The sequence below is a fragment of the Haliotis rufescens genome, unplaced genomic scaffold (genome assembly GCF_023055435.1).
Source record: "Haliotis rufescens isolate VD_foot unplaced genomic scaffold, xgHalRufe1.0.p SCAF_49, whole genome shotgun sequence".
Lineage (NCBI taxonomy): Eukaryota > Metazoa > Mollusca > Gastropoda > Lepetellida > Haliotidae > Haliotis > Haliotis rufescens.
In genome coordinates, this window is record NW_025964212.1 from 1,870,684 (window position 1) to 1,988,948 (window position 118,265).

General features: G+C 40.6%; 6 protein-coding genes across 7 annotated transcripts; 1 reads left to right on the plus strand and 5 right to left on the minus strand.

Annotated features, from left to right (window-relative positions):
• The first annotated feature begins 55,390 nt into the window (after positions 1 to 55,390).
• On the plus strand, positions 55,391 to 59,001 carry LOC125372830. The gene is made up of 3 exons (XM_048383486.1): positions 55,391 to 55,410; positions 56,141 to 56,249; positions 57,205 to 59,001. The coding sequence occupies exons 1-3, from the start codon at positions 55,391 to 55,393 to the stop codon at positions 58,999 to 59,001; spliced, it is 1,926 nt and encodes a 641-aa protein (XP_048239443.1).
• A 136-nt stretch (positions 59,002 to 59,137) lies between these two features.
• On the minus strand, positions 59,138 to 73,206 carry LOC124139030. Its single transcript, XM_046506005.2, has 7 exons — positions 73,050 to 73,206; positions 67,139 to 67,501; positions 65,082 to 65,465; positions 64,735 to 64,776; positions 64,470 to 64,523; positions 63,409 to 63,499; positions 59,138 to 61,654 (listed from the first exon to the last, which is right to left on the minus strand). The coding sequence occupies exons 1-7, from the start codon at positions 73,099 to 73,101 to the stop codon at positions 61,108 to 61,110; spliced, it is 1,533 nt and encodes a 510-aa protein (XP_046361961.2). The 5' UTR covers positions 73,102 to 73,206; the 3' UTR covers positions 59,138 to 61,107.
• A 1,596-nt stretch (positions 73,207 to 74,802) lies between these two features.
• LOC124139031 (mucin-5AC-like) lies at positions 74,803 to 90,196 on the minus strand. Of its 2 annotated transcripts, none has more exons than XM_046506007.2 (7): positions 89,945 to 90,196; positions 88,467 to 88,838; positions 87,279 to 87,638; positions 85,156 to 85,338; positions 79,755 to 79,955; positions 78,593 to 78,701; positions 74,803 to 77,357 (listed from the first exon to the last, which is right to left on the minus strand). In XM_046506007.2, the coding sequence occupies exons 1-7, from the start codon at positions 90,177 to 90,179 to the stop codon at positions 76,961 to 76,963; spliced, it is 1,857 nt and encodes a 618-aa protein (XP_046361963.1). In that variant the 5' UTR covers positions 90,180 to 90,196; the 3' UTR covers positions 74,803 to 76,960. The 2 variants fall into 2 exon arrangements, with proteins under 2 accessions (XP_046361963.1, XP_046361962.1); XM_046506006.2 differs by having other exon boundaries at positions 74,803 to 77,363; positions 89,945 to 90,195.
• Positions 90,197 to 97,474: 7,278 nt separating this feature from the next.
• LOC124139034 lies at positions 97,475 to 100,811 on the minus strand. The gene is made up of 3 exons (XM_046506011.1): positions 100,658 to 100,811; positions 98,475 to 98,616; positions 97,475 to 97,606 (listed from the first exon to the last, which is right to left on the minus strand). The coding sequence occupies exons 1-3, from the start codon at positions 100,692 to 100,694 to the stop codon at positions 97,558 to 97,560; spliced, it is 228 nt and encodes a 75-aa protein (XP_046361967.1). The 5' UTR covers positions 100,695 to 100,811; the 3' UTR covers positions 97,475 to 97,557.
• A 4,172-nt stretch (positions 100,812 to 104,983) lies between these two features.
• LOC124139033 lies at positions 104,984 to 107,601 on the minus strand. The gene is made up of 3 exons (XM_046506009.1): positions 107,447 to 107,601; positions 105,975 to 106,116; positions 104,984 to 105,115 (listed from the first exon to the last, which is right to left on the minus strand). The coding sequence occupies exons 1-3, from the start codon at positions 107,481 to 107,483 to the stop codon at positions 105,067 to 105,069; spliced, it is 228 nt and encodes a 75-aa protein (XP_046361965.1). The 5' UTR covers positions 107,484 to 107,601; the 3' UTR covers positions 104,984 to 105,066.
• Positions 107,602 to 111,066: 3,465 nt separating this feature from the next.
• LOC125372845 lies at positions 111,067 to 113,623 on the minus strand. Its single transcript, XM_048383514.1, has 3 exons — positions 113,476 to 113,623; positions 112,054 to 112,195; positions 111,067 to 111,194 (listed from the first exon to the last, which is right to left on the minus strand). Exons 1-3 carry the CDS (start codon positions 113,510 to 113,512, stop codon positions 111,146 to 111,148), a joined length of 228 nt encoding a protein of 75 aa, XP_048239471.1. The 5' UTR covers positions 113,513 to 113,623; the 3' UTR covers positions 111,067 to 111,145.
• Between the last annotated feature and the right edge of the window lie 4,642 nt (positions 113,624 to 118,265).

Below are 118,265 nucleotides of genomic sequence, written 5' to 3' on the forward strand. Positions count from 1 at the left end.
ATCGGTCAGTTCGTTATAAGCGTGTTCGTTATAACCTTAGTTTACTGTATACAAATCCCTGTTACGTTGTTTGTTGTATCGAACGTTTTTAATTACTTAGATCTAACTGATACACAATACGCCTTCGTAATAATATGTAAACTCAGTTTAAGGCAACTGTGTTTGCAAGCTTGATTCTACTTTAACGCTACCTTCCCATTCCCGAGGGTTTGGAGGCGCGAATATAAACATACACCCCCTCACAACGTCCTATAAAGTCACAAGCGTCTGGCAGCATCACACAATATAACCATAAAATACTGTATTCAAAGCCATTTTATTTTACCCCAGCCGCGTACCAGGTGTCGGACGCTCGTATGAACGCCTTCTCCTGCTCCACCGACTGCTTCCCCTACCTTGACGGTCCATTCTGCATCTCCAACGGCTCCGTCGTCTGTGACAACTGCGTCAGGGACAAGATGCTTTGCGCGTAAGTTCTTCAACTTGCAAAGTAGATAAGAGCTGTGTGTTTATTTTACCCGTGTCTGTAGCTTTTGTTTCACTTATGTTTGACTTGTAAACTCTGAGTAAATTTTGAGAAGCTGTTGCCACTAGGATGTATTTGTGCGTGTCATTGGGATTTAGACCGGAAATGAAACCAGACATTTACACTAATTCATTACTGTGAACATTATTCTAATGTCTCCTATATAAGCGATACCATCGCCCCAATTGTTTATGGAGTTTCGTCCCTGAGGCATGTCTGAAACATACGTTTCTGGGTTAAAATCCAATATTAGCACTGATGTTTGCTTGTTTTACAAGTTGTTAATGTCCATGACCTTCACCAATTCGGGGTTTCCAACCATATAAAGTTGAATCAATCCTTGGTAACTTACGTCCCTTTCAAAGTAGCGTTAAACCATACTCAACCACTTACTGTATATATAGTTTCAGCTATAATAAGGTTATAGGCCCATTACATGTCATAATGTTGACCTCAGTGTTAGAGTTGAAAGGTGTTCAATTGATGGCGAAAATGAAGATGCTATGTGACAGGGCTAGCTTCATAAGGCGGTTATAGCAACAACAGTCATGTTAAAGTTTCGTAAGCAAATCATTAATTGCCTCAATTTTACTTTTCTGCTTTCAAATATGACTTGTAACAAGCACCTTTTACATGAACTATTCGTCATATATATGAGGTGAACAAAAGTCAATACTTGCACTCGCTCAAAAACATTTTGTTCTTTATTCTTTAGTTTGGGTAATCAATGTACATTTCCACACATTTACATATATAGAATCTATGTAAAGTTATAGAATACATGTACAGAAATAATGTTTCATTATATTTATTTTCAGTGACATCAGTCTTACTTCAATTGACTGCAAAGAGTCATGTGATTAGACGCTGTTGTGTTGACGAATCTCTACACACTTTAGGAGATGGTTTCCAGTTGTAATAAATCATGCCCCGTTATATTTTTGTCATTATTTCATGATGATAACCCTCTGTGGCTTTTGCTTGAACACCGTTATAACACTTTTACATAACACCGTTATAGCGTTTCGCTTGTGTTAAAGTACTCATGGTCCTCTGAGAAAACGGTTCCTGGCTAACCTACCCCGGACATTATTATACACTTGTATTTTGGGACAAGGACTATGATTAAATGGCGGATATATTGTCATTTTATACCAGACAATATGCAGAAAACGTCAATGCTAGGACAGTAATTCCTAGCCTAGGACATGGAGATTTTTCGATATCGTAGACCGAAGACATTGTTACCAGATGTACTGAATGTCTTAGGACATTGGACATCATCAACATTTGTCATGCACTCTTTCTCTCACGCACACACCGACCAATTCACTGCATCGGAATTATGCGCCAAGGAACACCAAAGCGTTTCAATGTCCAACGGTAAATAAAAACGTGTATTCAACTCAAAAACATTTTCATCACACACATATACTGATTCACGAACGTAAACCTCGTGTATAAAAACTGTGCTTATGTAAACATAATCACAGAAGCGATGCTTTATTATAGCCACACAAAACAAAAACAAATTTGTAAGATGAAATTCTCATGATCATTCCTTCACAGATATTTCTGTGCCTCTTTTGTTTGGACGACACGTAAAGCACGACAATACTGGGACGCTATTATGATAACATTCTAAAATAAACCTGAAATTGATGTAACCATCAACTCATTGTTTTAGTCTCTCTTGGTGATCGTTTGACACTGGAAAGTCATCGGTCCCATACGGAAGCCTTTTAGGTCCATTTGTTTTTTTTGTTTTGTTTTTTTCTTGAAATTTCAAGATACTTAACTGAAATTTCAAGATTCTAACTTGAAATTTCAAGGAACATAAGTTGAAATTTGAAGATACCAAGTTGAAATTTCAACATAATAAGTTCAAGTTTCAAAAGAATGATCTTAAAATGTCAAGATACTATGTTGAAATTTAAAGAAGTTATGTTAAAATTTCAGGATACATACTAAGTTGAATTTCCAAGATAATCATCAAGAAAACATCTTGAACGTTCAACTTAGTATCTTGAAATTTCAAAATGGTATCGAAAACAATGGCCCTAAAAGGCTTCCGTAGTCCCATGATCTAGTATTAAGAGACCCACATTCTTTCTGCAAACAACTTATAAGGGACACGGTTGCAGATTCGTCGTCTAAAGCAGCGCACTGCGCAGTGTAGAGTCGCTTACCTTGTAGGGTACCAGAAACCTATCTATGATCATGGCTTCGAATCTGAGCTTCTCTCGGATTGTGTTCCAGGTTTGTAAGCCCCAGCCCCATACCGTTCGCTCGTCAGGCCGAAGACCCGGGTTCGATTCCCGACATGGGTACAATGTGTGAAGCCCATTTCTGGTGTCCCCCGCCGTGATATTGCTGGAATATTGCTAAAAGCGGCGTAAAACCGTACTCACTCACTCACTCACTCAATACCCATTTAAACATAAGCGATGCTTGCATATTGTCACACAATACAAAACCAAGTTTTAAAGATCGAACTCTAAAAATGACTCAAAATCAGCCATCTCCGACCACACCCAAACCCACCCCGATCACAACATCCAGTGGAACAACATCAAGATCCTGGCCAACAACCAATCAGACTACAAAATCAGGAAACTCCTTGAAGCCATCCACATCAAAAGGATCCAGCCAGCAATGAACAGAGACCAAGGCTATTACATCCCGCCTGCTTACCATCACCTAATTGCTCAATCCCTTTGTCCATCCAATTAATACAGTGGCTTCCATCATCTCCATCAGTTAGCTTGTTTACTCTGCTAGTATACTCTGTGTTCATCAGTCATCCACTGGCTTCCAATTAGCTTAATCACCTCTCTGTGCCCATCAACTAGTCACTGTAACAACCTAGATGTCAATAAGTGTATATATAACTATGTTGTGTAGCCCTATCCATCACTTGCAATTGCTTGATAAAGGTGTTAGGATCTACACCGAAACGTCGCACCAATTGTAATAAAGAAGTTGTTCATCCATAGAACTCGTCTTACTTCAAACTGATTTGTAGGTTGAATATGCCATTAGCTTTGGATTTGATTATATTGGTGAATGCCATCGTTGGATGTTGTAATCAGATAAACTGAGACATAAAAAGATTTTTATTTCCAACATCTAGCATAATCCAGGCATAGCCAAAGCCAAACTGGAATAAGATATGTTTTATTTTAGTTGCCTAGGACGTTCTCTTTACGCAATCCAATCAATACAGCATCAGAAACGTTTGCTTCGGTAGTCGGACATTTTTCATAATGACTAGATTAGAATATTTTACACATTTTGTTACATACGCATGTAGGTGAGATATTATAAGGGTCGACCACTTTCTCCAAAACCAGCATCATTACATGCGGCCAGAGGCAGATATATATATTTTTATATACTTTGTCTGAGCTCTCTCAATTTGAGTAGATATGGTTGGTATTACAACATTTTCTGGGAATCAGTGGATATATAATCTTCCCGTGATTGTCTAGCTACTTAGTAACCAGTGTTTCCAATACTCCGTTTTTCTAGTAATCCGGGGATAACCAACCTTCCCATGACTGTCTAGCTTTTGGGGAATTTTTGTATTTCCATGCTCAGTCCAAGTGTCTGAAACTTTAGTCGATTAGGCGAGTCTGATATTCACACGTACTCGTCTCTTTTATAGTCCAAGTTATTTCCCCTTATTTAACCCAGCCGAGGTTATTCATTCATTTTGAGTGTTGAGTTAATTGTTTCAAGTGTTAATTGGTCAAAGCCGACTTAATTGGCTGTCTACGAATCTGGTCGGTATCTTGTCAAAGTGTTGTTTTAGCTACTCTCATTTTATTACTGTAATACAGTTGCTTAGCTGAGCCGCTTGGTTATTTGCTCTGATTTATATAAACTGTGACCTTTGTCAGCGCCGATTGGTTTATTTGATCTTTTTATTGTCAACTATTTGTACAATTAGCTGTTAATAATAAACCTATGAACAGATCTTCACGTTTTCTTTACTATTTTATTCTTGCTTAATGACACCCCTGATCATTGGAACACAGCTCCGTGATAAATGTCTTTCAGAGTTGCTTAAGTCAGTGTGTGATGAAGTCTTTAATTTGATAGGCATTTAGAAGTTGGAAGAGCATGAACACATAGCACTTTTTAAGGATGGCAACTTCTTTTCTACTTTGGGACTACTTCTTGCTCATTCATCAGATGAATACTGATTAAGTGCATACATATATATAAACTATATCATTATATAATTGTCAAAAATGAAAGCAAATGCCATTGGAATTCAAGTTTACTGAGAGAACAATATGTAAAATGCTCGACTTCCTGAATGATACCATGTATGTACAAGTTTGGGGTAAGACATTGAAGCAGGAAGTAGGCGTCCCCATGGGCACCATTTGCGTTCCCTTGTTGATCTGTTTCTTGGTGCATATGAATCCGAATTTCTGCTCGGATTTGCAAAGTCGAAACAAGGTAATTTGGCCAAGAAGTTTAACTAAAGCTTCAGGTATATTGATGATTCCATAACCATCAAATAGCCAATTCCCTACAACCGATTGACCCAGCTGAACTAGAAATAAAGGAGACCAGTGAGACCGCCTCGCCTGTTCCTTTTAGATTTATGCATACAGATTCAGAGTAACATACTCCCACAAGACTGCAGGCCACAAGGGGTTGCCTTACTTTACAACTGTCAACTTCCCCTTCATGTCGAGCATTAGTCCAACCACTCCAGCCTTTGGTGTTTACATTTCAGAGCTTTTGAGGTACAATCGAGCAGGTTCTTTCAAAGAGCGTCATTCGGCTCTTGCGCAGAAGCTGCTTGATCATGGTTAGAAGATGCGAGCCAAAATTAAAGCTTTGAAAACGGTTAATGCTAATCCCTATTTAGACTTGTGCCATACGTTCCCGTGTTTTTTTCGGGTGAACAATTGACTGTTATACAGATTTGGTTTTTTTCAGAGTGAAAAACACTCTCCACAAGACTGTACGACAAGAGGGACGACTTCAACTACCACTCTTGCTCCGAAGTTGTTTGATCAAGGTTACGTCATTCAAGGTCTCAGTAAAGCTTTCAAAATATTTTATGGTAGACATGTGGAGGACATTTCCAAATTTGTGACAAACATGATGTCCGATGCAATTCCCTATTTTGACTTGAACCATATCTTTCCGTATTTTGTCAGGTCAACAATTGACTTGCCTGTGCATGTGTTTGTGACGGATACCATCGGTGGGGCAGGATACGCTCACCTTTTCGCGAACACCTGATGTCATCACTATTTGATAGTGATTCGTAAACACATGCTCATGTTATAGTCGGAATCGAACAATCAACTCTCCTCTCCTATGAATATGGAAAGGGTTTTGTCGCTTCTATTTTTTCGAGAGCTTTACTGAGACATTGAAAGGTACTGATCACTGATCAAAGAGTCGTATGCGTCGTGTGACGCTCTTTGAAGTCATCGCAGAAACAGCATGTTCATATGTCCCTCACAGTTTGTGAAATGTAGACATCAAAGGTTCGAAACACATCACAGAGGTGTTAAAAGTTGGTTGGTTGTTTTACGCCGCACTCAGCAATATTCCAGCTATATGACGGCGGTCTGTAAATAATCGAGTCTGGACCAGACAATCCAGTCATTGACGTCATGAGCATCGTTCCGCGCAATTGGGATCGATGACATTCATCAACCAAGTCAGCGAGCCTGACCACCCGATCCCTTTAGTCGCCTCTTACGACAAGCACAGTCGACCTTTACGGCAAGCATGGGTTGCTGAAGACCTATTCTACTCCGGATCTTCACGGGTAAGGTGCTGAAAGATGTATCACGCAATAGGTAGTTGTTTATTGTCGTACAGAAATGGGAATGAGTGAAGGTTGCCTTTGACTACGGTCAGCAATATTTCAGTTATGTCACGACAGTTTGTATGGATCGAATTTAGACCAGACCTGTTTCCTTTTAGATTTATGCATACAGATTCAGAGTAACAAAATACTCCCACAAGACTGCAGGCCACAAGGGATTGTCTTACTTTACAACTGTCAACTTCCCCTTCATGTCGAGCATTAGTCCAACCACTCCAGCCTTTGGTGTTTACATTTCACAGCTTTTGAGGTACAATCGAGCATGTTCTTTTAAAGAGCTTCATACGGCTCTTGCGCAAAAGCTGCTTGATCATAGTTAGAGGATGCAGGGCCAAATTAAAGCTTTGAAAACGTTTAATGCTAATCCCTATTTAGACTTGTGCCTTATGTTCCCATGTTTTTTTCCGCGCAATTGGGATCGATGACATTCATCAACCAAGTCAGCAATATTTCAGTTATGTCACGACAGTTTGTATGGATCGTATTGGACCAGACACACCGGTCACTGCAAACATGAGCAACGATACGCATTTCAGTCGGCTCTCAGGAGGTGCTGTGGACATATATATGCTGCCCGGGAACTTAAAAATGAGTTTCGTGTACGTTCGTAAAGGTAAAGGTTACAGTGTAAGAAACGATGTGATATGTGTATACCACAACATTGTAAACAGTTAGCTATACTGAAATTTGTAGTTGTATTATATTTTATATACGTAGTTCAGAACATCCTGCACAATCTTGTATTGGCAGTTCATGGATTTTTCTTGTGTCTTAAAATAGTAATCATATTGATATCCCTAATATAATGAGTAACTGAGTGAATATTTTACACCGCGCCTGTCCATCCAAACCTTATTTTAGTCAACGTATATGACAAGCATGAAGCACTGGAGGACAATTTCGCCCCGGATTTAGCAGAGTATGAAGAGAGATTCAGGAACATCACATGCTAGAGATATACTAGCGGGAAAAATAACTGTGCTTCATATCAAGCGGTGTAATATTTCCCCATTCGTCTGATCATTGTTTCATCATAACAAGTTCGTTGGCTAAACTCATACCTGGTCACAGGAGACACAGCGACACGCTCTAAAGAAGGACGGTGCTGCAGCTCACTGGGAAATGTCACTATCAGGGGGTGCCACCATTTGCGTTGATTCAGGCGAGGCAGCTACCACACATTGAAAACCAAACAAAAGATTGGTCCAATTGCGCCAGCGCTACCGGCTGATTCTGGTCTTGTCGTAGGCGTCATTCCATCTCATCCTAGACGTGTTCTATGGGGTAGAGGTCTGGAGAAACAACCGGCCATGGCAGTGCATCAATGTTATGCTACCTCTAAATGTCTGTTATAACACCTGGGCGGTGAGGTAGCCTGGTGGTTAAAGTGTTTGCTCGTCACGACGAAGACCGGGTTCGACTCCCCACATGGGTACAATGTGTGAAGCCCATTTTCCGATGTCCCCCGACGTGATATTGCTGAAATATTGCTAAAAGCGGCGTATAACCATACTCACTCACTCACTGTTACAGCACGTGCAACATGTGGGCTGGCATTACCCTGCTGCAACGTGAAACTTTCTCCTGGGCGCGTGTGGACCCTTGCACGACTTGCAGATTCCATATCCAAATCACCGTAAGGACAATCGATTTTGTTTCATGTAGCAGCTAGACGACATCAAACACCAGAACCAAAGCATTTATTTATTTATAAGTCAGATGTAATGTTACAAGACCAGGCAAAATTACTAAATTAATTATATTGCCGATAAATGCAGAGATTAAAAAGAACATAGAAAAACGAGTTGATCGTAAACACCGATCGAGAGTTCGGGGGAAACCCCGGAAAGTAGTTCCGGCAAAAGTTCACCTGATCAATTTCAAAACAAATTGTACTCATCGTGTGAAGATTTTTTGTCCGTTCACAGGTGTGTGAACTCCAAATATCAGATCACGTGACTACCCATTCAGCCAATCAGCATGAAAGAAACAGTGTAAACTTCAAAGTATGAAATTATATTATTATATCTTCCTTGCTCGGCATCCTTTAAGCGAGTTGTGTGAGTGGCGGGTGCTGCCAGTGGAGCAGGTCATTCTTACGCTCATTCTTACGCTCATTCGTGACCAACTCGTGTTATTCCGGGACAAGCCGAATAGCGACTCGTGCCCCTCTCATGGCCATTTTTGCGACCGGGTTCAGTCTTAGCGCAAACGGGCATACCTAAAACAACTGTCAACTCGTTGGTAATGGTTTACATATATTTACATATATATATATCAGATGCAATTTAAAGCACATCGGGACATGCGGAATTATACAGTATGATTGAACACATGTAACTGTGTCCTGGGTATATTTTGAGATGCAAGACATATGTAAAATCAAAAATTATTTCTGAGGGATTCTTTGACGAAGAACTTGAAATCATGCGCGCATTCTGATTGGTTTGTCGTATTTTCGCACATAACGTTTATCGATAGGGGGACGAGTCTTCTTGCAGGTTACGGAAAGGGGTGAGCGGTGACGAATGTCTTACGCTTTTCGAGAACATCTAGTGTCATCACTGATCTTCAGTGGTCCATTCGTATAATGGTATCCAGTATTTTGACTTTTACGCACAATGGCACATAATCGAAACTGGTTGTTCTCTGGCGTTGACCTCTGCAAACAATATTCCTTTATGTCCCTTCATGTCGTATGGTCCATAACGATAAGGGCGATAGCTTCGTAAGTAAACCAAGGTCATATATCCTTTCCCCTTCAAAATCAGTTGAACTTCTTTTTTCTCGGTCGAGCAATAAAGAGAACACATGATGTGATCAATACTCGGCGCTGTGTCTGTACAGTTGTCGTGAAATATGCTGTGCATTTGTCGAAAGACCAGTGCCGATTTTACCGTCCCTTGTCGCTATGGGTTTCTTTCTGGAACTCACTGACTGAGAAAGTAAATAAAGGTTTTTGCATGATCAGTATGTTTATCATCAACATACAAATCAACAAACTTTCTGCAGTTAACCATGATATTTGAGTGGCTGGAACGTGTATAACGCAGTATCGATCTTACCAAAGAACAAAAGACCAACTTTTTATCATGTATGCTGATCCTGAATGTTTACAACATATAGTGAGTGAGTGAGTGAGTGAGTGAGTTGAGTTTTACGCCGCTTTTAACAGTATTCCAGTTATATCACGCCGTGTCAGCTTAATGTGGGAGGCAAGCCCCAAGTGAAGCAGGTCTTAGACGTATACCACTTCGGTGAAACCCACAAGCACGGGTATGGTGCTGACAATCCTAGAAATTTAATCGAGGCAAACCGGGATTCGAACCCACAATCATAGGTTTCTGGCGTGCCCAAGGGACGGTACTCTGCACAGCGAATCGCGGCGCCTAAGACGACTGGGCCACTCGTGCCCCCTTACAACAAATAGCAAAAGAAAAGAAAGTCACATATCCATTTGTCCATGTGGTTTCTTCATCTTCATCTTCATGTTCCCAGTATCAAGCTTCACTAGGATGCTTAATATCATTTCTGTAGTTTTGACATTTCTATATGAAACAGATACCCTTTAATACGTAGGTATACAGAACATATTTTTAGATATAAAATCAATTATAATCAATTAAGTCAAAGCCAGATCTTTGAACAACTTTATTTTGTCCGGAAAATGTGTAGACATGGTATACGAGTAACAAAACGTAATTACAGTTGGCGTGTTGTTATGGATACCATCAAGGTTTGTGTTTTGTGTCAAGTGCGTGCGTGAGTTTGGTAAAAGAACGTGAGCGTGGTTTAACGGTTTCACTTATTTCACAGAGTATCAGCTTGTGGGAGGCAAGCCCGAAGTGATGAAGGTCTTGAAGAACGTTTACTACTTTGGTGAACCCCTCACACACGGGTCCACATGCATGGTGCTTATGATGACAAGCCTAGAAACATTATCAGTGCGATGTTGCATATTACAATTAAGAAATTTATCAGCAGTTGGAATTTGTAATGATATATGTTATTTCTTATTAACCCGTGACGATCCGGGATAGAATAGGTCTTCAGCAACTCATGCTTGACGTACAAGGCGACTATGCTTGTCGTAAGGGACGACTAACGGGATCGGGTGGTCAGACTCTCTGACTTTGTTGAAGCTTGTCATCGATCCCAACACCAGCATCATGAAGGTCTTCCTTCGTCATTGTCGTGTTCGGTAAGTAATTTATACCACCTACATTTTGACATTCAGATCATCGATGCTGAAAGTACAGTTTGTTTTATCGAATGTTTTAATAACGTGGGTTTATCTGACACGCCCGTAGTAGGGTCATAGTTCTGCATCACGCCATGCCACAAAATACCATTTAATTAATCAAAACCTGTCTAGACGATACAAACTAGGCAGCATTCAATTTACCATAAAACAGAGAATAAATTGGGTAATATAAGACTTATGTTAGTTTAGTTAAATCAATAAATCACGCATATTGCTTTGAGTACTTCACTGGCTTTATTCGAGATGAAATTACAAAATAGTCCCCAGAGGATAAAAGAGGAAGGAATTATTTTTCAAATACATAAATATTTTCAGGATTTTATTTAAGATTTACACAGTAACACCACTACAGAATGAGGTTCCCTTGCTTTCACTATAATTCTCCTGTAACATATAAAACTGTAGAAGCCACTGTACCAGCAAACAAAATTCTGATTTGATCCTGACATTGCCTTGCCTTTGCCACGGGTTTGGATGTTCAATCATTAACGTACCATAAAGTCTGAAGCTTCTCGCAACATCTCACAATATCACGCTAAAATACTGTTTTTAAAGTAATTTGTGTTTGACCTCAGCCGCGAACCAGATTTCGGACGCTCCGACTACTTCCCCTACCTTTGCGGCCCATTTGCATCTCCAACGGCTCCGTCGTCTGTGACAACTGCGTGAGGGACAAGATGCTTTGCAAGTAAGTTATTCAACTTGCATAGTAAATTTGAGCTATGCATGTCTTTTACTGCAAGTAGCTTCTGTATCATGTCATGGTATTGAAGATGGTGCCGCATAAATGCCTAGATAACTGAAAATTCTGAGTTAATTTTGAGAAGCTGTTGCCAATAGGATATATATACTCGTGTAATGACACCAGACATTTACACCAATACATCACTGTGAAGAAAGTTCTTCTGTATGTCTTCTATATATAAGGGGGTACGTTCGGCCCAATTGTGTTTGGAGTTACGTCCCTAAGGCATGTCTGAAACATAATGTTTCTGGGTTCAAATCCCATATCATAATGATTGTTTTTGTTTTACAAGTGGTAAATGCCCAAGACCTCCGTCCTTTCGGGCTTCCTTACCACATTAATTTCGAACGATGTTTTATAACTTAAATACCGTTTACATCATACTCCCCCATTTACTGTGTACTAGTATCTAGCTTGAGCTATATGAAGATTATAATTATTTATTTCTTTGTTGTTTAACGCCGCACTTGTCAATATTTCAGCTATATGACGGCGGTCTGTAAATATTCGAGTCTCGACCTGACAATCAAGTGATTGACATTATGAGCATCGATCCACGCAATTGGGATACGTTGACATTCATCAACCAAGTCAGCGAGCCTGACCACCCGATCCCGTAAGTCGCCTTTTACGACAAGCATAGTCGCCTTTTACGGCAAGCATGGGTTGCTGAAGACCTATTCTACCCCGGATCTTCACGGGTGAAGAATATATACCCATAACATATACAGCTAACACATAATAATGCTGACCACAGTGTTCATGTTGAAAGTGGACGACAACTGAGTGTGAGGAACATCGCGAAAATGAAGAATTGATGCTGTTTGTCGGGGCTATACAAAGCGGTAATAGTCATGTTAAGGTTTTATTATTCCATCATTACTTGCCTGTCATTTATTCGCTTGGGAGACTAGTAGGGTATGTGGAAGCACCGTTTACTGAACATTTCTTTTTTCCAACTATCTGTAACGTGTTTTTTATAATCGTTGTTTGCTAGATTTTTCAACCGAAAAAATACCCTTCTTATGTAAATATACATTGAGAATACTAGAGAATTACCAGCAAAGATTTTCTGCCGAAACAGAATCCATATGTCGTAATTGGCAAAATAGCTGTGGAAATTATGGGAGTGGACCACTGAAAATCAGTGATGACACCAGGTGTTCGCAAAAAAGATAAGTATGTCCTGCCCCTTCGGTAGCAACCGCCATCCATACAATTTGCACAAAAGTTTGAGTGAGTGAGTGAGTTGGGTTTTACGCCGCTTTTAACATTATTCAAGTCATAACACGGCGTGTCGGCTTAATGTGGGAGGAAAGCCCGAAGTGATGCAGGTTTTAGACGTTACCCACTTCGGTGAAACCCACGAGCACGGGTATGGCGCTGACAAATCTAGAAACATTATTGGGGCGAACCGGGATTCGAACCCACAATCATAGGTTTCTGGCATGCCCAAGGGACGCAACTCTGCACAGCGAATCGCGGCGCCCTAGACGACTGGGCCACCCGTGCCCCCGCACAAAAGTTTGAACAGTTTGAGTTCCAGTGACTGCAAAAGCGTTATTTCAGTAGACCTGTTGTGTTGACGAATCACTACACACTTTAGGAGATGGAGATGGTTTGTAATATACAGTTATTCAATCATGTCCCATTGTACTGTTGTCATTATTTCACGATGATAACCCTCTATGACTCTTGCTTTCACGTCGTGGGTCGCTAGTGTTAAAATACTCATGGTCCTCTGAGACAATGGTTCCTAACTAACCTATACTTGTATATAGCAACCAGGACTATTATTCCTTGGCGGATATATCCGTTCGTCATTTCATACCACTTCAATATGCAGAAAACGACAATGTTAGCACTGATGTTCCCAGCCTAGGACATTGATTCCTTCGACATCGTAGCACGAAGACATTGTTACCATGTGTACTGAATGTCTTAGGACATTAGACACTATATCTAGGTATCATTGTCCACAAACATATGCCAAGGCACCATAGCGTTTTAATGTCAAATCGCATTCGTAACCTCGTGTACAAAACAATACCCATTTAAACATAAGCGATGCTTGCATATTGTCACACAATACAAAACCAAGTTTTAAAGATCGAACTCTATCTATGATCGTGGGTTCGAGTCTGAGATTCGCTCGGATGATGTGTTAGGGTTGTTTGGTCCATGCCCATGCTCGTGGTGTTCACCAAAGTGGTAAACATCTAAGACGTGCATCACTTTGAGCTTTCCTCCCACATTAAGCTGAAACGACGTGGTATAATGGAGATACTGCTTAAACGGGCGTCATCTCTCCGGGGATGTCTGGTGCAGGAAGACGGATGCAAATAGTTTTGTCTCTGCGGGAGCAGTCATTTCTGAATGGAAACAATAAATTAAGCTATCTTTTGCATCAATGTTTATTTGCAGTTACATTGACCAGGTATGTTATATCTGTGCGGCAGATGACGCCATTCCATTCCACGTTCACCAGTATTTAAAACAAAATAGAAAACGCGTTTGACAAATAAACACTCTCATGATCAGTCACCTTTTTTAAACAAAATGTAGCAAGTGCATAGAGTCATATATGGTTGGTTGGTTGGTTGGTTTGTTGTTTAACGCCGCACCCAGCAATATTCCAGCCATATGACGGCGGTCTGTAAATAATCGAGTCTGGGCCAGACAATCCAGTGATTAATGTCATGAGCATCGACCCACGCAATTGGGATCGATGACATGCATCAACCAAGTCAGCGAGCCTGACCACCCGATCCCGTTAGTCGCCTTTTACGACAAGCATATATGGGTTGCTGAAGACCTATTCTACCCCGGAATCTTCACGGGTCTAGTCATATATGGATCATGTGGATGTGTGGAAGTTGATTTCTCGATATAGTAAGCCACCATCATGAACGCCACGTTTGTTCACCCGAATTTCACAATTAAATTCATTCTGGTATTGTTAATTTGTGGGTTTATATTTTCTCATTTACCTAAACACTTAAATAGGCATAACCAAATATTCCAATTATTAACGTAAAAATACACGTCACTTTTCAAAAGCTGCGCCCTTCAATTAAGTCGTTTTAAAATCTTATATAATATTATCTCAATTTCAAATCGTTAGCTGAAAAAGCTGAAACTGCTGTAAGGCTGTACAATCATCACTTCACTTCTCGAGAAAAGAACCACATAACTCAAAGGAAATCAACAGACATGGCGCCGAGTATTGATCGCATTATGTATTTCGATTTATGGCTCCACTGAGAGGAATTATTTCGAGGGGAAAATATATCTAGCGTGGAGGATGCTGATGGCTACGAAAACGCCGTACTTTAGGGATGGATGCCTCACATGAATTCCTAAAACTTCATTCTTGTACGGAAATCCTCTCTTGAACTGTCAATTTTATCATCACAAAAAGTTAATGCATTTACCAACTCTTGAAATGGACCCAACCACATCTGATACTTTTCAAATTGAGGTCCATAGCCCGAAACACGAATTGAGTGAACGCAGAATTACATTCTAGTGGTCCCGTGAAGATCCGGGATAGAATAGGTTTTCAGCAACCCATGCTTGCCTTAAAAGCCTACTATGCTTGTCGTAAGAGGCAACAAACGGGATCGGGTGGTCAGGCTTGCATGTCATCGATCCCAATTGCGTGGATCGATGCTCATGATATCAATCACTGGATTGTCTGGTCCAGACTCGATTATTTACAGATCGCCGTCATATAGCTGGAATATTGATGAGTGCGGCGTAAAGCAACAAAACAACCAACGATGTAACCATGCATGCCTGGTCGGCATCATGTAGTCTGATAGCTAGTCCTTTTATATTCCTGGTTGTTATAAATATTATATTCGTTTGGACATAACAGACACATTTCATGGCACATGTCTACCATAAACGGAATGCTTTACTAAGACCTTGAAAGGTTCATATAACACTGATCAAAGAGTCGTATAACGCTCCTTGAAATCTTTTCATAATTGTCTCACAAATTCTGTGAAATGCAGACATCAAAAGTTCGAAACACATTACAGAGATGCTGAAAGATGTATAACGCAATAGACAGTAGTTTATTGTCGAAGGGAGAATGAATGAGTTATGATGTTTAAGACTACATTTGTACGGTCAGGAATATGCAAGTTATGTTGCGCCAGTTTGTATGGATCGTATTTGGACCAGACAAACCGGTGACTGTAAGTATGAGCAACGAACCACGCCCTCGGGGCACGAGGACAAGCAACCATCCAGGTCACAGATCCCGACCATCTGTTAGGTATTGTCAGACGGCTCTCAAACATGAGGCCCTGGGGAAGTACATTTGCATTCGGCATTACCCTGCTGCAACATGACGTGACGTCCCTGCATTTGCACAAAGGGTAGAACATGATCTCGAACGTTGTTGCCCCGGTAGCGTACGTCATTCAAATTGTCATTGACAATGATGAGTTGTATTCTCCCATGAGTTGTGATGTCACCCCATACAATTACAGTTCCACAAAACTGTCGACGTTGAGTAAGGCAAGCATCGCCAAAACGTTCTCATGTACGCGTGTAGACCCTTGCACAACCATCAGAGCTGTCCAGATGAAAACAGGACTCATCTGTGAATACTATACTGTCCCAGTCTTGTCGTAAGAATTACAGATGCTGTCTACACCATACGGGGCATGCATGACGATGACTTGGAAGCAAAATTGTGTGTATCGCTAGACGTCGGGGCCGGATGTCGTGCTACCTTACGGTCCTTATTGTTCGAACTGTTCATCTGGTTGTTTGGTATCGAATCCGTAGATGCACCATCCGAATATGGTTGTTTCGTTGACGTAACGTCACATGTGGATAACCGGCCCGTGACAGGTCATGTTTGTTAACGTCACCAAAGAATTACTATTGTGTTTCGATTACATTAAGATGTGCATTAATGCACTCGCAAACTGTGAATCACAAACTTTAAGTCGAGTTGATGTTTTCAGGAATATGTATTGAAAGATGCATTATTTAATTCCAGAATACATTTACTTTCAGTGAACTTAACATATGTTACAGGGAATATGTCAAATCAGTGAATATGTATTCCCTGAAAATTTCATGGATTATAATTATCATCTAATGTCTGATTCAGGAAAATACATAATCCCTAAACGTCGCAGGTTTCCAACAAGTGTTTTAGAAATAGTATCTGAAATAATTCCATTAATGGTTTTAAGAAGAATTATTCTCCCTAGTATCGATACAACATTGTTGAAGTTTTGTTACAAAGAAATACTTTATAAAAAGCACATGCACATGTTTGTAGCCTGGTTGATGGAACAATAAGTTAAAACTGTAATCAAAACAACATAAGTAGAGGCGTGACTGTCAACGAAATACTAAATAAGAGAAAACTAATTGTTATTAAAAGACATCATGATTCTTTTTTGTCATCACGGCGCTAGAATGAAAAGTACAATGTTTAATATGAGTTGACTGTGATTAGTCTAATATAAAACACACAAACACACACAAACAACATAATTCAGACGAATTATTCATCAAAATGTCAATATGACAAGGAAGTCATCAAAAAGTATGCAAACGTCACACAATATTCCCTAGCACTGTACAAGTCTGAATACTGAATAGGAAGTACCCTCGTAAACAGTGAGATTTTTGTGCGTCAGTGATGTATGCAATTGAAGATCTCGTTTCTGAAAAGAACAGTACACATCGCCAAGCTGTGCAGTTTGAATCCAGCTGTGGAGGAATAGGTTTCAGCAGATGTAACTGTGTCATCACTGATTTTCTAGTGGTCCGTAGACTAACATCTAGTCTCCGAAATGAACATATCGTACAGAAAAAACAGTTGTTCAATTATCTTAAGAAAAATACAATAAAAAGGAGCCGTGAGACTCCTCATTTTCAGATACTGCAGTAATCTGGACCTGCCAAATATTATAGACTTGCATGGGCTGTATTTGATATATATTTGTATCAGGGTCTGTAAGACAGACTGAGTGGTCTGTTAAAAAATGGTAACCACTATTTTGCCTTTCACGCCTATTGGAATCAGATAATCGGGACTGTTTGTTCCCTCACGTTTAATATGTACATAACAGATGTTGGTTTTTTCCCTTTATTTCGAAAACATCATAAAGGTCAGGGAGATCGTAAACGTTGCTTTGACTCTGTGGAACCATAAAGAGAAAACATGATGTAATCAATACCCGGCGCCATGTCTTTATGTTTGTCTTGAGGTATGTTGTTACTTTTGTCGAAAGAGAAGTGCCGACTTTATAGTCCTGTGTGCTATGGGTATCTTTCTAGAACTCATAAGGTGCATGAAGATTCCTGCATGGTCAATATCTTTATCAAGAAACAAATTAACACACTTTTACCATTTGACCATGGCATTTGAGTGGCTGGGATGTTTATAACACAGTATCAGCCTTTGAGAGTGGATGGGTAGGGTATGACTCCACTCCGGAAATATTTCAGTAATTTCACTAGGGGAATGTAAAGAATAGCGTTCAAACATTTGAAGTAGCGAAGCACCAGAAGATAGAAACAGAAGACAGAAGCAATGAACTTCATTTTTTTTCAAATATTCAGTTATTACAAAAGGTTAACATGAAGTACAAGTGTAACAAGTATACCATCTTCCAAGACAAGGGAGTTAACTGACCATAACCGTCCCGTTTCCACCCTTGCCGAACTAAGCTGAAATTTCGCAGCTTGATCGTAGACTCAGTCCAAAAAATTATAACTCAGAAATTCCAGTCTAGCTCGGCAAGGGTGGAAACTGGACTTCTATAGTCAATTAACTCCCTTGCCTCCGGAAGATGAGTGAGTGAGTGAGTTGGGTTTAACGCCGCTTATAACAGTATTCCAGTTATATCACGACGTGTCAGCTTAGTGTTGGAGGAAAGCCCGAAATGATGCAGGTCTCAGACGTTTATCACTTCGGTGAAACCCACGGGTATGGTGCTGACAAACCTAGAAACATAATCGGGGCAAAACCGAGATTCGAACCAAAATCATAGGTTTCTGGCGTGCCCAAGGGACGCAACTCTGCACAGCGAATCACGACGCCTTAGACGACTGAGCCACTCGATGAAACATGCCAACATGATTACATGTTAAATAAGTGGTACAAACGTATTTGATGTTGACTACAGAAAACCTGTTTTCAGTTCGATCACCCGAATCGGTCACTGATTTATTGCCTTCATCCTGACGTGCAATGACACTTATTTCGTAATTGTGCAATAATCATGCTTGATTAACGTGAATGTTTGCATCAAATAGCAGAACGGATTAGCACTGTCTTTTCAAAACTTCACAGTTCAAATATCAAATTTTAGTAAGAAGAATGCTGCATTTCATTTCTGTAGTTTTGACATTTCTACATGAATCGGATACTTTTTAATAAGGAGGTTCACATTACTTGTATTTGTAATAGAAATTAAGAACAATCATTTTTTCTTCGTAATATACTCTTAAAAAAAAGTAACTTGACACTGACTTTCGAAATGTAATATAATGCGATTGTTTCAAAATAGGACACAGAAACCATAATTGAAACACTGTTTGAAGATCAATGTACACAATGTTCAAAACATTAATCGTGTCACCTAGGCAGACACAGGTTCACGATACAGTTAATGTCACAGGGGTACAGAAAATGTCAGTATCGGTTGTGCCCACCACGTGCATCAATCACCGCTTGACACCGACGAACCATAGATGCAATCAAGTTGTCAATAACACGCTGTTGGATGTGCCGCCATTCATGCAGAAGTGCATCCAGAAGCGCCGGAAGTGTTTTGGGCGGTGGATTCCTTCTGCGAACGCGTCGATCCAACTCGTCCCACAGGTGCTCAATCGGGGACAAATCTGGTGACCGGGCTGGCCAAGGTAATGTCTGGATGTTGTTGTGCTGTAAGAAGTCCTGACAAACACGTGCAATAGGCGGTCGAGCGTTGTCCTGCTGGAACTGTCCGCCATGAACGTTGACGTGAGGAAGAACGTAAGGCTTGCGGATCAAGTCTCTGTAACGCACACCTGTCATTGCACCTGCCACATGCACGAGAGGCGTCCTACCACCGTGATGAATTCCGGCCCATACCATGACACTCCCGCCGCCAAATGGGACAACCTGCTGCACACAGTGCGGGGCGTAACGTTCACCCCGACGCCTGTAGACACGTGCGCGCCCATCAGCACGTGTGAGTAGGAAACGGGACTCGTCAATAAACAGAACATTTCTCCACCTTGCACGTGCCCATCTAACCCTCTGTTGGCACCAAAGCAGACGGTCCGCCAGATGACGTGGGGTCAATACATGACGTCGAACAGGTCTTCGTGCAAAAAGTACAGCCTCCCTCAGTCTGTTGCGTACCGTTTGATCTGATATTCTGCGTACCCCGGGGATCTGCGTGGTTGTAGACGTGGCTGTGGTAGTGCGGTCTCGGAGGTGTCGCAGCCGGATGTATCGATCTTGTGCTTGGGTTGTCACCCTTGGTCTTCCTGACCTTGGTCTGTCGCCAACTCTGTTGGTGTTGTCGTATCGGGTCCACAGTGCGGAGATTGTCTGTCTGGATACGCCAAAGTGCCTGGCCACTTCTTGCTGAGTGTCTCCAGTTTGTAATCTCCCAATGGCGTTGGTCCGTTGAGCTGCATTCAAACTTGGCATTCTGTCACCGCCTCTACTGCCGTTATAAGGACTGTATGAACAGCCGTTGATGTGGATTTTTTATACCCATTCAGCAGGGGGGCCTGCATGCCTAAATGCAGGATCCTGTGCGGCACGTTTTTCACAGGCGGTTGCGTTTGGATGAAGCTGTAAAATTGATCCCAAAACGCTACGTTTATGTGCTTTGCATGTGTTTTCGCGAATAATAGATACATCATCTTTCTGTTTGACTTATTTGGTTCTCATTTAATGTAAATATTTTAGATATTTACCAACAAGTGGTTTTACATCTATGTCAAGTTTCTTTTTTTGAAGAGTATATATCTGCGTCATAGCGAGATATATTTAAAGAAACTTTCATTTTGCCAAGTACAGGTGTAGACATATGGTGTTGATACGTATCATATACTTTTGGTTTGCCTATGTTCTTCACTGCGTGCGTGAGTTTGCGTTGGTAAACTTGGTTTAACGGTTTCAGTTATTTCACAGGGTGTCAGCTTGTGGGTGGAAGCACGAAGTGATGAAGGTCTGGCAAGCGTTTTATTTTGGTGAACACCATGCCAAACATGGTGCTGGTCATGACAAACCCGGAAACATAATCCATGCGAATCTATCAAGTGCACAATTGCTTTGCTGCTTATTGCAATTTAATAATTTATCAGCAATTTGTACTTTTAACGGTATATGTTAATGCTCTCCCGTTTTCAAATCATGTGGATTTTGTTCAATAAATTATTTATTTAATCAGTTGTAGTGTTTAGGTGTAATTGGAGTAATTAGTGTGTGTATCTTGTTGGATATTTGGGTATATGCAGACAGGGGAATATCTAGTTTTCGTCCCATTTAGCCAACTCGAGTTAACAACATGTACAAGCACCGGTACCATCATCACCAGCATCATGAAAGTCCTCCTCCTCCTCGTCATCGTCGCGTTCGATAAGTAATTTATACCACCTTCGTTTATCCCTTTAGATCCCTGCTATGCTGTTGAATACTGTTTGTTATATCGATGTTATAATGATGTCGGTTTATCTGACACGCCAGTGGTAAGGTAGTAGTCTTGTACCTTGTCACAATAGCTGCACTTATTTAATAAAACCATCATGGAGGATAAAGATAGACACGATTAGAATAGGCTGACTGACTGAGTGAGTATGGTTTTACGCCGCTTTTAGCAATATTCCAGCAATATCACGGCGGGGGACACCAGTAATGGGCTTCACACATTGTACCCATGTCGGGAATCGAACCCGGGTCTTCGGCGTGACGAGCGAACGCTTTAACTACTTGGCTACCCGACCGCCCCGATTAGAATAGGCATTCGATTATAAATATTACTGATTACTGATATGTACATTGTGTAACAAAAGATTTCAAAGACTATGTTTGTCAAGAGAAACCAACAGTCAGACATACTGATTTGAGTACATCACTGGCTTTATTCGAGATGAAATTACACAACAGTCCAACAGAGGATAAAGAATAAAACAGTTCATTTTCAAATTCGTATTAGTTGTAAAGACTTTCTTTTACTCAGTGGGTAAGAGTTACAAAGAAGCAAGCAGCATTGGTTTAGCTTCATTATGTAGGCACATTAATCAGGTAAATTCAGTTGCAGTTACTGAATAACTATTCAATTTATGTTATTTATTAAATTTTTATAATTAATTGAATAGCATCTCAACAAACTTGAAGATTCAATACACACGTGGATAAAGTTTTTCAGGATTTTATTAAGATTTTATTCACATTTACCACTACAGACAGGATGAGAAACCCCAGCTCTCGCTTATAATTCTTCTTTAAAAAATGTCACTGTACACGCGACTGTTTGCAAACTCGATGCTGCTGTCACGTTGACTTGGCATTCCCAAGGATTTGAATACACGAACATAAACTCTCTCAAGAAGTCCTAAAACGTCTTCGGCATCTCGCAACATCTCATAATATAAAGATAAAATACGGTACTCCAATTTTTGTTACTTTACCCCAGCCGCCAACAAGGTGTCGGACGCTCGTATAAACGCCTTCTCCTGCTCCACCGACTGCTTCAGCTTCCTCTGCATCTCCAACGGCTTCGTCGTCTGTGACAACTGCGTCAGGGACAAGATGCTTTGCGCATCAGTTCTCCAACGTTCCTTTGTGTTGTGCGTGTCTTTTACCCGGTAGCCAGGTGTATTGGCTTCTGTTTCAATTTATGGGGCTGCTGATATTGTCGCGTAGAAGTATAGAAGTTTGACTTAAAATCGGAGTTAATTTTAAGAAGCTGTCGCCAATGGGACATACATATATCTGTGTCATCGGGTTAGAGCGAGTGAGTGAGTTGGGTTTAACGCCGCCTTTAACAGTATTCCAGTTATATCACGGCGTGTCAGCTAAATGTGGGAGGAAAGCCCGAAGTGATGCAGGTATCAGACGTTTACCACTTCGGTGAAACCCGCGAGCACGGGTATGGTGCTGACAAACCTAGACACATTATCGGGGCGAACCAGGATTCGAACCCACGATCATAGGTTTCTGGCGTGTCCAAACATTTACAACAATTAATCTCTGTGAAGAATTTTTTTCTGATGTCTACTACATATTATGTGATGCCCATTTGCCTATGGAGGTACGTCCCTGATTATAAGGCATGTCTGAACATATGTTTCCGGGTTCAAATTTCATATTGTCACTGATCGTTTTCTTGATGTTTGACTTGTAAAACATAAGCTTCTGGAACCTGCGATCAATGATCTATCTGTAGACAGTATATGTCATACCAGGAGCAAGACATGTAAATATTAAGTATTGTCAATTTCTCTGCATAATGTACTTGTAAATGTGTTGTGTTAACATGATTCCAAATGTATATCACTCTCCGAAATTAATGGAGGAAATAAAGATCACTCACTCACTCACTTACTCACTGTACGTATGTATGTATGTATGTATGTATGTATGTATGTATGTATGTAGTATGTATGTATGTATGTATGTATGTATCATAATGTATGTATGTATGTATGTATGTATCACTCACGCACCGACCCTGCTTGATCACCAGCTTGAAAACGTACCACCTATAGCATTTCAATTTCTAACGACAAAACTAAACGTGTATTAACTCAAAAACCTTCGTATGGCTCACAAAAACCGACTGACAACGCAACCTCTGCTGTAACAAGCATACTTTTGTCAATATAATCACATAGGCAAACTGATGCTTGCTTGTCGGTCACATAATCCAAAATGAAGTTTGAAAGCTGAAACATTCAAATTGATGGTTATTTTTTGCGTCGTTGATTACATCCATGTTGGATAAGATATGTAATATCTGTGCGAAATACAAAATGACACCATATCATCAGACACGTCGGCTAGCATTTCGAACAATTGGAAGGATCGTTTGAAAGGACACGCACTTACTTTTCTTTTGAATTTGCTGGTTCTACTTGTCTTTGTATATAGATGGCAGAGTGGAATTTCATTTTTCGATATGGTATATGCCACTGTCATAAACATCTTACTTGTTACCTGAGTTTAACAATCAAATTATCCTTGTTATATTAAAACCTGTGTTTATATTTTCCACCAAAGTTTGACAGTTATATTTATCCCGGTTAAATTTATATTAACTGGTTATCTATCTATCTATCTATCTATCTATCTATCTATCTATCTATTCATCCATCCATCCATGTAGACCGAAAGCAATGAACATTTTCGAATTCCACCAACACACTATCTATCTATCTATCTATCTATCTATCTATCTATCTATCTATTCATCCATGTAGACCGAAAGCAATGAACATTTTCGAATTCCACCAACACACTATCTATCTATCTATCTATCTATCTATCTATCTATCCATTCATCCATCCATTCATCCATGTAGACCGAAAGCAATGAACATTTTCGAATTCCACCAACACACTATCTATCTATCTATCTATCTATCTATCTATCTATCCATTCATCCATCCATTCATCCATGTAGACCGAAAGCAATGAACATTTTCGAATTCCACCAACACACTATCTATCTATCTATCTATCTATCTATCTATCCATTCATCCATCCATTCATCCATGTAGACCGAAAGCAATGAACATTTTCGAATTCCACCAACACACTACATTGCTTGTTTCTGATGAACTGTTCTGTGCCGCACTATACGTTAGTTCAAGTATGATAGTATGTTGGTCCTAGGTATAATGTTTTTTTCTGTTTTTAGATGTGTCGAGTTCGACACAACGCACCTTATCTTTATAAGCTTGTACTGTACGTAATGAGGTGGTACTCACCATTCATTTCTAGGTGAACCTTCTCAATGAAACATATACAGTAAACTACGGATATAACGAACACGCTTATAACGAACTGACGGATATAACGAACTCACTTTTTGGTCCCGACTACTTGCTGTAGTCATAGTGTATATGTACTTATAACGAACTACGGTTATAACGAACTAAAATTAGTAGTCCCTTTGAGTTCGTTATAACCGTAGTTTACTGTAAACACAATTGTTCTCCTGACTGTTGGTTTATGAGCTCTTTTTATTTCCTTTTGGAGTACACAAACAATAAATATACAGAATATAGATCACATGCAATCTTAAATACATTCAACTTTCAAATTATATCCACAGATGATAACAAACAAAAACTATTCCAGTGTCATATTGTTGGATTGTGCAAGTTCGTGGGTTTACACGAATAGGTGGTGACAGAGAGACCAAAATGTCATGAACTGTGTGTATTTACATTGTGAATATGATATATTTCTGTCGATGTAATATGAATCGGTAATTTCTTGTTTAATGTGTGGAAAATTTGGTATGGAGTCGGAACGTTTGGTTTGAATATGTTTGGCTTTGTTACAGTCATAATATTATTTAATACATCATTTCGTTTTTGTTATTATCCTAATAAAATTGTCAATTTTGAAAATTCTAGTTCTATTCCAGTTTTGTCTTTGATCCATTTTGTAAGGTTGTTCCAGATATGTGTTACAATTTTGCACTCAAAGAACATGTGCACTAAGGTTTGTTTTTCTCGTTTACAAAAATTGCAAAGAAATTATTCTTTATATCCCATTTTGTACAGAAACTCGTTTGTTGGTATAATTATATGAATAATACTGTATTGGAACCATTTGACGACACATTATATCTGTGGGGGCTAATATTAATCGTTTGCCAATCTTATTCCGTCATGTTAAGGCCAAGATCTATTTAACATCTTTGGATGTATTTTTGGGGTATCATATTGTTGGATACTTTATTAAATATATCATAAAATACTCTAACGCATGGTATACACATTAATCAGGTTCAATAAAACCATTACAACCAAAGTCCAAGGAAAGAAACAAATGGGACCTGGACCCTAGGCAATTGTCACGAGAGAAATGGCTCATCAAGTATTTCCCACGAATAGCTAGGGGCCTAACAACGACACACATTAATACATACACTGAGCAAAGACGCCTCAAGTCATCTGTTTATATAGCTTTGCTGTAACAGATGAATCAATTAAAGCTCCGTCAATACTTGAAGGCCTACATTGAGTTATTAGATTTTTAAACTAAAATAACAACGCACATGGTCGAAGTTCATGATTAATGAGAGACTTTACTTTGGAAACCGATACGGGGAAGATATCTTTGTTATTTACGGCATACTAGCTTATCCGTCCTTTGAGGAACTGGTAACAAATCTTGACCTGAGAAAAAAATGTGTGTGTAAATTCATTTATGGTTTAGTTGCATTAGCACAGAAGTTAAGGCCACACCTCAAGGCAACAAATACATATTTCGCAGTGGCAATGTCAGTTTGCTCTTACAGACATGAAATAAATATATCCGAAAAATCACAAGTAAGTATACAATACTTTGAAAAGTTTATATTTTTTTTCAGTTCCTGTAATTGAAAAGATTAAATTATCCCGGCTCCATTCTATGATACATTACAAAGATGGTACTTGTTGCTACCCTGTCTGGCATTAAGGGGCTAAAACAAGGACTGGTCGGCTCGGAGTCAGTTTACTGTGTCTGAGTGGGGTATGCATGTTCAACTGCGGCATGGTATCTCAGGGGGCTAGCACTATAAATCGGCATCAGTCCGGACTAGTACAAGCAGCCACACAAACACAAAAACGTACATGCACGTCGCTATAAAAGTGCAATAATTTTGGACGCGACGTTAAATCCAATTTCACCCGTCACCTCATCTATGAGACATTAGAAGGCTAATAGAAACAAAACAAGCGCAGTGTGGCCACCGGGGGCAGGCTCAAGATGGTCAACTGGCGTTAGGAATTCGAAGATATTCAGAGGAACTTTTGGACCAGATCCATGAACAAGGGGAAGAGTATTACTTAGCAATATTAAACATTGTCATACACTGAGCCACCGAATAATTGGTTCGGGCCATCAATTGAGGACAATGACCCCCAATAAGTGGTGATTGACATCATGAGCATGATCTACTCGATTCCGTTAGTCGCCTCTCACGACAAGCTTTGGTTGCTAAAGGCCAATTCTAACCCGGGTCTTCATACATACGTATTTTGTTTTGGTTTTGTGATATATGGCAGAGGTATGTAAATGTATAGAGAGGAGAATCTTTCATGGGCGACTTTTGAGATCAAACAGGGGGCACGGGTGGCCCAGTCGTCTAAAGCGCCACAATTCGCTGTGCAGAGTTGCGTCCCTTGGGCACGCCGGAAATCTCTGACTGTGGGTTCGAATCCCGGTTCGCTCCGATTATGTTTCTAGGTTTGTCAGACCAATACCCGTGCTCGTGGGCTTCACCGAAGCGGTAAACGTCTGAGACCTGCATCACTTCGGGCTTTCCTCCCACATTAAGCTAACACGCCATGATATAACTGGAATACTGTTAAAAGCCGCGTTAAACCCAACTCACTCACTCACTGAGATCAAACATATCAACACTTATCGATAAAATATTTAATATCAAAAGACTGTTTCATATAATGAAACAACAGGTTGTCCTAAAAGTTTTGTTATTGGAGCCAGGGAGAGCCATATATTCAACTTGGTAAATGGCCACCGAAATACCTTCAAATTCCAAATTTTCCTTATCCTTTGACAGACTGCCTCCGTGTTCTTGTGGTAGAGCAGAAGGTTGGATCCCCGGCCGCGTCATACCAAAAAACGTCATCGTTTTATATAGGACCGCCTCCGTGGTCTAGTGGTAGAGCGTCCGCCCGGAAAGACGTTAAAAGATTGTACTTGTTGGTACCATGGCTGGCGCTCGGCATAAAGGGGCTAAAACAAGGACTGGTCGGCTCGGAGTCGGTATACTGTGTCTGAGTGAGGATTCATGTTAAACTGCGGCATGGTATCTTAGTGGACTAGCACTATACAATCGGCCTATAAGCGACAGTCCAGACTAGTACACACACACACACACACACACGCGCGCGCGCGCGCGCGCGCACGCACGTACCCGAGCGCCTTCATGCACGTCGCTATATAAATGCAATCTTGAACGCGAAGTTAAACCCCATTTCACCTCACGACACCATCCACAAAGCCTCCGTCAAAGGATAGAAGCGTCTCTAAAATATCCTGTTGAAGCTCGCGAGTTATGCTTGAGCGACACTTCTGCCTTGTTCACACGAAGGTGAGGTGAGGTGAAATGGGGTTTAACGTCGCGTCCAAGATTATTGCACTTATATAGCGACGTGCATGCACGTGTATGAGTGCGTGTGGCTGCTTGTACTAGTCCGGACTGATGCCGATTTATAGTGCTAGCACACTGCTATACCATGCCGCGGTTTAACATGAATACCCCACTCAGACACAGAATACTGACTCCGAGCTGACCAGTCTTTGTTTAAGCCCTTTAATGCCGAGCGCTAGACAGGGTAACAACAAGTACCATCTTTTAACGTCTTTTGGTATGATGCGGCTGGGGATCGAACCCCGTACCTTCCGCTCTCCGGGCAGACACTCTACCATCAGACCACGGAGGCGGTCGGTTCACACGAAAATGAATTTAAATGTATGCAAAGTATAAATACAAATCTGTATCCACTGCTCACTATCGTATTTCAATAGTGTTATTCAATAGTGAATGTTAATTTATCATATCATTACTGCCCCTTAATAATCGAGGCCAGGCAAACTAGTGGTTGACATCATGAGCGTCGTGGGTGAATGGATGAGTTTGGTTTAACGTCGCTTTGAGCACATCGCATGCTAAAATGAATGAGTGAGTCGGATTTAAAGAGGCTTTGAGCACATCGTATGCTAAAATGAATGAGTGAGTCGGGTTTAACGACGCTTTGAGCACATCGTATGCTAAATGAAAGGGTGAGCTGGGATTAACGCCGCCTTAAGCACGTTTTATACTAAAATCTACGGTGAAAGGAAGATTACATTGTGTTTCGGACATGTACGTTTAAATGTTTTTTCTCGATGCATGGGTATTGTATGGAACTAACCTCTTTCACTTGAGACTCAATTACATTGCAAATATATGTTTGGATCTGAATTATAACGCCGCAATATTCCAACTATATATCGATGTGGCCTGATCGATCAGAGACCCCTGCAGCGTTTGTATATGAGCAGCATCCCACGTGCTTATGGCACCCACTACGTCAACTTGACGCTACACATGTTGTTCTTTGTGCAATAAAATATACCATTATTAATGATATACTGAACCGCAAAAAAACCCGTCACAATGGATAGATATATGAAAAACCTTATTTGTCCAAACACTGTAAACAAACTTTGAGACATATTAAAAAGGTGAAACTTGGCAAAAATTATCATCAATGTTGAAATTAAAGTGTCAAATGTTCTTAAAGTGAAACACAAGACACGTCTCTGAGAAAATGGCATCACAAATCAGTATCTCGTGTGTCCGCCATGTGCATTAATGACTACCGTGCAACGTCGATACATGGAATGGATGAGGCGGTTGATGAAGGCCATAGGCACTTGAGCCCACACTCTGAGGAACACCTGAAGCAGTTCAGCTGCAGTTGTCGGCCTTGGTCGGACGTCATTCAGCCGTCTTTGAATCTCGTCCCACAGGTGCTCAATGGGATTGAAATAGGGACTGAGGGCAGGCCACTGCATGGTTCTGATGCCATTCTGCTGGAGGAAGTCTCTTGTTGCTCTCGCAGTGTGGGCACGGGCGTTATCATGCTGAAACTCGTGGTTGCGGCGACGTGCCAAATGAGGTATGGCGTGTGGTCTCAAGACTTGATCAATGTACCGAGCTGCTGTGACACCATTGCCTCACCCTGGACCGATGTTCTGGAAGACCACAGGGCCGACCCTCTGTGCAAAACCAATTCCACCCCACACCATAATGCTCGGACCACCCCACGAGTCCCTCTCAACAACACAAGCATCCGAATAACGTTCCCCGCGGCGTTGCCAGACCCTCTCTCTCTCTCTGCCATCTGCTGTTGCGATACAGTAACGGCTTTCGTCTGAGAAGAGGACTCTTCTCCACTGCTGGTGGCGCCAATGTTGGTGCTGTGTTGCCCACGGAAGACGGTCCCGGCGATGACTTGGTGTCAGAATGGGTCCTTGGTGCGGCCTGTGACAGTGAGGGTGTCTGTTCGTCAATCGTCGACGCACTGTGTCCGCACTAATGTGTCGCTGGTGTGTCCCCATGGTGTGTCGAGCAGTTTCCGCAGCAGTAACAAAGCGATCTTGAAGATGCTGTCGCACAATCTGACGATCCTGACGTCGGGTGGTGACCCTTGGTCTTCCACTACGTGGTCGGTCATCTGTAGTGTTGGTGGTCTGTTATCGTTGCTGGAGCCTGCATATGGTCCTTACGTGGACTTGAAATGCATTGGCTACTTGCCGGGCGGTTTGTCCAGCTTGCAATCGTCCAAGAGCTTGTTGTCGCTGATTTCTTGTCAATCTTGGCATGTGGTAGCAATTCAATAATGAATGAATGTTATCCGATCAGAGTGGATTTTTATAGGGCAAGAAATGGGGGAACGCATGTGCACTTCAATTTGCACGGAACTCACGTGCACCGGGTTACCATGGCCGTTGCCGTGATGCGTTTGGGAGGTTTTATTGTCTTCTGCTTTGTTTTTTATCATCAAATTTCATTTTTCCGGACAAGGTAATGTTACATTTTAGAAACTTTGGCAAAAATTACCCAGATATTTATATGACAACTTTCCATGCAATGTTACTTAGGGTGACGTTCTTTTGCGGTTCAGTATATTATAAGATGTTTTATTTCAAACCTCTTCTTTTTCCTAAGAAAATCTACCCGTGAAGGTCTGAGATAGCATAGGTCTTCAGCAACCCATGCTTGCCGTAAAAGGCGATTATGCTTGTCGTAAGTAGGCGACTAAATGGATCGGATGGTCATGCTCGCTGACTTGGTTGATGAATGTCATCGCATCCCGATTGCGTGGATCGATGCTTTTGACATCAACGACTGGATTGTCTTGCCCAGACTCGATTATTTACAGACCGCCGTCATATTGGTGGAATATTGCTGAGTTCGGCGTTAAACAACAAACAAACAAACAAACAAACTTACGGAAATCCTGTACCAAATTCACTTGGTGCTGGCCACACCTACAAGGTCACAACAAGAGTAAGCACATCTGTCATGGAGTGAGTGAGGTTAATTTAACGCCACATTTAAACAGTATTACAATTATATGACGGCGTGTCGGCTGAAGGTGGGTAGAAAGGCCGTGCTTGTTGGTTTCACCGAAGTAGTAAACGTCTAAGACCGGCATCACTTCGGGTTGCTCCCCACATCAAGGTGATGCACTATGACACAATTGAAATGCTAACAGTGTTCAAGCGGCGTTAAACCAAACCTAATCAAGCTACATTCAGAAAATGAATACACATTCGTCTCCATAGCTCCAGCATCTCCATGCCGTTATTTTTATTTTTGTTCCTGAAATAAGTTTGGCAAAATATCATTAAACTAACATGAAACATGTTTTGTCATTGTGTAAATGTCATAACCGTGACATGAACGTCAAACAATCAGATGATTGATAGTGCCATTTTAACAACCCCAGTTAATCATAAAAATCATGTTTCGCCAACAAATAAAAAATCGAATAATTGTATGGGGGATTTTTGATAATAATACAGCAATACAATGTTTGAAGTAGACTTTTTCACAGGAACATAAATTCCTGAAATAGCATTTTCAATTACATTAGGAAGTCATATTTTGAATTGAGTTTTACTTTTTCTCACTGAGCCGACTATGTATTCCTTGATTCAAACTATCCTTTCAAAGCAATCAACTTGGTTGAGCAAAAAACGCCTTTGACGCCTCTGGATATCCACAATAACAATTACATTCGATCACAAAATAATTTTGATCTGTGGGCATGTTTAGCAGGCATTATCTGCAACATGGCGCATTACACACGTTTGTAAAACAGTCGAAATGCAGCTGGTGCATGAAACGAATTGTGACATTATTCCATCAAAGAATACTGCATCGTGATGAATTACCGATACATAAAAAGCTTCATATTTCAATATTATGATAAAATTTTGCACTTCTCGTTTTGAGAACGATCAAACGTAATCAGGGAAGGAAGTGGATTTTTAATTATATGGATTCCGTTACCGAACGACATACATCACCACGTTTAATGCGCACCTGTTCCTCATAATTCTATTTTTCAGTCTCAAGAGGTCGTATAATTCCATTACCTTTACATCTTACTTGCAGCCTAATTGGGATGGCATTGGCATTCCGTTTGATATGATTCAAGTCATATTTATCTTGGACAATATAGTGGGTTTTAAGTGGCAACATTAAGAACAGGTGCGTCATTTAGAATCTGAAAGCAATAAATTATTTTTTCTGAGATATCTTATCACAATCCGACGCTCATTTCACAATTCACTGCCGTCGTAAATAATTGTCTGGATCGTAAATAATTTTCTTGATCGAAATTACTGTATTGTGATTGGTTGTCAGTGTATAGATATATGGGGTTCCTCGGGTCGATCCAATGGGCAATTCAAGCAAGCTCTACTCAAACCTGTAAAGATCCACTTTGTCTGCTAACTCAACTTTATGACGGGTCCAACATTTCTGGGGGGTCCTAAATGAACAACGACAATGTCTCACCTTCACAAATGGCACACTTTACAACGTCTAGACATACTATATATTGGAAATGACACCAGACCTTATGATCGTACATATTACCGCGGTAATAATGACTATGAGATATATATATAGTGAGTAAATTATGATAATTATGTTTTATTACTATGTTATGGTGGTAGAAGGCAACCAAACAATGAGATAAACATGTTGTTCAGAAACACAAATATCCTCCATTTATTATTAATTATATTAATGAAACATAAGTAGAGTTATTTTTTTCCTGTTTCCCGAACCATTGGTGACTTGGGAACTATTGTGACCCGAATTTCCCATGCTACAAAATTAAGGCGAGAAGCTCAACTTAAAGTGACGCAAGTCGTTCAGGTTTACCAATGTTGTGCAACCCACGAGTATAATTATGCACATATATGGTGCTTACAAACCAAGGATCATAATCACTGTACGACTAAGGGACGTAACTCTACACAACGAACTATGATGCCTTGACCACTATTGAATTCTTATAGGAAATTAATGATCAAGTATTGAAACGATTACCGATTGTTAATAAAAGATATTATCATATAATGGGTAGGTTTCTCGGCAGGATAAAGCCAACGGATAAAAACGATATCCGTTGGGGTCATATGCGGATAGAGATGCAAATATCAAAGGTCAAGTAGGGACTACTTTTACTGTTTATAAACAAACATGGCGTCGCCCTCGTCATTCGGCGATCGAGTCAGAACTAACCATCGGGAATCTGAAAAACTACAGAGATAATTGCTATCATTATCAAAAGAACGGTCTAATATACTGAAAATCAGTGTCTAACTGTGACGTCGCGAAGGCATTTTATAACTTTTGGCAACTTTGGAGAAACAATTTTGCGAGGGCACGAGGCCTAGCCAAGCGGGATCAGTAGCCATATCTGTGCTTGTAGACCTCTGAGGCTTGAAACCTTCTCCACAAATTAAAATAGTTGGATTTGGCCGAAATATGTTTGAATTGTTACCTTGATTCGTTTTCTCGCTGTGTGTACATCTGACTACACTTCTTAACGTTATGATAGGACAGACCGACTGTCAACAACGTCTGACCGTGGCCGTGACGTCTCGTAGACTAGGTTTAGAGTAGCTTCCCTTTGACAAAGGGCAGTTACTCTAGCGGACAGACCGATGGATTGCCGTGAAAGGCAATTAAAAACAAGTGGTGTTTTGCGTTTATGTTGCTTCGTCATTGTATAAGAAACAGATTTCAGTTGGAACTTTATTGGCTACTGTCATTGTCCGACTGACACATCACTTACCCTGTGACGTAATAAATATCAATGCGCGCATTCCAGGAAAACTCGCAATGTTTCGGTAATGTTTTTGACAGAGGGAAAGCGATTTTGAAGCACTGAATTAAAGAATGACAAGGCTCGCTAAATACAATGTTTATTCCTAATGCAGGATATTTACCATCCCCAAACACACTCGCGTGATAACCTCTATGTATTCACATTACCATATCTTTTGAACACTTCATATTTACATTTTCATTTAAATGCATTTCAGTTCGTACATAGTTTGTTCTTTGGCACATTGCCAAATCGGAACCCGAGACTATAATTAGTTCATATTTTGCAAATTATGTTATCTCATATAAAACAATCACATTCTTAACAATCTGTATCACACATAAAAAACTAGAGATGAATAGATTGTGCAGGAAACAAATATGTTGATTACATAACTGTCAAGGGGCGTATCTAGCATTTTATCTACTTAATTGTTATTTGTGCTTTATACGTGTATATGAAATGTATGTGAAATGTATAATTATGGACAAATTAACTGCCATCCTCCGTTTTATTTCTATCAGCATGTCCTGTGAACAAGTCGTGTAAATTCTGTTCAATTTTCGAATCATCGTGTCATGTTGTCAGTCGAAATAGGGCGGTTCGTGATAATGTAGCTGATTTAAGTAAGGGCCACGTCAGGATGATTACAGCGTTGAGGTGTTAATGAGGACTTTGGACATTTCATAAAATGGCAATAAAGTTGAGTTTTATGCACATTCAAGCAACTCCACCATCAACGCCAACAGCGCCATGAAGGTCCTCGTACTCCTCGTCGTCCTCGCATTTGGTGAGTTGCGTTTTAACAAATTATTGAACAAAAAAGTTAAATATAATATAATATAAATATAAGTCAAAAGTAAATCTATTGATACCTGGAAACAAGAATCGTGAAGATATTACTTATGTGACGTTATTCATAACTGGCAATAAATTCCTTTAATCAGTGTATTACTAATATGGCTTTATCCGAAAATTGCAATTAATATTATACTATTGATTAACATATTACGTTTATGGCTTTATTCATAACTGGCAAAAAATATTATTGATGAAGGTATTAGTTGCATCACCTTATCCATAACTGGCAATAAAGACTATTAGCGAAGATTTTGTTATATGGCTTTATCCCAGACTTGCAAAGATACTGGATGATGATTGCGTGATTCATAACTGGAAATAAATAAAACTGATGGGGAAGATGGACCATGTTTTTGTAATTGATAGGTTGATAATATTGATAAATGATGATTTGTACTGAATGACGGGGGGGGGGGGGGGACTGATGATATGTTCATTGTCCAAAAAAACATCTGTAAGAACCAATTATGCTTCAGGCTGTTGAGAATAGAGAGGTGTTTTTTCCGTAAAACATATTCAGGCTCATAGTTAGAATTACTTGTAGCTGTAGGTACAGCAGCTGGTCTATCCATAAAACAGGTTTAAAAAAGGAATGAAGAATTTACAGTACAGTCTAATTGCTGGGTAGTAAAATGCATTTTTTATTTGTTTAAACGACTGCGCACGTGGAATACATGATTTTACTTAAACACCAGTACACTTAAAATCTACATTGACAAAAATCAGTCCGAATTAAAAAATGAATGACAATATGCCAATAAGAAAATAATCCCGGTTACATTGAAGATACTTTGGAAGACCGCTGTATGATCACTGGAGCTGAATTGTCTCGATCTGTCTGTGCGAGGGAGTTGAACCTGGTCGTGTTAAGTTTTCGAGTTGTTTGTCAGTGTATATTTGGAAGTATATCTAATTCATTTCAAAACTCAATATTTTATATTATTCTTGCTGTTGATTCTTATTAGTTTACTGGTACATAAGGTTTGGTAATGGTGGGAAAGATGTACTGTAAATCTCCAAATTAACACGACTGCTGACCCCTAGCCAAAAATGCGACTCAAAATCAATGCGACTTCCCCCCGACCCACCCCAACCAACCCCCAGTGGAATGATAGATACATGTAACCTTAACTAAATCAAGTAATTAATGAATAATTAATGAAGCGTACCACAAAAATGTACGTTACCCGATAGTCCGAAGCCAGCTAAAATTTGTAAGGACAACCAACTACCCTGGTTTACCTACACTGATTGGGTGTAAAATCCAGAATATATATCTAAATTCAAAATAATTAATTCCAAAAACTGGCCAACAACATGATGGCACGAATCAGCTCCACATTATATCAGAGAACCTTAACCATCGTACAGGCCTCCACGATCTGCTACATATACTGGATTTTGATCGGTCGTAGACGTTTCCTGTACTATACATTATCACCATGGAACAGTTCGCTCTCCTTCTACCTTGCTAAGATTTACATCAGCCGAGCGAAAGGAAACTGGCGCGTTGTAATGTTATTATTGTTGGATTTTACGCCGCTTTCTTCTTCCTATTCTGCTGCTCCTTCTTCTACTTCTTCTACTCCTCCTCCTTCTACTTCTTCTCTCTCCCCTCTCCTCCTTCTCCTCTTCTACTTCTCTCCTCCTCCTTCTTCTTCTCCTCCCTCTTCTTCTTCCCCTCCTCCTTCTCCCCTTCTTCTTCTCCTTCTCATCCTTATTCTTCTTCTTTTTCTCCTTCTTCTTGTTGTAGTTGTTATTTTCATTTAATAGTATTGATGATATTTGTCAGGACACCGATTGTTATCTGACAATCTGTCACATTAATATATTTGTGTGTCAGTGGTCACACATTCGAGCTTAAACCAGAGAGTGGGTTGAGTTTAACGCCGCATCGAACAATACTGTATTTTCAGTCAGCTTAATGTGGGAAGAAAATCCAAAGTGATAGAGGTGGTAAACCCACAAATATTGGCATGGTGCTAACGAACAAAGAATCATAATCAATCCGAATCTTGGATTCCAACAAATGTCCATTAGCTTTTGTGCCCTGTTTGTGTCTTTCTGTGCCCTGTGTAACATTTAGCTGAAACTTATTACAGCATCTGTGTTGTACCCACAGCCGCCTACCAGGTATCTGACGCTCGCATGAACGTCTTCTCCTGCTCCGGCGACTGCTTCAGTTATCTCGACGGCCCATTCTGCATCTCCAACGGCTCCGTCGTCTGTGACAACTGTGTGAGAGATGCCATGCTCTGCGCGTAAGTTCTTCATTCATTCATTCATTCATTCATTCATTCATTCATTCATTCATTCATGTTCGGTATCATGAGTACAATATGTGGCCGAAGCTGACATTCCAATGTTCATATCTTTTCGCGAACAACCTGGTGTCATAAATGACTTTTTGTGATCCATTCATATAATTTCCACAGCTATTTTGCCGTTTACGCAAAATAGAATCTGTTTCGGCGGATAATCGAGACTGGTCATTCCCTGGGGTTGACGTTTTACATTCATAACATAATGCCACCAACAATAGGTTGACTTCAATCACGTTTTCCTGTAGGGCTGACATTTTATAAATGTTTTTATTTTTTTTAAATTTTCTTCCTGTAAATGACGAGGACAGAAAAGGATAAGGTGACTTTCGGAATCGGAAACCTTGTTTTTCGAAAGAGCACGGTAAGGAACGGCTGCAGTCTATGTACAGTTCTTTACTCAGAGGCACTAATTTGTTAATGTGGACATTTGTTAATCCGGAAAAATTTCACTGGAACGTCCAAGTTAATGGGGATTCCCTGATTACAACATGTAGCTCAATTGTCATACTACGGTTTTACTTTCAGTGATCTCAGCCTGACCTCTGAGGAATGCAGCAAGTCATGTGATTAGCATCCGTTGTTCCAGGGAGTCCACATGCCTGAGATTGGTGTATGTTCACACGCAATAAAACTTTTGTAATTTATCTGTGATGTATTGTCCTTGTATTGTACTACTACTACTACTACTACTACTACTACTACTACTACTACTACTACTACTACTACTACTACTAACACCACCACTACTAACACCACCACTACTACTACTACTTGTACCACCTTTTACTACCACTACTGCTGCTACTACTACTACTACCACGTGTATCACTACTAACACCACCACTACTAACACCACCACTACTACTACTACTTGTACCACCTTTTACTACCACTACTACTACTACTACTACTACTACTACTACTACTACAATCACTGGATTGTCTGGTCCAGACTCGATTATTTACAGACCGCCGTCATATAGCTGGAATATTGCTGAGTGCGGCGTAAAACAAAACAAAAACCTACTACCACCACCACAACCACTATAACTACTAATACCACCACTACTACCACTACTACTACTACTGCTACTACTACTGCTACTACTACTACTACTACCACTACTACTACTTCTGACCCATGACCATCCGGGGTAGAATAGGTCTTCAGCAATCCATGCCTGCCGTAAAAGGCGACTATGCTTGTCGAAAGAGACGACTAACGGGGTCGGGTGCCCAGGCTCGCTGACTTGGTTGATACATGTCATCGTGTTCCAGTTGCGTAGATCGATGCTCATGATGTCTATCACTGGATTGTCTGGTCCAGATTCGATTATTTACAGACCGACGTCATATACAGTAAACCACGGTTATAACGAACTCAAAGGGACCACTACTTTTAGTTCGTAATAACCATAGTTCGTTATAGGCATATATACCGAATTTATACAACAAATGGTCGCGACTAAAAAATAAGTTCGTTATATCAGTCAGTTCGTTATAAGCGTGTTCCTTATAAACGTACTTTACTGTAGCTGGAATATTGCTGAGTGCGGCGTCAAACAACAAACAAATAAACTACTACTACTACAACCACTCCCACTTCTATTACTACTACTACCACCGCCACTACTACCACCACTTCTACCACTACAACTACCATTCCTACTAGCACTACCGCCTACTATTACTACCACTACCACTATTGACAGCTTCCGTGGTCTAGTAGTAGAGCGTCCGCGCTGAGTGAGTGAGTTGGGTGTAACGCCGCTTTTAACATTATTCCAGTTATATAGCAGCATGTGAGCTTACTGTGGGAGGAAAGCCCGAAGTGATGCAGGTCTCAGACGTTTACCATTTCGGTGAATCCCACGAGCACGGGTATGGTGCTGACAAACCTAGAAACATAGTCGGGGCGAACCGGGATTCGAACCCACAATCATAGGTTTCGGAGGTTTTATCTCAGTGGGCTGGCATTTATCCGGACAAGGACAAGCAGGCGGGCACACAGGCAGGCACACACACACACACACACACACACACACACACACACACACACACACACACACACACACACACACACACACACACACACACACACACACACATGCACGTCGCTATATGAGTGCAATAATCTTGAACGAGATTATTATTACGTGTCCTCTAGCGTATAAAAGAATACCGAGGCACACTAACATTTGATTAATGTGTTTGGTTGTAAGCGCGATCGATATGGTATTCTTTTTAATTGAGCTTAAAGGTTTTATACCAATTCCATGTGATTACCATCATTACGTTATCAAATCTCAAAACCGCGGCACCGCACCAATGTCTATAAGGTTGTTAAAGGCACCAGCATGTTATTAATCAGAAAAAATCACTTTGACTTAAACAAATAAGGAAGTTTTAATTGTATTTGGTTATTGTGGAGGTCATCGATCTCTAAACTTGAATAGATTGGACTGAGGACTAAAGCATGGCCATCGTGAAAATATCAGATCATGTTGGTGAATGAATGATGTTTAAAGACGCAGTCATCATTATTCCAGCTTTACGGCAGTGACGACATTGGTACATGAGAACCAATTCGATCCCGGAATGCCAACAAGCCTGGCAAACGAGAGGTTGACATCATGAGCAAAGTGGTACGCTGACACAAAGTCCACAAGGTCATACATTTTAGCCACCTGATTGTTCTATACTTGACGCAAGAGCCAAATACAACGGGGATCAAATTGTCAGCCTCCTAGACTTCGAGATTGTGATAAATGAACAATAGGTAAAAAAAACCAACCCAACCCCCATCTATAAATATTTATTAGGTATGATATATAGGGGGTTCAACACACACACACACACACACACACACACACACAACCCCCCAGATGATGTATCTGATATAATGAGGACACACCCTCTATGCTAATGTTTGATAATGTGCGTTGTATGAACATATTCAATTCAAGAAACAATCGTCAATGCAGTGCATTACACAGGGATTTTTGTACGGAGATTCTCGCTGTATGTGTGGATAAAGATTCCTGCTCCGCAAACCTCAATTGTCCCGTCAGTTGATAAAAAAAATATATTTTTAACGATATCGGTGGCCCATGGGCTCATGGTCACGGCGACACAGGACTGACTGACATGCAGCCTAGGTCATTGATAATTGCCAATAATTAGTTAATTACTCCCAAGTCCTAAATCGGTGACTCCCGTTGTTTAAGGATGTGCACAGCACCACCCAGGGAGATCATCAAGTGCAACTCTCTCCTAATTACACACAAAAACACCATCGGTGATATAATGAGTATAAAATTAAGTTCATATAAATGTAGGGGGAACGGCTGGCCCAGTCGTCTAAGGCGCCGCGATTCGCTGTGCAGAGTTGCGTCCCTTGGGCACACCAGAAACCTATGATTGAGGGTTCGAATCACGGTTCGAATGTATTGTTGGACCTTTGCTACATTGCTAAGGGTTGAATCTTGACATTGTAAATTAGGCCATGTGCAGTAGTAAGCATTTTGAAATCTTTTTTCTTATATGTGAAAAAATCAACATTTCATAATGGAGTGAAATTCGGCCTACATAAGTTGGGAACTACATACATAGTTGACATACGATCAAAGTGTCTAGTTAATTTATTACTGGTTCTGAAGTGTAATGACCACAGCATTAGCCTTGAATTACTAGTACTCATATTCAGATATTGATGATCTTCGCGGGGAGACTGTGTGATTAGAAAATACTGATCAGATATGCGATGGCAAATTCGCGTATTGTATGAGGGCTTCCTTCAATTACACTAAACGAAGACCAAAGACATTCAATGGTCGCATGGTTTTGTAGTTTGGGGTGTTTGTTGTTTGATTTCAATAATTCAGCTGTATGGACGCGGCTTGTAAATATACGTGTCTGGACCAGGCAATCCAGTGATTGATATTTTGAGCAGCGATTCACACCGTTCGGGTACTCTGACACGCAATGAAACAAGTCACCGAGCTTGCCCGTGCCCCTTACGACCTGAAAAGTATGTCCCTTGGGTCTTTACCAACCCGCAATCCCCACGGTGTGGTTGTATAATGAGTGAGTGAGTGAGTTGGATCTTTTTACGCCGCTTTAGTATTTTGCCTCTTCGCATACTACGACGATATTTTTTGAGCCACAAGAAAATAAATATTCGGCGTCGGGTCCTTTGCCCCTTCGTACTTATTTTACACATAGGGGCAAAGATATCTGTGCAGTTATTTTCAGCATTTCTCGCGAAGTATCATAACCTTTGCTTGGCACGCCGGAAACCTATAATTGTGGGTTCGAATCCCGGTTCTTCTCGATTATGTTTCTAGGTTTGTCAGCACCATACCCGTGCTCGTGGGTTTCATCAAAGTGGTAAACGTCTGAGACCTGCATCACTTTGGGCTTTCCTCCCACATTAAGCTGACACGCCGTGATATAACTGGAATACTGTTAAAAGCGGCGTTAAGCCCAACTCACTCACTCACCTTGCTTGGCTTTCATTCCATTTTCGTTCCATTGTTTCCATTGTTTGCGAAGTGATACACCGTATTTCAGATTGTCTTATTTATTCTTGTTGTTGTTGTTGTTGTTGTTGTTGTTGTTGTTTAACGTCGCACTCAGCAATATTCCAGCTATATGACGGCGGTGTGTAAATAAGCGAATCTGGACCAGACAATCCAGTGATTTATATCATGAGCATCAATCCACGCACTTGGGATTGATGACATGCATCAACCAAGTCAGCGAGCCTAACCACCCGATCACGTTAGTCGCCTTTTACGGCAAGCATGGGTTGCTGAAGACCTATTCTACCCCGGATCTTCACGGGTCGAGTGAGTGAGTGAGTGAGCGAGGCTTTAGAGTGACGAGCAAGCGAACGCTTTAATCACAAAGGGCTACTCAACCACTGTGTAAAGTAAATAAATATCAGAAAAACGTTGACAACATTATTTGTAGAAAACAGGACTTTTGGCGAAAATATTATCACTTGCAGGAAAACAATACTATTTGTCAGATTTGTCAGATTTGTCAGAACAATGACACCTGCCCACTGTGCAGTACGATAACTTGATGATTTTATTGCTGCAATAAAATCTCCGACAAGCCAGGAAACAATTTAACAACAGGACTTTGAAGGACAAACGGGAATATATGAATGTACTTCAACAGTCTGGACCCCACCGTGTTTCTGTACGTTGTTATTAACGTTGGATCTCGGGTAGGTCCCGCTTGTTAATCTTGTGATTTACACTATTCTACTACTTATCGATGTTTTATGTCATTATAATGCCGTCAATTTAGACACATCTTTGAACGGATATTCAAATGTGGCTATAATCAACACGTAGGCAAACAGTTTAAGTCGAAAGTAACCATTTATGGTGAATTTATGAGTGTTTAATGCTCTTACTGACAGTAATTGATAGTTTAAGTGTATGACTGATTCCGTGTTTGTCACGCGAGATGCGGACATTTTAATCCCATAGCAGTTAATTCCCTTGAAATACGATACACGCGTTTCAAGCAGGTGTATAATTCAAGTATCGTTACTGTACATGGAATTCAAAAGTTTTCTATTGTCGAAAAGCGACTTAAATAAGAAACAAGAATTCCACTGACAGTAATCTAAACTGGGTTGAGATAAAATAATTGATTATTTCTCCATGCCAATTAAACGCTTTATCAGAATAAACGTTCAAATGAAAGTTATTAAAGTCCATTTATTTAGAAATACACAGTATTTTAATTAATATAACAGGAGTAAATATGTTCGCTTATTATTCTTATTGATGATGCATTACTAATAACTTTAGATACATAAAAAGGCTAGCACAACTCATTTCTCTGTACACCTCACGATCTTGCAATTGCTAGTGTCATTTAGCTGACTTGATTGATGCATTTCATCGTATATCAATTGCGTAGATCGATGCTTATGACATCAATCACTGGATTGTCTGGTCCAGACTCGATTATTTATAGACCGCTGTCATATAGCTGGAATATTACTGAGTGCGGTGTTAAACAACAAACAGACAAACAAACAAACAAACAAACAAACAAACAAACAGTTTTTCGGCTTTGTGTTATTAAGCGTTTAAGCTACACGTGTGCAAGTTTGTAATGACATTTGGAGCCGTTCAGTTTCAATGCTTTTAACTGACATCAATATGAACATCATAATGTTTATATAGAATATGTATTCATTTAAAATAAGGTAATTGTCCTTGAAAATACGTTTCCATATATATCCGATACGACTGTAAGGGACTTTTATGTCCCGAATACATATTAGCGACTGTTGTTGTCCAACTAGCTCCAGGGGATTTAACGTTAATTGCACTTTACCCTGTAATTCAATCCTGTGTTGACATGCTAAAGCACGCCTTACGACGCGTATTACGTAAACGTTCCAAACCTCCGTGAGTGAGTGAGTGAGTGAGTTTGGTTAACGCCGCTTTTAACAGTATTCCAGTTATATCGCGGCGTGTCAGCTTAATGTGGGAGGAAAGCCCAAAGTGATGCAGGTCTTAGACGTTTACCACTTCGGTGAAACCCACGAGCACGGGGTGAGATTTTATTTATCATCCAACATCATTCTTCCAATTCCATTCTTCCATTTTTCAGTTTGTAGACAGTAATAAGCAGTGTCTGAAGTGTAAAAAGTACTGCTAACAGCTTCAGTAGTAGAGCCATTAGTGCTGTCATTTGATTGTGACGTCATTGGTTACCATGTTACAGTGTAGATATCACTTGATCTCACCCAAGCGATATCTCCTGTGGGAGCCAGTTTTGGATGATAATTACAGATGTATCAACAGTATGCAGAAATAAGAAAAAAGTTGATGAAAGATTGACGTTACTATAAAGTAGCCGTGAAACAACCCTCCACATTTCAATACTCTCTATCATAATACGTCATTTCCATATTCTATAACACTGATGTCAAGTATTTCAATATTTAAGTTTATGAGGACATAAAACCACAGGGGAGGGGATATGATTGGCAGTGTACGATGCACATGGATGCATAAAAGTACCTGTATCTCCACCTGCCAAGTCCAGTGAAGGTAGCGTGTGTTGAAGGTGCTACAGGAATAATTGCGAGGGGTCTGCGGCAATGATGTTTCAACGGTCCCTTCTTATTCTTTCTTTGGCTTCAGGATGTTTTTGTATGGATTGTGGCGCTCAGAACGGTAAGGGGAGCTTTAGTTTTAGTTATATTTCTAGTTTTATAATTTTGTCATATGAGGCTCATTGGCAAATGCAATAAAAAATTAAATTGTTGTTTTCATATGTAAAAGGAAACTAGCCATAAGGCTTTATTTTAATATTTTGTTTATAGTTACAGTTGTCATGATTAATACAACAATAGGTTGGGGATCTGGTCCCACTTGCACAAAGCGATGTTAGCGCTAAGATGATTGTATCTCCCATACTTTAACATAGGCTTAAGATAATCTTAGCGCTAAGATGGCTTTGTGCAAGTGGCCCCTGGAATCCACACATAAGTTTTGAGTTTTAAACAGTAATCCTGTTGTATCACGGATGTCAACTCTGCACATTAAATTACGGAACCTTAGAAGACCGGGCAATGACAACACGATTTGGGTGTAGTTTCTCACGTAATGTTGTTAAACAACCGGGGGACATCCCTTTAATTAGTACGTTCAATCGCACTGGTCGAGGCCGATCACATATACGCCTATGCATCATTTACGAAATGGCATATGCTTCCAAGAACATACACTTTCGCTCATTTGAGATTTTCCTTTGAAAAGTTATTATAAAAGTTTAATCCCGTTGTCTTTATACGGATGGTAATGTGGGCTAGGTTACTGATATGCTTAGCTGCAATGTCTGATGGAAGATATGTATAAATATTGAAGCACTGACGACATGTTTTAACCAGTAGGGGCGGTGTGGTAGCCTTGTGGTTGAAGCGTTCGCTCGTCACGTCGAAGACCTGGGTTCGATTCCCCACATGGGTACAATGTGTGAAGCCAATTTCTGGTGTCCCCCGCCGTGACATTACTTTAATATTGCTAAAAGCGGCGCAAAACCATACTCACTCATTTTAATCAATAAGTTTACGATCAAATTGTATTTCACAGTCAACACTGGTCAAGGCGTGCGAAGTTGTGTCCCTTGTACTATGATTCGCTTACCAGGGATTTCGCCTTGAGTATGATCCTGTTTCCTCCAAACCATGTACCCCTACTCGTGTATTCCCCCAAAGTCGTAAACGCCATTAGTCTGCATCATTTTGGGCTTTGGCCCACACGCCGTGATGTAGTTAAAATATACATGTGTAGAACCTACCGCACATACTAAATGTTAGATGTACGCGAGAAAAGATCAAACCCATTATGAAGCAACCAATTAATAATGCATATTAATTATATACAATGCACGAATGTTGATTATTATAATGACGTATCAGGTCCACGACCTCAGAATATATATCTTATCGCCCATACTTTAACATACTGGGAGCGTGAGCTGCTTGTACTAGTCCGGACTTATTGTATTAGACCCTTGAGAAACCATGCCGCAGTGTAACATGAACACCCCACTAAGTCCGGTCCTTCTTTTATCCCTTCTGGCGAATTCCAGGCAGGGTAACAATACCTTTTATCTTGTAACGTTTTTTGGTGTTACGCGGCTAGGGCATCGAACCACCGACCTTCCGCTCTCCGATCAAACGCTCTATCGTCTAGACCACGGAGGCGTCCTCTGTGGATGAACCCCTGATCGCAGATTTAAATCTGTGGACTGACATAACCCTCGCCACGAACGGGGTAACCAATTTCTCAAAATGTTATCTTAGTTGTCACTCACTCACTCACTCACTCACTCACTCACTCACTCACTCACTCAGGTGGGGTATCTTGGTGGTGAAAACGTTTACTCGACACGCCGAAGACCCGGGTTCGATTCCCCAAAGGGGTACAATATGTGAAGCCCGTTTCTGGTGTCCCCCGCCGTGATATTACTGGAATATTGCTGAAAGCGGCGTAAAACAATGCTCACTCACTCACATTCAGTTCTTGTTTTATCATATGTATCCAGCATGTAATTTAACAATTCATATTTTTTTCTTTATATCTCCTTGCAGCCCGCTACGCAACCTGTAGGATCAACTCGGAAACCGGGATAGAGGGCACAGTAGAATTCGCACAAGCTGTGAGTACTGGATCTCAATAAGTGATATGTATTATGTGTATTGTGCATACCTACGAGTATAAACTTTCCTTATTGAACATTCCAGAAGGTATACCATGAGACTTAATAATGAAATCACTGAACAATTGACTTTCCTTTGCATGTGGTTGTGACGGGTGCGACCGGTAGGTCAGGATACTGGTATCATTTCTATTAGGTGAGGTGAAATTGGGTTTAACGTCGCTTCCAAGATTATTGCACTTATATAGCGACTTGCATGCACGTGTATGTGTGTGTGTGGCTGCTTGTACTAGTCCGGACTGATGCCGATTTATAGTGCTAGCTCACTGAGATACCATGCCGCAGTTTAACATGAATACCCCACTCAGACACAGTATACTGACTCCGAGCCGACCAGTCCTTGTTTTAGCCCCTTAATGCCGAGCGCCAGACAGGGTAACAACAAGTACAATCTTTTAACGTCTTTTTGTATGACGCGGCCCGGGATCGAACCCCGGACCTTCCGCTCTCCGGGCGGACGCTCTACCACAAGACCACGGAGGCGGTCATCATTTTTATTAACTTGGTTGCAGAATTTACACATTTTTACCGCAAAATTTGTCCTGGGAATACAGAAGGGACTGCCTGATACTACCTTAACCCCACGGGCACGGTATGGTGCCGACAAACCTAGAAACATAATCGGGGCGATCATAGATTTCTTGCGTGTCCAAGGGACGCAACTCTGCACAGCGAATTGCGGCGCCTCAGATGACTTGGCAACCCGTAGATCGAGGCTCATGATGTCAATCACTAGATAATCTGGCCCAGGCTTTATTATTTATAGACCGCTGTCATATAGCTGGAATATTGCAGCGTGAGAGTGCAGCAATAAACAACAACAAAACACAACAAACACAACCACAACCGCTACCACAATTGTCACTGCCAAGACCACTACAACCAATACTACTACTACCACTACTAGTACTACTATCGCTTCGGGATTAATGTACGGCCCTCTCGGTATGTCACCGAATGTCAGGGTTTACAATCGCTGGTAATCCCGAGGAGAAATTGTTTGTTTAACTTATAAACCGACTCATCGCATAGACAACGTTTTTAATTAAATAACTGTAATAAAAACTCTCAAATGCTTAACCTGTATCGGAGATGAAATATCGCCTGCAGTCGTGAACTCGGTTCAATGAAACCGGTGACCTCAGCACGTGGGTTTCGCAACGACTCGCAATGGCACGAAATCCGCACGTGCGTCTCGTAGGCTGTTCGTAGTTTTTGTTCTATCAAGGGTTTACAATGATTGTAAGCCCTCCTGCGAGGTGTTACCACAATTTCAAAAACTCCATATCGAGTTACACAAACAGCCAGTAGGTTTATAAAAGAATATAACCTCTACAAATAACAAACATTGTACAAAGCCTCCATTACTTCCACAAGCATGCTACCACTCTTTAATTATATTGTCACATCCCATATAAATTTGAAAACCGCAAAATATTATGAATGCAGGCAACATGTGTTCCGTAATTTAAGAATGACAGGATGTCCTCTGAGAAAATTATACACAGGATGTCGAAAAAATTATCATTATGTCGACCTGCTTCTGCAGCTGAACATCGCGCTCACATTCCCAGACTGCCGCTGTGCTTTTGAAGCCGAGGTTCACACTGCTCGAAAACGCATTAACCCGTCAGATGGCGTATTTATCTCACTTAGAACGCTAAACACACAATCGAGCATCACAACCTTACTTTCAAGCAACAAAAAAATACTTTTGGCAGCTCACGGTAAGGCTTAAAGTACGGTTAACTCTTAGGGACATATTATCATTTTACGTTTTTTAGTTTTTCTTTAGCTTTGATAAACTTACACCTGATTATAGAGATTTTGTAGACTTTCAGCAACTCACAAGCTACAGCATGCTTAATATTGAAAGCTTCAAAAACAAAATGCTTAACCAGGAAATGTGTTAATCAAATCACGGATATGTAATGAAAACAAAGATATAAGCAAAAAATCCTGAATATTAATCAAATCTCTTGAAATTTTGTTAGGAATGGTCATGACACGATAATACGTCTGGTATCATGGATGAAATCATAATGATTTGAAAAGCCGAAAATGGAAAATACAGAAACATTATAATTAAAAAAACAATTAAACCACGGACAACTATTTCAACCTTGGTGAGAATTTTTCTCTCATGATGAGAAAACTTCACAGAGCGGTAGAAATATTCCAATCAGGGTTTATATAAATTTCTGTAATTGTTTCTCACCTCAACATCCACACCACAAATTCATATATTATTTTTATTTGGAATACAGGTGAGCTACTGTACCTCTGGTCCACGAGATCTTACGTGTAATTCTATTACCCCTCTTTTTCTGTGATTCCCATTTTCTTGTACTTGCACCTTGTTTCGTTTTTTTCTCAATAACAGGTGTACTAATTTTAGATTTTTAATTTAATTTTTAGGTATTTCGACATGAAACGTGAAGTTGTCAAATTGATAATGAAACAAAAATTTAAAAAAACGCGAAAAGGATGTTATGTCCCCCACGGCCGATCGTATTAAATAACACTACATCACAGTTATTCTGGCCACGCCCCGTGTGATTAAACTGCAACTCCCAATGGCGAATGTTGTGAAGTTATGCGAAAACTGTTTGATAGGAGACACCGAGGCGAGTTGTCATTGATTAATCGATTTTCGGTTGGGAATTAACTGGGAAATAATCTCACCTACATATCTTTCTCGGGTAATGGTGTCTTCAAAGTCCGTGACACTCCAGGATATCTTTTTTTAATTAATCGGTTTATAAATAATATTCCCTACAAGAAGCAGGAATAGCTGCCCAGTACCATTACTTTTCGCGAACACCTGAAGCTGCCAACCTCCTTTTGGTTCTCGGAATTCAGGGGCTATTTAGGAGGTATTAAGAATGTGCAACGTGGTACGCGGGTCGCAAATAAAATCGAATTTGGTACGCAGAATAAAAATTGAAGAACTACAGTGGTCAACGTGAAAAAATCCTTTATAGATTTTATTTTTGTCAGTAATTTAAATTCAGATCTCGCTTTTTCTTAATGCTTTTGAGATTTGTGTTAAGTGGTATCCTTGATTCTGAAAAATAAGTTAGTATTCGGGATTCAGGGGAGTCGGAGGGTTAGACCCCTCATCGTACAAAGGATGCTGCCTTAAGCAGGATTGCTGATCATTATGGGAAGGTTCTGTCGCTTTTAGAGTGGGATAAAACAAGATTAGGGTTGTTAAACCTTGAATCTGGCTGATTTTGCGTCATCGTTGTTCGTTGCTCATGACCTAGTATAATACCCCGTGAAAAATATGGAAGGCAGTGAGTCAATGAGTAAGTTAATTTGGTTTAACGCCGCTTAGAACAGTGTTCCAGTTATACCACGGTGTGTCAGCTTAATGTGGGACGAGAGCCCGAAGTGATGCACTTTGATGAAACACACGAGCACAGGTATGTAACGGACGAACCTAGAAACATGAACGGAGCGAACCGGGATTCGAACCCATGACCATATGTTTCCTGCGTGTCCAAGGGACGCAACTCTGCAAAGCAAACTGTAGCGCCATGGACGACTCGACTACCGTGCCCCCAAATCTGGAATACTTGCGGGCTCCACAACAGTTGCATCACTTACCAAGACCGTATCTTACCCGTTCAGTTTTAACATCCTGCCATGTCATCCCATTGTTCTCCAAGCAGGGTAGGGGGGCACGGGTGGCCCAGTCGTCTAAGGTGCCGCGATTCGCTGTGCAGAGTTGCGTCCCTTGGGCACGCCGGAAACCTATGATTGTGGGTTCGAATCCCGGTTCGCCCCGATTATGTTTCTAGGTATGTCAGCACCATACCCGTGCTCGTGGGTTTCACCGAAGTGGTAAACGTCTGAGACCTGCATCTCTTCGGGCTTTCCTCCCACATTAAGCTGACACGCCGTGATATAACTGGAATACTGTTAAAAGCGGCATTAAACTCAACTCACTCACTCCAAGCAGGATTAATCTCATAATCGGGATTGTTACAATATACCAGTGATCATATCTTCTTTTTTACTGTTCACTGATGCGATTCAAACCCTAACATAATACATGACATTGCGCTGATGATTGTCAACTACAGTAAACTACGGTTATAACGAACACGCTGATAACGAACTGACCGATATAACGAACTTATTTCTTAGTCCCGGCCATTTGTTGTATATATGCTGTATATATGCTTATATCGAAGTACGGTTATAACGAACTAAAATAAGTGGTCCCTTTGAGTTCGTTATAACCGTAGTTTACTGTATCTACCTCTTAGGTCAATGGGGCCTAATAAACAGAGAGAACATATTTTGAAGTCATACTTTGGAATTACTTTGAAGTCTTATTAGCAATGTGTGACAAAAAGCTTTTTCTAAATTATCTTAAATTGAAATGTACGATAGCATCTGAATGATTCCGATACATTGCCGTCCATCATTTTAAAGCAATAAATGAAAGGGTGCCACGAGAAAGCTGTATTGCACTTGTACGATGTGGACATGGCGCCGTTTGTATCCATTTACGCCCATGACGAACTCAACGCTGGACAAGTGCCATTCTAATCTTTTTAAAATCAGGGGCGGTCGGGTAGCCTAGTTGTTAAAGCGTTCGCTCGCCACGCCGAAGACCCGGGTTCGATTCCCGAAATGGGTACAATGGGAGAAGTCTATTTCTGGTGTCCTCCGCCGTAATATTGCTGGAATATTGCTTAAAGCGGCGTAAAACCATACTCACTCACTCCTTAAAATCAGCCGTTAATACTTGCTTAACAAAGAATTGAGGACATCCCATTACGGGTCACGTCAGAGCAACCTTCTAATGGGATGTCCTGAGATCTTTGTTTAGCGGTAGCGAAAATTAAGATGTTTTAAATAATATGAACCTGCTTTATCCTTCACATGTGTACCATATTAAACGAGAAGGTGTTCTTTAGCAGTTTATTAGAGGGTTCTTATGATTACGCAAATATTTGTGTCGCTTTTATTTACGACACATATTATAAAAGCCTTTTGGTAGTGTTCAGTGTCTCTTTGTGGTATTTGGTATTGTGCACCTGTACGTACACAAACTATAGTCTGTCAAATGACACCTCACAGGTATTGCAAACAGGGGCGACCGGTAAACATCCCGGTTAGAATAGGTCTTCAGCAACCCATGCTTTTCATAAGAGGCGACTAACGGGATCGGGAGGTCAGGTTCGCTGACTTGGTTGATGCATGTCATCAAGTCCAAATGATTGATTGATGCTCATGATGTGAGTCATGGGATTGTCTGGTCCAGACTCGATTATGTAAAGACCGCCCTCACATAGCTGGAATATTGCTGAGTGCGGCGTTAAACAACAAACAAGCATAGTCGACATTTGCGGCAAGCATGGGCTGCTGAAGACATATTCTACCCCGGACCTTCACGGGTCAAAATAACATAATACCAACAATAATAACAAAGCCAACTCAACTCCTGGTCATCTTTCGCGACCACAGATTACAGTACTACAGCCACGAACAGGTACATATATGTATCCTCTGTGTGTTTCAGCCGTCAGATTGTTTTGGTGCACGGGATCCCCTAGAGGTCCTTGTATCGCTAGGCGGCTACAGAACAGAACCCCCCAACACCGTCTACACAATCCTCGTCAAGGAATACGGCGATGTAGGGAATGGTTGTCAGTCGACAGGACGAGTCTTCAGGGCTAGAGATAATCCAAGGTCAGTCTTATTCTACGACACAGTGCTCTATTACCAGTCCAGCGCGATCGAGCAATTCCATCTAATGATATTTTTTCAGCAAATGTAAAGCTTATATTAACAACAAACATGAAGGAAGGCAATTTAAGATAGCAACACGCTATTGATGCTCCTAATATATTCTATGGCGTAGGATTGACATAAGCATTGCGTTGTGTTCAGCTTACTGTGAGTGAGTATGGCTTAACGCCGCTTTTAGCAATATTCCGGCAATATCACGGCGGGGGACACCGGAAATGGGCTTCACACATTGTACCCATGTCGGGAATCGAACCCAGGTCTGCGACGAGAGAACGCTTTAACCACTAAGCTACCCGACCGCCCCTTCAGCTTACAATGCCCACCATGTGCCAGTGTTGTATTGACGCATGTGTCGAAAGTGTGTTGATGTCTTGATGAATAGATTGTTTGTTTGTTGTTTGTAGTTGTTCTTGTTGTTGGTTGTTTGTTGGTTGTGTCTTTGTTTGCCTGTTGTTTGACGCCCCACTCAGCAATATTTCAGCTATATGAAGGCGATAAATAATCGCGTCTGGACCAGACAGTCCAATGATTGACATCATGAGCATCTATCCACGCAATTGGGATAAAATGACATGCATCAACCAAGTCAGCGGCTTGACCACCTGATCCGTTAGTCGTCCCTTACAAGCATGGTCGCCTTTTACGACAAGCATGGGTTGCTGAAGACCTATTCTACCCCGGATCTTCACGGGTCTATTGAACAGACTGACAGGGACGGTTTGTGAACCTTGAGTCTTCACATTAATCAAGCATCATCTGTGTTGCTGTTGATGTATAAAACTCAAACGAAGTTGGATAAAACCCGATTGTTCATATGACTATAGTTAATCTGTCATGGCTGGTAGCAGCCTTCTAATTGTGAGTGTTCTATAACTTGTTTTGGGGAGTTAATATGTGTACGGGACCGCCTTCGTGCACGTGGTCTAGTGACGCGGGCTCGAGGTCAGTATACTGTGTCTGAGTAGGGTATTCTTGTTAAACTGCGGCATGGTATCTCAGTGTGCTAGCACTATAAATCGGCATCAGTCCGGACTAGTACAAGCAGCATGCACACACACACACACACACACACACACACACACACACACACACACACACACACACACACACACACACACACACACACACACACACACACACACGTACATGCACGTCGCTATATAAGTGCAATAATCTTGGATGCGACGTATATGTGTACATCTGGGGTATCAATTTGAACTATTTGCTGAACATACTCAGTAAAACTAGTAACTTATCACAGCATGAAAGGCTCTGTACGCGGATATTTGGCTCAGCAACATGGCTTACAATGCACTGCCAGTTTAACCAAATTGAATTATCAATAACTGGCATTCTTCATTGTATTTGAGTAAATCAGTGAAATCATCATCATGTTAAAAAATATTGTTGTTGATTACTGATATAGTTACAGTTTTTTCTTACTTTTTAGCCAACTTCTAGAATGCCAATCAAACAGTTAGATATAGTTACTGATTACTTAGGCGATTACAATCAAACGTAGCAGCGTTACCAGTTATACTGTCTATATAAGAATTTCTACACGTCTCTATTTTCAGGAAAGATGGTAAACCTGTGCATGCGCGGCGTAGGAGGCGGAGAATGGCAAAGAATGTGTATGGATTTTGTAGCTCGCTTAAGAATGCCCTTCTTAATGTCGTTTTGTTACGCTGTTTGTAAGGTGATGCTTGGCGCTTTTAACCGATGCTTGCTTATGCTTGCCGCTGTTTACCGGTGCTTGCTGATACTTGCAGCTATATAACGGTACTTACCGATGCTTGCTGGTGCTTGTTTGCACGATGCTTGCTGATGCTTTTTGATTTAAAACGTTGCTTACTACATATGCATACCGTAGCTTGCTAATGCTCGTCGCTGTTTGCCGGAAGCTTGTTGATACTTGCTGCTGTTTACCAGTGCTTCTTGATGCTTGTCGATGCATACCGTAGCTTGCTGATGCTTGCCGCTGTTCACCGGTGCTTGTTGATCCTTGCCGATGCATACCGAAGCTTGCTGGTGCTTGTCGCTGTATACAGGTGCTTGCTGATGCTTGCCGTCGTTTACCGGTGCTTGCTGATGCTTGCCGTCGTTTACCGGTGCTTGTTGATGCTAGCTGTCGTTTACCGGTGCTTGTTGATGCTTACCATAGTTTACCGGGGCTTGTTGATGCTTGCCGCCGTTAATGGTGCTCGTTGATGCTTGCCGCTTTTTACCAGTGTTTCTTTATGCTTTACGCTTTATACCGGTGGCTGCTGATGTTGACGCTCTTTATCGCTGCTTGCCGCTGCTGGCGACCTCTCTCGCAATGCATATGCTTCATGCAAAGGAATAACGAAATATCATGCTTATCATACCGAGTATTTAAAGTCATTCCTTCATGAATTTTCAACAAGACATTTATACTCTGTGGTGTAACAGTTTCGTTCAAAATTTATATTATAAATTATCATTATTATGTTGTTATTGTCATTCAGTAGAACTCGTGACGTTGTCCTGCTGTAAAAGTGACGTCGATGAATTTAACCAACAGTATATGGGTATCTTTCTGAAATTTACAGCAGTTACAAAACAAGTATATATTTTAAATGAGCATCGTCATGATGACGGTATCATATAGCCTTAATTCCTACGGACTATCTTGATATAATAGTGACAGTGTATTGCATGCCCCGTATTTCCCTACCATATACAGTAAAATACGGTTATAACGAACTCAAAGGGACCACTAATTGTAGTTCGTTATAAACGTAGTTCATGTTGAGCATATATACAGCATATATACAGCAAATGGCCTGGACTAAGAAATAAGTTATATCGGTCGGTTCGTTATAAGCGTGTTCGTTATAAAAGTAATTTACTGTACATATTGTCTATACAAATGGGTTAATTCAGTTTCAATCCCTGTAACTACTATTAATGATGAACACTCAATGTCATTGAATCCCGGGATTCGAACCCACAGGCACACAGAGTCAGCCATCTAATCCACTCAGCCACCGAGGCTTCCACAAAATGAAGTCCAGATAATGTACTTTGTGTACCAATCGGACAAGCGTAAATTGGCACGGCTCCCATGGCCAAAAGTTATGAACACACAAGGTCATTTAGAAAGTGGTCAAATGTAGCAAATGTATATTTGGAATAACACTTTCTTCGTAAAGTTTGTACCCCTCTGACAATGTACACTTGTCGGAGGGATACACAAAGTATGTGATCTAGACTACCAGTTGTCGGAATTTCATTTTGATGGTAAGATGGCTGACTATATGAGCTGGCGATTAGGTGCCTCACCCTGACAGTGTGTGTTCGAATCCCGAATGGGACTAAGCTAAAAAAATACTATAATCTGTACTTCACTAAGAAAGTATTATCCTAAATATGACATTAATGATGTCAATTAAGACAAGGACATTATGAAGGTAAATGAATTATCTTTATTCCCAAGTAACTGTATAAAATGGCTGATTTTGTTTTGTATAAATCACCCCTACATATAGTTGTTTAGTGTTTCCTTAAATGAGTTCCATGGCTAAAGTTCTGTAACTTTAAAGTTCTATATTTCCAGTTGAACAATTGGTCATATGTTAAATCGGGTCAGATCCGGTATTTAAGTAGTGATAAACCAAATGCCTCAGGGGTGTCCTAGGTCAGGATAACACCCATGAAGATCCGAGTTGGAATCGTTCCTCAGCAACCCTCTTGTCGTAAGAGGCGACTAGCGGGATTGGGTGGTCAGGCTCGTTGACTTGGTTGATGGATGTCATCGTTACCCAGCTCGAGGCTCATGATGTCAATCACTTGATTGTCTGGTCGAGAATCAATATTTACAGACCGCCGCCATATAGCTTGAGTGCGTTAAACTACAAACAATAGACTAGGTTAATGGCATCAGACGTGATGAACCAGATGCCTCTGAACCTACATACCATGGCCACGTCTACACTCACGTATTAGTTTTTGACGGTGGTTTTTTTCACTTCATGATTGCAAACCGCTGAAATAAGCATCAGCATCATTACTGCCATGAAGATGCGTATCCATGGGATTCCGGAGTAGAACAGATCCCCAGCATCCTGTGAATGGCGTACGACCCGTAAATGGATCCGTGGTCTGTTTCGGCAACCTGGATGCCGTTGTACAAAGCGATCTTAGCGCTGAGGGAATCGTGCTTCCCATACATTAAAATAGACTCACGACAGTCGTAGCGCTACAGCAGCTTGCGTGTCATCGTATTCCAATGGCATATTTAATATATGGTGTCTGACTCGGGTATTCTCAAATAGCTGGAATTGTGGATTATGAGGCGTTAAACAACACGCGAACAAACAAACATGTCTGCGATCAGTTTAATCACCATTATATCATTTTCTTTCTAGTCCTACGGGTTTCCTGGCTACCTACAAGAATCCAACCAACCAGGCAATAAGGGCCATTAGTGCTGCCACGCTTGACGGCCAAAGTTCAATCATTGGACACACACTTGTGGTGGGTACATATTTTACTTTAATAATTTTCTTCATGACTACTGTCCTATGATTTGATTTTTGTTTGAATTTAATTTTGGGTACTAAAAACCGTTTAATATTTTTATAATAATAATGAAATTGAGTTCAATGATAATGGTTCATATGACTGTCGAAAAAACTACAAAATTACACTTTCCTTCTATATATCTATAAAAATCGTAAACATATCGGGGGCACGGGTGGCCCAGTCGTCTAAGGCGCCGCGATTCACTGTGCAGAGTTGCGTCCCTTGGGCACGCCAGAAACCTATGATTGTGGGTCCGAATCCCGGTTCGCCCAGATTGTGTTTCTTGGTTTGTCAGCACCATACCCGTGCTCGTGGGTTTCACCGAAGTGGTAAACGTCTGAGACCTGCATCACTTGGGGCTTTCCTCCCACATTAAGCTGACACGCCACGATAGAACTGGAATACTGTTAAAAGCGGCGTTAAACCCAACTCACTCGCGTAAACATATCGAACACAGTTCATCACAAACAATGTTTGTTTGGTTGTTTGGTTGTTGTTCAGCGCCGCACTCAGCAATATTCCAGCTATATTAAGGCGGTCTGTAAATAATCGAGGCTGGACCAGACAATCCCATTAACATCGATCCACGCAATTGGAATACGATGACATGCATCAACCAAGTCAGGGAGTCTGGCAACCCGATCCCGTTAGTCCCCTCATGACAAGAGTGACCTCTTGGTTTGCTGAAAACCTATTCTTATCAGGATCTTCGCGGGTTCGTTTAACAATGAATACTTAGATCATATGTCATCTTTACTATCTGTTTTATATGTACTGAATACAGTGAATATTTTTGGGGGGTATTTTGTCCTCACTGAAAAAGTAACATCCCAATAGATATTCATGACCCCTAACTTTTTTTGTTCAGCATACTTGATTTTATCTTGCTCTTTGTCTTAACCTACAGGTAACTAGGGGTCCTAGCAACGACGTACTTGGATGCTGCGTGATTGGCATCTCTGATGGGTTACGATTTGCTGGCACGCCCAAATCACAGCCCGTTCGAGAAGCTCCTTTCGGCTTCGGGTCAACTTCTTCACAGCCAGTGAAGAGCAACAGTTTCTTTGAAACGCGCCATCCATTCCAAACTCATGCCGCTCAAAGTTTGCCCTTCAGTTCTCATGATGACCCTAAACCTGCGAGTCCTTCCTTCGGGTTTGACATTTCCTCTCTAGGAAACATCCATTCCCAACCATTTGGAGATCACCAGTTTGGTGGTGGTTTTGGGTCGAGCATTGCTGGACCGACCGGGTTGTCTCCCTCAATTTCCAACCTTAAGAAGCCCCCAACACCGCCAGCCTTCCCTGGGGGAATCCATGACACGGATACCGGTTCCCCCCTGTTCGGACCTATTGGGGAAGATGCAAATAGAGTTAAAAATACCTTTGGTTTTGATCTCCATGACTTCACGTCACTATCCGATTCTGATAAATTTATCCCTCGCGATGGTGAGGAAACAGAAGGCCCTGGGTCTGATGGAGGAGATGCTGATCGTGGTCAGGGATATGATGGTAGAGATGCTGGTCAAGGTAACGGAGCTCGTGGAAATTATGATGAAGGTGGTGAGAGGCAGAGCGATTATGATGATGCAAGGGATGCTCAAAGATATAATCCTGCACGTAACCAAGATCGTTACGCTGAGGAAAGACCACGTGCTGCTCTTCATCAAGGCGACAACCAGGGTATATCACAAGGGAGTCCTGGTTCAGATGCTAGGAGCGATCGCGGACAAGATGAAGAATACACTAATGGTCCTGTTTCACCTCAAGCTGGAAGCTATCAACCTGAGAAACAAACAGCTGCTCCTTTAGACGATCTTATCACTAGAGCTTCGACTGAATCCGCTGGTAGCAGTGTTAATGACCCACAGCCTAGCACTCAACAGGTTCCACAACAACCAAATGAAGCTAGCTATGCTAGAGCCACACCAGCTCATCATGCTGACCAACCATATGAAGAAGCTAATGCCAATGTCGTTCACGAACCGACACATCTTGAAAACACACCAGTGCTTCCTCGATCTCCCAACAATAACCCAGGCCCAGTGTATGCAGCAATTGCTAAGGCTGTCGTTACAAATGCTGTCTCTCCGCCTGTTCCTCAAACTACCGATGTAACAGATGCAACTGAATCTGTTCCTAAGAACGCCCCCGTTGTATCAGATCCGGTTCCGTTGCCAAACCCAACAATCCCAACTCCTAATGCACGTGTCATCACGGCAGACATTAATCCTGTTACCCCGTCTATCATTACAAAAGCCCCTGTACAATCAACCGGTTATCTAAACCCTGTTGGAAGCTCCCAATCTCAGACTGGATCCTACGAAGCTTCTCCATCCACAGTCCACAGGGATCAACCCACCAATGACTACTCATCCGACAGCTTCTCTCACAGAGGACACGCCGATGCCAGTCCCGTCCCAAAAGGATCTGATTCATCCTACACTGGTCCTCAGCCACAAGCAACTGCACCCCCAAATGCATTTGGAAGCAAGTCAGACTTTCACAGTAACCACTTTGACCATCCCTCATCGTTTGGTCATGATAGAAATGCCTACGATGAAGCTCACCCTGACATCTCTCAAGACGTTGATGTCCCGAGTCAGGCATACGCTCCTGTCGAATCATCCCTCGACTCCTCTTCCCATGGAGGTGTCCCTAGGGACATTTACGATGTTCCAGCATCACAGCCCTTCCACGGCTAAGTCACACACCCTTACACCACGCCTAGAAGTTTAGCGGCCGCATCCTTTATTTGAACGGTGATGTATCCAGTGACAAGGTAGCCTTTCAGTCTCACAACATTCATCTATATTGAATAACAAACAAAGAACAAACGGAAATAATGAATGATCTTTATTTCTTTCGATGCCTGGTTACTTTCAAGTGTACGAATATTTGTGAGTAAATGTCATGTTAATTTACCAATGGGAATAAACATATGACGCACATATATAGAATTAGAACATACAATACATGGTTCAAAGGATGAACCCGGCCAGCAGGTTATGGTTTGTAATATGTTGCATAACTATCTTTACTGTGACATTTGTATACATCAATGTTTACAGTTTATTGTGATGTTGCAAAATAAAAAATGTGAAAATAAACTTCGGGTGTTTTGTTAAACTTGTGATACGTCATGTAAATACATGATCCGTTACCAGGATTGGGTGGTTTAATTACGTCCCTTGAAAAGAAAGTATACTCTTCAAATTTGAATTTGACCACAAATAATAAATACAACCGTTATCAATACGCTACTGGGCTGAAAACAGCCTAAAAAACATTAAACACATTAGGCCTAAAACACTGTGACATCAACACCAGACACATCACCATCGATTAACCGTTTCTTGTTTTTGTTTCATTTTTTAGCCACCATCAAACATGGGTGTATACTTCATTTTGCCCAGCAGTAAAAATAACAAAACATGACATGACAGATTAATTGTGGTACTATGAAAGAATCGGGTGTTCTTTAAATTCTTTTGAGTAGAATAATATTGAATATATATCATCCACGGGAATAACGGATGCATCGTGATACAAGAAAACCAGAAACAATCTACTGACTTCAATAAACAAGTAATGTACACGTATCTGTCTGCATACGCAGCACATAAGTGAGGAAACCAGCCCTCGTGCGAAAGAAAACAAAAACGTCCGGATGTCCGCTGGTCTTGTTTAAAAACATTTAACTTATTTTAGGATGACAGATCGAACACCTTATTCATAAGTTAATAGAAAAATAGAACAAAATGGGTTAGTTCGCATTTTATTTGTAGGGGCGGGCGTGTAGCCTAGTGACTAAAGCGTTCGCTCGTCACGCCGAAGACCCGGGTTCAATTCACGACATGGGTACAATGTGAAGCCCATTCCTGGTATCCCCTGTGTTATTGCTGAAATATTGCTCAAAACGGCGTAAAACCATACTCACTCACTCACAATTCACATATTATAACTGTATCAAGTGCATTTTTCCTACTCCGAATGCCTTTCACCAAGTGAATTTTCATGGCGCAACTTGACTATTACCCAGGTCAGTGGTTTAGTGTGCGCTCGGTTTTCATTCTCAGCTTCCTTGGGAGTATACAACCCAAGCTGCCGATGGTGGGTGAACAGAGCCATGCGACGAACAAATTCACTTGCCTTAGGAGACTTCAGTGACTGTATGTGGTTCAGTGTGGGGCAGTGCCGGCACCCTAGAAACTCAACACGGTCACCCATCCAACGACTCTTCGCCACCTATGTTGGTCAACTTCTTCTGATTTTGGACCTGTGCGCTGTGCCCTTGACCACGTGCCACCGTCGATTTTACTATAGAGACACGGCACATTAACATACAGCGAGTATGTTCACTGAGTTTGAACCCAAAACAAATTCCCTAAATTTCATTGAAACCTCTGATTGACCAATCAAAATCGAGTATATTCCCAATTCAAGGTCCAATTGATATTAGCCCCTAATTTTCGACGATTTGACCTTTAGTCTAGAATTTTCGACGCATTGGCGTTACACTGTGGATTGACTTACACGACAGTTCGAATTGCGCAGTAATCAAAGTCATACTAGCAGACACCCTTTCGAAGATTTGGCTGTTGATAAATGTTCAGTTGAAAATTGTCACATACAGTAAACTACGCATATAACGAACACGCTTAAAACGAACTGACGGATATAACGAACTGTTTTTTGGCCCCGTCCATTTGCTGTATATATACTGTAAATGTGCTTATAACGAACTACGGTTATAACGAACTAAATTTAGTGACCCCTTTGAGTTCGTTATAACCGTAGTTTACTGTAAATTAGTCTGATGTTTGTTCATTGTCATCCTCCTTCTCAGCAACAACATTGTAAGGGTTCTCTTCGACAGGTTTAGGAGTCGTGTTCTCGTAGATGTTGTCAACCAATGACTTGTCTTCCGTGTTGCCGTTCAGGTGGTCGTAGGCGACGTCACGCTTGTCCTCATCAGTGTCCCGTGAAGCCGACTCCGTGGTGTCGTACGCCGAGTTGTCCGTGCCGATTTTGACCATACCGACCAAACATTTGTCATAACCATCACCCTTGTCCTGGTCAACTATCACGTGGCGAAGGTGATCATAGACGCCGACAGCAGACACGGATGGTGGCTCGTCGGCGAACTTGATGCGGTCGTATATGGGTTCGTCGGTTGATTTAGGTGGAGGGCGGACCTGGAGGGTCACAGACTTCTCAGAGGTTGTGTCAGGCTGTTGGATTGTCACGTTAAGTGTTTCACTGCAACCGCTCTGGGCGCGGAGCCTCCGCTCGACAGCTTCCTTGGAACAAGAGGCGTTCAAGGGAATTGTCTGAAGGTATTTTGTGACATTCGCCCTGGAATATAAGGGGTTAAATATATAAATCAGGAGTCACTGATATATACTACTAAATCTATGGTTAAGGACCACTCGATTATTTTAAATTACCATACTAGTTAATGTGTCATGGCATGGCAGATTAAGTACACTCAGTTATATGAGTGAGTGAGTGAGTTGGATTTAACGCCACTTTTAACAGTATTCCAGTTATATCGCGGCGTGTCAGTGAGGAAAGTGATGCAGGTCTCAGACGTTTACCACTTCGGTGAAACCCACGAGCACGGGTATGGTGCTGACAAACCTAGAAACATAATCGGGGCGAACCGGGATTCGAACCCACAATCATAGGTTTCTGGCGTGCCCAAGGGACGCAACTCTGCACAGCGAATCGCGGCGCCTTAGACGACTGGGCCACCCGTGCCCCCAAGTAATATGAAAAACTCGAGCGTTCCCTAACTGTTTTAGCAGCATTCCACAAACAACTTTGGCTTGGTGAAAACACAATTCATTTATTTGCTGAGGTTACATCTCATCCGAAGACTTGTCACAAATAATACGTGCATCCTGATTGTTCCAGAAAGGCAATTTCTTTGAAAGGCATTTAAAATTTTGAAGTTGGGGTACAAAGGATAAGAATTTATGGATGAACAACTTCTTTATTACAAGTAAGAGCGACGTTTCGGTGTAGGTTCTAACACCGTTATCCAGCAAGTGCTTGCTTGATAACGGTGTTAGAACCTACCCCGAGTTACGCCATTGCTCAGCTAGTGTTGATGTGACTCGGTTCCTAACAGCAAAGCTTGCATTCGTCACCACTCGCTCCTTTCCGTAACCTGAAAGAAGACTCGTAACCCTATCGATAAATGTTATGTGCGAAAATACGACAAACCAATCAGAATGCGCGTATGATTTCAAGATCTTCGTCAAAGAATCCCTGAGAAATAATTTTTGAATTTACATATGGCTTGCATCTAAAAATATACCCAAGACACAGTTAAATATGTTCAAGCATACTGTATAATTCCGCATGTCCCGATGTGCTTTAAATTGCATCTGAAATATACATAATATACGGGGAAATATATATGAACCCTTACGCAAAGATTTGACAATTGTTTTAGGTATGCCCGTTTACGCTAAGACGGAACCCGGTCACAAAAATGGCCACGAGAGGGGCACGAGTCGCTGTTCGGCTTGTCCCGGAATAACACGAGTTGGTCACGAATGCTTGAGCTTGGTGATGGGTGAAAGGTTGTTATCGGCCTGTGTGCAAAACCCCTGTCCGATATCATCTCGGGTACCGTCAGTCTTTCTGAACTATTTTTTTACTTAATTACACAAAAGTATAAGAAAGTGAGTTGTATTCAGAAAGAGTAAATCAACAATACAAACTTGAACACCAATATGTAATTTGATGACATACTGCCCCATGGTGATTTAAAATGGCCAAATGACTTGTACAAACAGTATTACGTTTAAAGTGTTAACGCTCCATACAGACGTAACAGCGCTACTAGTGAGTGAGTGAGTATGGTTTTACGCCGCTTTTAGCAATATTCCAGCAATATCACGGCGGGCGGGCGGGCGGGGGGGAGACACCGGAAATGGGTTTCACACATTGTACCCATGTCGGGAATCGAACCCGGGTCTTCGGCGTGACGAGCGAACGCTTTAACCACTAGGCTACCCGACCGCCCCAACAGCGCTACCAGCTCGGGTAGGTGTTGACAGACTGGATGGTTGTAGATGGAAATTATGTTGAAAACTTACCGCCTCTTCCAAATTATGACACCAGCCAAAACTGCAGCTAGGACCAACAGCACACCCACGCCCCCTATCACCGCCGTCACAGAGGCATTATCTGAAACGTCACAAAATGGATCAGTGGGTGAATTATGTTTTACGCCGCATGCAGCAATCTGCAAGTTAGTGGTTGATAGCATGAGCAACGATCACGCAGTCGGGACATGTGAGTTCGATCCCACACTTTAACCACCTGATCCACAGATTCTGACAAGGGCGTTGTATCAGGGATCATTTTCCCCCTGATTCATTAGGTCGCCATGAGGTAGAACTACTCACTGAAAATTTAAGTAAAGTCACGCACAGCATGTTGATAAAGCACGTAATAGTTTACGGCTGAATATCAATTTATTTTGACATACTTCGATCAAAAACAACCACACCCGTGAACATCCGGGGTAGAATAGGTCTTCAGCAACCCATGCTTGCCGTAAGAGGCGACTATGCTTGTCGTGAGAGGCGCCCGGGATCGGGTGGTCAGGCTCGCTGACTGGGTTGATGCATGTCATCCTACCCCAATTGCGTAGATCGTTAATGATGGTATCAATCACTGGATGGTCATGATCAGGTCCAGACTCGATTACTAGTATTTATGTACCGCCGCCATATAGCTTGAATATTGCTTAGTGCGGCGTTAAACAGCAAACAAAAAAACAAAAAACCAGTCATGATCTATCAACTGACATCGTTCAGTGACGAAACACCCCAAAAACCGTGTTAGTTATGTATTTTCACTGTTAGTGGATATTTTAATTATCTTTTGGTAATTTGGTATGACTTTCTTCACAACTAGCTAAATTTGATATATATACCATGACAAATATACCAAATGCCCAATCATGTTAATTGTGTTATTAAATTACTGGTTATAGCAAAAATGAATTAGGAAATTATCTCAAAATTCATCAAGTACATATTCAATGGTATGAGTAAAGCCAAGTGTGTGTTTTTTTATGAACCTCCATCCGCGTGTATGTGGTGTACTCAAACATTTACAGTAGGAGTTAAAGATATGTTCATATATTTACCTGTAGTGTTGATAACCTTTCTATCACCAGAGGGCCAATCATCTCCCCACCATGCTTTGAAAAAAAACAAATTTTAACTTTTTTAATTGTAACTGTAATAATAATTATTAATTAACAAAATTGTTTATTTATACTCTATATGTCAATGATAGGAATGACAGTGTCTTACAAATGAATCAATCATTGATATCATTAGAGTAAGAATGTATCAACAGTATTGTTTTATGGTTAACAGTATGGTGTATAATACATGTGCTATACATACCATTTTCTAGAGATCCACAACGAAGTTCAAGTTCCGTGTCCTCTGAAAAAGATTATTATTAATATGTATTAATATGCGCCAAATGTGTGCTGTTTCTAACATACATAAGATAGATATAACACAATTGACCCATTTGTATAACATTGTAAATACAACACTATAACGAATGTCGCTCTTGTACAATAAATCAATTGGCGTTACTTTAATGTATAATAAATGTATAATAAGACATATGCATGTAAGCGACTAGCTACGCTGCTTTGGATCATCGATACTTGATACGGTACGAGTTCAATATTTAAAGGTCACAAAGTTATAAAGATGAAAAGCTGTAAACTTTTACACACCAGCTTCTACATGAATCCACACATATCCAGGAAGATTTTCTGGAACTATGTTCAGAAGTAGGTCAATAGGGGTCAAGGACATTCCTATATTTGTTACCGAGGAGAGGAATGTTCGTCTTCCATACGGACCACAGGTGATATTGGTGACGTGACCTCCACTCTGCCGTATGAGGACACTTGAGCATATCCCTCCAATTTTGTCGAAGCGAACATCGAGAGCGTTGATGGTGACGTTGACGGGGGTGGATGACGTTACTGGTTCCACTCTACATGAGAACTGTTTAACTTTGTCAGAGCTACGTATGTAGAGGTCAGGGTCAAAGGCAAGAAACACAGACTTTCCTCGGGTTGAGCCAACAGTGTCAAAATCAACCATTTCCGTTTCTGTGTGGAAAGAAATTGTGGTCAAGAAATCATCATAATCATTTTGAAAGTGTCAACGATTTTACCTGTACTCTATTATAAAAAAATATGAACACAATGTACTTAATTAATAACAATAACGTTTAAACTCGAAAATTCGCAAAAAATGGGTTACAATTTATATTATGTTATACTACTCAAAATAAGTTAAAGAACACCCGATTTTCTCATATGACAATAGTTTAACTGTCATATGAAAACATCGGGTGTTCTTCAACATCTTTTGAGTAGTATAAATCACAGAAACCCCGTAAGGTGGACGTTAACGCTCCCACTGAACGAAGCATTGTTAATACACCTTGTATAGGTGGGAAAAGTCGTCCGGAAAGCGGAGAGTCTGGAATATCGGGGTGTGGACTAAAAGAGGATTCACTTCAGCATGTGAGTCTTCATTAATAAGAATATTCCGTTGGCACATTTGTTAAATAAAGCTCAAGTCATGATTGTGACCCGATTGACATTTGAAATAAACTGAATAAATTTTTGTTCAAATATATAACCAAAGAGCTTTCAAGAAAGCCGTTTCAAAAAGGATATTCCAAAACAAAACTTATATCCCGTCTTGCTAAATTGACATGATGTCATTGTCACGTTACTGTTAAATACTAATATTTTAAACATCAGTATCAAAACTACATGAAAAAGCGTGAGTGAGTTAGGTTAAGGGCTCTTTTTCTACCATTTCAAATATTTCACGGCGTTGCATGAATAAAATGGGGGGGGGGGGGGGGGGGGGGGACAAAATATGCTGAATGGTTAAACGTACACTTTTGACATTACCCGTCAACATGGTAATTACAGATAGTCTTCGAACGCTAATTTAAAGCGTTGGTTAATTTCCAACCAAGGCCTACATTTTACGTTGACTATTTTCTCCACACCACACCACACTATTCACGAAAGTTACAACTCAAGGATATCACTGTGACGTATCAAGGTCACGTGTTCCTTTAGGTCTCCCAACCTTAGGGTATCGATCGATGGCTTCCTCGAAGCCGCGCCCTAGTAACATACGGCCTTCGTGGTCTAGTGAAACAGAACGTCTTCCCGGTGAGTGGAATATCAGTGGTTCGATGCCCGGCCGCTTCATACCGTAAGACGTTAAAAGTTGGCACTTGTTGTTACCTTGCCTGACGCTCGGTATTAAGGAAATAAAACTCGGACTTGTCGGCTCGTTGTCAGTATACTGTGTCAGAGTGTATTCATGTTAAAACAGTGGCATGGTATATCGGGGGCAGGGATGTGTAGAAACGGCTTCATAATTAGTCGAGACAAGAACAAGGACACACACACACTCCAGCGCACGCATGCACGCACGTACAATAAAATCCCGCCTCTACACCTGTTGACATACCTGATGACCTGATGACCTGCTTGCCGTAAAAGGCGACTATTCTTGTCGTAATAGGCGACTAACGGGATCGGGTGGTCAGGCTCGCTGACTTGGTTGATGCAATCATCGTATCCCAATTGCGTGGATCGATGCTCATGATGTTAATCACTGGATTGTCTGGTCCAGACTCGATTATTTACAGACCGCCGTCATACAGCTGTAATAGTGCTGTGTGCGGCACTTAACAACAAACAAACACAGAAAAAACAGTCATGATCTATCATACCCAAACCAAACATACCTGATATGCAGCTGAACCTGATCGACGAGAAGGATGACAGTGTACGCGTCGATAACGTGCACGCCTCCTGGACTCTGTCTGTGTAATAGGAACAGTTGTATTTGCCAGAACAGCGTTCATACAGGGACCTCATGTATATGTTCTTGAAGGGAAAGGTGCAGTCATACACGTCATCTTCTTTGCAGCAGAACTTGGTGTTGAACTTGCAGGTGTTGACGGCAATGCTTGGACAGAGAGACTCCTTCCTCTTGAAACCGTGGACAGCCGATATGATGGCCAGTCGGTCAGTCGTTCCACAGGTCAGTTCATGACGAGAACAGGGTCCCTGGCCGTAGCAGGCGTTAGACATGCCAAAATGAAAACCTGGTTTACATTAAGACATGGGTTAGTAAATGTTGGTTCACATTATGAGTGAGTGAGTATGGTTTTAAGCCGCTTTTAGCAATATTCCAGTAATATCCTGGCGGGCGACATCAGAAATGGGCTTCACACATCGTGGTGAATCGAGTCCGGGATTTCGGCGTGACGAAAGAACACATGCACTACTAGGCTACCCCAGGCTACGTCATTGATAAAATTATTGCAACCATGCTACAACATCCTGTAAAGCGGTCAAATCTGGCCCAGACAAATTTGACCTAAGGAGGAAGTGGACATGTTTTCGGGGCACCATGATATACAATCTGCCAAGTCACACACTGTAACCTCCCTATCCTCACCATCAGGCACTCGCGACAAGCAATGGGCATTCTGACCGAGTAAGACATGAGTTGGCGACGGCTGTATTATGACAGTAGTCGACGTACACCTTTAAAGGGGAAGTGTACACGCAAAAATCACTTTCTTTCTTTTTCTAAACAAAACGCAATTTTAGAATTAGTTAGTATCTGTGTTTGAAAATATACACTCATTTTTTTCACAGTGAAAGTAGGGAGCTCACAATCGTGTGAAAATGATATGGCGTTATGAGGCCTTCGTTTTTTCAAGCTAAACAGGCCTGAGTTATCTCCCTTAGATTATGACGTAATTGGTGCCATTTCAACTGGGTCCCTGTCTATTCTCAACGCAAAAGATATCAAGTACCAGTTTGCGGTAAAACAACATGGCCTACGACACACTCCGGCGCAGTGGTGACTCAGCATAACACTATGCTGGCTGGCATCTGAGACGCAAGAATCACACGCCTGTACCTACACCACGTGAAGCGGCTCTAACAAAGCATGATGACGTCATAATGTTTATCAATTGGCACCAATGACGTCATATTGAAAGGGGCATAAGCCATGGTGTTTTTGTTATAGAAATAGAACACTTGATAAATGTGAAAAATATAAATAGTTTTAATGCGAAAAATATGTTAATTAATTGTGATATTTTTATATTTTTGTCTATGACATTTCTAGGTTAACATTTTTAATGTGGAAAAAGTACAAGAAAAATAGGTTCATTTCCGTGTGAACTTGCCCTTTGAGGCCTTTGACAATGTCGAATCTGGTCCACACAAGCCAATTGCTGACAGCAGGAGAAAGTGGTCATGTTGTTGGGGTTGTGAGCTCGATATTGTCAGCAGCACGGCTCCAATGAATACTACTACAACTACTACTGCTACTACTACAACTACTACTTCTACTACTACTACTGCTGCTGCTACTACTACCACTGCTACTATTACTACTACTATTACTGCTACCACTTTCACTACCACGTCGTCTTGTACTCATACAAATACTGTTATTACTACTGCTACTTATACAACTACTACTACTACTACTACTACTACTACTACTGCCACTACCGTTACTACTTCTCCTCCTCTTACTACTACTACTACTACTACTACTACTACTACTACAGTACTACTACTACTGCTACTACTACTACTTCTGCTTCCACCACTACAATTTTAACTACTACTACTAGAAACAACTACTACTATTACTAGAGTACTAGTAGTTCCACTACAACTGCTACTCCTACAACTACTATTACTACGAATTACTAACTACTACAACTGCAACTACAACTATCACAGCTACTACTGCTTCTACTACTACCACTTCAACTACTGCTTCTACTATTGCTACCACTACTATATCTACGACTACCACTTCTACTATTACTACTGTTTCTACTACTGCTGCTACTACAACTGTACCTCATACTACTGCTACTACTACTTCTACTTCTTATAATACTTTATTACAGTTATTAACCCTGCTACTACTACTACTACTACTACTACTACTACTACTACTACTACTACTACGTTGTAATACCAACTTTGACATCACATTTTCTTTAATAATAACAACTTAAACCTATTCCTGGTGCCACTGTTGGAACAAAGGACTGCTAACGTGTATTGGATATATATCTAGATGGGCTGAAGGCCTCGAGCTTCTGTAACGCATTCAATGATCATCCACGTTCGAGGTGACTTCCTGCGGTTATATGAGAACGAGTTATTTCCTGGCCGGATGCCCCCGGGTCGCCTCACACCGTGCTGCACAGACCCATGTGACACTGGCGGTGCACAGCGTGTGACTGTGATTATGACGCCTGACCCACATGTGACAGGTCTGACTACACACTGTACGCATTCTGAGGACTGTGTGTTTGTTTGGTGTTTAACGCTGCACTCAGCAACATCCCAGCGATCTGTAATTAATCGAGTCTGGACCAGACAATCAAGTGATTGACATCATGAGCACCGCATGTGATCGATTAAATGCATCAACCAGGGCAGCGAGCCTAAACACCTGATCCCTTCAGTCGCCTCTAAGACAAGCATGGGTTGCTTACCAAATCTGACCCGGATCTTCACATGTCTTCTGTATTTGTATTTCAGTTCTCAGAAGACCCGTGAAGATCCGGGGTAGAATTAGTCTTCAGCAACCCATGCTTGCCGTACAAGGCGAGTATGCTTGTCGTAAGGGGCGACTAACGGGATCGGGTGGTCAGGCTCGCTGACTTGGTTGAAGCATGTCATCGTATCCCAATTGCGTGGATCGATGCTCATGATGTCATATACTGGACTGTCTGATCTTTCAGACCGCCGTCATATAGCTCGTCATATATGCTTAGTGCGTCGTTAAACAACAAACAAACAAAAAATAATGGTGTCAGTCAGTGCCGTGTCTGGTTCAGACATTTATTAATAGCTAGCCGTCATATAGCTGAAATATTGAGTGCGGCTTTAAACAAGAAACAAACTGATAGTTATGTGAGATTGTCAGGCCAAACATGTTAAAACCGGACAATGTTGTGCATTAAAATGTGAAGAAACAACTACCAGATAGCTAACTGTTCAAAATCGTTAAAGCAGTGTGGCACATACAAAAACATACACTTTGTTGGTTATGAGATTCACATGAAATATCCCATGTATGGGCTGGTTCTTTGTTCAGATTAGACCTAGTTTTATATTAGACGACAATAATTAACAATGATGACCATTCCCCAACACTGAATCTTTGTCAATTACCAAGATTGTCAGAAGGGATGCAAGCGTGACAATTCGAAAGCAAAGTCCGCATATTTCTCATGTTTTCCCGAATCTTGTCAATGACATTTGTGCCAAAAGGGACTGAAATTCAGTGATAAAACTGATTTCACTGGATTTATCAAAAAGGACAAGATCAATCTGTTGGCCTGAATAGGTCTGAGACTGTATACGGGCCTATTCCAAATACGTTTATATTTACTATTTTCCATGACGCCTTCTACATATTCTGGGTCGTACAATGGATGGACATTTGTGTCAAAACCACAAGCATGGCGAAGACATAAAAAAAAGGATCGAGACACTCCATCATGTCGCTCAGGCTGTGTTTGTGCCAAAGCTGGGCATCCACTGACAATGTGTTGGACAGTCTCATTAAATTCATTGCATAATCTATTTCATATTGGCATTTTGATGCAAAATCACACATTGACGGTTTCGAGCGGGAAGTGACTGGTCCGGAGCTGCAAACATGAGCAATTTTTGTTTCACTTTTCAGGCCAGCCGACTTCATCCATGCGAAGGCCTCTGCATGATTGCTCTGTTTCTCAACACACAGCAAATAAACTCGATGCAGTGGTTGTTCAGTGCGCCTCTCCTTGAAAAACTGAGTATTGGACCGATTTGATATCGCACTTCACTTGGTTGACGCTCATTTCTGTAACGTCCAGCAGTACAGAACCATCAACAAAATCTTCATTGACATTGAGGTTATGTCCCACATCCTTGGCTCGTTTAAGTAAACTGAGGAATGCCTTGTTTTCACCATGATTCATGAGTCATGACATGCTTCACGAGAGAATTCTCAGACCAATAAATGTGTGCAAAGCTGCACGATACAATTCTATGATAAAGAGCTTCCACGTTAATCGAAGCACGCTCTCCCGTTATAATTGATGAAATAAGCGAGGGTGGTATATTTGATTTTCACTGTAGACATGTTCAGATATGTACTTGACTGTATACTGTAGACATGTTCTGATATGTACTTGATTTACAATGTAGACATGTTTGGATATGTACTTGACTGTACAATGTAGACATGGTCTGATATGTACTTGACTGTACAATGTAGACATGTTCAGATATGTACTTGACTTACAATGTAGACATGTTCAGATATATACTTGACTGTACACTGTAGACATGTTCAGATATGTACTTGACTGTACACTGTAGACATGTTCAGATATATACTTGACTAGCAATGTCGACATGTTCAGATATGTACTTGACTTACAATGTAGACATGTTCAGATATGTACTTGACTTACACTGTAGACATGTTCAGATATGTACTTGACTGTACACTGTAGACATGTTCAGATATGTACTTGACTAACAATGTCGACATGTTCAGATATGTACTTGACTTACAATGTAGACATGTTCAGATATGTACTTGACTTACACTGTAGACATGTTCAGATATGTACTTGACTGTACACTGTAGACATGTTCAGATATGTACTTGACTGTACACTGTAGACATGTTCATATATGCATTTGACTTACAATGTAGACATGTTCAGATATATACTTGACTTACAATGTAGACATGTTCAGATATGTACTTGACTGTACACTGTAGACATGTTCAGATATGTACTTGACTGTACAATGTAGACATGTTCAGATATGTACTTGACTGTACAATATAGACATGTTTAGACATGTACTTGACTGTACACTGTAGACATGTTCAGATATGTACTTGACTTACAATGTAGACATGTTCAGATATGTACTTGACTGTACACTGTAGACATGTTCAGATATGACTTGACTTACAATGTAGACATGTTCAGATATACATTTTGCAAATAGGTTTAAGGTTTCTTAAGATATACATGCTAACCAGCTGCTCACTTTAATATACCAATTAACAACTGGAACGACAGACGCACATATTCGGAATGGAAAAGGATCTAACGAATGCTAGAATGATAGATAAGATAGATAGAAGGATTGGTAGAAGAAAGTATTGAAGGATATGCATGACATATCGACGATTGATAGACGGATACACATAAGGATTGGTAGAGGTCAATATAGAACGATGTATAATGGCATATAGAAGATTGACAGACTTGTAGAAGAAAATACAGAATGGTAGAACGACAGATAAGATAATAGACGGATAGAAATATGATTGGTAGAAGGAAATATGGAAGAGTATTCTAATACAAAGGAGAGCTTGACGAATAGATGTGTGGATTGTAGAAGGATAAATCAACGGGTAGAATTACACATCGAAAGGTACTGACAGATCGAAGGAATGACATACAAGTGTGAGATCCATCGAGGCATACACACATGAGCTAACGTTGTCGTATCGCTACAAATTATTGATATTAATTTCGTGAGACACATTGAGTAAACGTATGAAACTTATTTAACAATGCTTACCTGAACTTTGCCAAAATACTGCAAAAAGTATCACAATAACACAAGTGTCCATTGTTATGAGTTGCGGTGGGTGTTTATGTTTTATGGACAGACCTCTGATCCCAAGCTGAAGACGGAAGCATGACCCTGGGGCTACTGTGGCATGCGTTCAACTTTCCTCCTAATTAGTCCCCGTGAGCACCAAGTGCTTGACTCTGAGTCAGTGCTGTATTTATAGAAATGACTTCGTCTGGGAGGACGAATGCACGTGAGGAATGACGTGACGTGGTTTGTTTTGTTTTTTTACGAATAAATAAACATTAAAGAAAACAACAATATGATATTTGAAAATCCCATTTAAGAAATAATGAGTGAGTGAGTGAGTGAGTGAGTGAGTTGGGTTTAACGCCGCTTTTAACAGTATTCCAGTTATATCACGGCGTTTCAGCTTAATGTGGGAGGAAAGCCCCAAGCGATGCAGGTCTCAGGCGTTTACCAATTCGGTGAAACCCACGAGCACGGATATGGTGCTGACAAACCTAGAAACATAATCTGGATTCGAACCCACAATCATAGGTTTCTGGCGAGCCCAAGGGACGCAACTCTACACATCGAATCGCGGCGCCTTAGACGACTGGGCCACCCGTGCCCACCATTTAAGAAATAATTCCCACTTGACAGTATATGCGGAATATTATTTACAAGGGAAACGAAACTGTGGATATATACTTATGATTCATATACAATTTCGCCACTACGTACTTTTGTTTTTAATATTTAAACGCCAGTTTGCGTTAGCTTTGGCCCGTTCATGTGTTTGTAAGGTTTAAAATCAAACAGAGTTCATTTAAATGCTGCAAGTCTGTGCTATTTTGTCAGTGAAAGCGACAAAATCATTTCCATGATCATAAGAAATCTCCACAAAAGTCAATTGTACAAATGCGCTTGTAAAATCTCTGTACACAATCTGTTTATTCTTAATTCCCATTACTCAGGAACTGCCGTTTCAAGGACATCGATGTTTAAGTTTAAAGAGGTTCTATCGTTTTGACCCAAATGAACGTATACAAAAACGTCTTCAACGTTCTGTATAACAAACACTGCCTGTCTTGACAAGCACTTGTTGGCAGCACTGTTGGCAGACTAAACAATCTCAGGAGCCATATACCTTTATAATAAACAGTATAAATAGTATCTCTTTGTAGTTGTGACCAGTGTTATTATTTATGGTCCCACGTTACGTGTGTCTGGTTGCGTACAGCATGACGACCTGCACACATAAACATAAAACGTCAACGTCACAGAATGAAACGTCAACGTCAGAGAATTACCGTCTCGATTATCCGCCGAAACAGATTCCATTGGGGGTAAAAGGTAACACAGAGGTGAGAACTATATGAATGGATCACCGAAAATCAGAGATGACACCAGTTGCTCGCGAGAAGGGTAAGCATACACTGCCATCACCGCTCACACAATTTTGTTTCGCTGTGCAGAGTTGCGTCCCTTGGGCACGCCAGAAACCTATGATTGTGGGTTCGAATCCCGGTTCGCCCCGATTATGTTTCTTGGTTTGTCAACACCATACCCGTTTCACCGAAGTGGTAAACGTCTGAGACCTGCATCACTTCGGGCTTTCCTCCCACATTAAGCTGACACGCCGTGATATAACTGGAATACTGTTAAAAGCGGCGTTAAATCCAACTCACTCACTCACTCACACAATTGTCATATGCGTTTGCTGCCTGACGAATGATAAAACGATAGAACAATGTGTATGACACAAATTTATTAACAATTGACTATCTACAAGATAAATGTCTATTTAAAATTTTTTGCATTTCTTTGCATTCATATGTACATGTGTGACATCTCAAAATGCCTTTTTGATGATTGACATGTGACTTGAGTCTATAGGGATTTATTATATACACTGCATCATGTTCAAAGCAATATAATTCACTCGCTAATGGTATTGGATGAAACACATTTTTGCGCTATGTACATTATTATGAGGTATAGCATGTGCATCTTTGTGGCTTTGTCATCGGGATATTAACCACAGCCATCAAACCACCACGATGTCGGTTTTAGCTACATTTCAATCTTTGAGCAACCTCAAATATATCAACATTAAGTTATGCAATTCTTTCAAAATAAACTAAAAAGGTAACTTACGTGAACAAGTAAGATAGTATAATTAAAACATTTAATTCTTTAATCACACCATCATAGATGAATGAGTGAATATTTCAGTAATATCGCGGTACAGTAAACTACGGTTATAACGAACATGCTTATAACGAACTGACGGATATAACGAACTATTTTTTGGGTTCTGTCTATTTGCTATATATATATATTCCGTACATTTGCCTATAACGAACTACGGTTATAACGAATTAAAATTAGTGGTCCCATTCAGTTCGTTATAACCGTAGTTTACTGTCTGTCATTTTACTGTTGGGAGTAAGCACAAATTTTGTATATAGCAAGTAGACTTAGATGACACCAACAAGAACTGATTAAGTGACGACAGGCAAGGACATGAATCGCTTTGAATCTGGAACTGGACTCATTCCTAGTGGATTCTGTCATGGTTTAGAACGCAAAGTCTTACAGTGAAGGGGGGGTCGGGTAGCCTAGTGGTTAAAGCGTTCGCTCGTCACGCCGATGACCCGGGTTCGATTCCCGACATGGGTACAATGTGTGAAGCCCATTGCTGGTGTCCCCCGCCGTGATATTGCTGGAATATTGCTAAAAGCTGCGTAAAACCATACTCACTCACTCACTTACAGTGAAAACGCGATTCCCTTAACCCCCAAGCAATCCGTCCCCCTATCTACGGCACTGAGTTCATGGTTTTGTTACGTGTGAATATTGTTTGACGCCGCAGTCAGCTCTACTCCAGCTGTATCACACGGAGTCTTGTAATACAGACTGGGCTTGCCGAACTAGTGACTGGAATCACAGACAATTATCCAGGGGTTGGTATCACGCAGTCAGCTGACAAACACGCCGACCACCTGATCCCCACTGTAGTAAGTTCTTACGTCTCGCATAGGTGAGTGAGTGAGTATGGTTTTACGCCGCTTTTTGCAATATTCCAGCAATATCACGGCGGGGGACACCAGAAATGAGTTTCACACAAAGTACTCATGTTGGGAATCGAACCCGAGCCTTCAGCGAGACGAGCGAACGACTAAACCACTCGGCTACCGACTCATGAGGTAAAGAGGATATAATCTGAGTACATATGTGAATGCTATTGTTGCATGTTTGCCTCTGCAGGCAGAGGGACTCCAGTTAATAATGCATGTTTTGGACGAGTACGGGTATGATGCAGACAAACCATTAAAAGAAACATAATCAGGGATTCGAACTTAGACATTCAGCAAATTTCACTTTCCACTCTTGCTATTCGCCAACATGAAGAGAGCAGAAATATTTTTCACGCATTGTACCCATGCGGGGAACTGAAACCAGTGCCTTCGGCGTGATGAGAGGTCGCTTTCGTCCCTAGGCTACCCATTAACTCCGAAATACTCTTGAAATACCGCTGGCAATCACACTTGGATACCTTGTTGTGAATGGGGACCTGTGATTTTGTATCGAGGTTAGATATTTTTCAGCTTCAGCTAACAAAAGCAGATATAATTCATATGTAAAACGACGTTTTATTTTAAAAGAAATACACCTTGCAACAATGTAATTTTTTTGTGGCAGGCAATTTCTTTTTTCAGTCTGAATCATAAGTATTTTGTTCACAGAATTTTCTCTGACAATTGTTTTTCTAAAATCACTTGAACTTTTAGTTCATGTATATCCCTATTATACATTAAGTCATTCAAATATTACAAATATTGTAACACAATACAAAAAAAGACAAATCCCTAACGCACACAACCATTTATCACAATTTGTGTTTCCTATCAAAATATTTTTAAGCTTTCAACTGTTGTCTTAAACCCTGGGTTGTCGTAAAAATCTCCCGAAGGATTGTCCGAACTGCTATATGGCTTTCCAGCATTTGTGTACCCGTCTGAGTCTCTCGGTTGGCTTACTCGGGGCGGGGACGTATTAGGACCGCCATCAGAGGACGCAAGCAGTGCCCTTTCCTTTCTCCCCATCTGCCTGCCTCCACTCCGGCTGGTTGGCGTCTTTAGCGGGCTGTTATTGCTGGAGTTGTTTCCCTTGTGACCTTGACCTGGAGATGGTCCTCCTCTGGACGTGTCGTCTCTTTCCCTGTCTCCATCCGTCTTGTCCCACGAACGTTCTTCTCCATCGGGGATGTTGCGTTCTTCCTCAACTTTTCTACTTTGGTAACGCCTGTATCTTGAAGGAAAACATGGTCACAGCTTCAGGTCTGGGAGAGCGTAAAGAGAATATTCAAATCAAATCCCCAATCTGCAATTAGCATAAACCAAGATAGACTACGTTTGCATATGTGTATATTCAGGCAAAACAGGCAAAACAAAAGATTAATAATTACATAACAGCTATAATTGTGTTTCGTACTGACTATCATGTTTGTTTGTATTGTTTAACGCCGCACTCGGAAATCTTCTAACCATATGACCTCAGTCAGTAAATAATCGACATCATTTGTGTCAATCTGCGCAACTGGGATACGATGACATGCATCAACCAAGTCAGCGAGTCTGACCACCCGATCCCGTTAGTCGCCTCTTACAACAAGCATAGTCGTCTTTTACGGCAAGTATGGGTTGCTGAAGACCCATTCTACCCCGGATCTTCATGGGTCTCAGCAATATGTATTGCAGACACATGTGGACATTAAAAGTAATCCAAATAAGTTCAACGCATATATTAACCTGTTATAACACATGACAATTCTTATCTATTTTCCATTCCAGCAATCAAAGGTCATGCCTTTGGTGTCATGAATCGTGACATTTGTGGATGCCCTTACCCTCTGTTAGCAAACCGCGGCTCGCCAAAGTGAATACTCTACATCAAATGACAATAATTGTGCCATCATTTGACCGACTAAATAAGCGTTTCAATTTCCATGGGAAGAATAGACTTCATTTGAAAACGCGACCCATTAAGTAGTTATTTTCCGTTTAGAATAACGAATACTGAGTGAAACATTGAGCTCCTAGTGTCAATGAAGAGACATATTCAAAACATATCAGAAATCATATCACAATTTTTCAATTATCATTATGATAATAACTTGTTAGAAGGAACGATTTCCCGAGTCTTCTGTCCGCCGCAATTTGTTGTCTAGAATTTTGCTTCCCGTTAGCGTGACATAGCTATGATACTGGGTTCGAATCCCGTTCGCCCTGGTTTGTTTCGAGGTGTGTAGGCACCATGCCCGTGCTCTTTGATTTGTCTAAGTGATATACGTCTAAGACCTCACTTCCGGCTTCCCCAAACACCCCCGTGCTATCTTGAAATATTATTGTTCAAAGCGGCGTTAAACCAAACTAACTCACCCAGAGACAACTGGAAAGTATGTATCTTGTAATCTCTAAATGGACTGCAATGCACACTCGGGCATTAAGTAATAATGAGACATGGTTGGTGTATCTGACCTTCTCCTGCGGTAGCACAGGACGGCGACGATGACGATGATGATGAGAATCAACAGCAGGAGGCCGGTGGCAACCCCGCCGTAAGTTGCAGCGGAGTTGGATCCCGAGGCTGGAAGACCAAATATTAAAAGAAAGAAAGAAAAATTATATAAACTGACGGGTAAAAAGAAAGTATACATTGAAAACTTTTTCTGACCAACAATTTACACACGCTATCCAAACGTTAATTGACTGAAAACATTGCAAACATGGCCCGAAACACAACTATAATATCCGTATCAATTACATCACCGTTCTAATAACCATTTCCTCCTTGTTGCATTATTAGCGATCACCAAATATGGGTGGAGACATTTTGCCCGGTAGTTTACGTCTTTTAAACACATCCTCTAACAGGAAGTGATGAAATTTTCGTTACAGTGCCACCATGAGTATGAATACTTTTTACCCGTTCCGACACATTTGTGACGTGGGCAATGGTTGTACAAGACAATGAACGACTTCTCTTTTTCCATATCAAAGGTCATATATGCATCAGTCCAGCAGGTTCGTTGTGGTTAAAAGTGGAAAAATGTACGAAGAAATCTCTGCTGTATTGAAATTGTTTTTGCCTCGGCCGGTTTATGAAATATCAAGTAGCATCACACGATAAAAACTGGGTATCTTGGTGTATCTTGAAAGAGACAGCGGAAGGACACAATATGAACCTGCATTTGAGTATGATTTTGATGGCATTCTCTATAGACATGAACACTAAGTACAGAATAACTTTCTTGTATTTATTTTGTTTTTTGTTCGTTCTGTAACTGAGAGTGAATCGGATTCAAACACTTGAATTATGACTCTTGCTATTAATGTGTTTGATTACTCAAGGCTTTGGTAAAGCCTTTTAAAAGGTTCAACAGTGTAGACACGTTAAGACCATTTCCAAATCTGAATTTAGTGAAAGCGAGAGAATAGGGTCAGACAAGGGTCAGACAGGGGTCAGACAATGGTTTTATTGTATCATCAATCTTCTTTGGCATCACACATAATAGTTGATGTCCTGACGCATTAAGTAAAATAATGAAGTGATTTGCATGTTTTTAAAGACAACAAGCAACAAGTAAGATTTTACGCACTCAATCGGGACACAAAATGTCTTATGAGGTGTTTTACATACATTTTACGACTGTGGCACCTTCTTCTGTTTCCGGCACTGAGTTTGATACAGCTGCTGAAGTCACGGCTTGGGAGCTGGGTGACGTGTCGCTGTTCGTTCTACTCGGCTCGGGAGTTGAATCCGGTTCTGGTTTCGTCTCTGGCAACGGCTCTGATGTTTGTGACGTTGACGGAGAAGGTGTGCTTGACGGTATGCTTGCCACTGGTGAAAGCATTTGAATATTTGTCATGATCACAAGCCTCAAAAGGGGTCAACATGGCATATTGCCATCGTGATTTTTTAGAGTTATATACTTCAAAAGTGAGGCTCTGCCGATATTAAGTCTGTCAATTCTATGTTTAAAAAAATGAATCACGAAGCCTTGTCAGAGCATTATAAAAAAAATTGATATTCCTAAGTGTAATATTTACGAGACGTAAATACAGGAGGTAAATAATCGTTTCATTATAATGTCATTCTTGGAGGAATTATATCTAAGCGTGAGAAATGGAAGTATGATGGACAACCGCTTGTGTGTGTACCTTTATAGAAATGCTTAGGATTAACGTTTAGGGGCTGTCGGGTAGCCTAGTGGTTAAAGCGTTAGCTCGTCACGCCGAAGACCCGGGTTCGATTCCCGACATGGGTACAATGTGTGAAGCCCATTTCTGGTGTCCCCCGCCGTGATATTGATGGAATATTGCTAAAAGCGGCGTAAAACCATATTCACTCACAAGGATTAACGTTTACTAAATCTCTATCATGGCCAAAACACGTAAAACACACTTCCTTGCAAGCTAAGAAGATTCTTCATGGTGTGTTAAAAGTTTATCAATACTTAAACCATTACCATTTCATTTATTTTGCAAAATATTTGACACCAATATGAGCCCAATTTTACGTTTTGGTACACATATGCAAACGTAGTCTATCTTGGTTTATGCTAATTGCAGATTGGGGATTTGATTTGAATATTCTGTACATATGTTGGCCTGTATCCGCTTCCTGACTGTACAATCTACAACTTCAAATCATGTTGCTAGTGGTGAATGTGAAAGATACCCACTATATATTTATGCCTGTAAACGCGTTGTAAAATATTGGTGTAAAATTTTATATATGCCTGTCTCAAGGTTTTTGAGAAAATCCATACAAAATGCTGTTCACAATGGTTAAACAATCTGGGTTGGTTGGTTGTTTTACACCGCACTCAGCAATATTCCAGCTGTTTGACGGCATTAATGTATTAATGTCGTCCACTGACGAATACCCGATCAAAGACCTATCAATGTACATCTGTAAAGAAATGAGTCCCCGACTACCTGTATTACCTTTGTATCATGGGCCTATGGCATTCAATATTGAATGTACCAAGTTGTTTGATTGATATCTTTCTTAAAATATTCGTTCTTCAAGGTGTAACTTCAATCAATTGGGTAACTTTAGAAAGCACATATGAATAGAATCTTTGAGTGACCCTCCCCATTTATCATATAGTGCCAGAATGTAAACCCCAGTTTACACCTAAGGAGAAAATAATGGTCAATACTTTAGTGAGCAAGAATGCACTGTATCCATGTATAGAACATGAAAGTAGTTCCTCCTTGATTGGTTGGTTGGTTTGTTGTTTGACGCCGCACTCAGCAATATTCCAGCTATATGACGGCGGTCTGTAAATAATCGAGTCTGGACCAGACAATCCAGTGATTGACATCATGAACATTGATCTACGCAGTTGGGATCGATGACATGCATCAACCAAGTCATCGAGTCTGACCACCTGATCCCGTTAGTCGCCTTTTACGACACAGCGAAGTCGCCTTTTACGGCAAGCATGGGTTGCTGAAGACCTATTCTACCCTGGATCTTCGTGGGTCAAATCAAACTGGGCCTCTAAAGATTGAAACTATCATACAATCAGGATTGGCATGGGGCGTTAACTGATAGCAGAAGTCATATAAATTTAACTTCAATACCAAATACTTTATCTCAGCCCTTACATGTCATAAATTTAGAAACGCGATGGCACACGTTAGTTGCAGTTTCCATCACCTAAGAATTGAATCAGGAAAATGTTCCAAAGAAAAGAGAGAAGATAGAATTTGTGTTATTTGTAAACCGAACTATATAGAAGGCGAATATCATTTTATTTTGATGTGTTAAACATATGATGATCTTAGAGCAAACCTAATAGCACAACATATTATACCTATGCTACTAGACACACGTTTAATGTATTAATGTCGTCCACTGACGAATACCCCATCAAAGACCTATCAATGTACATCTGTAAAGAATATCATTTTATTTTGATGTGTTAAACATAATTATGATGATCTTAGAGCAAAACTAATAGCACAACATATTATACCTATGCTATTAGACACACGTTTAAAGTATTAATGTCGTCCACTGACGAATATACCATCAAAGACCTATCAATGTACACCTGTAAAGAATATCATTTTATTTTGATGTGTTAAACATAATTATGATGATCTTAGAGCAAGACTCATAGCACAACATATTATACCTATGCTACTAGACACACGTTTAATGTATTAATGTCGTCCACTGACGAATACCCCATCAAAGACCTATCAATGTACACCTGTAAAGAATATCATTTTATTTTGATGTGTTAAACATAATTATGATGATCTTAGAGCAAAACTAATAGCACAACATATTATACCTATGCTACTAGACACACGTTTAATGTATTAATGTCGTCCACTGACGAATACCCCATCAAAGACCTATCAATGTACATCTGTAAAGAATATCATTTTATTTTGATGTGTTAAACATAATTATGATGATCTTAGAGCAAAACTAATAGCACAACATATTATACCTATGCTATTAGACACACGTTTAAAGTATTAATGTCGTCCACTGACGAATATACCATCAAAGACCTATCAATGTACACCTGTAAAGAATATCATTTTATTTTGATGTGTTAAACATAATTATGATGATCTTAGAGCAAGACTCATAGCACAACATATTATACCTATGCTACTAGACACACGTTTAATGTATTAATGTCGTCCACTGACGAATACCCAATCAAAGACCTATCAATGTACATCTGTAAAGAATATCATTTTATTTTGATGTGTTAAACATAATTATGATGATCTTAGAGCAAAACTAATAGCACAACATATTATACCTATGCTACTAGACACACGTTTAATGTATTAATGTCGTCCACTGACGAATACCCCATCAAAGACCTATCAATGTACATCTGTACAGAATATCATTTTATTTTGTTTTGTTAAACATAATTATGATGATCTAAGAGCAAAACTAATAGCGCAACATATTATACCTATGCTACTAGACACACGTTTAATGTATTAATGTCGTCCACTGACGAATACCCGATCAAAGACCTATCAATGTACATCTGTACAGAATATCATTTTGTTTGATGTGTTAAACAGAATTATGATGATCTTAGAGCAGAACTAATAGCACAACATATTATACCTATGCTATTAGACACACGTTTAAAGTATTAATGTCGTCCACTGACGAATACCCCATCAAAGACCTATCAATGTACATCTGTACAGAATATCATTTTGTTTGATGTGTTAAACAGAATTATGATGATCTTAGAGCAGAACTAATAGCACAACATATTATACCTATGCTATTAGACACACGTTTAAAGTATTAATGTCGTCCACTGACGAATACCCCATCAAAGACCTATCAATGTACATCTGTACAGAATATCATTTTGTTTGATGTGTTAAATAGAATTATGATGATCTTAGAGCAGAACTAATAGCACAACATATTATACCTATGCTATTAGACACACGTTTAAAGTATTAATGTCGTCCACTGACGAATACCCCATCAAAGACCTATCAATGTACATCTGTACAGAATATCATTTTGTTTGATGTGTTAAACATAATTATGATGATCTTAGAGCAAAACTAATAGCAGATCATATAATACCTATGCTACTAGACACACGTTTAATGTATTAATGTCGTCCACTGACGAATACCCCATCAAATACCTATCAATGTACATTTATAAAGAATATCATTTTATTTTGATGTGTTAAACATAATTATGATGATCTTAGAGTAAAACTAATAGCGCAACATATTATACCTATGCTACTAGACACACGTTTAATGTATTAATGTCGTCCACTGACGAATACCCCATCAAAGACCTATCAATGTACATCTGTACAGAATATCATTTTGTTTGATGTGTTAAACATAATTATGATGATCTTAGAGCAGAACTAATAGCAGATCATATTATACCTATGCTACTAGGCACACGTTTAATGTATTAATGTCGTCCACTGACGAATACCCGATCAAAGACCTATCAATGTACATCTGTAAAGAAATGAGTCCCCGACTACCTGTATTACCTTTGTATCATGGGCCTATGGCATTCAATATTGAATGTACCAAGTTGTTTGATTGATATCTTTCTTAAAATATTCGTTCTTCAAGGTGTAACTTCAATCAATTGGGTAACTTTAGAAAGCACATATGAATAGAATCTTTGAGTGACCCTCCCCATTTATCATATAGTGCCAGAATGTAAACCCCAGTTTACACCTAAGGAGAAAATAATGGTCAATACTTTAGTGAGCAAGAATGCACTGTATCCATGTATAGAACATGAAAGTAGTTCCTCCTTGATTGGTTGGTTGGTTTGTTGTTTGACGCCGCACTCAGCAATATTCCAGCTATATGACGGCGGTCTGTAAATAATCGAGTCTGGACCAGACAATCCAGTGATTGATATCATGAGCATCGATCCACGCAATTGGGATCAATGACATGCATCAACCAAGTCATCGAGCCTGACCACCCGATCCCGTTAGTCGCCTTTTACGACAAGCATAGTCGCCTTTTACGGCAAGCATGGGTTGCTGTTCAAAGACCTATTCTACCCCGGAATCTTCACGGGTCTCCTCCTTGATCACTTCGTTTTCACATGTGTTAATCGCATCGATAACACTGTCCATTGTTTGATGAAAGTGAATATCATTGTTCTTTATTCTACACAATATCAATGGAGACAATGCACCTTTACTTCCTATTCTGCCTTGTGCCACTGTATTCGGGGGTCGTGTTCTCTGAGTGAGTGAGTGAGTGAGTGGCCGCTGTATTCGGGGGTCTGAGTGAGTGAGTGAGTGAGTGACTATGGTTTTACGCCGCTTTTAGCAATATTCCAGCAATATCAAGGCGGGGGACACCACAAATGGGCTTCACAGATTGTACCCATGTCGGGAATCGAACCCGGGTCTTCGGCGTGACGAGCTAACGCTTTAACCTCTAAGCTACCTGACCGCCCCTGTGTTCTCTGAAGGTGTCATGTCCTAAAACGGAAATATTCACTGTAATCAGTTCTACCTTACCTGTTGTTGACGTGGCGCTCGACCCCGAGGTTGGTGTTGTTGATTGGGTAGACTGAGTTGTAGAGGATGCTGATGTTGTTTGTGTCGACGTCAAGGTAGACGATCCAGTTGTCGTAGACGTAGAAAGTGGTACTTTGCGGGTCTCACGTATTTTACCGCAATCAACGGTAATATTCCCTCTACCTAAAAACCATTAAAATGTTTAATACGATTGTGTTGCTTAGGAGATGCATACACTTTGCTTTCCATAGAGTTAGAGCTAACTTATATTGACAAACGAACGCGCAGCGAACTCTTTGGTGTCACCTAAGGTATAGAGTGATTTTGTTTGTTTGTTTGTTTGTTGTTTGACGCCGCACTCAGTAAAATTCCAGCTAAATGACGGCGGTCCGTAAATAATAGATTCTGGACCACAAAATCCAGTGTTTGACATCACGAGCATCGATCAACGCAATTGGGATACGATGACATGCATCAACCAAGTCAGTGAACCTGACCACCCGGTCCTGTTAGTCGCCTCTTACAACAAGCATAGTCGCCTTTTACGGCAATCATGGGTTGCTGAAGACCTATTCTACCCCAAATCCAGTATGTGTATCTCTACCCGGATCGGTCTGGGACGTATTGAGTGAAGAGGTGTGGGTTGATGTCAGTGTTTTTGTTGTATATCCGAATTAATTAAACACCGAGAACAGCCTTTAAACAAAGCATGCCGCTGTATATGCTCAAACATTATTTTCTTTCCACAATTATACTTTACTTGCATATAATACGGGCATTGAATTTGTGGAGCACAGCTACATGTACTTCGAAAGAACACATGAAGTTGGCACCCTATACAAAAGAAACATTAGCAAATCGTGTTAGGTTCTACACCCCACGTCACTATTATGACGTCACATCGAAGATTGTTGTGACGCAAAATATATGAGTCACAGTGGTCTGTAGAAAAGAACAAAATTTCAGGCTCCATCATAATACAGATGGTGTTCACATGGTCAAAAAATATATAAGGTATTAAATTAGCTGAATTAGGTAATTGCGCAAAACCTTAAAAACACCAACATGAAATCTTTCGAGGACGCGCTTATTAAGGATGTCTGCATCGAAATCAATTAATTTTGAAGGATAAGTATTTTCCTTTCAAAATAATAAACTCTAACTGCCCAAAATGAAATGCAGAAGAGTTCCTGTACATTTTACCGCTTTAGGTGCACTTCAACCAAGTCAGCGAGCCTGACCACCCGATCCCGTTAGTTGCCTCTTACGACAAGCATAGTCGCCTTTTACGGCAAGCAAGAAGACCTATTCTACCCCAAATCCAGTATGTGTAATAAATATTCGGGACATTAAGTAATGCACATTAAAAGTAAGTGACCCTGTATATAAAATTTTATACATTTTGTACACAATAATAGAATAGGTCATACCAAAGGATGTGCCGGATTCTACTTGAGTGTTTTCCCCAAGAAGAACAGTGTTTGTTGTGATTAATGACATTCCTTATGCCAGTAAATGCACGACAATATTCATGAAAGTTTCAACTTGTCTCAAAAAAAGTCGATAATACCCATAACGAATAGCAAGAGACAAACCACCTGAGAACATATATGGTAGTACAAATAGTTAGACATTTGGTAACACAATATGGACATGGATTCGGATATTGTGTTGGAGCAAATAAAATCGAAGCTCTATATGCATAATCGAAATATATCACTATCAAATAGTGATGATCCCAGGTGTTCGCGAAATGGTTCACTCATCCTGCCCCATGAGCCACAGCCGTCATAAAGCTTGAATATTGCTGAGTTCGGCGTTAAACAACAAACAAACCCATGAGCCACACCCGTCACAAACACATGCAAAGGCATGTCAAGCGGTCACCGAAAAATATGGTACAAGTCAAAATTGAGAATTTGCATCAAATTTGGAACATTTCTGCCATAACGCTTATGTCATCTCTTACGACCAGCATAATTATATGTCCAGGACGTATTCAAATCCGAAAAACCAATTGGGCGTGTGGTCGGGCTCTTAATTACATTAAGCTCCACTGGTTATATTTCAAAGCAAACATACCGTCGGTAACTCACGACACAACGCAGACTCACGGTGCCTACCTTCCAAAAGGACCCAAGCAGCCTGAGGCGGAGTCCCTCCTACGTCAACTATATTAACAGCAATAGGAACAGCACCATCATACAGCGTTGCTAAGAATCTCAGGTCTGTCCTCTCGCAGGAAAATATAGTCACATCTCCCTCTTTGTCTATTTCCAATCCTGAACAAGGTCCTCCATTCACGGACACCATTGACACGTCCAGCGCCCTGACCTTGACATTTGCGCCTTCCGGTCCAGTGACGTCACATCCGTATACATTTGCTGTTCCTTGTTTCGTCTTGGTGATGGGAATCCGATAGAGTAGATACACTAAGTTGTTGGTGATCTGTGTCTCGACATCATAACCGATGATGAGAGTATCTGGATAAATAGACAAAATATGTTGTGCTGAGATTCGGTCTTCAGAGAATTGCCTCGGGGAATACACGTTCAAATATTAATGGTGTTTATACATTAACAGTAGTTCGAACATTTTGTGGAAATGTATCTTAATACATCTCTGTACGACGAAGCATACAGACGTTGAACAGGTTCATTTGGATGCAGGGAAATGATATCTTGTTTCAGATACTCGATCCACAAAACGACAAGAATTAAAATAGTATTGATTTTAAGGCGATCTAAAGTAAACGGTGTCGATCATTTAATATTCTGTTGGGATAATGGGGCCTGGGTCATTGTTTGTGGAGACAATGTTTCTTGGTACATGTAATTGTTTCCAGGCATACAAAACGTTTTCTCCTAATGTATGGTCGAACAATTACATGTTTTTTGTTTGTTTTTTTCCAGGACATCAAACATGGCCAGAGAACAATTATTCAGAAACTGTGACAAAGTAATTATGCCATTATGAATACATTTTGTGCTCAATAATAGTCGAAGTCACACAGAAGGATATTCTGGATTCTGCAACAATTAGTTCAGGAAGTGCAGTGTTTGTTATCGTTGTTGACGCTTGCCGTTTAAATATCGAATGATGGTCGATGCCAAAACCAATAATAATTATTTTGTATCAGAATTAGTCTTCAGCAACCCATGTTTGTCGTAAGAGGCGACTAACGGGATCGATGGTCAGGCTCGCTGACTTGGTTGTGTCATGTCATCAAAATGCTTTTGATCTTACCTAAAAACCTTAACTAAAAATCTTAACTAAAAATCTTAACTAAAAATCTTAACTAAAAATCTTACCTAACACACAACGATGAGACACCACAGAGAATGTTGACACAGGAAGTTTCAGTTGACCACAGTTCTGGTTCTTTTGTGGCGTCATATGGTCACAGGAGCGAGACCCTAAACACGAACGAAGAAGCCTGTCTGCATCAACCCCGGTGTAAGGCTTGTAACACTGGCGTCCAGTGCGCTTGCAGCAGGCATTGATGTAGCGGTCACTACAAGAGGACAGCTTGCCTCTGGTGCAGGTCGTGGTTCTGGACTGATGAGCGTAGAGGGCATCGGTCACTACCACAGTGTGACCTACTGGACAGGACATAGTGTGTTGACCACATCTATTGACATTGCTGTAACACGCGCTTGTTTCTGTGTCCTTGCCGTGGGATACTGCAACACAAACTTAACATGCTTCAAAAGGCAAACATATTTCTAAAGGGTGTTATATATGTGTGGTTGAAAAAGCGTTCAAGCAGACATTTTTTTATATAGTGTATTATATATCACATCATAATATCATAATGAAATGTGGATCACGATCGCCGTTTGGCTGTGACAGAGTGAGTTTGGTTAAACACCTCTTTGAAAAGCATTTCAGTTAGACCTGCATCACTTCGGGCTTTCCTCCCACATTAAGCTGACACGCCCTGATATAACACTCACACTCATCACGGCGTGTTAGCGTGCTGTCGGGGGTAAGAACAAAGGTTTGCAGATTGCGAGTAGACGACGTGGAAACCAACAAGAACATGATGACTGACCAAATAGAGGAATCGATGTGAATCTGGATTTCGAACTCATGACTCGTTCCCCTCTGACGGCGTTGGAGTTGTAGGTCTATGCACCTTGTAGAACTCATGCCCAGTAGATTCTGTCATGGTTTAAGAAATAACTCCACACAGCGAATAGCCATTCCATTGACCAGTAGGCCGCCTGTTCCCCCATGGGGCATTGTGTAAGAATTGCCGTTTTTATGTCGTTATAATCAGTAACATTATATTATACCATATAAAGGTGGGGACCTACACTGATCCATCTGGGACAAGTCAAAAGCACCAAAGGCTCTCAACCTGAAGGTTCAGAACGTCAAGACCTGAGAATAATCAGTCTCGATTATCAAATTTCACTGGGCCTAAAAGGCAAAATAACGATTAAAATCATACGGATGGATCACTGAAAATCAGTGATGACACCAGGTGTTCGCGAAAAGGGTCCTGCTCGAGCTCTATCGGTGGAACCCGTCACTCGCACAATTTTCATAAAATAACTGTTTGTTTGTTGCCTAACTAATCACATCACAGATGTTATAGTTCTCAGGAACTTGTTTGAAAAGATATAGTTTCATATTTCTGAAACGAAACTTGAATATGGTGAACGAAAGACATTGGCTAAAGTAACATCTCATTGTGCGACCTAGATGCTTAAATGAACTTGAATATTGACGGCAAACATAGAGCGATTCTTTATCGCAGCTGCCTATCTGAGCATATACTCACTCTGGAAAAGAACTGCGAAGCTCAAACACAGGTATCCACACCAAAGCACATCTTTCAAGGTATTACATTCCATTTTTCTGAACAAGAAACACTTGTAAATAATCCGAGATTCTATTTCCAGGTCACAAGCACCCCAGTGAAGTATATCAGGGCGTGTTAAAGTGACTGCAGCATATATATCCTCGCACCCAGCTGATGACCTGGATAGTGACAGTGTTAGTACCTCGGAAGGCATTGCGCGACGGTACAACCATCACTCCGATCCCGTCAACTTTTGACCTATAACTTACAGATTACGAAGGGGAAGCTCAGCCTAAATAGACTTAAATTGTCTGAAATGTATCTGTTCCGTATGTGAACACCCAATGCACCGTCTAATTTAGAACGATTGAGCGGATGCCATCATTCCAATTACAGCTTTTGGTGTTTGACTCTACACTCTACATTTGTATGAACGTCAACTATCCGAAAACGCTTTTCGTGTCGAGACGAGCAGAGTGTCAAATATATTGACCACTGACAAAAGATTTATGTGTGTAAAAGCAAATAAATACAAGAATCAATTGAAAACGGTTGGTTTTACAACAAACATGATTTAAGAACATGAATATCAAACTCGCTGCCAAAAGAAATTTTACAAATTTAAAATGAAATTGCAAAAACTTAAAAACATAAATTCAAACTAAATCAATGCAAAACACATCATCCAAACACAATAATGCTCTATGCAGAAAGTGATATACATCCACGGCACGTTTTTTTCGTGTGTAGAAAATGCGAAATTGTGAACAACACGTGTCGCTTGGTCAGTAGAAACTACACGTGCAATATGGGTATATAAAGGAACGGCATGTCAGAGACTCACTGATGAAAAACTCACCACAGAATTGGCACAACTGATGCCCGAACAACGCGAGCGGGCCCTGGGAATGATACAGATTGGAGCTTGCAATGCCCACATACACACCCAGGGTAACTACGCCCAATGAAGACCCGTACTTAAGTACTTTGCATGTCTGGAATCGATTCCTGACATCAACGTCATCAGCAACGAATGCCTTCGATTCAGGGCTCAAGGAATTGTGGCTCACATACCTTACATATGACGGTTATTGACACGGGAACATCGTCGTCAGAGATTGAGATGGGCCTGGAGAGATGACTGACTGATGAAAGCCGGTTTCTGTCTGCTCAGAGCGTGTTTACCGCCGAAAGGGAGAACGAAAGGCGGTGTGTTGCGTTCAGGAGGTCGTGTCGTATGGTGGAGGGGGTGTTATGGTGTGGGAAAGAATTTGTGGGCAGGAGAGAACACCACTGGTCATCGTTACTGAGAATTTGACAGCTCCGAATTACATGGATGACATTCTTCGTCCGATTGTCCTGCCATTTCTACAACGGCTTCCACGTGGTATCTTTTATCAGCATGACAAGCCAGACCTCGAATCGTACAGAACGTCAACGTGTTGCCGTGGCCTGTTACCCCCCCCCCCCCCCCCCCCCCCCCCCGACATATCCCCCCATAGAACAGAACAGCTCTAGGATGTCATGGATCGTCGTGTCCATTACGTTGAAAGATTGTTTGTGATACCCCACCTCAATTCGGGCAACTGTCATGCCAATATCGGATGCTGTATGACTGTCATTTTAAATGTTGATTTCGTTGAGATTTTCATTACATTTTACTTCATCTGTCTGTCTGTCTGTCTACTGTGGTTTTTAAACTAGTGTGTTTAATAACTATATGGTATAAGTTTGGCCCTCAGTTTATGTATTGTAAGCAGCGCTTACACATATCAAACCAGCGAACAGTGACGGTATCTGAAAAGATAAAAAGTGTATAGAAAAGAGTTTAACAGTTTTTTTTATTTATTTGTTGAGTAATTGCGTTGTGGGAAATTCTATGATACTGAGTTTGCACTTCAAATTTTAGGTAGCATTGTAATCAAAATTCCAAGAGTGATTATGTTGAATTATTGGATCGTGAATTAATTAAGTTACAATCCAACCCTCCTGGTTCCCAAATTAAAACATGCAAATATGATTGGATATACTGCTCTATTGTAAACAATGGTCGGACAGCCAAGGGGTAATAACATTCTCCTGCCACACTGAAGACTCAGGTTCGAATCCCCAAATGACACACTGTGTGAAGCCATTCCTTGTGTTCCATTCACTCAAATTCCAGTAGCTGACAGTCAAGTCTCGTTACTCCGACACTCGTTAATCCGACAATCGGCTTTATCCGACACTAAGGATGGGAACCGATTAAATCCGTGCTATTTAGACCCGTTAATCCGACAGTCTCGCACTCCGACTCCGACACACCTAATTTGCAACGAATTATCGAAATCACTCATTAATCAGTCTCGTTAATCCGACACAGTGATCAGCGTACTCCGTGGTCATCTGCCCGCGAGTACACAGCCAGTGTTTTGATGCAAGACGAGTCGGCTGGTAGCTGCATATTACAACGGCTGCAGAGATAAACTTGCTTAGCAATAAACAATTAATGCTTTAAATAAAGAACTACACAAGGTAGACAATCTGTGGTATCGATACACGTAATTCATGAAAATAAAATCTGACAAATGTGATTGACATTACGTGCTTGTAATATCAAAACGCTATACGTTACAGGAATAAAAACAACACAAACATGAACATGATTTATTCAGGTGCATGATGTTTGTTTATTTATTGGTTTAACGCCGCACTTAACACGGCAATATTTCATCTATATGACGGCGGTCTGTAAATAATAGAGTCTGGACCAGATAATCCAGTGATGTACATCATGAGCATCGATCCACGCAATTGGGATACGGTGACATGCACCAACCAAGTCATCGAGCCCGACCACCCCATGCCGTTAGTCGCCTCTTACGACAAGCATAGTCGCCTTTTACGGCAAGTAAGGGTTGCCGAAGTCCTATTCTACCGGGAATAGTGACATAAAATGACAACTATTGGTATACATCCTACATCCTACATCCTACATCCTACATCTCCGTGGGGTGTTATACCCCGGATCTTCACGGGTCTCAGGAGAAGACCTATTCTACCGGGAATAATGACATAAAATGACTACTATTGGTATACATCCTACATCCTACATCCTACTTCCTACATCCTTCATCCTACATCCTACATCTCCGTGGGGTGTTATACCCCGGATCTTCACGGGACCTATTCTACCGGGAATAATGACATAAAATGACTACTATTGGTATACATCCTACATCCTACATCCTACATCTCCGTGGGGTGTTATACCCCGGATCTTCACGGGTCTCAGGAGAATGAAACGTCCAGCTTGTACTTTTACATTCATGAGCGGTCTGCGGTCTGTCAAACCATGTAATTGCATGTTTCGGAGCAGTCACTTAAGGTCATAGAGACATCTGTGAAAAGAAAAATCATACGTTCATAAAGTGGTAGATGACAATTACGAAATATGTATCTGGATAATTGGAGTTTAATTGAATTTTTGGTTTTTCAAAAGTGATTTTGAAGTAGAAGTGTGTTTAATGCCGTCACTGCTCCTAGTATTAGACCGTTTCCGTGGTCAAGTGGTAGAGCGTCCACCCGGAGAGCGGAAGGTCCGGGGTTCGCTCCCCGACCGCGTCAAACCAAAAGATGGTACTTGTTATTACCCTGTCAGGCGCTCGGCATTAAGGGGAAAAAACAAGGACAGGTCGGCTTTGAGTCAGTATACTGTGTCTGAGTGGGGTATTCATGTTAAACTGCGGCCTGGTATCTCAGTGGACAAGCACTATAAATCGGCATCAGTCCAGACCAGTACATGCAGTCACACGCACGCACGCACGCACACGCACGCATGCACACACACACGCACACGCACGCACACATACACACACACACATGCAGGTCGCATCACAGTGTCAGCACAAAAAAGCGAGGAAGCTCGTCATTCTTGTTTGTTTTATGTGACCTATATACGAAACACGCTGCCACGTATCCTTGATTTATTTTGTTTTTCTACCTTCGCTGAATAAGCGGAATAAAAGATACAGAGTGACGTGCCCTTTATCCACATGGACGTGAGTTTGCGAACAGCTCAATAATACTTCGTATTTGTGTAATTTATATGCGAATTTGAGACTGAAACCTACTCATTTTGAAACCTGGTGACGTAGTCATTGTGAAGTAACGAAGCATGGTATCAATCGAGGTGTACAGGGCCAGGATCGGGTCGTCCTCCCACCCGAGGGCACCCGCCAAATCAAGCTCAACAATGCCACTTACTCACCGTACACATCAGGATCGGATATACCACTCAGATGCTTGTTGTGCTCTTTTCTTCTGACGATCCAGGTGCTGTGCTCATTTGGCATTATCAGTATTCTAGAAAATTAACTAGATTTCACTAATTTAATACCGGCAGAAAAATAATTCAGTAGCGTATGTTCCATTGTCTCGGAATCTTCCAAACACAGACATCCTGTGTTCCTGTCCGGTGGTAAATATGTTTGCCACAAAGATCAAGTTCAACCTGTCTGTTTGGTCTCGGTAGAAGTGCAGTGCCATCGAATTGTTCAGGCGGCGTTGACCCATTGTTGATCTCAGGTAGTTTTTCACCCTCCTCACACTGCTGAATAGCCTTCCATTAAATTTGATTACCACCACTTCGTCCCTGAACAGCGGGGATCCAGTGTAAGAGACGAGTGTCATGATGGTTTCTTGTTTTTGTGTTGGAAATGCTCACCCTCAGAGTTTTCCCGAGGCAAGTGAGTTAACTGACTATAAAAGTCCAGTTTCCACCCTTGCCGAACTAGGCTGGTATTATGGAGTTATATTTTGGCTGGACTAACGAGTCTATGCATAGTCCAATCAAAATCGCGCACCGAAATCGAAATCCGGTTCGTAGAGTGTCATGCAGATTTCGGTCGACTGCAGGATTTGCAAAGCATGTGCACCGCTAACTCGTTGTCAACAGATATTTTCTAAATCTTTTCATGTTTTTAATCAAGGTGCTCACGTGATTTGATGCACTTCGCGATGTAAGACTCGTTTAACACAAAATAGATCTTGATTATCGATCAGATCGTCTTGACTGGGCGCCACCGTTTTGTTTGAAACAAATGCAAGTGATACGAGAGGTTGAATCTGATTGGTCAATAGGAGAGGCATAGAAAGGACATAACTCGTTATAGCCACTGGTGGCGCTACGATCGAGCCCAGGAATTCCAGCCTAGTTCGGCAAGGGTGGAAACTGGACTTTCAAAGTCAGTTAACTCTCTTGCCTCGGGAAGATGAAAGAAGACTGAATCACCTTTCAAGTAATTTAATCATATTAAAATTGTTCAAATAATTCCAAATACAGTAATTTGTGTTGTCGGGGGACTGTGGCATCACTTTGATGTGGCATTTCATTCTGATAAATGTAATGTTTCGAACAATTTAATAATTATATAATTCATTTGGCTCATTAATGATGTTTTCATTGTACCTCGCGAATCACCTTGTGTTAAAGTCTATTTAAGGCATGCATTTTCAAATTATATGCATGTCCAAGCACAGATCAGTTGAAAGGAATTTGTAAACTTGACTTGCATCACATTTGTTTTTGTTGTCATTAGTGTAACATTGTTGTCTATCACATGTGCACCGATTCAACAGATTTTGTTTGTTAGATGCATAAAGATTGTTAATTTGTTTTCTTGGGCACGTGTAGACTAACATTTAGTCTCTGAAATCTTATATTACACAATATCCTTCTTGACTCTACAAATAAAAAAAATTCCCTATGCTGTGGAATAGAGCTAGCTTGAGATGGCTAGACTTGCTTTTTGCTTTTTCTAGATTATTATTTTTTCATAAAATAAATATATTCCACGGTCATGGTGCAGGACTAGCTTCTCTGCAGAGGGAGCTGTTACCATATTAATCCATCAATATTCAAAATATGTCAATGGTTTATCGGTTAGTGGTGTAATGTTACACTTATGACAAATGTTCTAACACCATTCCCCATAACATGATGAATACCATGCAAACATGGTCATTGGACGAAACAATGACTCTTTTGTACGCTTTCTAACGTCGTTATTTGACATCAGAATGTACGGCGAGAGAACGATGCGATCAATCTCCTCCCTTTTCTTGATTGACATTGTCAATCAAGCAATAGTGTCTACCGGCTGCTCTATTTCTCAGATATGATTGGTCAGCTTTCGCGTATTTGGTTACAGACCTGAGTTTGACTGAAGTGCTGAATTCAACCGTTCTTTGCATGCGGATTGTTTAAATGCCTTGTCCATTTTTTTTCGTTCTATGCATGCGCGATTTCGCGGATCGTTTACTAGATTTATTAGCGTCACTATTTGATAGTAATTTATAAGCACATGCTCTTGATGTGGTCGGAATCGTACGGTCGACTAAGCTTTTGGAAAGGGTTTTGTCGCTTTTGTTTACAGCACGTACATGATCGGACGCTGCTGTAACCTTTCAAGCGCATTTTCAACTAACTCACACAATGATAACGGTGGGAATTTGAGTCAAAATAATAAGAAAAGTGCACCGCTGAGGTACTGCTAAAGTATATAAATGGATTATTACTTTTGCAGTCACACAATAAAAAAATTAGGAAACTTATATCAAACTGAAACTGAATAATTTGCTGGCTTTCACAACTCATCTTTTTAGAAGGTTGCCTTGGTATACATTTCCAGAGAATATATATATATATATATATATATATATATATATATATATATATATATATATATATATATATATATATATATATATATATATTGGTTTCTGATATAACTTGGAATATTCTTTTTTATTCATAATTTTAAGGTACTTGCGCCATCTAATGATTTGGGTGGAACATCAGATGGATTATTTGCTGTTAGGATTGAAAATGATCGCCTCCAGACAAGTCTTTGTGAACCGACCATGTAAATTCATTAAATAGATTGGTGAAAAATCAACAGCGGAATAGGTGTTAGTAGCAGGATGTGGATATGTACTTGATCCATCATTGAAAATGCATAAGTTGTTAGCGGAAATGAAATCTTGTATGAATGTCAACACCTCCCCATGGCCATGATATTGGATTTCCAACTGCCAGCTCCAAGAATACTGGGATGTACACTACATGCACAATATTACTCTCAAATAATTAAAAGCAACAAAACCCTTTCCCTAATCAGGAGAACTTAACTTAGTCCACTGTACACTTCAGGCTATATCGTAAGTATGCGTTTGTGGCCCCACCTGTGGCACCCGTCACAACCACAGGCAAAGGTAAGTCATGTTCACCTGAACAAAAACGGGAACAAATGGGACAAGTCACAGTGAAGAATCGCATGAAAGTGAATCGCATCAGACTTCATAAATATTCGTCACTGATGCGTCAAATTTGAAAAGGTCCAGCATGTCCACATAAACCGTTTTAATAACTTTCACTTAGGTTTTGAATATTGGGAACATGATCAAAAGTAACCAATCGCGACTATTGCAGAGAATGCAGAAATTAATTAAAAGAGAACAAAATCCAAGTTGCTGCACAATATTTATTGATGTGAATAGGCCATCAAGTTTACATTCATCAACTATCTATATCGTCATATAATCAGTCAGTCCTATTTATCGCAGGGCTGGCTGCAGTCGTCGGAGGTGAGGCTGCTGTCACTGAAACGGGAAATCGAGAAATAAAGGTTCACCACGATACTCAAGTTTGTATTTCAATATTGAATTAGCTCTGGCATTTTGGTCATTTGAACAATTTAACCCCTCTTTCGTAAATATTCTTTCGTCATTATTACAATATATCATCAGGCGTATACATTGTAAGTTTGGAGTGAGTGAGTTTGATTGACGCCGCTTTTGGAAATATTCCAGCAATACCATTGGGGTGTATATTGCAGTCTACATCTATTTGCAGTGGAACCGTGTTCCCACCATCATTGAATTACGCGGAATCTAGGACGAATAATGTATGGCATGTAATCGGGCAGACATTTGTGTCGAATCATTACTCAAATCCCGGTAGAGACTGCCACAGATGGATTCACGAACTGTGACTATTGGGGATTGGGCGGACAAAATGGTAGAAATGTGGGATTTAGTGTATCTTATCCCGTACTATTTCTGCTCCTTAGTTTTCATGAATTCTGCAGGCACAGGCCGACTTGTTATATCAGTTGATGAACAGACCGCAGGACCCACGGCGGGAGAGACTGCCATAGTTCGATTCATGGACTGAGACAAATTTGGATATGGTGAATTGGGAAAGGTACCCCATACTATTACTGCTAATCCATTATGTTCTACTATTTGAATTCAACAGTTACAGAACAGAACAACTTTACAGAACATGAATTCTTCAGTTACAGAACTACTGGTATATCACTAGTAGAGAATACCACATTCTCATTAATTGAGACAAACGAATTAGGAGAAATGTTGGATTTAGTGTATATTATAATGTTACAGTTATATGAGTTGGTGATCAAACCAGTCACTAAGTCACACTGAAGTTTGAAGTTATATATCTTACGCGCAAAGCATGCGGTCCCGGATGCAGTTGTCACAGACGACGGAGCCGTTGGAGATGCAGAATGGACCGTCAAGGTAGCTGAAGCAGTCTGTGGTGGAACAGAAGAAGGCGCTCACACGAGCATCTGTTACCTGGTAGGCAGCTGGAGGTTGAAAAAAAGTCTGCTATTGGACTGCACTTACAACGATGATAAAGTCTTATTATAACACGTCCCATTTTAATTCTGGAAACCCAAAAGTCCAGAAACTCTACGGTCTTTGCCCAGTCTCGGTTAAAGGTATTTACAAAATTAAAGATGCTGTTTTCATGGGAACATACCAAGGAAGAAAAAATGAAAATTTTTTTGTTCAAAACTCAATATTTAGACTATGTCGCCCATGGGCAGGCCCATGGGCGAAGTCTGGCCCATGGGTAGGCCCATTCTATATAACTTAATTCAACGATTTTATAGCGATATTGAAATATTTCGCCCATGGGCGAGAAAAAGGTTTGGCCCATGGGCGAGAATACGTTCCTTTACTCAAAACTCATGTTTTTGTTTCGCAAATACATTTAAATGTATTTATTCAAGTATCATGACACAAAATTTAACTCATTTTAACTTAATTCAACGATTTTATAGCGATATTGAAATATTTCGCCCATGGGCGAGAAAAAGGTTTGGCCCATGGGCGAGAATACGTTCCTTTACTCAAAACTCATGTTTTTGTTTCGCAAATACATTTAAATGTATTTATTCAAGTATCATGACACAAAATTTGAACTCATTTTAACTTAATTCAACGATTTTATAGCGATATTGAAATATTTCGCCCATGGGCGAGAAAAAGGCTTGGCCCATGGGCGAAAATATGTTCCTTTACTTAAATCTCATGTTTATATTTCGCAAATACATTAAATGTATTTATTCTAGTATCATGACACAAAATTTAACTCATTTTAAATTAATTAAACTATTTTATAGCGATATTGAAATATTTCGCCCATGGGCGAGAAAAGGGTTTTGCCCATCAACTAACTGTGTGCAAAGTATATATTATTTTTCGATGGCATGTTTGAATCCTGCATTCTGATAGGTCGTTGGCGGTAAGGAATGTACGTTAGACCATGACGTTTGAAGACGATTGCATCAGCCCTACAATGTTTGAAAGTTCTTCTTTCCTAAACACTCTTTTACTGAGGTAACGTTGTGAAATAAATTCAAACTTTGACTGGACATTCTTTTGTACTTTTATACTATGTGAGTGACGCACGTGGAATGTGTTGTCTGCGGCTGTTGCACATGCATCAGGAACAGTTGCTAGTTGATCTTCACAATGCATGACACAAGGTTCCTTACAATTTACAATCGCTTGCACGTTTGGAAAATAGGCTGACGGTGATCACAGGAAATCTTGAATCATGAGGTGAGGTGAGGTGATATGGGGTTTAACGTCGCGTCCAAGATTATTGCACTTAAATAGCGACCTGCATGCATGTGTGTGTGTGGCTGCTTGTACTAGTCCGGACTGATGCCGATTTATGGTGCTAGCACACTGAGATACCATGCCACAGTTTAACATGAATGCCCCACTCGGACACAGTATACTGACTCCGAGCCGACCAGTCCTTGTTTTAGCCCTTTAATGCCGAGCGCAAGACAGGGAAACAACAAGTACCATCTTTTAACGTCTTTTGGTATGATGGAATCTCGGACACATGCTTTTCGAAAAGAAAATTATTCACTACAATGCCCGTCCAAGCGTACACTAATTTCAATGTTGGTTCAAAATAATGCAGTTTGCATGTGAGCATTTAATCCAAAGTTTAAAAGAATGAACAGCTTTCAGACACACTGTCCCGAAGAATTATTTGTATGAAACTCCTAGTCACTGTGAACGAATTGCGCTTGGAAATATACTTCATAAACATGAATTGCGGGACGTTGGTACAGTTCATCGGATTACAGGGAGAACTGCACGAACAGCCAATCTTTGGTTAATTCTTAGAAGAAGCAGGATTTGACCACAATTTCAAAACGTTTTCAAATCCTCCATAAAGGCTCAATGCACCTTTTGGTATCGTTGTTACTTGCAAAGTACAGTAATTTCAACCTAAATATTTCCAAATATTAACCAATATTAAAAGGGGAACGCATATGAAATAGTATTTAAAACAAACAACAGAATCCAAAGACTGCTTACCGAATGCCATAAGAGCGAAGATGACGAGGACCTTCATGATGTCTGTGTTGCTGAGGACGTTGTTTTGCTTGTCTGTAGAAAATGGAAGTGGCTGGAGTGGAAGGCGAACTCTCGTCTTTTATAGGCAAGTCTGATCGGTGGGAACAATCCATTTTCTCTTGCGTCACAGCATGTAGTAATTTCAAATAATTTCAGAACATACCTACACCATATACCCAGTCAGAAAGCTGCTGTGGCGCCTGCGCACAACAACCTATTGGCTAATTGCACACCGTTAATTAAACCATGCGGACTTGAACTGTGAACCCCACTTAGACCCGACTCCATACCATGGAGCTATTTGTAGCTGCATTGCTACATGATTTGTTTCAATATACCATGAACTTATTGGTATACTTACGATGACCGTCCCAAATCTGCAGCCATATGTGAAAGTGGTGATTTTGATTTTGTTTCAAGAGGTGTATTGTGAATAAAAGTCACAAAAAACTTTCTATATTCATACGAAATCTCTGTTAAAACATGCAGCATGTGCATGTAATCGATTTCAAACTTCAGGAAGAATGATTTTTTCCAGCATTTTCGGGAATATGTTTTTAAACCTTTTAGTTGTGCGAAAGTAATTTATTGATGATGCGTTCATGACATGTAAAACAAGCGTACATGTAAATAGCGTTTTCGAACTTTTAATGAACCATATGGGTAATATTGTCACATACATGTAGGTCAGCGTCTGCAATCATATCCTGTGATGTTATATTTGCTGTATTGCGTTACCTCTAAAAAACAGTAGTAATCGTGTTAGAAGTAGTGGTAGTAGTAGTAGCAGCAGCAGCAGCAGCAGCAGCAGCAGCAGCAGCAGCAGCAACAGAACTATTTTGCCGCTTGTGTACAGTTTTTACTGCAAACCAAATGATGCTAATTTGCCATTTCGCTACTCTGAAAGCTCTTATCAAAGCTAAATATTTCAGGGCATATGTGAAGCCTTGTGTAGACACGTGTTGATTACTACTTCTTTAAGTATTTGTTTCAACAGATCTCTCAACTCTGTTTGCTTCGTACATGCACATTATGTCTCAGTCACAGTTGGTACATTACAACTCATCTAGAAAATACAAGATAGTGGTATTTGGTGATGATGGTCCAACGAGACATTATGGCAACAAGGTAATCATGTTTATCTTCACATGTATTTGGGGATTATCTTCACAACAAACCTGCCAATATCAGAGTCCCAAATTCGACCCGTCTCACGGATTAAACGTCACTGTAATAATATCTCATTGCCAAAAAGGATTTGGAAAATTTCTTTTGAAATAGTATACACATAATTATATGAAGAATCAATGCAAGAGAATAACCAGCCTAGGTTTTCTGCCGAAACAAATTCCAAGAGCGTTAAGGGCAAATAGCTGTGGAAATTATATAAATGGATCACTAATTATCAGTAATGACACCAGGTGTTCGCGAAATGGGAAAACATCTCCTCCCGGAAGCAATGTACACACGTGTGTGTGTGTGTGTGTGTGTGTGTGTGTGTGTGTGTGTGTGTGTGTGTGTGTGTGTGTGTGTGTGTGTGTGTGTGTGTGTGTGTGTGTGTGTGTGTGTGTTTACGTGTGTTTAGGTGTGTTTAGGTGTGTGCGTATCTAGGTGTGTAGGTGTGTATGTGTCTAGGTGTGTGTGTGTGTCTAGGGGTGGGTGTGGGTGTGTCTAGGTGTGTGTGTGTGTGTGTGTGTGTGTAGGTGTGTGTGTCTAGGTGTGTATGTTCTGTGTGTGTGTGTCTAGGTGTGTGTGTGTGTGTAGGTGTGTGTGTGTGTGTGTGTGTCTAGGTATCTGTTAGTGTGTGTTTAGGTGTGTAGGTGTGTGTGTGTCTAGGTGTGTAGGTGTGTATGTGTCTAGGTGTGTGTGTGTGTCTAGGGGTGGGTGTGGGTGTGTCTAGGTGTGTGTGTAGGTGTGTGTGTCTAGGTGTGTATGTTCTGTGTGTGTGTGTCTAGGTGTGTGTGTGTGTGTGTAGGTGTGTGTGTGTGTGTGTCTAGGTATCTGTTAGTGTGTGTTTAGGTGTGTAGGTGTGTGTGTGTCTAGGTGTGTGTGTGTGTCTAGGTGTGTAGGAGTATGTGTGTCTAGGAGGGTAGGTGTCTCTAGGTTTGTAGGTGTGTGTGTGGTGTGTGCGTGTGTGAGTGGGTGTGGGTGTGGATGTGTGTGTTGGTGTGGGTGTATGTCTAGGCGTGTATGTGTGTGTAGAAATATAATATGAACAATATAAAAGTATCACCATTTTAAAAGAACGAATGATGACTGGTTGACATATGAAATATTTTTCCTAACCTTGAGAGTATAGTGGAATATTTTGGCAGCATCATAGCACAAATTTGGGAGATCAGTGATGATAAAACTTACTTTATCCGCATCACTAATTAATATTGGTAAAAATATCTAGAACATTTTCACAGGAATTCGACAATGAACTAAAAGCATGAGACTTTGTCTTTTTATTTGGTCAGGGCAGTTAGTTGTTTTAGTAGTTTCTGAGAACTCTTGACCAGTGTCCGCGATAGATTTTTATGGTGGCTTCCATCCTACGAGAAGTGAAGTTTCACTCTTCTGATCATTTCACGTCTAGTTCTACATGTAGACATCCTGATTGGCCTTTCGTGGGTAATATGAGCCACTCTCTATTTCATGAATGCAATTAGTTATTGGCAGGTTGTATCAGAAGATATTCTCACATTTAGTGATCAGCATTTTTTGTTGAAGATACCAATGATAGCTAAGGATAGCATCGTTAACGTGTTCCATAGAAATAAGGGAATATTTTTTTAAACTCTGCCGTCTATCCCATCATGATCAGTCCTCTTTGGGCTTACAGGTTACAATTGGTTACAAAGACATGGTGGTCAGGCTCGCTGACTTGGTTTACTGTGTGTCGTCATATCCTAACGGTAAGGGACGTTGCTCAAAGTATCAATCACTGGTTTTTCTGGTCCAGACCTGATTATTAACAGGCCACCATCATGTAGCTGGACTATTGCTGAATGTGGCGTTGAACAACAAAACATCAGATAAAGAGTAGTGGTGTATGCTGTAGCAGCGTCCAGCACATCCTGGGATGTTGCATTCCATGACAAGATACCAAACATACCCCAGCTATATTGCCGCTACTAGATCCATATCCAATGTCGTAACCTTGGCTTGTTGTTACATGTATGAAAAGGTAAAGGCACGGTGGGGTAGTTTAGTTGTTGAGGGGCTTCTCCTCCCTTCACAGACCTGGGTTTGAAGCCAATTAATATGTCCCATCGACCCGTGAAGATTCCGGGGTAGAATAGGTCTTCAGCAACCCATACTTGCCGTAAAAGGCGACTATGCTTGTCGTAAAAGGCGACTAACGGGATCGGGTGGTCAGGCTCGCTGACTTGGTTGATACATGTCATCGATCCCAACAGCGTGGATCGATGCTCATGATGTCAATCACTGGATTGTCTGGTCCAGTCTCGATTATTTAACAGACCGCCGTCATATAGCTGGAATATTGCTGAGTGCGGCGTTAAACAACACACAAACAAAATATTATGTCCCATCTCACTTTTATAATTATAGGATATACAATCTTGATGTCTACTATGCGTCTCAATAAGATTGAGGCATACTCCAATAGTGCCTTCCACTACACTTTTCAAAATATATATTAGTAAGCAACATAAACAAAGAACACTACATGGTTGACAGCATTTCATGATGTAATCAAAACCGAGCAGGATTTCAAACTGAAGGCATACACCAATAAAGGTTTGCTTGTACGATGGGAACCAGCATGGCACATCTTATCACCTTGCGCTGGTCGTGTTAAGAGTTTGCCAAAGAGGTCCAGGGTCGACTCGAAGAAAGGGCATATCATGAGAGTCCCTATTTTTATATTTAAATGTCAACTACAATTACTCTCAAATAATTAAAAGCAACAAAACCCTTTCCATAATCATGAGAACTTAACTTAGTCCACTGTACACTTCAGGCTATATCGTAAGTATGCGTTTGTGGCCCCACCTGTGGCACCCGTCACAGCCACAGGCAAAGGTAAGTCATGTTCACCTGAACAAAAACGGGAACAAATGGGACAAGTCACAGTGAAGAATCGCATGAAAGTGAATCGCATCAGACTTCATAAATATTCGTCACTGATGCGTCAAATGTGAAAAGGTCCAGCATGTCCACATAAACCGTTTTAAAAACCTTCACTTAGGTTTTGCATATTGTGACCATGATCCAAAGTAACCAATCGCGACTATTGCAGAGAATGCAGAAATTAATTGAAAGAGAACAAAATCCAAGTTGCTGCACAATATTTATTGATGTGAATAGGCCATCAAGTTTACATTCATCAACTATCTATATCGTCATATAATCAGTCAGTCCTATTTATCGCAGGGCTGGATGCAGTAGGAGGAGGTGAGGCTGCTGTCACTGAAACGGGAAATCGAGAAATAAAGGTTCACCACGATACTCAAGTTTGTATTTCAATATTGAATATAACTCTGGCATTTTGGCCATTTGAACAATTTTAACCCTCTTTCATAAAAATTGTTTAGTCATTATTACGATACATCATCAGGCGTATAAGTTTGGAGTGAGTGAGTTTGATTGACGCCGCTTTTGGAAATATTCCAGCAATACCATTGGGGTGTATATTGCAGTCTACATCTATTTGCAGTGGAACCGTGTTCCCACCATCATTGAATTACGCGGAATCTAGGACGAATAATGTATGGCATGTAATCGGGTAGACATGTGTGTCGAATCATTACTCAAACCCCGGTAGAGACTGCCACAGATGGATTCACGAACTGTGACTATTGGGGATTGGGCGGACAAAATGGTAGAAATGTGGGATTTAGTATATCTTATCCCGTACTATTTCTGCTCCTAAGTTTTCATGAATTCTGCAGGCACAGGCCGACTTGTTATATCAGTTGATGAACAGACCGCAGGACCCACGGGAGAGACCGCCATTGTTCGATTCATGGACTAAGACAAATTTGGATAGGATGAATTGGGAAAGATACCCCATACTATTACAGCTAATTCATTAAGTTCTACTACTTGACTTCAACAGTTACAGAACAGAACAACTTTACAGAATATGAATTCTTCAGTTACAGAACTACTGGTATATTACTAGTAGAGAATACCACATTCTCATTAATTTAGACAAACGAATTAGGAGAAATGTTGGATTTAGTGTATATTATGATGGTACAGTTATATTAGTTGGTGATCAAACCAGTCACTAAGTCACACTGAAATTTGAAGTTATATATCTTACGCGCAAAGCATGCCGTCCCGGATGCAGTTGTCACAGACGACGGAGCCGTTGGAGATGCAGAATGGACCGTCAAGGTAGCTGAAGCAGGCTTTGCCGGAACAGACGAAGTCTTTCATACGAGCATCTGTTACCTGGTAGGCAGCTGGAGGTTGAAAAAAGGCTGCTATTGGACTGGACAACGATGATAAAGTCTTATTATATTATTTTTCGATGGCATGTTTGGATGCTGCATTCTGATTGGTCGTTGGCGGTAAGGAATGTACGTTAGACCATGACGTTTGAAGACGATTGCATCAGCCCTAAAATGTTTGAAAGTTCTTCTTTCCTATGCACTCTTTTACTGAGGTAACGTTGTGAAATAAATTCAAACTTTGACTGGACATTCTTTTGTACTTTTATACTATGTGAGTGATGCACGTGGAATGTGTTGTCTGCGGCTGTTGCGCACGCACCAGGAACAGTTGCTAGTTGATCTTCACAATGCATGACACAAGGTTCCTAACAATTTACAATCGCTTGCACGTTTGGAAAATAGGCTGACGTTGATCACAGGAAATCTTGAATCATGAGGTGAGGTGAGGTGATATGGGGTTTAACGTCGCGTCCAAGATTATTGCACTTATATAGCGACCTGCATGCGTGTGTGTGTGTGCGTGTGCGTGTGCGTGTGCGTGTGTGTGTGTGTGTGTGTGTGTGTGTGTGTGTGTGTGTGTGTGTGTGTGTGTGTGTGTGTGTGCGCGTGTGTGCGTGTGTGCGTGTGTGTGTGTGTGTGTGTGTGGCTGCTTGTACTAGTCCGGACTGGTGCCGATTTATGGTGCTAGCACACTGAGATACCATGCCACAGTTTAACATGAATGCCCAACTCAGACACAGTATACTGACTCCGAGCCGACCAGTCCTTGTTTTAGCCCCTTAATGCCGAGCGCCAGACAGGGTAACAACAAGTACAATCTTTTAACGTCTTTTGGTATGATCGAACCCCGGAGACATGCTTTTCGAAAAGAAAATTATTCACTACAATGCCCGCCCAAGCGTACACTAATTTCAATGTTGGTTCAAAATAATGCAGTTTGCATGTGAGCATTTAATCCAAAGTTTAAAAGAATGAACAGCTTTCAGACACACTGTCCCGAAGAATTATTTGTATGAAACTCCTAGTCACTATGAACGAATTGCGCTTGGAAATATACTTCATAAACATGAATTGCGGGACGTTGGTACAGTTCATCGGATTACAGGGAGAACTGCACGAACAGTCAATCTTAGGTTAATTCTCAGAAGAAGCAGGATTTGACCACAATTTCAAAACGTTTTCAAATCCTCCATAAAGCCTCAATGCACCTTTTGGTATCGTTGGTACTTGCAAAGTACAGTCATTTCAACCTAAATATTTCCAAATATTAACCACTATTAATAGGGTACGCAAATGAAATAGTATTTAAAACAAACAACAGAATCCAAAGTCTGCTTACCGAATGCCATAAGAGCGAGGATGACGAGGACCTTCATGATGTCTGTGTTGCTGAGGACGTTGTTTTGCTTGTCTGTAGAAAATGGAAGTGGCTGGAGTGGAAGGCGAACTCTCGTCTTTTATAGGCAAGTCTGATCGGTGGGAACAATCCATTTTCTCTTGCGTCACAGCATGTGGTCATTTCAAACAATTTCGGAACATACCTACACCATATACCCAGTCAGAAAGCTTCTGTGGCGCCTACGCACGACGCCCAATTGGCTAATTGCACACCGTTAATTAAACCATGCGGACTTGAACTGTGAACCCCACTTTGATCCGACTCCATACCATGGAGCTATTTGTAGCTGCATTGCTACATGATTTATTTGAATGTACCATGAACTTATTGGTATACTTACGATGACCGTCTCAAATCTGCAGCCATATGTGAAAGTGGTGATTTTGATTTTGTTTCAAGAGGTGTATTGTGAATAAAAGTCACAAAAAACTTTCTATATTCATACGAAATCTCTGCATGTGCATATAATCGATTTCAAACTTCAGGAAGAATGATTTTTTTCCAGCATTTTCGGGAATATGTTTTTGAAACTTTCAGTTGTGCGAAAGTAATTTATTGATGATGCGTTCATGACATGTAAAACAAGCGTACATGTAAATAGCGTTTTCGAACTTTTAATGAACCATATGGGTAATATTGTCACATACATGTAGGTCAGCGTCTGCAATTATATCCTGTGATGTTATATTTGCTGTATTGTGTTACCTCTAAAAAACAGTAGTAATCGTGTTAGAAGTAGTGGTGGTAGTAGTAGCATTAGCAGCAACAGAACTATTTTGCCGCTTGTGTACAGTTTTTATTGCAAACCAAATGATGCTAATTTGCCATTTCGCTACTCTGAAAGCTATTATCAAAGCTAAATATTTCAGGGCATATGTGAAGCCTTGTGTAGACACGTGTTGATTAATACTTCTTTAAGTAATTGTTTCAACAGATCTCTCAACTCTGTTTGCTTCGTAAATGCACATTATGTCTCAGTCACAGTTGGTACATTACAGCAGAGAAAGAACATTTTAACTCATTTAGAAAATACAAGATAGTGGTATTTGGTTATATGGTGGTCCAACGAGACATTATGGCAACAAGGTAATCATGTTTATCTTCACGTGTATTTGGGGATTATCTTTACAACAAACCTGCCAATATCAGAGTCCCAAATTCGACCCATCTCACGGATTAAACGTCACCGTAATTTCATTTCATTGCCAAAAAGGATTTGGATAATTTCTTTTTAAATAAACTTTTAGTATACACATAATTATATGAAGTATCAATGCAAGAGAAAAACCAGCCTAGGTTTTCTGCCGAAACAAATTCCACTGAGCGTTAAGGGCAAAAAGCTGTGGAAATTATATAAATGGATCACTAATTATCAGTAATGACACCAGGTGTTCGCGAAATGGGAAAGCATGCCTTCCCTCCCGGAAGCAATGTACACACGTGTGTGTGTGTGTGTGTGTGTGTGTGTGTGTGTGTGTGTGTGTGTGTGTGCGTGCGTGCGTGCGTGCGTGCGTGCGTTCGTAAGTGTGTGTGTGTGTGTATGTGTGTGTGTTTGCGTGCGTTCGTAAGTGTGTGGGTGTGTGTGTGTGTGTGTGTGTGTGTCTAGGTGTGTGTTGTGTGTGTAGGTGTGTGTGTGTCTAGCTGTGTAGGTGTGTGTTGTGTGTCTAGGTGTGTACGTGTGTGTGTGTGTGTGTTTCTAGGTGTGTAGGTGTGTGTGTGTGTGTGTGTGTGTGTGTGTGTGTCTAGGTGTGTAGGTGTGTGTATGTGTGTGTCTAGGTGTGTGTTGTGTGTGTAGGTGTGTGTGTGTCTAGCTGTGTAGGTGTGTGTTGTGTGTCTAGGTGTGTACGTGTGTGTGTGTGTGTGTTTCTAGGTGTGTAGGTGTGTGTGTGTCTAGGTGTGTGTGTGTATGTCTAGGTGTGTAGGTGTGTGTGTCTAGGTGTGTGTGTGTCTAGGTGTGTAGGTGTGTGTATGTCTAGGTGTGTAGGTGTGTGTAGAAATTTTCGAAATAAATACAGATAAAAATATGAACAGTATAAAAGTATCACCATTTTAAAAGAACGAATGATGACTGGTTGACATATGAAATATTTTTCCTAACTTTGAGAGTATAGTGGAATATTTTGGCAGCATCATAGCACAAATTTGGGAAATCAGTGATGATAAAACTTACTTTATCCGCATCACTAATTAATATTGGTAAAAATATCTAGAACATTTTCACAGGAATTCGACAATGAACTAAGAGCATGAGACTTTGTCTTTTTATTTGGTCAGGGCAGTTAAATGTTTTAGTAGTTTCTGAGAACTCTTGACCAGTGTCCGCAATAGATTTTTATGGTGGCTTCCATCCTACGAGAAGTGAAGTTTCACTCTTGTGATCATTTCACGTCTAGTTCTACATGTAGACATCCTGATTGGCGTTTCGTGGGTAATATGAGCCACTCTCTTTTTCATGAATGCAATTAGTTATTGACAGGTTGTATCAGAAGATATTCTCACATTTAGTGATCAGCATTTTTTGTTGAAGATACCAATGATAGCTAAGGATAGCATCGTTAACGTGTTCCATAGAAATAAGGGAATATTTTTTTAAAACTCTGCCGTATATCCCATCATGATCAGTCCTCTTTGGGCTTACAGGTTACAATTGGTTACAAAGACATGGTGGTCAGGCTCGCTTACTTTGTTTACTGTGTGTCATCATGTCCTAACGGTAAGGGACGTTGCTCAAAGTATCAATCACTGGTTTTTCGGGTCCAGACCTGATGATTAACAGGCCACCATCATGTAGCTGGACTATTGCTGAATGTGGCGTTAAACAACAAAACATCAGTTAAAGAGTAGTGGTGTATGCTGTAGCAGCGTCCAGCACATCCTGGGATGTTGCATTCCATGACAAGATACCAAACATACCCCAGCTATAAATATTGCCGCTACTAGATCCATATCCAATGTCGTAACCTTGGCTTATTTTGACATGTATGTGAAGATAAAGGCACGGTGGGGTAGTTTAGTTGTTGAGGGGCTTCTCCTACCATCACAGACCTGGGTTTGAAGCCAATTGATATGTCCCATCGACCCGTGAAGATTCCGGGGTAGAATAGGTCGTCAGCAACCCATACTTGCCGTAAAAGGCGGCTATTTTTATATTTAAATGTCAACTACAATTACTCTCATATAAGTAAAAGCATAAAACCCTTTCCATAATCATGAGAACTTAACTTAGTCCACTGTACACTTCAGGCTATATCGTAAGTATGCGTTTGTGCTCCCACCTGTGGTACCCGTCATAACCACAGGCAAAGGTAAGTCATGTTCACCTGAACAAAAACGGGAACAAATGGGACAAGTCACAGTGAAGAATCGCATGAAAGTGAATCGCATCAGACTTCATATATATTCGTCACTGATGCGTCAAATGTGAAAAGGTCCAGCATGTCCACATAAACCGTTTTAATAACCTTCACTTAGGTTTTGCATATTGTGACCATGATCAAAAGTAACCAATCGCGACTATTGCAGAGAATGCAGAAATTAATTGAAAGAGAACAAAATCCAAGTTGCTGCACAATATTTATTGATGTGAATAGGCCATCAAGTTTACATTCATCAACTATCTATATCGTCATATAATCAGTCCTATTTATCGCAGGGCTGGTTGCAGTCGGAGGAGGTGAGGCTGGTGTCACTGAAACGGGAAATCGAGAAATAAAGGTTCACCACGATACTCAAGTTTGTATTTCAATATTGAATATAACTCTGGCATTTTGGCCATTTGAACAATTTTAACCCTCTTTCATAAAAATTGTTTCGTCATTATTACGATACATCATCGGGCGTATAATTTTGGAGTGAGTGAGTTTGATTGACGCCGCTTTTGGAAATATTCCAGCAATACCATTGGTGTGTATATTGCAGTCTACATCTATTTGCAGTGGAACCGTGTTCCCACCATTATTGAATTACGCGGAATCTAAGACGAATAATGTATGGCATGTAATCGGGTAGACATGTGTGTCGAATCATTACTCAAACCCCGGTAGAGACTGCCACAGATGGATTCACGAACTGTGACTATTGGGGATTGGGCGGACAAAATTGTAGAAATGTGGGATTTAGTATATCTTATCCCGTTCTATTTCTGCACCTTAGTTTTCATGAATTCTGCAGGCACAGGCCGACTTGTTATATCAGTTGATGAACAGACCGCAGGACCCACGGGAGAGACCGCCATTGTTCGATTCATGGACTAAGACAAATTTGGATAGGATGAATGGGGAAAGATACCCCATACTATTACAGCTAATTCATTAAGTTCTACTACTTGACTTCAACAGTTACAGAACAGAACAACTTTACAGAATATGAATTCTTCAGTTACAGAACTACTGGTATATCACTAGTAGAGAATACCACATTCTCATTAATTTAGACAAACAAATTAGGAGAAATGTTGGATTTAGTGTATATTATGATGGTACAGTTATATTAGTTGGTGATCAAACCAGTCACTAAGTCACACTGAAATTTGAAGTTATATATCTTACGCGCAAAGCATGCGGTCCCGGATGCAGTTGTCACAGACGACGGAGCCGTTGGAGATGCAGAATGGACCGTCAAGGTAGCTGAAGCAGTCTGTGCCGGAACAGGCGAAGGCGTTCATACGAGCATCTGTTACCTGGTAGGCAGCTGGAGGTTGAAAAAAAGGCTGCTATTGGACTGCATATTATTTTTCGATGGCATGTTTGAATCCTGCATTCTGATTGGTCGTTGGCGGTAAGGAATGTACGTTAGACCATGACGTTTGAAGACGATTGTATCAGCCCTAAAATGTTTGAAAGTTCTTCTTTCCTATGCACTCTTTTACTGAGGTAACGTTGTGAAATAAATTCAAACTTTGACTGGACATTCTTTTGTACTTTTATACTATGTGAGTGATGCACGTGGAATGTGTTGTCTGCGGCTGTTGCGCACGCACCAGGAACAGTTGCTAGTTGATCTTCACAATGCATGACACAAGGTTCCTAACAATTTACAATCGCTTGCACGTTTGTAAAATAGGCTGACGTTGATCACAGGAAATCCTGAATCATGAGATGAGGTGAGGTGATATGGGGTTTAACGTCGCGTCCAAGATTATTGCACTTATATAGCGACCTGCATGCATGTGTGTGTGTGTGTGTGTTTGTGTGTGTGTGTGTTTCTGTGTGTCTTTGTGTGTGTGTCTGTGTGTGTGTGTGTGTGTGTGTGTCTGTGTGTCTGTGTGTGTCTGTGTGGCTGCTTGTACTAGTCCGGACTGATGCCGATTTATGGTGCTAGCACACTGAGATACCATGCCACAGTTTAACATGAATGCCCCACTCGGACACAGTATACTGACGCCGAGCCGACCAGTCCTTGTTTTAGCCCCTTAATGCCGAGCGCCAGACAGGGTAACAACAAGTACCATCTTTTAACGTCTTTTGGTATGATCGAACCCCGACACATGCTTTTCGAAAAGAAAATTATTCACTACAATGCCCGCCCAAGCGTACACTAATTTCAATGTTGGTTCAAAATAATGCAGTTTGCATGTGAGCATTTAATCCAAAGTTTAAAAGAATGAACAGCTTTCAGACACACTGTCCCGAAGAATTATTTGTATGAAACTCCTAGTCACTATGAACGAATTGCGCTTGGAAATATACTTCATAAACATGAATTGCGGGACGTTGGTACAGTTCATCGGATTACAGGGAGAACTGCACGAACAGTCAATCTTAGGTTAATTCTCAGAAGAAGCAGGATTTGACAACAATTTCAAAACGTTTTCAAATCCTCCATAAAGCCTCAATGCACCTTTTGGTATCGTTGGTACTTGCAAAGTACAGTCATTTCAACCTAAATATTTCCAAATATTAACCACTATTAATAGGGTACGCAAATGAAATAGTATTTAAAACAAACAACAGAATCCAAAGTCTGCTTACCGAATGCCATAAGAGCGAGGATGACGAGGACCTTCATGATGTCTGTGTTGCTGAGGACGTTGTTTTGCTTGTCTGTAGAAAATAGAAGTGGCTGGAGTGAAAGGCGAACTCTCGTCTTTTATAGGCAAGTCTGATCGGTGGGAACAATCCATTTTCTCTTGCGTCACAGCATGTGGTCATTTCAAACAATTTCAGAACATACCTACACCATATACCCAGTCAGAAAGCTGCTGTGGCGCCTACGCACGACGCCCAATTGGCTAATTGCACACCGTTAATTAAACCATGCGGACTTGAACTGTGAACCCCACTTTGATCCGACTCCATACCATAGAGCTATTTGTAGCTGCATTGCTACATGATTTATTTGAATGTACCATGAACTTATTGGTATACTTACGATGACCGTTCCAAATCTGCAGCCATATGTGAAAGTGGTGATTTTGATTTTGTTTCAAGAGGTGTATTGTGAATAAAAGTCACAAAAAACTTTCTATATTCATACGAAATCTCTGCTAAAAAAATGCAGCATGTGCATGTAATCGATTTCAAACTTCAGGAAGAATGATTTTTTTCCAGTATTTTCGGGAATATGTTTTTGAAACTTTCAGTTGTGCGAAATTAATTATTGATGATGCGTTCATGACATGTAAAACAAGCGTACATGTAAATAGCGTTTTCGAACTTTAAATGAACCATATGGGTAATATTGTCACATACATGTAGGTCAGCGTCTGCAATTATATCCTGTGATGTTATATTTGCTGTATTGTGTTACCCCTAAAAAACAGTAGTAATCGTATTAGTAGTAGTGGTGGTAGTAGTAGCATTAGCAGCAACAGAACTATTTTGCCGCTTGTGTACAGTTGTTACTGCAAAACAAATGATGCTAATTTGCCATTTCGCTACTCTGAAAGCTCTTATCAAAGCTAAATATTTCAGGGCATATGTGAAGCCTTGTGTAGACACGTGTTGATTAATACTTCTTTAAGTATTTGTTTCAACAGATCTCTCAACTCTGTTTGCTTCGTAAATGCACATTATGTCTCACTCACAGTTGCAACATTACAGCAACGAAAGAACATTTTAACTCATCTAGAAAATACAAGATAGTGGTATTTGGTGATGGTGGTCCAACGAGACATTATGGCAACAAGGTAATCATGTTTATCTTCACATGTATTTGGGGATTATCTTCACAACAAACCTGCCAATATCAGAGTCCCAAATTCGACCCGTCTCACGGATTAAACGTCACCGTAATTATATTTCATTGCCAAAAAGGATTTGGATAATTTCTTTTTAAATAAACTTTTAGTATACACATAATTATATGAAGTATCAATGCAAGAGAATAACCAGACTAGGTTTTCTGCCGATACAAATTCCAAGAGCGTTAAGGGCAAATAGCTGTGGAAATTATAGAAATGGATCACTAATTATCAGTAATGACACCAGGTGTTCGCGAAATGAGAAAGGATCTCTTCCCGGAAGCAATGTACACACGTGTGTGTGTGTGTGTGTGTGTGTGTGTGTGTGTGTGTGTGTGTGTGTGTGTGTAGGTGTGTGTGTGTGTGTGTGTAGGTGTGTGTGTGTGTGTGTGTGTGTGTGTGTGTGTGTGTGTGTGTGTGTGTGTGTGTGTGTGTGTGTGTGTGTGTGTGTGTGTGTGTGTGTGTGTGTGTAGGTGTGTGTGTAGGTGTGTGTGTGTGTAGGTGTGTGTGTAGGTGTGTGTGTAGGTGTGTGTGTGGGTGTGTGTGTAGGTGTGTGTGTGTAGGGGTGGGGTGGGGGGGGGGTGGCTGGGGGGGTGGGGTGGGGATGTATGTCTAGGTGTGTATGTGTGTGTAGAAATTTTCGAAATAAATACACCAAAAAATATGAACAGTATAAAAGTATACCATTTTTAAAAGAACGAATAATGACTGGTTTACATATGAAATATATTTCCTAACTTCGAGAGTATAGTGGAATATTTTGGCAGCATCATAGAACAAATTTGGGAGTTCAGTGATGATAAAACTTACTTTATCCGCATCACTAATTAATATTGGTAAAAATATCTAGAACATTTTCACAAGAATCCGACAATGAACTAAAAGCATGAGACTTTGTCTTTTATTTGGTCAGGGCAGTTAAATGTTTTAGTAGTTTCTGAGACCTCTTGACCAGTGTCCGCGATAGATTTTTATGGTGGCTTCCATCCTACGAGAAGTGAAGTTTCACTCTTGTGATCATTTCACGTCTAGTTCTACATGTAGACATCCTGATTGGCGTTTCGTGGGTAATATGAGCCACTCTCTATTTCATGAATGCTTTAGTTATTGGCAGGTTGTAGCAGAAGATATTCTCACATTTAGTGATCAGCATTTTTTGTTGAAGATACCAATGATAGCTAAGGATAGCATCGTTAACGTCTTCCATAGAAATAAGGGAATATTGTTTTAAACTCTGCCGTCTATCCCATCATGATCAGTCCTCTTTGGGCTTACAGGTTACAATTGGTTACAAAGACATGGTGGTCAGGCTCGCTTACTTGGTTTACTGTGTGTCGTCATATCCTAACGGTAAGGTACGTTGCTCAAAGTATCAATTACTGGTTTTTCTGGTCCAGACCTGATTATTAACAGGCCACCATCATGTAGCTGGACTATTGCTGAATGTGGCGTTAAACAACAAAACATCAGATAAAGAGTAGTGGTGTATGCTGTAGCAGTGTCCAGCACATCCTGGGATGTTGCATTCCATGACAAGATACCAAACATACCCCAGCTATATTGCCGCTACTAGATCCATATCCAATGTCGTAACCTTGGCTTGTTGTTACATGTATGTAAAGATAAAGGCACGGTGGGGTAGTAGTATAGGTAATGATGGTTCTGGCTCACTTCCACTGGAGCTGGATTTATATACCTATACCATCACTACAGATGGAATTTTTTATGCCAAAATGACTATGCAATTCAATGATAGTCATAAGATTCAGCTAAATTGGCTCCAGCTCACCACCACCTGGAGCCAATGATATAAATTTTTATAGGTAATGATGGTTCTGGCTCACTTCCACTGGAGCCGGATTCGTATACCTATACTGCTACTACAGATGGAATTTTTTATGCCAAAATGATGATGCGATTTAACGATAGTCATGAGATTGGCTCTAGCTCACCAATATCTGGGGCCAATCATTGTTTCTATTAGTATAAAAATGATGATGCGATTCAACGAAAGTCGTTTTAAAAGAAATATCAATATTAATTAATAATGGATAAAATTTACTATAGCCCAAGAGGAAAGCCCTATTGGAAAGGTGTAGGAGCAATAAAAAAATTAGCCACCGCGGCTAAGGTATCTCAAGATGTGGCCAAGGATTGGTTAAAGAAACAAGCGATGTGGCAGATATATTTACCGGCACCGCGTTATATACCGAGGAAGAAGTTTGATATTTTTACGACGAATGAAGTTCATCAGGCTGACCTCTTGTTTTTTCCCCACGATAAGGTAAAACGCAAAACGTACAAATACGCTTTAACGGTAGTGGATGTGGCTAGTCGATACAAAGAGGCTGAGCCATTAACATCGAAAGAATCAACAGAGGTAGCTAATGCACTGAGTCACATATATAAACGTGGACCGCTAAAATGGCCTAAGCTATTTCAAGTAGATCCCGGTCGCGAGTTTATGGGATCGGTAACTAAACTGTTAACAAAGAACGATGTCAAAATCGTCCGTGGTGAAAGAGAGGCCCACCGCAGTCAAGCTATCGTCGAAAGATTTAACAGGACATTAGCGGAACGTTTGTTTGGCTATCAGTATGGGATCGAAATGAAATCGGAGCGATTGAGATCAACCGAATGGGTGACACGATTATCAGCCGTTGTATCAGCGCTGAATAATGAAGTAACGAGATTAATAGGGAAGAAACCATCCGATGCTATTAAAATGAAATCCTTGACTTCCGAATCTTCAGCACCGAGGAGAGGCAAAGAACGAAAACTTCCGGATAGAGTAAGGGTAAGATATTTATACCAGGCCGGTGAACTCGAAGGAGGCCTACGTCGCGCAACCGATCCCATATGGTCCCTTAAGACGTATAACATTAGTCGATTGGTTACGAAAGAAGGAGAGCCTATTCTTTATTATCTTCAAGATGGACCGGGTAGGGCATTTGTACGAGAAGAGTTGTTCATAGTTCCCGACGGTACGGTATTACCACCATAACCATAAGCATAGGTATTTACACCATCATTATCAATCCATCTCTTTGTATCTAAGGGGGATAATGATGTCTTGTTCATTCTTAATCCATATATCCTATGATCGTAACTTCTTAAAGAGTTCATCTCGTGTTTGAACGTTCTACCATTAAATAATGATTCTTTATACTGTTCGTGTTTGATATGCTTTTTTACAACATACTTCTTAACGCCCTTAGCTTTTCTTATCTCTCCATTATCGGACTTCTTTATAGAATACATCTTAGGTCTTAATCCCACATACTCCGCTATAGGGGTCCCAGCACATTCATCCTTCATCTTACCTAACACCTTTTTATTTACAACGCTGTGCAGTGGATTATCTTTTGGGTAATCGCTCGTGTCGTACATATCTATTTTTTCTGCCATATCTTTATACACATCCTCGGTTTGTATTTCCATCAACAAAGAATCTGTGTCGGTATATAACACCTCGCATCTATCGCCGTATTGCTTCTTAAGTTCATTGTAATAAAAGTCATACATTAAGTGTTTTTACAAGTCGAGAATACTCATACCGACGTACACCGGTCTGTTGAA

What these genes read in the sequence shown, in the direction of transcription:
- LOC125372830 (XM_048383486.1), top strand. Translation starts at nt 55,391, where the DNA reads ATGCCTCAGGGGTGTCCTAG. An exon ending in ATGCCTCAGGGGTGTCCTAG is followed by an intron (nt 55,411 to 56,140) that starts GTCAGGATAACA and finishes TTTTCTTTCTAG; the next exon opens with TCCTACGGGTTTCCTGGCTA. An exon ending in TCATTGGACACACACTTGTG is followed by an intron (nt 56,250 to 57,204) that starts GTGGGTACATAT and finishes CTTAACCTACAG; the next exon opens with GTAACTAGGGGTCCTAGCAA.
- LOC124139030 (XM_046506005.2), bottom strand. Translation starts at nt 73,101, where the DNA reads ATGGACACTTGTGTTATTGTGATACTTTTTGCAGTATTTTGGCAAAGT. An exon ending in TTGTGGATCTCTAGAAAATG is followed by an intron (nt 64,524 to 64,734) that starts GTATGTATAGCA and finishes TTTTTTTCAAAG; the next exon opens with CATGGTGGGGAGATGATTGG. An exon ending in GTCATAATTTGGAAGAGGCG is followed by an intron (nt 61,655 to 63,408) that starts GTAAGTTTTCAA and finishes CTTATATTCCAG; the next exon opens with GGCGAATGTCACAAAATACC.
- LOC124139031 (XM_046506006.2), bottom strand. Translation starts at nt 90,179, where the DNA reads ATGCCTTCCGAGGTACTAACACTGTCACTATCCAGGTCATCAGCTGGG. An exon ending in GTCTCATCGTTGTGTGTTAG is followed by an intron (nt 87,639 to 88,466) that starts GTAAGATTTTTA and finishes CTATTTATCCAG; the next exon opens with ATACTCTCATCATCGGTTAT. An exon ending in AGGTGCCACAGTCGTAAAAT is followed by an intron (nt 78,702 to 79,754) that starts GTATGTAAAACA and finishes TTGGTCTTCCAG; the next exon opens with CCTCGGGATCCAACTCCGCT.
- LOC124139034 (XM_046506011.1), bottom strand. Translation starts at nt 100,694, where the DNA reads ATGAAGGTCCTCGTCATCTTCGCTCTTATGGCATTCG. An exon ending in CTTCGCTCTTATGGCATTCG is followed by an intron (nt 98,617 to 100,657) that starts GTAAGCAGTCTT and finishes TTCAACCTCCAG; the next exon opens with CTGCCTACCAGGTAACAGAT. An exon ending in CGGGACCGCATGCTTTGCGC is followed by an intron (nt 97,607 to 98,474) that starts GTAAGATATATA and finishes TTCCCGTTTCAG; the next exon opens with TGACAGCAGCCTCACCTCCG.
- LOC124139033 (XM_046506009.1), bottom strand. Translation starts at nt 107,483, where the DNA reads ATGAAGGTCCTCGTCATCCTCGCTCTTATGGCATTCG. An exon ending in CCTCGCTCTTATGGCATTCG is followed by an intron (nt 106,117 to 107,446) that starts GTAAGCAGACTT and finishes TTCAACCTCCAG; the next exon opens with CTGCCTACCAGGTAACAGAT. An exon ending in CGGGACGGCATGCTTTGCGC is followed by an intron (nt 105,116 to 105,974) that starts GTAAGATATATA and finishes TTCCCGTTTCAG; the next exon opens with TGACAGCAGCCTCACCTCCT.
- LOC125372845 (XM_048383514.1), bottom strand. Translation starts at nt 113,512, where the DNA reads ATGAAGGTCCTCGTCATCCTCGCTCTTATGGCATTCG. An exon ending in CCTCGCTCTTATGGCATTCG is followed by an intron (nt 112,196 to 113,475) that starts GTAAGCAGACTT and finishes TTCAACCTCCAG; the next exon opens with CTGCCTACCAGGTAACAGAT. An exon ending in CGGGACCGCATGCTTTGCGC is followed by an intron (nt 111,195 to 112,053) that starts GTAAGATATATA and finishes TTCCCGTTTCAG; the next exon opens with TGACACCAGCCTCACCTCCT.